Source organism: Amphiprion ocellaris, chromosome 14, assembly GCF_022539595.1.
Source record: "Amphiprion ocellaris isolate individual 3 ecotype Okinawa chromosome 14, ASM2253959v1, whole genome shotgun sequence".
In the NCBI taxonomy this organism is placed as follows: domain Eukaryota; kingdom Metazoa; phylum Chordata; class Actinopteri; family Pomacentridae; genus Amphiprion; species Amphiprion ocellaris.
The window spans coordinates 21609519-21753697 of NC_072779.1; the positions used below are offsets into that span (position 1 = coordinate 21609519).

Here is a 144179-nt window from a genome sequence, read left to right on the forward strand (position 1 = left end):
CATATGTTGTCAGTTGCTCCCCTGGTAATACAGAGACATGATGTCACTACATTAGTTCATTTTTGCAATACAAATCACGGTTGAGAAACAGACAAAGATGCCACAGCTGCTGCATTCACAGTGAAACCTTATCTGGATAGTCATAATTCATGTGTCTTTGGATTAATGCAGACAAGAAAAGCGCAGACCTCAGAAAAGAGATATTTGCCTTCCATGCTGTTAAAGTGAATCGATTCCTATTTACTCTGGTTGGTATTGGCTGGCAGTTGTCCGTCTCATGAACATGGCAGAGGATTTTTCTAATGTTCGTCTTTCATTGTTCCACTCTGCAGTAACTAATCGCCCTGCCTGTCGAACACAAGGCATTTCAGATGGAGCTTGCTGTGAAAGACGTGCAACCAGAAAATAGAACCATCAGTCTGAAATTATTCGGGGAGATAATTTTCCTTCAGCAGAAACGTCTTCTTTAACATAGCAGCCATTCTTCTTGGATATCAAGAAAGCTACCAACATATCATTACTGTGGGAGATGTTTAAGAGCTACAGATTTGTTTAACATGATAAACGGGTCGTTTCAAACAGTTTCAGCTGTCTGCACACTGCATAAAAGCTCCAAGAGAGACAAGTTTCTGCTTTAGTTTTAAGGGCAAAATGGTTTTGCTTTGCACTCACATCTTCAAATCTATGACTTGGTACAAATGTCTAAACAGCCGCTAACTACGCTTTAATTTGGGCACATTAACAGTGGCCTTTATTTATAGAAATCTCTTCACTTTTTGCAAAGAAAATCTACTTCCAGGGTTTTTGCAGTGTTCATCATTCTAAATGTAAAAGTTTGGACATTTTAATACCATAAAGAAAGAAATGTAATACCGTTTTTATGGTCATGTTGATCAAAGAATGCCAGAAATTAGTAGGTAAATACAGTTATTCAAAAACTACAGAAAAGTTTATTTATATTTGTACCTCATTTTTGTTTGTATACCCCAGCTGTGTATAGTGTAACTCCTAGTACTATAATCAATCAATTGACATGATCTGAACCCAGACAAGCAGAAAAAGCTCATTTTCACAATGCAGATGTTCCAAGAATTCCCATTCTTTTTTGTTAAATGACTAAATTTGCTGCTTTTTAAAAACTTTTTGGACACTATAAGATCATAAAGAAACTTTATCTAAAGCTGCCCTCTAGTGGTAACTTTGTTTCTACACAGTAGAAATGACACTGGTGATTTAATATGGTGTACTTTAAACTCTCGATTCCATCGGCCAAAACTATTGTTTTACACAAAATAAACTGGATTTGAGGGCATTGTTCACACTGACAGACTCCATATACATTAGAGAAGAACAAGCAGTGATCAAATATATATTAACTCTTTCACAAGTAGTGAAAACTGATGGATTTTAGAATTTGAGGAAAAGACTTCAGATCGCCTTGTGTCTCCTACAAACAATAACCTGCTTAAGCTATGATGACTGAAACATGGCATGTTTTAATCAGAAGAGGGCGTCTCAGACAGTCACAGATCCAAGAAGAAGACACTAACCCACTTACAAATCATGTGTGCCATTAACACAGAAGACACGCTTTTCAGTTACTCCCTTTTAATTCAAAGAAAGACAAGAATATAAAAGGATCAAATCAAGACTTATAGACAGAAAAAGAAAATATGACATGAATATGAATAAAAAGGAGGAGGGTTTGCATTTACATTGTGCATTTATACTGTACATTTCATAACCCTATTTTTTCCTTTCCTATCTTACTCTCAGTTTACTCTTTATTACAAACTGGGTTGGTTTAGCTATTGTATGTCTGTACCAGTACTGGCAAGAAGCAGAATCACAGCCACACACACAAAAAACAAGAAAACATGGAAAATGCAGAGTTGCTTTGGGATTCTTAAAGTGTACTGAATTAGGCAGAGAAAGAATGCAGAATACTTCATGGACTGTGTGAGAACTATGAGGGTGAAAAGTGAGGTCAGAGAAGAGGAAGGCTTACGCATTTTTGTGTACAGGAAGGTTGTTTAGTTGGTGTTTTTGAGAGTCACGAAGAGCATTTATCACCCAGATTTCCTGTATTTTTTTTTTAACCCTTTTCTTGCAAGCACTACTGTAAAATAAACAGTCACAAGAAAACATAGCTTATGTGTGAACCATAGATACCATAGATAGTATAGTACCATAGATGTGTTTTCATGTTTTGCCTTCAATCAATACACAATCTCTGTCTGAATATATAGTAAAGATCAGAGTATTTTTTTGAGTCAACTGTTGCCTTAGCTTGATTCTGTACTTTAACAGAACTGCAGTGAAATTAAAGCCAGCAAGCTGTTTAAGCTGAGCCTAGTGCAAACCAGTGGGTATAGTCCCATGTTGCTAGGATCATCTTTACATATCAAGGGGAGGTATTTAACATTCAGTGCCAGTCCACACCCCCATAGCTTTCACACAGTCCATTCATGTAAAGTTTCAGTGGAGACTGAAGCGGCTCACCAAGCAGTAATATCTACAACCATCAATAACAATGACAAAGAAGAATCTCAGAAGAAGGAACACTCTGTCACCTGATCCGTCAAGCTACATAAATCTAAGTAAAATGTCCTGTTGGCTCAAATCAACACACCTAAATCTGGTGGCTGCTATATTTCAGCAATTATTTAAACAGCAGTGTGATGACAGCAGCACACTAAAAATTAATCTCACTGCCAGGGAAAGTAGAAAATATAAACATTATAACAAAAATGATACACAGCGATTCACTTTGCAAAGCTGCACAGCACAAGCTTGTCAAGCGAAAAGTTGGGGGTTCAGTTTCAGTGCTTCACACTATGTACTCACTAGTGTGCTCTTTGTAAGTATGGAAAAGGAAACTAAATTAAAAGAAGCAATGGCACAGAAACTCCATTATCTACTCCGTCTGACCTGAAGGAAAACAAAAGAAAAAAAGAGACTCTGCTTTTCTAGAAACAAAAGTCTGGGACTCTTTAGTTATTTATTTTGAATTAAGTGCTCAGGACAACAGCTGTCTTTCTTGTACGTTCACAATAATGAGAAATGATCTAAAACTGTCTTTACCTTAACCCCATTTTTTTCTGTCTGAAAAGACTAATGGATAAATTCATGTGCACAGTGTAAATGTGAAGAAAGGGCATCTGCTCTCTAGCATTGCACTGAAACATTTTGGCACTAAACCCTTTTAGGCACAAACCTAACTAACCAAACAGGGCAGCCAGTCTCAGCAGTCTACAGACGTTTAACAGGCCGGACTCACAAGCATCTATGTGGCTTTGTCACTAAACACAGATGTAATGCTGTCTTTGTCAGATCTGAAGCGATGTCTGGCATAATGGAGTCTGACTTACTCTACTCATAAATCCTGCCATGACTGTAATGTGTCTCTTAAACGTCACTGAACAGGTAAAAAGCAGAAAGAGATCATAGTGCAAATAGCAGAGCAGGGCTTCAACCTACCAGTGACTGGCAGCTGTAACAACGTTGGAAGAGAAATCCTACAGCGCTCACAAGTGCCACACTTGTTTTAGCAGCCGTGGCAACACCTGACACCGAGCCACAACTGATGCATCAAACATGTAAAATGCTAGTTAAAAAATGGATTTTTGTTAAAAAATAAATACTCTATAGTCATGCCTTATTTATGATGAGAGCCTTGGAATGTATGAAAATATCTGAAGCATTGTTTTATACAAATATGCATTTTTTTCCTTTTAATTATAGAATTTTAAAAAACTTTGTAATGCTGTTTGCTATCCAAGAGTCATACTGGATTTAAGAGGGAAAATGTAAATAAAATGCAGTTTTTCAGCAGAGGGCATGGCAGCAAAATATCCTCAAATGAGTTAATGTGACAATGTCACATTCCTTTGAAGACACTCAGACAAATGTACTATAAGATCTATTGTTTACCCGCTCTTTATGAACCTACTGTGTGACTGCAGTTTCTGCACAGCACAATCTTCCAGCCAAGTAAGTAGTTTAAGTAATGGTCATGTTAGAAATACACCCGAGGTGGCTCTGTGCCAAATATGTTACATTCATACACACACAAACAGTATATGCAAATGATATTCAAGTGGATCTAATGGGTGAAGCTTGCCACACTGAGCTGTATAATAAATGCCACAAAAATCATGTTTAGCACTTACAAGTCAATTTTGTGAAGTTTCTCTTTGTGACAGAAAAGTTAACTGACACGGTCTAATCATACTTAGTGTGGGAAACTCCACCCAGCTGGTACTTCAAGGTGGTTCAAACAAAAACACTGAGCTTTACTTGCAACTACAGTCTGAGCCTGGTCTGACTGTTAGTTCCCTTAACACACACATACACTCCTCGGACTTCAAGGCCTCTCACTCACTCACACAAGCACACACCCATTCTGAAAAACACTGCAGTGCATTCTATCTTAATGCAAACAAATTATATTCACATTCAGAATTTAGGCTGACGTTTTTGCACTGTCTCTGCACATACACTCACTACAGAGGGGTGAAGTGTGTGCCCGTCTTTAGCTGTCATCTTCTTCGGTGCTCTGGCTCTGGGACTTCTCGGGATGGGAGGAGCCTTCGAAGCGCTGGGAGGCAATGGCGGCTTGATGAGACATACTCTTCCTCACTATGTCCCCTTTCCTCCACAGAGTGATCTCCTGCAACAATTTAACACATGTCTAATGGCAAACAAGATGGTATGTGGGAATGTGTTAGTGGCAACCGGTCACATCTATCTTGCAAAAAACTGTGACTGATACTAAACCGATAATAAATATTTAATTAACAATTAAGTGACCCTCTCAGAAACCGACCTGTACCTGTCCCTCAGGTATGAACACATCCCCTACACGTTAAACCCTCTCGAGTGCCTCTGTGTGTACAGATTAGGTTGTGCGGTTTCCAACATGTGATTGGCCACCACCCAATTTGTTTTTCTGGCTGAACCTCGAGGATCCTGATTGGAGAGGCACCTGGCTCAGCTCTCCAATCAACACAGTTCAGTTTCGTTGTTGTCTCACTCTATACACTGAAGAGGAGGGCTACTGCTGTGTAGCCACAGCCAAGGGGGTTTGCAGTGGAGAAGACTTTGTTAGATGTATGCTATGAAAACACTGGAGATTCTCAATGTTGCTCATCTGCAGAACCATCATAAACTTGTAGAAGGAAACACAACCGGTCAATCACAGTGATGGTGGTGTTTTGTAGCTGTAGCTTTGCCATGTAGTTACATTTTAATGGATGCACATCAGCTATGTCTTACGCTAACCTGTGACCTATTGTTGGAGCCTCTGCATTTAATGCCACTGTAGGTGCAGCATGCAATTCTGCTCTAGACACAGCGAATAACACATTTTGGATATTAGAACTTCTTAAGACCTCTCAAATACCCACTTGCTTCAAACTAAACACTTCAAGAGTGTAATGCAGCCTTTCTTTTAGTCTCCCTGTAATCCTGACTAAAATCATTATTTTTTTTTTAAACTTTTGGAAGATTCTTCAGAGATAGAGTCATTACACAAATGATTTTCCTCCTGCTGCTCACCCCAGGACAGTCATTCAGGTGTCTATCCAATCCCAAAGAAATCAGCTAAATTAGAACATAGTGACAAAGTGTTTATTGTCACCACGACTAAGCACAGAATGAAGCATGACCCTCAAGAGCTGGAACAGTGTTCATGTTAATGGGGAGATGAACTACAGCTTATTTTACAGCATATTTTAACACTCATGTCTATGTACCTGCTGCTTGAAATACCGTCTTTCCTCTTCATCGATGAGAACCAGGTTGAGGTAGTAGCGGACAGAGAACTTCTTGTTAATGTCCCTCATAGTGGGCGTCATCTCATAGCCTGCCAGAAACAGCCTGATGGGGATGGACTCTCCTGTAGCACAAGAAGAAAAACAGAATTTTAGTAGACAATGAATAAACTTAGCAAAAAAGACCACACCAAGAAACAAAAAGCAGCTTTGTTGTAAGAAGCCTTTTAGTCACCTCTGACTGGTGCACCATCCATGATTTCATACTTTGCTATAGTGTCGTTCTCATGGTAGACGTTGGGTCCTGTTCCAGTTGTCTCCCGCTTGATGATGTCAATCTCCATGTGTCTGATCTTAATCCTTACTAGCAGGAAGTAAATCTTCCCTACAATCACATCTTTTAGATGATACCTGCAAACACATGACATAATCCGTCAAATCTCCTTGTTCTAGTCTCTCTTGTTTCTACAAAGTCAACACAGATCGGACCTGAAAGGAAAAAAGGAGCTCAAGCATTCAGATATTTTAGTGGATTGTAAAAAAGAAAATCATACTTGGACTTATTGTACTCAAACTCTATGTGTAGACAGTCTTCGATCCCCACTTCCATCTTGATGGAGGAATTGAGCTCAGGGTAGGTGCTGAGTGTGTGAACCACAATGTCCAGCTCTTTGCTGATGTCGTTCAGTCTCCGACTCACTGTTGCCCTCAGAAAATAGCTGGAAGCAAATGCAAAAATTAGCTCATAAGATCATTTGGCTACAAAAGAAGAGTAAAACTAATTGTCGGAAACCGACAATAATTGTGCAAACAGTAGAAAACAGAGCTTGAGGGGAAATCAAGAAGAAGCAGTTTGTTTGATTTGTTGTTTTTGGGCCATGTGGAATGAACCACATGATTTTAAAAAGTAATGCAGGGAAAAATTAAATGCCCCCAGAAGAAAACTTCCCTTTCAGCTCAGAGAATACTATTACATTATGGCATCTGGTGATCTAGTGTGAGCCTTGAAATTTAATGAGGCAGATAGGTTTGCATAGAAACTCGTGAGGTAGAAATGTTTATTTCAGGATCAGACATTCTCACTGTGGTGTGTATAACTGTTAAATGAATCATGTGAAACCAGAATCTATGACCACTGGTCTTGTAATCATATTAAAAATTATGCTTACTCTTGCATACCAGCATACAGTGCAGTACATATAGTTCCTGATGTATGCAGTGGCATGAAAGATAACATGAACACCCCTATTTAAATTTATGTTATTGCAGTTACGTGAATAGTAAATGGCATAAAGTTAAGGACAAAACATTGTTTTCAACATTTTAAGTAAGATTAGTGTGTTATCTTTGTTTTGTACTGTTAAGAGAGGCCAGGTGATGCAAAATTCAAAGCTAAATATTGTAGTATTATCTACATTAGTAAGCAGAAATAATGCTAACGTATATGAGCTTATATTCAACTACATACACAGACCAACAAATAATAGATAGATGTAGTAAATGTCAACCTGCAATATACACACAGTAAGTCTAAAGTTTGGACAAATCCAAATGTGTTTTACATTTTATGACTGACTGATATTCATGTCTTATACTGATGGGTTGTTGTTTCTCTTTACTTAATTGAGCATGCCTTGCCAAGAAAAACCATCAGCAGGTTGGTCCAATCATTTAATGGGGACAGTACTGAGTACTTCTCCATATGATATACATACTACTGTACAGTATTTTATATAGGATATGGTTTTTGATCTGTGCGAAGTTTGTCTGCATGCCCACCTATTTAATATCCAAATTGTGAGGACTTCTGTGGTCTTAACGTTTGTAGGCAAAAAGTAGGAATTTCTTGGACATGTCATGTTAGCTAGAGCCAAAGCATAGTTGATGGCCTGCAAACTGGAAACAGATCTATGCACACTTGGTAATGCAATATGGATTAAAATTTAGGAAAAACTGAGTTTGTCAGGCTGTCTTACTGGCTCATATTTTAGACTGAGCTGAACTTTGTCAGCATATGGTCAGCATTAGTATTGAGGATTATTTACAGTTAGCTGTGTAGTCACAAGTTATCAAATCTTTTTCCCCTCGTGCAAAGTTAAATAAGAAGATAGATGATATGCTAACTTAAGTGTACTAAGAAACAGCAGTCTTAATGTTTAGCTTGGGTTAGGTTAGCTTAAAGATCGGACAGAGGTGGGACATGGCTTGTCTGACTCCATTCAAATTACACCAATTAACACATTAGTAAATATCATGTAAAAATTACAAATTGAGGTCAAGAAAAAGCTCAGCAGACTTACCCCCTAGGACACACCAGATCTTCTCATTAATAATATAAAAATGTTAACACGTGTTGGTACTATGCTGACAGCTATTCAGTATTCAATCATTACTGCTTGATGAATACAGTCATGAGCTAAAGTGGTACTAAGCTTTTAAAGGCTGAAACAAGCCATTAGGACACTATATATCTGCTGCTGCTGCTTTGTGTTACAGCACTGCACCAATAACACGAAACATGACATCAGCTGACACCACTTATAGAGCACACAACAGAGCTCACCGTAATTTGACGTTCTGACCAGTGTAAGACTCGTAGGGTTTCTCCACATGTGTGAACTCAAAGTCAAACGTCTGTGACTGTGTGAGCTCTCCTGGTCGCGCCAAGTCTTTCACCAGAGACACAAACTCATGGTGGTTTCCTCTGTCGTAGTACAGCTCTGGAAAAGACACATTAACACCATCATACACTGACTATCACCAGATCCTTTCAAACGGAGCTATCTCAAGCACAGCAACAATAAAGATGTCGTAACTTTGTTGTCGTAATTGATCCATTGCAGTTTTAAACCTGATGTGAAGCAGTCATTCTATGCGCCATATTAACTACTTCAGTTTTCATTCTGCCATTTTGCCTTCCTACTCTGGATCCAAAGTACTTCCTCTTATTATTAGGAGGCTGATGGTGGTGAAACAAAGCAAAAAAAAAAGAGGAAAGGGAGGAGTGAAGCAATGAACAAAAATGATCAAATGCATTTATGTTTTAAATTTCTAGAAAGGGAGAGAAGTAAGAGGAACTCTGTTGCTCAAAAATAAGCTTAATTAGGCAGACAGAATTTTCATAAATTCTAAAAGAAAGTAACACAGGACAGAATGATGCAAACAAGCTGAGGCTGAACTGATTAAGACTTTATTCTTAATCTATTTTTCCTTAGGCTGGCTTTACATAGTACAACTTTTGTATAATCTGTTGCAGATTCAAAACAATACTGTTTTTTAGAATGACAAAATCTGCTGGGTCAAAAATATACATACAGCAAGCTGAATTATCAGTTGGAGTGATGTAGAAAGTTGTGATAATCACATTTTCTTAGGCCTTTCTTGGCCTAACTTCTTATGAGTGACTGACTACAGCTGCTGATTCCTCTGAGCTGATTTATATTGGACCCATATGATAAAGTTATGAGACTCAGCCACAAACACTACAGTGGGAAAGTTTATGGACTACAGATACAGCAGCACAGATCTGAAAAAGTAAATCAGTGAAATGAGCAAGTCAGGAAAGTCACTTGGAGCCATTTCAAAGTGACTACAGACCCCAAAATCATTTGTGCCAACAATGGTTTGTAGTTCCGCCCGATAAATAGTAGGTAGTGGATGAAACTCCAGGGCTATTAGTACATGTGTAGCCCTTTTGTCAGCTTCTCTATTGGTTGTGTAGTGTGGCCAGACTTTAGTGGCCGTTGCCACCCCTGTTAGTATCATAACTTCTTCAGAATGCTTTTGCTAAAGCACAACAGCAATCTTCATTTGCAATGCGCAACTTGATGCAATATCTGTATCATCAGGCCTGGACTTTTATCTGTAAATTATTGAAGTAGCACCAGTTTCTCTGTCCCTCAGATATTAGCAGTTGGATACCTCAGTGGCAAACAGCCCTGACTTTGGCACTTTGGTGGTTCAAATCCCAGTCAGGGCACAGTTGTCCAGTGAAGAACCTTATGCAATGTCCTTAGTGCTGCCCTACCTACCTGGTGTTGTATCTACGCTCAGATGTACGCCGCTTTGGATAAAAGCATCTGCTAAATAAAATTGTAGATTGTAGCTTACATCCAGGTCACAAAAGCAACCGCTAGATTTTCTAAAAGATAATTAACCTACTAAGTCTGCAACCTTCAAAGGGCTGTTTAAGAGGACTCACCACTGTTATGGAGATATTTTCATCCAAACCTGAAATACCCTTCAAACCATCTGAATAAAATAATACTCAGTCCACTGCAAAACTTTCAACAAGTTTTCTTAGTTGCAACTCTGATTTTTACCCAGGTAACCTGCCAGCTACTATTCTTTGTTTTGAAATCAGCTAAAAATGATTTAACTGGACACAATATTTCACCTCTTACATCTGTTGATTGAATGTATGCAAACCTACGACTCAAAGGACAAAAACAGGTGTCGTGTCAGAAAGTGATAGTCTACTAATAACTGATTGTGTGCCACTTGCTAAAACTCTATTGCCCAGTTTATATGCGTTTACTGCTGCTATTTTCTGGATCACACTGTCCTAATGTACTAAAACGTATGTGATAGCACAAATGTGTCTTTGTGGAACTTAAATGATTCTTGCAAACAAATAATTGTGAGGAAAAAAAAATTTACAGAACGTTGTGAAAACCTCATTTGCATAATAACTAGCAAACATACACTCGAATTCTGCAGTTCTACAATTTCATTTAGCAGATGCTTTTATCCAAAGCGACATACATCTGAGAGTAGATACAACACTAGTCAGGAGAAAACAACCTGGATAAGTGCCGTAAAACAAGTTCAAGAGTCATAATAGGACCATGGTGTCTACAGGCAGTAGATGAAATAGGATTTTATATATTTTTTACAGTCTGTAAAGTGCAAAGGTGTTCAGTGAAGAGCTGGATTTTAGTATTTTCTTAAAGACTGAGACAGATTCTGCAGATTGAATAGAGTTTGGTAAGTCGTTCCACCATCGGGGAACCACAGAAGAGAAGAGTCCAGTTATCGACCGGCCCTGTTGTGGTGGTTGTATCAACCGCTTTTTGTTGGCCGAGCGTAGTGAGTGGGAGGGAGTGTAGACCTGTATGAGAGTTCAGCTACCATTCAAAAGTTTGGGGTCACTTAGAAATGTCAGTCTTTTTGAAAGAAAAGCAGTTTTTTTTTTCAATGAAGATAACATTACATGAATAAGAAATACAGTCTAGACATTGTTAATGTGGTAAATGACTATTCTAGTTGGAAACATCTGATTTTTAATGGAATATCTACATAGAGGTACAGAGGAACATTTCCAGCAACCATCACTCCTGTGTTCTAATGCTACATTGTGTTAGCTAATGGTGTTGAAAGGCTAACTGATGATTAGAAAACTCTTGTGCAATTATGTTAGCACATGAATAAAAGTGTGAGTTTTCATGGAAAACATGAAATTGTCTGAGTGACCCCAAGCTTTTGAACGGTCGTGTACCTATCAGATAAAGAGTGGAAAACAGCACTGCGCGAGTTAAATTGGTCCCGTAAAGCTATTTCAGTCAGTTAAAAGAACTGGACTGGTTCTGATGCAGGGTACGGAGCAGGTACCAGAGTGCAGAGACAATCAGTTGTTGAATGGAATCAGATTTGGCACCTGGACCCGTGTAACAAGTCGCACTTGTAGTCTGACCACAGAGTGTATAACGTATACAGTGTATGAGTGTGGCAGCAGGTCAGTGAGACAGCTCTCCAACGGCTGATGTGTCAGCTGATATTAGCCCGCGCCCACATCTGTCACGAGACCCGCCACTTCAAAGTGACACTTGTTACTGCGGTCCAGCTGCCGCCGGGGAGACTTTTACTGCAACACTCGTTACTTTTTACACACTAAATCAGTAAAGTACACGCTGAGAGAGTACTCGGCGCCTGTAGCTAGCTCCCCACACCTCCTGTAATACTTTGGCTACTTCTGTCGGCGGGCTCAGTGTGACGTGCAGGCCTAGCAGCCGCTCACCTATCTGGCCGACAAACTCAATCTTGATGCCGTTGTGCTCCAGCCTCTTTCCCGGGTATTTGAGCGTAACGTTGACTTTTCCCGACACCGTTTCTCCGTCGTAGAAGAGAAAATATTTGTCCTTCCTTCCGTCTTCGCTCTTATGCTCAGCTTTCTTTCTCGTTTCGGCGTCATTCAGCACTATATCGATGTCCGCACTCTGACCAAACCCGAAGAAGCTCATGGTGCTGTCGGTGAGGAGAAGCAGAACCGAGCGGCTGACTGCAGTTTGTTGTCGGTTTGAGACGAGTCCAGCAGCACGAGCAGCTCCAGATTACTGAATCTTTCGAGTTACAACCGGCTCACTGCGCATGCGTCGGCGGTCATATGAAGGAAAGCTGTATTAATTGAACGACCTTTTTTTTCTTTTGGTTTTCTGATAAACTTTTGACACCGACGGTACACTTATTTAATAGAAAGCACCGCAATGTGGCGTTGAATGCGACACTTTGTAGCGTTGGTGTCGTTTCTCGTTACAATAAGACTGCACTTTTCTGGCGCAGTATCAACAGGCGGAAGAAGAAGCAACGAACCCTGGAGTTGATGCGACACTGTAGCCCAGAGTACAGTCTTACAGGTCATCATCACCATGCTCATCATCACAGGCTTTATGTGGCCTCAGTTAGGAGAAATAAATAGACATGCCTTTAAAACAGATTCTAAAATATATAAACCAAGGAATAGATACAAAATTAAATCTACTCAATAAATAACAGATTTTATTTTGAAAAGGCTGCTTTTCAAAGAACTACATTTATTTATTTCAAAGGACATTCTCATGTGACCTTTAGGGGTGGTCTGTCTGTCTGTGTGTGTGTGCCTGTTAGCAACAACACTCAAAAATGGATAAATGGATTTAGATGAAATTTTCAGGGAAAGTAAGAAATGACACAAGGACCAATTGATTAGATTTTTTAGGGATGCGGCTCATAGTCTGGATCCATGGCTTTTTTAAGATTTCAGCCATCGGAAATAATACAAGGAATGAGCAGCTTTGGCAGAGTACTGCGCTCTCTGAGTGTTTTTCTTGTTCATAATGCCACATTTATTTATCAATATTATTCATTTAATTAAACGGTTTATCATACCTTTAGTTCTTCTGTTATCTTAATTACAATGAAACAGTGTCCACCTGTGACCCCAGCATCACAGGCTATGGCCTACAATATAATAATAATAATAATAATAATAATAGTTATTATTATTATTATTATTATAATTCTAAGAAGAAGAAAAAGCAGTTGAACCAAAGTGTGATGATTGAGTCTTTATCCTGAAATTCTTACACTTGCAGGATTTTTGAAGTGAAATAAGGCTAAAGGAATAAAAATCTTATTTATTTAAATAAGTGAATACTTATGATCTCTCAGATTCATTTGTTGACCTCATAGGGACCTCCAGTGTTGGGCTACAGACTAGGGATTGACTGATTATCACTTTGGCTGATTATCGGATCTGATGTTTTTCAGTTGTGTGATTATTAGTGTAATATTTTTAAACAGACTTTTGATGAAATAAATAAAAAAATAATAATTTAAACATGAGCTGCTTTGATGCAACTACCTCTCTTGTGTATTGTCACCACTCTGTGATCTCAAGAACGTCATGAGTAATGGCCAATCAAGACGAAAAAGACGAATGTTGAAAAGCTCCCTTGAAATTAAAAAGCAAACAAAAAACATGAGGAAATTTTGTGTTGGAATTTGTGTAATGCTAAATCTTGACACCAGAATTTTCAGTTTTACTGCAAATATACACTCACTGGCCACTTAATTAGATACACCTCTTCAATTACTTGTTAACACAAATAGCTAGTCAGCCAATCACATGGCCACAACTCAGTGCATTTAGACATGTAGACGTGGTCAAGACAACTTGCTGAAGTTCAAACCGAGCATCAGATTGTGGAAGAAGGAGGATTTAAGTGACTTTGAACATGGTTGTTGGTGCCAAATGGGCTGGTCTGAGTATTCAGAAACTGCTGATCTACTGGGATTTTCACGCACAACCATCTCTAGGGTTTACAGAGAATGGTCCCGAAAAAGAGAAAATATCCAGTGAGCAGCAGTAATGTGGACTAAAATGCCTTGTTGATGTGAGAGGTCAGAGGAGAATGGGCAGACTGGTTGGAGATGATAGAAAGGCAACAGTAACTCAAATAACCACTTGTTTCAACCAAGGAATGTAGAACACCATCTCTGAACTCACAACACGTCCAGCCATCCAAGAAGATGGGCTACAGCAGAAGACCGCACTGGGTACCACTCCTGTCAGCTAAGAACAGGAAACTGAGGCTACAGTTTGCACAGGCTCACCAAAACTGGACAACAGAAGATTGGAAAAACATTGCCTGGTCTGATGAGTCTGGATTTTAGCTATGACATTCAGAAGTAGGGTCAGAATTTGGCTTAAACAACATGAAAGCATGGATCCATCCTGCCTTGTATCAGCAGTTCAGGCTGCTGCTGGTGATGTAATGGTGTGGGGGGGTATTTTCTTGACACACTTTGGGCCCCTTTTGGCCAATTGAGCCACAGCCTACCTGAGTATTGTTGCTAAGCATGTCCATCCCTTTATGACCACAGTGTAACCATCTTGTGATGGCTACTTCCAGCAGGAGCTCAAATACCTAACAAAGTGGCCAGTGAGTGTATTTTTAGATTCAAATATCAGCTAATATTGACAAATAATCAGTGGCAAAAAGCAAGACATTAATCTGCTGCAGCTTAGTAACGTTGTGAGTGTTTTGGTTTACTTAGGTCACTAGCTCACTTGTGCTTTATTCAAGATTATGTGTGTGGGAGTTAATTAGCACACTGGAAGTATTTCTATTACTTTTTATTTCTACAATCCATTGATTACACTTGTTGGTCATTTGTCTTGTAACACTACTTATGATTGTCTTGTAACACTTAATGTCTACTGAGTTTTTAACTCTATGTGTTACTGTTTACTGTTATGCAATAAAACACCAAGTCACATTCTTTGCATGCAAAAACCTGCTTGGTAATAAAGCCTTTTCTTTTTCTGCTGCATGTAGCACTGTGTCATTGTGTGTGATCAAGTGCATTAGCTATAGTTGATCTTTGTAAGTCTATTAAGGCAAGAAATAGATTTCTCTTTTTGAATGGCTAAACAGAACCCTAAGCTTCTACAAGCTAATAACAGGGCCTCCATTCTAATGGTGATCAGTGACCAATAGTCACACTAATTAGCATCTACTTTTCTGAAACAGCGAGCAAGATTGGTGACCCACTAAAAACATTTGGGTTTATTTGGTACATTTACAATGTGCAGTGACATTTTGATGGTTTAATGGCTCACACATTTTTAAAAATACCATCGTAAACAGCCTCCAGGTATGTACACTTATTCTTCTCTCTGTGATATGGCCATTCTAATGTGGTACAGAGTATAATCTACTACACGTTTAATGAGCTGAAGACAGACTCTGATAGATTAATGAGTTTAAATAAACAGAAGCTAATTTTAATAGACAGGTATGTTGACTGTATGCCAGGCTCATCTACAGTGTACAGACAAATGTGCCTTTTATCCGTATCTCAGTATAACAGGGTTGATTTGTCATTTTTCTTAAAATTATTAATAACTATATGCCTAAGTGACTGTTCTCTGAGCTCATCAGATGTAGTTGTAGTAAACAAACCTTAACCCTCATCAGTACACCTGGGGTCCATGCAGACCCCAGGGGTATATAACTTGTCATATTTTTTTAATTTACAAGTTGGATTTTTCAGTCCTTTTAAATAGCTGTCACCCACATAGTTTCCATCACATAAACCAAATCTTATTTGACTCCAAACAGGTTTGTGGTGTATATATAGAAAAATCATTTGATGTCCACGGAGACCCCAGCCGGACTGTGCATCTTTTATTTATGTATGTTTGTGTTATGTTGCTCTTGTGATGACTGCTTCAGTTGCATTGTGTTCAAAACTCCTACCGTTAAAAACCTATACACCAGTGAAATTGTGTTCATTTGGAATATTTATATGCAATCAACAGCATAGCTCAGCAATTCCACTTCAAAAATGCATGATAGGCTCAAAAACACAGATTCAGACAGTCAGAGTTTCATACATCAACTGGAAAAGCCAATCCTGTTAACGTGCCAGGTGGGACTTTTTGTGTCATTACTGTTCTTGAGAATTGGTTTCTGGTTTAAACATGTACAGCTGAATTATTCCAATATTATGACTTTCCATCGTGTTGCGTTACACAGTGTGTCACATTAGTTGTAGGTGAGCTGGTGTGATGCGCTGCAGCAAATGAGGAGAGGTGGTTGAAGAGAGAGGTGAGGACTTCATAGATCTGCACATTCAACAGTGTAGATTTACATCTAACACATTATGAGGCAGAAAAGGATTATTTTCAAGGAAAGTCTAGACATATAACCTTGATAAACTGGTCAGTTTGTAGGGGTTTAATCAATAATAATAGAGGGACTTTAAGTTTGTGGTCCAAATGGTTCCACATGGAGAGGTTCCTAAAGTGTCCATATAGTAGGTGCATTAGAGTGTAAAAGAAGTCTACAGAAGTCTGCCTCTGCACTTTAACAACAAAACCTCTATGGTTTGTTGTTATATATATATATATATATATATATATATATATATATATATATATATATATATATATATATATATATATATATATATATATACTTCTCACATTTCTCATCAGCTTCTGACTGATGAAGAAAATACAATGATTATAATAAACTTGACTGCACATGTTTACAGCACAGGTCAGGGTGCACAAGCTAAGTTCATTGGGATGTCTGGAATGTGTATCAATAGTGACTTTACAGTCTCTGTATTTTTAGAAGAAGAATAGAATAGAATAAGCCCTTGTTCCAGTAGTTTGTTAACACTTAGACAACCCACAAACCCGACGGAACACCAACACTAATAGTCATGAGTATGACCATAAACACAGAATATAAGTTAGAAAAAAATATAAAAGTTAAAACATTTGCACAACATACAAATAATACGTTAATGTGAATTGAGAAGCCTGGTTGCAGCTGGTAGAAAAGACTTGCTGCTGCGCTCAGACCTGCATTGAGGGGGGATGAGTGTGTGGCTGAAGGTGTTCTGCAGAAACACCTCCAGACTGTGTAGCAAGTGAGAAGCATTGTGCATAGTAGAGTTCAGTTTCCTGAGCATTCTCACCCCAACCACCTGTTGGACTGATTCCAGCTCAACACCAGCTGTGGAGCTCCCCGGTTCCTTCCTGGGATCTTTCTTTCTGCATGGAGTTTGCATGTTCTAACTGTGCATGCGTGTGTTTAGTCTCTGGGTTCTCCGGCTTCCTCCCACACTCCAAAAACATGCTGAGGTTAATTGGTGATTCTAAATTGTCCGTAGGTGTGAATGTGATTGTTTGTCTCTATATGTAGCCCTGTGATAGACTGGTGATTTGTCCAGAGTGTCCCCTGTCTTCACCATAAGTCAGCTGGGATAGAGTCCAGCCCCCCATGACCCTAATGAGGATTAAGTTGTCTATAGATAATGAATGGATGGATGAATCATTTCCTAGTGTAGATAAAAAGACTGTAATGACAGTGCTGCAACACTAGAGGGCAGAGTTTAACCACAGCAGGAGACAGTTCACTCTGAGAGCACTCCTCAGTTCAACTGCAGTTCATGATTTGTGAAATTATTCTGTACTTCAAAAAAATTCATTCCAACCTAAATCCTCGCCCACATAAACATACATGTTTCTCTCTCTCTCTCTCTTTATGCCCTAGATTGAGTTCTTGATCAGGTGGAAAATCCTCTGACACAAAGGTTTCCACTGACAGTAACAGTGTTGTGCTGCTATTTCATACAAAGCACAGTTTTGATAAAAAGCAACAGTGGCTCAGTATAAACTACACGTTTCAAACACACTTCAAACACACATCAGTGTCGACAACAGCATTTTAATGCCAAGTGAATCTTATTACAAATCGTGTGTGTGTGTGTTTGTGTGTCGCTTTGTCTTATTGTGAGGCTCCTCTGGGAACAGCTTCTCTTAACTGCCTAATTAGTTCTGGCGACTTAGGAGAAAAGATTATAATGATCCAATCTTCCTTTTGTGAATAGTTTTATGATCCAACCTGACAACACTTAAATGGCACCCCTGAGGCTCAGACATAACAATGTTCTTTCATAACACTGACTCACTTTTGAGACAGCTGGGAAAAAAAAAAGAAAAAAAGTCTAAAATTGTCCTGTAACGGCATGCTGGGACATATGAGAGCATCACATGGTGAAATCCAACAAATTCCTCTTATGTTTGGACAAATGGCTGAAAACTTTTAACAAGCAGAACACATCCAGCTGTCCTGAAATGACAGAAACCAATGTTTACGTGGTGCTGGAGGTGTAGGTGCAGCTGGGGCCTCCATCCAGACACACATCCTGTCAATGTGTCACTTTGTCACATCGTGCTGTGATATTTTCTAAATAGGCAACATCCTTCTGTCAAGTACAATTTTCTCCCATCTGTTTTCTCCTCACTGTGGCGTCTGCTCAGCTCACATTTCAGCTTGAAGCTCTCTGTTCTGAAAATTGCTAAAAAAGCCCAGAATGCACCTAAAATGTATGTGGATATTAGTAAATTGACAGATAAATCAGCCAAAGCGTGGTGGATGATCCCATTGAGGAGCTCCTGGGCTACATTCTGCTGCTGACCCTGATGAAACCCCACTTGTTACCATGTTGTCTTCGGTTTTCCATTAAGTCCTGCAGGCAGACCTCCTGCGCTACAACAAGTCTTTATATGTTTTAAGACCTATTCACATGGGACCACTATTATCTGGGGACCTCTGGTAATTTGCAGTAACTGTGAAGATCGTCTGTGATCTTAATAAAGTAAATGTTACACCACAAATTGCCAACCTTTCTCCAAACTCAGAGGAGCTGTGACAGTATTTATCCCAGTGAATCGGTAACTCAGGGATTCTTCTGTGTATTTCTGTGCTGAGTACTGTAATTGCTGTGAGTTATGAATAAAAGTTTGGAGCATTGTGAGTGCAAATTCAGGAGGCTCAAAGGACGATTAGATGGATGACATGCAGTAAGGAATATTTACTTGTCTTTTGTTGTCTCAGGCATCAATCAAAACAGCCAGAACCCCTAACTTACCCCTCTTTGAAGCTTAATTTCTATTTTATGATAGAATTATTGTCAGATGACCACCGGCGCACTGATCAGGTGGAGGTAACTGAACAAAAAAAAAAAAAAGACGTGGAAAAATGCTTTTACTTGTGACAGTTTTTAAATGAGAGTCAGTTGGAGCCAGAGCTTTGCCGAGCCAGCACCAAGCAAAAATAGAAGTAACAAATTACATTTACTGTCACTGAGTGCTTTAATTTTATATATACTACTGTTCAAAAGTTTGGGGTCACTTTGAAATGTCCGTACTTTGGAAAGAAAAGCTTTTCTTTTCAATGAAGATAATATTAAAGTAATCAGAAATACAGTCTAGACATTGTTAATGTGGTAAATGAATATTCTAGCTGGAAATGGCTGATTTTTAATGGAATATCTCCATAGGGTTACAGAGGGACATTTCCAGCAACCATCACTCCTGTGTTCTAATGCTACATTGTGTTAGCTAATGGTATTGAAAGACTAATTGATGATTAGAGAACCCTTGTGCAGTTGTGTTAGCACATGAATAGAAGTGTGAGTTTTCATGGAAAACATGAAATTGTCTGGGTGACCCCAAACTTTTGAACGGTAGTGTACATATACATATAGATATATACACTGCTAATCAAAAGCTGGAACACATTTTCTCATTTAATTTCTTTAATTTTTTTCTTTATTTTCATGACCATTTACATTGTAGTTTCTCACTGAAGGCATATAAACTATATATATATAAAAACATAATGTATATATATATATATATGTATATATATATATATATATATATGTGTGTGTGTATATATATATATATATATATATATATATATATATATATATATATATATATATATATATATATATATATACTTTTTTGTGTGTTAAACAACAGAAAGCCTGTAATTGCCATTACAGGCTTATTTATGTTGTGCCGTAATTGTATGAATTAAATTAAATTCTATATATTTAATTCTCTCTATATATTTATATACACTTTAGGCTCCCTCAGGGCCTGGTTTGTGATCCAGCCTTGTTGCTGATGTTGCAGAGATTCCCTGATGTTCTAAAGTTCAGCAGCCTGCTGGTGGAGCAGATCTGCCTGCTGTCCTAAATGTACAGTTTAGCCACATGAGACGTAATCAACCTGCAGTTTTATTGGTGTTAAATAAAATGCAACGCTGTTGGTAGAACATGTTCAGTATAAATAGATACAAGTGTTCCAATGTGAATAACAAATGATTTTTGGTGTCAGGAGAGATGAAGCTCTGCCAGATGACGATCAGAGTATTGAAGATCTCTGCTGTTTGTTCAAAAATACTATGATTCACTGACCTGGTTCATTTTCAAACAGCACAAATAATGTACAAAGCAATAAACAATCAACTTCCTGTAAACATTCAGAAGCTGTTTTTAAACAGGGATGGGGGTTATAATTGGAGGGGGAGATTTCAAATTAAAACATGGTGGATTTCGCACAACACTAAAGTTCTTTTGTCTTTCAATCTGTGGAGTGAGGTTATGGAACGGATTGGAGGTGGAGCTCAAGCAATGTCCAAGCACGAGCCGGTTCAAAAAGCAGTACAAAAATATGTAATATCACGAGATACAGACACAGATGGTTGCGTAATAATGCAGCTGAAGCTCCACATAATGATTAATATGATGATCCTGCTGATGATTTATTTGTAGGCACCAATGTTCTTTTGAACTAATCTTAGTTTATTTGAATCAAATGTCATCTTTGTGACACATGGATGTGACCTAGTCCCCTTATGGATACATGTTTTGTTTTTTAAAGGAGAAAAAAAGTGACTGGTTTGGAGTCACATTTTATAGAACATCTCAAATATTTAATGTCCTCTACTCCAAATGCCTTTTGCTTCTGGCTCGTTTGCTGTGCCGCTGGAGTATCACTGCGCAGCATTTCATTCATCTGCTTACCTTCAGTTCTAGTTGAACAAAAATGTTTTGCTAACATCAGACCTGGAACCAGTCTGAGTCTAGTGAGCAACAACACAAGCTTGATGTGGCTGATATCGTTGCCATATACAGGCTCAGTAGACTGGAATCGCCTTGTTTACTGGTGGTGGAGCCACAATTTTACATTTACAAAGAGGAGCAAAAGGTCACATTTGGAGATTTCACCAGAGAGACATCCCATCTCTGACTGTTATTGTAGCACACTTTATATTTTGATTTGAGTCCTATACTTAACCCTTAGATGAACCAGTGATCGGACCCTACGCTCTTCCATAAGTGGGTCAAAAATGACCCGTATAAGAATCAATGTGTTTTTATGGCATTTTTGTCATTTTGGTTAAGAATAATCACTTGTATTATTGTTTGTATTATATTTTTGTCCACACAAGAATGATTTCATGTTTGAAAGATGTTTATTTTTCACTTTGTAATACATTTTGATGATTGAAAAAGAAGAATGTCACACAGAACGGCAATAGGAGAATGTCAGCCTCCATTCTGTTGACATTTTCCACTCTTTTCCTCCAGCTGTTGCTGCTCTCCGTCCGTCCAAGCTTGTGCTCTTCATCACCTCTTGTATGATATTATCAGTGATAAAGAGCTTGGGGTAGTAATATTAATATTAGGATTTCTTTAAAAGTATAAAAGGTAACTTAAATTTTTGAATGGAATCATATCAAAAACATGTTTTTTGAGGAACAGCTGGAATACAAAATGATAAAAACTTTTCATTACAAAGATATCGCAAGAAAACAATGCCATTTTTGACCCACTTATGCATCTCAGGGTTAACTGAGAAGATGCTGTGACTTGGGACTCATACACTGCATCCGTTTCAGAGGAAGGCTGTGCAGCTTTACTGAGTTAACGGTCTGTCCTGCAACAAACAACTCTCACATGTATGACATCGTCTTTCGTTCAATCATAATCTGACATGAAATCTTTTTTTCCCTTAAAGATAAGGCGTTTAAAAAAAATCTCAAGTGATCCCTGCTTAAACTGACTTCACTGTGAATTAAATAAAAGTGTCCGCTGGCTCTGCTGCAAAATACAATATATTATCCTCAGTGTGCTCATTGATTATAAAGCTCTTTATCCAGGAACTTGCTGCCAGTTGGCACAGCTACCAGGAAGGAACAAGAAAGCTGGTTGCAGCGAGCAAAGTGGAAATGGCTTAACTCCCACTCATAGATTATGGCTTTAGATCAACGACGGTGCTGTCAGCGGGATGTTTGATGGACCTTCATACTCAACAGGATTTCTGGGAGCAGCGGGAGACTCTGGAGTAGTCGAGGAGGATCGGAGGAGGTGAAGAAATCATGAACTGACACACACCGGGAAAAAAAACAAACACAAGTATCTCCAGTAATATTAGAAGTGAGTTTTATTAATCACAAATAGAGTGGTTCTAAAATGAACAAAAACAACCCTAGCAGGCCCCAAATGGACATTCTCCTGTATGTGCGACTGGTTCAGTAAAATCATCTACATGATGTTTCCATCTCTTACTCTAATAACCAAGATAGTGGGTATAATCTGTACCACTGCTGCCTCTTCGTAAACACCCAGCCTACAGACACTCTGGATCAGGACAGCTTGATGGGTAAATGTACGCCTGCATGTAGCTGCTCTATATCAACACCTGTCTGTTGTTGAAATGCACATGACACCTGAACAGTTACAACTTTGATACAGCTGCAGCTACAGCAGAGAAAACAGAGTCAACTCTCAATGTTTGGACATGTGGAGGATTTCAAAGTACAATCCCTTACATGGTCGCTGTTATAAATGAAAACCAGACGTCAGTTTGATAGGAAAAAAAGTCTCTGCTCTGGGTATCCGTTTTATTTCTTTATTTTTTTGTTGGCCTAATAGTGCTATGTGTATTTACCAAAAATAATTCCCACTATGTTTAGGCACTATTATTTTTTATTTCTACTTCAACATGTCTACACCTTCAAACCTATGAAAAAAAGCTATTTACAAATTTGCAGATATGTAAAGAAGGGAAGCGGAAATTTGCAGTGACATCATTCCTCTCAAACGCCGTGCTTGTTGCTAAATGAACGGAAAAGTCTGCGACGGTAGCGTAGAAAGGTACAAAGTGAGAGAGCGTAACTCGCTGGAGAGAAACTGAACTACTTTGAAGGTTGAAGGCACTTAAGAGGAATGAACTTTGTACAAATGAGGAGGGGCGATTTATGCGTCTGTTATGTACCTGCAACAGGAATCATCTGCGACCTGATTGGGTTAATAGTACACTCAGACAAGTAGTCTTTTGGTTCCTTAATGCAACATGTTCACTTCGACCGAGCAGTGTTGATGTGCAAATGTTGGGCAGATCGTCTCTACCACGACTGATATTCGGTTAACATTTCACTGCATTGCTGATTGGAAAACATTCATCACAGCTGAACAAGAGATTCTTCTGAGCTGTGTGGAGGTTCCATGAATCCTGATTCAGGTGTTTTTTTTTTTTTTTGTTTTGTTTTTTAAAATCTGGTTGGTACCAAAAGTAACAGAACTTGAAGCAGAGAGCTGTCTGTTCTGAATACCTTCCTTAGCTGAAGCTCTTGTTCACGTGTTCTGAATGATCGTATAAAATGCTACCTTCAGTCTTACAAATGGAAAGAGTTTCATATCGCCTCAAACGGGATTTTTTTTTTTACACTTTTCACCACTTTACATAATCTTGAGAGAGAGAAAAAATAAACACCTATTTACAATCAGTACAACTGTTAACCCACCAGAACCCACCCACCCTCCAGCTGTATATCACTGTAACACTGATCTAGGGTCAGCACGGTCTGCCTTCAGCTTGGCATGAGAGGAATGAGAAGAACACGAGCTGCAGCCAAAACTGCACTGATTTCTCTTTTCAATTTAAACACATCTAGTCACGACTACGAGTTAGCTCTACGTCCTAGAAAAAAGAAACTTTTTGTTGTCACACTGGAAATCGGTAAATATCAACTAGGATTCATATTAAAGATTGTGTACACGGTGTACCGCACTGTGTATCTGCTGCAGAGCTGGGGCGTTTTCACTCACGCTGGCGGTACCTTTAGAAATTACAGCTGAAAATAGGCGAATCGATCGTTAAAATACCTACGTTCTGATAATAGGCTTCAGAGAGGCTTCTGTTCCGTATGTCAGGTTGTATTTCTGCATCAAATCTAAATCGAGGCTTTTACTCGGTACCGTGTCTCGTTTTTGGCTTTTCACAATCATCTTCCTCTAGTTTCCTTTTGGGTCTGGAAGGTTAACTTACAAACCCTGTATTATTCTCACTATTTTTATTCTAGTGTGATACTGAACATATGTATGACAGGAAACCCTGTCAGTATCCTGACAGGAACTTCAATATATACAAGATTAACAGCAAGCATAGAAGGACACTTAAAATCAAGAAAACGCAGCACTGATTGTGTACAGTGTTTCACAGCATTTGACTGGCACTCTTAAAAGCCTCTAAGACTATCTACAAACATTAACATGGAAGTCTCTCACAACAGAAACTGGGTAATGCCAGCGCAGTAACTCAATATGTAAGACCGCCCATCAACAAGCACATCTTGATATGCTAATACAAGTCAGTTTTCATTTGTCTTTCTTTCTCCTGAATGCAAAGGTGTAAATGCTTACAGCTTGATGCAAAGTGGTTAAAGTGTTACATAATTTTATCCACAACCAAATAAAAACAAAGAAAAAAAACCACATGTTAGTATTTTACAAATATTTAAAAAAGTAAACCTTTATCTATAGGCATTTTAAAATATATTCCATCAAAAATAGTCTGTCAACAGTAGAAAAGAAATGTTATACAAATGACAAAAGGTTTGAAGCGAAATGTTTACAGTAGAAAAGTGTCACGACAGACTGGAGAGGAGAGAGACTCCTCCTTTTCTACCTGGCAGAACAAAGAAATGTTTCCTTTTCTCCACCTTGATTAGTGTTTGAAACCATGCAATAACTGTAAAGTAACAACTCCATAATTTAGCAAAAGAACTCAGTTGAGGGTGATAAAGTTAAATTATTCTCAGTCCCTACGCATGTACTGTTTTGACATGTTGTCCTGTGAAATCCTGTCACCTTTGGCAAACTTGAGTAGTTGGATTTCAGTGGTGCTGAGAGCCTGAGCGTGACCTGTGGCAGCTCCGTGGTTGGACAGCGTGTAGGACACGCCCACACCTCACGTCTTTCCTCAGCACAACACTCCCACACCTTCTCCCTTCTTAGATCACAAACGATGACTTGTGTCGGAAGTCTCCCTGCAGAGAACAGTCAGAAAGTTACGTCCAAACTACATGAGAAGCTCAGTGTTAATATGGTAGACATTATTCCTCCATTTCCCTCCATTTATTATATGTTTATAGTATATTTGGGAACAGATTTGAATTTCCATGCTTTCTGCAGGTTCAGTTACATTTAGGATGATTTTAGTCGTTTTTATTACTCTGCCATGGAACGACGGAGTTATGTGACGATCAGCATACATTCGTCCATCTGTCTGTCTGTTAGCAACATTGCTCAAAAACAGACAAACTGATTTGGATGAAATTGTCAGGGAAGGTCTGAAAATGGGCGCGGCGGCGAATATTGGGGGGGAGGTCCCGAATATTCGGATCTCAAAATAAATATCCGGATACCACCATCACGACTGAATATTCGGGTCCAGCCCGAGTGGATACATCTATATTAAATGGCCACAGTCTACGTTGCTGTGATTTCTGCCAGATTTCAGCCGTTGGAAATCATATGACTGAGCAGTCTTGGTGAAGTACTGTGCTCTCTAAATGCTTTTCTTGTTATTATTAGCAAAACAATGTAATACCTGTTCCATGATCACACTGGCCAAAGAATGGGATGATAAGGCCTATTTAACAGTGTGCAAAAATGTACTGACATATGCATTTCTTCCATTTTTGGTATATCACAGTAGTATAACGCCATTTGAGCGGAATGAACATTGTAAATAAATAAATAGATGAATAAGTGCAACATTTTTAACAACAGATTATTCATCAATAAATAGATTAATAGAGGAAGCTTTGCAGATGTGAGAATTTGCTACTTTTTCTGGTCTCACACTATAGTAAATTGAACATCTGGGGACTTTTTGACTGCTGGTCAGAGAGAGATTTGATGACATTAAATGGGCTAAAATCAGCACAAATTCAAATTGTATTTTTGAAAGAAAAGCATTTTTTTTCAATGAAGAGAACATTAATCAGAAATACAGTGTAGACATTGTTAATGTGGTAAATGACTATTCTAGCTTGAAACAGCTGATTTTTAATGGAATATCTACATAGGGATACAGAAGAACATTTCCAGCAACCATCACTCCTGTGTTCTAATGCTACACTGTGTTAGCTATCAGTTAAATAAATGCAGCCTGACTCAAAAACGGTATACAGTGGAGGAAGTTTTGACATTCAGCATGGTGAAAAACCTTTCTATAGCTGATGTGCAGAGCAGTTTGAAAAATGGCAAGTCTGTCGAGGTTGTAAAAATGTAAATATTAAAAAATCCACAGTACAGTAGAGGCATCACTTTTACTGAAGCATTGATAGCACCTGTGGGTGTGACTTGGGGAATTGTTGTATATGTTAATTCCATTTTTTTTTACCCCATTTTTCTAAAATACATTTAAAAAATTAACTTTGTTTTTGTTATTTAATGATTTATGGTATTAAAACCTTGTTATACTGCACTGAATTTTGAGTTCTCTCTACTTCTTCATGGTTGCTGTGTTTTCACAGAGGTGCAGGATTTTTTATTGCAGTGAAAAATGAGCCAACAATTTCTGCCAGGAAATATGTGACAGGAGCAAAGAGACTGAAAGAGAACAGAAACAGCTGGGGGTTCAGAGGAAGGATCACACAGTGCACATGTAATACCTATTTACTTGCATTACTGTTACTATAGCTTAAGTTTTAGGCAGATTTCCCAGATTTTCAGCAGTGACTGACTTCATATCAGTGTGTTGTGAAATGAATTTGTTCAGATCTGAAACACTAATTGGGCAGTGCTGACCAGTTTGATCAGAATCAGAAGGGGAGAAGGTTGTTGGCTCATTAGTATGATGGCACTCGCCCAGGGCCCTTTTCATAATGAGGCAAAAAAATGAATGAATGATCTCTTTTAATAAACTTCTGTAGGCAACCAGATCTAACTGCCATCTACTAACCTCATCCTCCGTCCTGACATAGTCCACTCCATCCCCTTTAGCTGGAACTTTGTAACTAGGAGACATAAAGCAGACTTATAAAAGATGAGCTAAAGTACAGTAGATGAGAAAGGAACACATACGTATTTGCTGATCATGTGTATGTGAAGATGCTTTGATGTCTTACTTGTTCCCCGTCTGTTTTTGGCTTGAGAAGTAGCCTTGCTTGTATGCACAGCAGATCCCCACCGTTATGCATAAGAGCACTATGACCACTACTAACACTCCCAGTATAATCCCCAGAAGATCAATATCATCTGTGGAGTTCAAGGAAGAATGAAAAAAGTTAACAACAATATCAAGACTGATCCTTATGTAAGCGTCGTGGGTGTTTGGGTGTATAAAAGAATCAGTCATCCCACGTTCTGGATCTTCTCATAACTTTTAGTGAGCTCTTCATGCAACACATTCAAATCTGCTCTAGCCTACAGCTCCTGCTCTCCTCGCTCTTCTTCTTCTTCTCCAACCTACACCAACCCCTGCTACCTCTACAGCGCCCCCTAGCCTCACTACCATTTCTGTAAACTCACATTTTGCATGTGCAACCAACAGCACAAACATTAAGAATAAACACATCTCCAATGTTACAAGTTATGTCGACCTCATTCTAACATGTTATTTACAAATTCATTTTTGTTCTTACATTAATAACAAGACTGTAGTGTTCAGGTTAAATAGTCGACTGGTTGGTTGATACTCTTAGCCAACCAAATTGTCATCGGTTGGACAATCACTGGTGCTACTTTCATAAGGAGAAAAGTGCTACATCGACATCCTTCCAGGAACAAATACCTACTTGTTTTCACAACTTTGAACTGGCTCTATCTACCAGAAACTGCTAAATGTAAAATATTTAACATTTACTGAATGTTTACTTGCAGTTATAGACGTTAAAGAATGGCCAGAAACTTGAGTGTAAACTCTGCAAACAGCAATTTGTGATCAGCTCTATAGCCAATATGGCGGATCAACTAAAGACAGCAGGCTTATTTGTCAGCCTTATATTCTTCAACAGTTCTTGTGCTCGGTTCACACTGGTCTACTAGGAGTCTGTTGTCAGCAGTTTTTTTTAATTTTTATTTTTGAACATTTCACCATAAAATAACCAGGTTCAAATGATCTGTATGTTTTTTTTTTTTGTTTGTTTTTTTTAGAATTCATTTAGGCTAATAAGGCTAGTTAATGTGCAGAAATTTTTTTCTGCAACCTATCGATTGTTTGAAGAGTAGTTACAATTTCTGTTGTCTATCTTTTCTTTGGTTCATTATAGATTTGTCTTAAACAGTGTATCTGTGTCATACTTACAGACTTCCATCTTCTGGGCTGCACACTCGGCATATCCTGCATCATTCTTCGCTCGACAAAAGTACTCGCCTGCGTCTTCTTTTCTGACTGCAATGAACTTCTGCATGGGAAAAATTACAAATATACATTTGATTAATGTCAACCCCTAATGTGAACCTAAAACTGTGCTTATTTTGGTTCAGTCAGTAGTTAAGACATTTTAAAACATATTTTAAAATTATTATTTTATTATGATTTGGATTTATATTTTTTTCATTAAAACAAATACAGGTCAATATTAATACGCAGAGGCAGGATGGAGGCGCCGTCAGCATGGAGGGAGAACAACTGTATCTACAGTCCCTCTGAGTAGAGAAGGACTGACAATCATGCCACAATTGCATTCTACGATAACAGACTAAATGTCATTTCTATGTCAGGAGATGTTAAAGATAGAAGTTGAACTCCAGGGGTGCACTTTTTTAATATCAGAATAAATCCTCTGTGATTTGGTGAAGGAACTGAGGTACAAACAAAATGTCATTTATACTTTGTTTTTATTTTACGCAAAGCAAAAGTACTTTACTGAATGATGTACGAAATAATGCAATGTATAAAGTATAGTCTCTTTCAGTGAAGTTAAAAAAAAAGTTTCTTCAACTTTCAAAAATAATTAAGGTGAAACTTCTCTTGCCCAACGAGTGTTTTATTTATTTCATTGTAAAATCTAAACATGTTTCACCAGTTCCTGTCTCAACATCAGTTGGCTGGCGTTACATTCCACATGGGAATAGCTGTGGGGAGTGATAACCGTGTTTTCAGTCGTGTCTAAAAATAACGAGATAAGTACGGTAGAAAAACATTCCCAAAACCCCCAACCAGTTTACAGCTATGACCAGCAATACATTCACATAAACACACTCAAAAAACGGCACTGTGGTTTGCTGTGATGTCACATCTTAGAGGCCAGCATGGAGGTTGACAGAAGCGTGTTGGAGCTACGCTGGAAAGCAAACGAGAATTGAGGAATGTGCAAACGAGGACAGCAGATTCCCCTCATGGCTCAAGCCCTCTCTCGCACCATCAACTGTCTCCCCAAAATATCTGCCCCCACCCCTGGGCGTCAGGCCACCGTCCCTACTACCCCGCCCTTACTACTTATGCGTGTCCTTGTCCAAACACATGCGCACACATACTGACCAGAGTTCCTGTTTCTGCGTTGAGCGCGTATGAGGAGTTGAAGAACTTGAGGCTGGTCTTCGGGTCGTCTGGAATCTCCTCCCTGTTCTTGAACCACTGGTACTGGGACTTGGGGAAGCCCTCCTCCTCCACACAGCTCAGCTCAGCTGACTTCCCAAAAGGCACCGATTTTGGAACACTGCATTTTGGCACCACTGGCTTTACTGTGGTGACACAAAGCATATGATGATAGTCACTATACTGAGCTTTCATGGGGAGTTCTGCTCGTCACATTGTTAGCGTCACAATGATAAGAAAAGTGACACAACCCACATAATGCTGCTAGGCTTATGATTGACTTTGATGCTTTAAAAATACAATGTCACCCTGACTGCTTATGGTTCACTGGACTGACAGCATTGACAGGACCGGACAGGAACATGATTTTTGGCCCGTGCCAGAAAACCCCACCAAAACACGCAGCGCTTGCTTTCTTTAGCACTGCAATTCAAAGCAGATGCAGTTTCAGAGGTTTCCTCTTATAGCCCAGAACACGCCTTTGCAGCTGGGCAGGTCTGGTCATAACGCATCCTCGTATGTATGCCAAAGGGTTGGTGTGACCTACAACACGGTTTCGTTTTACAGCATTCGAAGTGTGAATCACTATGTGAAGTCTCTTTTATAAGAGCACAATAACAGCTTGCTTTCTGTGTTTAGAATAACCTTGATCATGTTTTCATGTATCTTTGTCATAGTTTTAATTCTACATACAATAAAAGCTAAAACGCACACGCATGCATGAACGCACATCCACACAGGTTAATCAGTGATGCCAATAAATCAGAATACCTCTTACAACAAGGTCAATCACAATCTCATCAAATGACTTCTGGTCATCAGCAGCGGTGACCTCACACCGATACTTTGCTGTGTCCGATCTTGTGGCATTGGTTATCAGTAATGTGGCCGGTTCTCTGATCACTGCTCTGTTCTCCAGGTCACCTGTCAGAAGAAAAAGATGTCAGTAAACTGTATATTTTTTTACAATTACAGAGACTGAGACTTGACATGTTTAAGGGTTTTCATGTTTTACCTGAGATTTTCTTGTCAAAGTAAACATAACTTGGTCCCTCATTTGTTATCTTCTTCCATTCAATTCTGGGATTAGTTGTAGAAATTGACTCAATCAAACATGATAGCTCAATTTCTGCAGGATAGAGAAACAGAGAAAAATAATTTGAAACTGGTAATTGTTTTTGCAAGGAGGGTGGAGTGGGTGGGGAATTTATTTAAAAGCTCTTACTGTCGAACTCATCTGTCCATGGTGAGTCATTATTTGTTCTCAGCACCACTGCTAGCACACTGAAGTAGCCTGCAAAACAAGAGGACATGGGCAAAATAATGTAAGAGTGAACAGGAAGTGATGATCTCATGCTGTATGTACTGTACAAGACCAGCTGAAGCTACTGACGCTGGGCCTGGTTGAACATTATCTTTGGGGATGTCTCTGATGCTTTCACTTATCTTAAATTTCACAAACGCAATTAATGGCAATCCAACATCAGTGTGATGACCTGAACATGCAGGCACTATTTGGCCTTGTTCTTTTACGTCCATTTTCCATTTTTATTTGTGTTGGTTAAACCATTGTGTGTGTGTGTGTGTGTGTGTGTGTGTGTGTGTGTGTGTGTGTGTGGAGGGGGGGGCTGTTTCTATGCACAGTGGATAATTGTGCAGGGAGGCATGTGCCCTTTTCAGGGCAAGCTCACCATGCCAGTAGTTCAACTGCCTGCCTAGCCCTTCTCTCTCTTTCTCTCTCTCTCTCTCCTGTGCTCTCTCTCTCTCTCCCTCTCTCTCTTTCTCTCTCTCTCTCAGGGCCTGATGCTGTTGTCCATGTCGGACTAATGGTGCAAAGCACCCCAGAAAGATCTGAGGGATAGGGCCTTAGGAAGGGGCACTGCTGAATCATCCTGACAGCCTTTGGTCTACAAACAAATCCATGCAAAGTCACTTCCACATTAATGTTAACGAAGGACCATGCACATCACGACTTCCAGAGATGCAAAACGTTGGTCTGGCTCTGAAAATCTATTGCGCAATAAATGTATTTTGTACTGAACATCTACATAAACAAACTGCTGCTTGCTGCCTTAATGGTACCATGGATGTATTACTGACCAGGCCTACGAGGTACTAGCCTGGGTCCTTGGACCAGCCCAATTATATGAAGGGACTATTAAAATTTTTTTAGGGAAAATCAGAGGAAAAAAACGACCAAACAGGATGCAAGATCAACACAGCTAGACATAAAACTACAAAAACACACAAAATGAAAATACATAAAGGATGACAAACAGAAGACTCAAAAGAGCCACAAAAAGATGCAAAAATCTACAAAGATATGTCTCAGTCCAGGTGCTCATAGTTTCATAATCTATAAATGTTTGTATGAATATCTGGGCTATTCCATGTCAATTCATTTCGATCAGTGCAGTCTCAAGCACATAGGTCTTTTAATCTGGGCTGTAAAGATGGATCCAGAATACGAAAGAATGTCCTTTCAAAAATAAAATTGTGTCACAAAATTGAAGGAATTGAATTTGTTGGTGTAAATTAATACAATTTATTACCTTTTTACATTTTTGCGGGTTGGAACACATCATTGAGACTTCAAGTGCAAGCAGAATATACACACTATTATGCCTGCAGGACAAGATTGTAATCTTACATTCATTTCTGACTTTACAGCTACATATTTTATATGTTACATATAGAGGATGGGTCATTTGGATATGATTTGTTTGCCAACATATCTATTAAATTATGTTTTATAATAAAATAATTGAAAAAAACTCATAGTTAGGACACTGCTTGTTCACAAGTTCTCTAGCCTAATTATAATTCAAATCATAGTTATTTCATGTGTTCTATTGCAGTGAATGTGAAAGTGAAATTGTTACACCTAAACTAAGCTTATATATTTTGTAACAACAGTGGATTCATCTTTACTGGCCAGTTTATGTTAGATTAGACCACTTATGGCCTTGATACTTCACAGATATTCACAAATTCTTGTCTGGTGGACAAGGTACATGCTGCACCTACCAGTCAAATAATGAAGATACATAATTTCTAAGAAGCTGTATGAAATTACTAAAGTTGCTCTAAAACTTAGGCAAAAAACTAAAATTTTGAGCCTCCTTATGGAAAAGTGGTTACAGTTACAAAATAATAATAATAATAATAATAATAATAATAATAATAATAATAATAATAATAATAATAATAATAATAATAATAATAATAATAATAATAATAATAATAATAATAATAATAATAATAACAACAATACATTTTATTTGTAATGCACTTTTCATTTAAGCAAAATCTGAAAGTGCTACATTAAAGATATAAAAGGATAAAAACAAAATAAGCAGATAAAATAATAATTAAAATTTCAGGGACACGTTTAATTAAATACTTTATTTAAGAGAAAGATATTTAGGCGTTTTTAAAAACATGCACTGTCTGTGGTTTTCTCAGATGGTCAGGGAGGGAGTTCCAAATGTGAGGGGGGTGCAACAAGTAGTTATTGCCGTTATAGATAAGTAGTATCCTAACAGCTCTAATATTTGGGATTGTCCATTAAATGTAAACCTATTTAAAGCAGTCTATTTGGTAATTATTTTTTTAATAGTGAACAATGATGTAACTAATAATATTTATTTCAAAAGTCTGCCCTCACATTTAAAAGCTTCTAATCCCTCCCTGAATATTGCATGTACAGTATGTCCAGTATGTCTGCTACTAATTAGTGGTAGAAGGGGTCGTGGGCCTCTCATTGAAAGAAACGTACTCAAACAAGGATAACTTGACCTCCGCCAACTGTCATATGAATACACAGCAGTGTGTACGGTCACCTGCTAAAGCAGACAGGGTAAGCTGATTAGCCCACGGTCTTTCTGGAGATCATAACAAGACGACAGCTTGTTTTTAGCTGCTGCTGACAGGAATAACACTGCGTAGTCTCAAGAAGGTCACACCCACGTCTGACAATAACTTTAATATTCACAGCCATTTTAAAAGCTTCAAGCTCATTCTCAGACTTTAGAGGTATGAGCAAAGTACAGTTTTAGTATTGCCAGGTCTTGGTAATACACAGTCACACCAATTTTAGATTAAAACACATTTTTCTTGATGACACAACCATACTGGGGATAAATATTAACAAACACAGCCCTTTAACATGAAAATATTGTTTTCTTCAGCAGCCCACAACACAAAGATTTCCTCTGCTAAGCAGTTCAGGAGCAAGATTCAAAGATTCAGACTAGCTCCAGGATGCTGCTTTGTGAATGACCCTGACCTCTCAGTGGAGGAGGCATCAACAAAAAAGAACCGTAGTATTGCATTTGAAGCTACTTGGAGGGGAATATTCATCAATCGGCCACAACTTTAAAACCACTGAACGGTGAAGTAATTAACATTGATCCTTTCAATACAATACAATGCTCCGCTGGAAAACTTTACGTCCTGGCATTTTTGTGGATGTTACACATACCACCCATCTAAACATTGTTGCAGATCAAGCACACAACCTATGGAATTGTCACCTGGACAGCAGCAACCTCCTCCAACAGGACAATGCATCCCACAACATGGCGAACACTGCTCAGCAAAGGCTTGAGGGACACGACTCCTAACTTCCCTAGATCACTGGATCAAAAATGATCCACAGAGGCCAGACATGAACGCTTATACTGTTGTGACTGGTGGATGTAGTTCAACAACCCAACAATGCCGAAGACAGCAATCAGTATTAAATGAATAAATTATGCATATTTGATTAAACATTTTATTTTCAGTTATTTTTTATTATATGTTATATTTGGTTCTGTGCTACAGCAGAGAAGACAACAAAGTCTGATCCCAAGAGGAAGAGAGCTATCTCTACAGCACTAAATGACAAAGCTCCTGACAAACTAAAAAGTAGTGCTTGAGAACTTCAACAAAGAAGTGCACAGGGTAAGGATGAGAATATGCAATACTGTTCAGACATACAACAGTAAAAACAAAGGCAATCCAGAGGAAGCCTGTCACCTATTTAGCTGCCTTTCCACAGTGCTGTAGAAAGGCATTCGTGTTTCTGGCAGATTTAAAAGCCGGTACTGCAAGCTCCTCGTACTGTAGCTACATTCTTGTACAAAAGTCAGTCATCTTTTCATGAAAAATAACTGAGGGGTAAATCTTTTCTTCATACTGAAAAGTTAGACTGTGACTGAATCCATGTTTACACAATGGTGCAGACACCTGCTGTTCAATAAAAATCCCTGTCAGTTATCTTAATTCATGCAGGAGACATGTACTATAGTTAATGTTTCTGACAAAAGCTTATGCGAGTGAGGCGTGACAGTGCTTACTTCTTGGTTTAAGTTACAAATGCACTGCATGTACTGTGTAATACAATGCCAAATCTAACTAGGCCAAGCATGCCAAGAGTCCAAAATATCAGAATATCCTGTGTTGAAATACAATCCAAATTTGACAATAAATTATTCCAGGTCATTAATTTAGTGCTATGACTTTCCATGAAATGCAGCAGGCAGAGTCATCGTTAGCCTGACAGAGCTAATGGAGTTCCCACTCCCTGTCTTCCCTAGTTCAGATAGTATTAGTGCAGATTAGTTGCCTAAGTGAGCTTGACATAGAGATAAAAAGCTTGAGAGGTCTGTAGTAGAAACAGCTGTCCAGGAAAGAGTATTAAACCCCCACTCAAAAAGACTGGACTCTGACACACATCAGTCGTGCCTTCAGGATAAAATAAAAATCATCAGCTACTGTTGTGTATTACATAAAAAATCCAGAGACCCTTTAGTCTTGAAGAGCCACAATTGATATGTAGCTGCACAATGGTGTAATAATATGCTTTCAATACATTTTCTCACTCACCCTCAACTTGGGTTGTTATTGATTTGGGCACAAGATACACAAAACAAAATATTGCAAAAAGATCTATTTTTAAGAAGTTGAGGTTTCATATTCATTAAATCATAACAGAACATATCGCTCAAAACTGTCATGCAGCTGAAAATAATTTCTAAGGCTGAAACAAAAAAGGTAATTACTGATGAGCAAAGCTGATTTTGATAATCAAGTCCTAATTTCAGCAATTTTTCATGCACCGTGTGCTTGTTTCAGCTCCTTTAATGTGATTTTTTTTTTTTTTTTGCTATCTTTGCATGCTATAATAATACACTGATCTACTAGGGGGAGACTGTTGGTTGGATATATAAGACTCTGGTAAAGGTTCAGTATTATTGGACATTTTACAAAAAATTAATAAATAAAAAATAGGAGCGCTGAACTCCTAATTATTTGATGACAAACATGTTACAAACTAAAACTAAATTGTATCTGATTGTAAACCTGAAGAAATCGTACAATATTTAAGTCCTCTTTTTTCATGATGCTAATAAGAATACTAATTACACTTTCACTCTGGTTATTACTACAATTACCAATAAATGTAACAACACAGACCCAAAAGACAAACTACCAACCAGAAAAAGGACGACTTTGGATTTAAATCCCTCGCCTTGCAGATAAACCAGTTGGTTCCTGACTATTTGAGCAATCCATTTAACAACTGCTTTCTCCTGGGTAACCTTTCAGCAAAGGTTGCATCTTTTTTCTACTCTGCAACAACACGACACAGCTGGACTGGCCAGTAAAGTATCAGGAAGTGCTGACTGGGTGTTATGAGAGCGGTGTTTCCCATCTCTCCTCCAGTCTGTCTGACACATCCTTCCCTGATCATGTCAAACTCATCCTGTCTGTGCTCTGGTCTCCCTGAATAGCCTCCACTCTCGTGTACCAATGGAGTCAGAGATAACTACGTGTGTGTGTGTGTGTGTGTGTGTGTGTGTGTGTGTGTGTGGTCATTGTGGAAATGGACTTTCCTTTTTTTCCTTCTTGGTTGGACACAGCTGTGTGAGATGTGGCAATCTGCAAATCTGCATCAAAGTTTTTTTTTGTTGTTTTTTTAATCTTCCTTGCCGCCTCCATGATGGGCACAGGGTTTTCTCCGTAATCTTAGCGTAATGCCCTCATAAACCCCTAGGTTTTACATCATTGAATAATACAATAGGCACAGAGAAGCTGGGTATCTCTTGATGCCTGCACTGTGTAATGAACCCCTTCTTTTTTTTTCTGTAGTTTCCCCTGGGAGGCTGCACTTGTTTCCGGTACTGCTGCTCTGTGAATCCAGTGAGGTGAGGCTGGTTTCATAAATAGAAAGGTTCAATTAAGCAACCACTGATATTCCCTGTGGAACATCTCAATCCTCATGCCTGTAGAGAATATTCCCACACCCCTTTGGAAGTTCAGACATCAAAGCACATGCACACCCAGTTCTGCGTACTATCAACAGTTGCTGTTTGGAAACTCTTTACATGCTTGAGTCCTGCTTGAATTGCATAGAGCCTCTCAGCCAAGCCTAGTTTTCTGTGAGCAAACAGCATGCGTTCAAGGGCACACATGAAACTTTTGATAATCTTAAATTTATTTGTTATTACATTCCTTCTACCTGCTGAATTCCAATAATTCCACAAAAAGGACGCCTGTCAGTTCAACAGGTGCGGACTGACAATTTATTTTCTTCCCTGGTCCACAAGAAATGACTGGACATCTCAATAAACCTGTCCTGCTTCCTGAACAGCTTTTCACATTAACCTCTGACATCTACAAGGCCATGTCCTCCAAATGATTTTTTAACAGTGTGTAAAGATGACAGCATCGGAGAATATACTGCATCTGTCGCACATTTTCTGTGCCACAGTAAAGGTACCAAAGGGCAGCAGTAGCTTTAACTTCTTCCCTGATGCAAGGTAAAATGAGCATGTGCATCTACACACACGTGTAGAGCCAGGTGCATGGCTGTGAGAACATACAGTACATGCTACATAGCTAATGTTACATGAATAACATGACCTACATACCCCTGACACATATTCAGCACCTTGTTTCCAATTTAAACTTAGGTAAACAAGCCAACTAAGGAAGCAAACAACAATATGGGTGGTGGGGTGGTGGGGAGTGAAAACAGACTTTATCATAGTGGTGGAGAAATAAATAATATAATTGCTGAGGGACACTCAACTGAGCACACTGGCATTGGTTCATCATTTTCCGGGTAACTCACAATCATCAACACATTACCCCGAGCTGTCTCTAAATAAAAAAACAAACAAACAAAAAAAGAGAAACATATTCATCTTCACTTCAAAAGCAAACCAAGTCAACAAGAGAAGACTAAGGAAGCAAACAAACAGGTAATTAGCAATCTAAATGTGCATGTTCTAACAAGCAATGAGATGTACAAGACTGAAATGAAAAGCATTCACAAAGAGTGAACCTGTAAGACAGTGGGACAAATACATACAAAATGTCTTCTTTTTAAACATAAGTTCCATTCATTGACTTTTTAAAATACTATGTTTTAAGCTGCACTTAATCATCCTGTTTTCCCTGGTTGTTTCAATACAACTACACAGACAAATCGGCCACTACTGTTGATTCTGACACAATTCAACATCATTAGATATTTTACAGGTGACATGTTTCATATCATTGCGCACTGTGTTTACCAAAGAGCTTGCAATTTGCCGTTACTGTCAAATATTAATCTGCCATGATTTTCTTAATTTATCAATTAATCATTCAGCCAAAATGCCAGGAAAATGTATCTAAAGTATACAAGTTACTTGCTTTGTCCAATTAAAATCTAAAGCTCAAACTCAAATTACTATTACATAATACAGACAAAAATGGACTGCTAATCAAATAATCAATTTTCAGCAATTGTTTCAGCACAAATTTGAAACAAGGCAACAGACAAGAGCAAGGAAAATGAAAAGTTAGGAAGTGGACAAGTGTCGTAAATGTTCTCAGTTCTAAAATCCACAATAATGTGGCATAGAAAACTTCAGAACTCACACAGTTATTTGATGATCTGAGATTAATGGATCACTTGTGTAATTAAGCCCTGAGGAATTACCAGATGACTTGGTCCTTTATGACCCTCAGATAACTGGATAAAGACCTGCCCTTCACATTTCATTTAGTGTTAAGAGGTTGCCAAGTCTCCTGTGGTGTTTCACTTGTGCATCACTTTATGGAGTCTCTGTTGGAATCTGTCTGCCGAAACACACAGAACAGCTTTTAAGGGGTCTAAATGTTTATGTTCGCACACAGACTGGGTTACTGTTTTTGGCACTGCACACATGACCGCCAAGCTCCTGGTTACACTACATAAAAGTTCATTGTGGGCCCCAAGCAGAATGTGGTTCTACCACCAAAGAGGGGAAATTTCCAAAGTGTTTTAAAAGAAAAGGATGGAATAAAAAAAGAAAAAAATTGAAATCCACCCCCCGCCCAAAGAACAAAACAACAAACAAACTCCATACTGATGTAATTATTAAGGACAAGTGAATTAAAAGCAAAAAACATAACCACAGCCTATTGTCACCGGTAATTGTTCTTGATATGTACACACATTAAATTGTTGTTCACTATAAAAACAAATGTATTACAATGTGGTATCCAGTAGTTACAATCTAAAATCTTAAAGTGGAATTTCATGTTACGCTAAGTTATAAACAAGATATGACCATGAATCATTAGCAAAATGTCCCTTTAATTATACATATTTAAACCATGAACTGTAACACTGGTTCTGACTCTGACTGGAGACAAACAAAAAGTTGAACAGCGTATTGCTGAAGCACTCTTATGTCTTGCGTGCGTTTCCCCGAGGAGATGCTAATTTCCATTTGATAAAAGTCTATGATGTCAGCTGGGACACAAAGCCTGACAAATTAATTCATAAGAGCATCACATATTACCATAAGCTTCTTTCTGAGAGACGATTACAGCTAGATCCTAGACAAAGCGTCCCCTGCTGCTCCAGTTCCCATAGCAATATTGGTGATATTTCCATAGTAACAGGATTCTCTTTCTGTATTACTTGACGTTCCCTTCCACCCCCTTGATGACCACAGCTACACAGGATCCCACCTGTTTTGGTAACTGTGAGAAAAAGCAACTAAACAGATCTCAGAAGTCTTCTTTCATGAAAAAAGGAACCTTGTGTCATGACGACAACAAGGGAAAGGTTTCAGGGCTGAGCTGGCATGGAGAATGACCCCAGGTTGTATTGTCACAGCTGTGGTTATCCAACAGTGTTGGTCTCACATAACTTTCTTATTCCTACTCACACCATCTTTTACCTCTTTGGTCTCTGTCTGTGTGTGAAGCTTTGAGTGCTACAAAAGAATAATCCCTGACATAAATAAAACCATGCGAAGATTTCTGGCTGTGTAATCCCTTTGTTTAAGCGACTAGGGAAATCACTCTGTATTGGCTGGAGAAAAACACTTTCTCTCAACAAGACATTTGCTCCTCAGGGCTGAAAAAGTGACCTATGGAAACATGAACAAGCATAAGGTAGGGATGTGTGCAATTAATTGTCTATAGGACTAAATGCTGCTATCTGTGCTAGTCATCGTCACAAACAGGTAAAATAACCGGATAAATTAATATTCTATTTGTCAGCGTGTCTGCAGGAACAGATAACTTCCAGTGTATGTGAAATATGTAGCTATATTAAACCTACATATGAATGTATTACATGCTGAACATGGGTGGAGTGGCCCACTAAATTCAACGTTTGCTGTGGTATATAGGTCAAAGTTTGATATGTTTGCTGTAAGGCCAGGAAAAAGCTTCACAGCCTCCCATTTCAGTCTGTGATGGAATTGGTAAACAAAACACTATGACTACAGGTCATTTGACAGAATTCTAGTGGTTGGGTAAACAACCTAGCCAGAAGGTCATGTGACAATCTTTTGGGGTAGAACTGCAATTCTTCCTCTGTATGGTCATTTTCCTTTCAAATTTAGTTAAACTCATGTAATCACATGATTAGTAGGGCATATGGTTACCTGTATACGAAGGCTGTCAACTGAACTCAAGTCTTGAGGGGCAACACAAGCATCTCAGCATCATGATTTTGCTCTGATTTTAATATGAAAATTCTCACCCTAAGAGTTGTATCTTCAGGATGCCTCTTTTAAAAGTTCAGTAGCTGCTAATCAGATAGCCCCCTTCTGTTCTGCCTTGTGTTTCCCTTGGGCAGTTTAGAGAGAGAGCAGAACAAGGACTACAGTCACCCGCTGCAGTCCAAGGTAGTGGTCTTGGAGTCCCTCCATGGGCCAAGATACTTGCTAGAGAGGTGCTGCTGGATGGCAGCAAATGTAGGATCTTCTAAAAGCAGATCAGATTCCAGATTAAGATTGTTTACCATAAAGGATCATCAGACTGTCCAGCCCTAACTAGCAGACGAGCTATTAACTTATCTTAAAGGAATAGTTTCACATTCAAGGATATAACCTGCGATGAGAAGATTGATAGAAATTTTGGACTGCATGGTATGCTACAGCCAAAAGAAAACAAGCTTCAATCTGTCTTCCAAAAGCCTTAAAGCTCACAAAGTAACACTTTACATATCCCGAAAAAGCTGGTTCCCCATTTCTACAACATGTATGCTTCTAACTTCATATTTACCACACATACACTGACCTTTTTCATTTAATCTTCGGCAAGAGATCAAAAAAACTCATTCCAAAATGCTGAACAACTCCTTTAACTTAAAGTGTAGAATCAAGCATTTTGAATGGATTAACCCAGTCACCGAAAACTGTGGCCAAGTGGCAGTGAGCCTGCACAATTATAATGTTTGGAGATGAAAGTGGCCTAAGAATGTGTTCAGAATGCTAAGTGGTTGGCATACAATCAGTTTTAACCCTTTGATGCGTAGACCACATCAGGAGATACCCATTTTCCATTGGATTTGGGTCACTTTTGACCCAGGTTATGTATCAAAGGGTTAATAAGCACAGGAGTCAAGTAAAGAGCTAACACGAGTTGAGGAGATAGGCATCTACATATGTGCACGATTGCACTTCATCTGTGGGTCATGTGAAACCTGTCATTTTTATTATCTAAAACACTGCATTTAAATGAAATTAAGCTACATAGACACATAGTTGAAAAAAGCCATCCTGCAGACATGTTTATCCTGAACCGAGGGTGATGTCCCTGACAGGTATTTTTTTCACCAACCATTCTACCCCTGGTGGATAAACTCATTCTGTCTGACTAAAAGTTGTATCCTGGTATCAGAAGTTATTTCAAATGCATGCTATCTTTTCCAGGTGTACTCTCACACGGTTCAGTGTTCCCTACAAGGGCTTCTTGTGTATTCATTTATTCTGCATTTACATATGAGGCTGCTCCAGGCCCCGATCTGTTAGCCCAGTGAGGTCGGAGTTATCCATGTGCCTTACTGCTGGTGAGCCCTCTGATCTTGGAGGGTCAAAGACTAGGCCTGAGCCAATATGAGGATGAAGGGGGAGTGTGCAGGGGGAGGAGCTGATGGTGTCACTGAATGCCTGGGAACCTGTCACTTTGTGTCAGTGTTAGTGTCTACATCTGGCCTGTTCTCACTTCAACCTCAAGCTAAGTATGACTAGCTCACAGGACTGGACCACGGAGGGAAAAAAGCAACTTTTACAAGCAGTGCCTTTAACTTTCACACGATGCAGTCACTGAGTTGAGCCATCATTTCACATCGGGGATTCCACACTCACTAAATGACTTTTTAGGAAAAATGCACATATTTAAAAATACTTGCATACCACCCTTTATGAACTTCACTCCACTTTCACTCTCTCTCCCAAGGCTTGGGTCTTGACTTTATATCTCTTAAAGTCAGGTAATTTTACTTCATTTCATTTTATTCCAAATAAATGAGGACAATGATGCTGATATAAATAACATCTTCAATACTTGTTAAGATCTTCAGAGCAGTACAGTAGGATTTGAGGACAAAAATATCTATGAGATTTTTCTGATATATTTGTGGCCAGAACTAAATACAAACAAAATACTGATAATAGTAAAGGGAATTACTGTGATCAGTAGTTCAGTAGTAGTTATGGATCCTATGCAAACCCTTCACTAATGTCAGTCTTACAACTGAAGATTTAGAGGTGTCAAGTAGGGATATAACAGTATGAGATTTAAGGCGAAACTGTTCAGTATATGATGTTTAGTATGAAATTTCCTTGATTGTACACTCTGTGACCTAAAGAATGCTAATAGAAGTCTATTGATATTGCTCAGAGTCAAGGATGCATCCTTGGTATGACAAGTCCATCCAAATCACATCCCTCAGAGTCTAGGCAAGACTAGTTCCTAGGATGAAGAACAAGTGAAAATGTCAAGTTTGCATCATCTACCACCTTCAATCCTCTGCAAAGAATTGTAGGTGCTTTAAGAATTCCAGGAATCCTTGAAACTGCACTCACAACTTAAATCTAGGTAGACTTTGAAGGATGCTAGACCCTAGAACAGTCCTTTGGTGGGATTATATGAAGTAACATCTGAAGAATGCAGCTGTTATAAATTCTTCCGTGACTTTGAGAAGCAGTCTACATACTTGTACCAAAAGTGTGAGTTTTGGGAGTATACTAGTTGTTGCTCAACAGAAATCGCATGCTAGTGGGGTTAGTCTTGAAAACTGGATAGAACTGTGCTAGTATTATTACACATGTACAGTGTGCTACCGCACACTACACATGGAGTTTATTTGGCCTTCATATTTGGTCCGAATCTGCAACTTCCTCGACTCACACTGTGTGGGCCAGTTGATTGGCAACCATGTGGAGACTCACTCGCTTTTGTCCATTGATAATTCCAATAAAGTTTTTTCATACAAGATGGCTGTGCCCTCAGTGTTCACAAGAAGAGAGAAAGACAGCAAAATTTTAATGGTGAAATTGCACCAATGGCTTTAATGGTTAATTTGAGCTTGTTAAAAATGCATATTTTGTACTTCTAGAGTATTTTATACTATTGCTTTATGTTTTTGGCTTCATTGCTGCACTGAAAATGTACTGAACCTTGACTCCAAAACCAAGGTTTATACTTAACTATGAACTTTGTGTACCAATACACCTCTAGTGCCCAACGATTAATAATGAGACTAATGGTTACGTAAAATAATAACTTCCTCAGCATGACCGATAATGGTGGATTATGTATTTTTTTAAATTCTATTTTTCAATAATAATTTTTTTTCATTGCATCAATGCTGACAAAGTGAATGCATGGTTTTACTCCTGATGCAAATATAAAAAAAATTTTGGACTTTACTATTAGTGTGCAATCACTTTCATGAGACTTGTTCTGTGCATTTGGAAATAATTAGTACTCATTGAATGACCCTCACTGATAACATTACTATTCATTAAGTCATGTGAAACATCTTGGCCCTGAGATAATCAGATAGTTGTTGCATGAAAATAGTCCAGTTGTTCGGTGTCACACTGCCTCTTCACACAGTCCCAGTAGCTGTGCATGCCAATGGAGACCTTTGTTTTGTGACACAGTTTCAGGATCTAGGAGTGAATGAATTCTTAATTAAACAGAACAATGGTCAGTGGGTATTGTGACAAGGGACACAATAACCATCAAACACACCCAATGTTCAAGTGTAGGCCTACATGGACTGACCAAAAATCCAGTCAGGACATTCTTGTGGAAAACATGATACACCGGAGTTATATTTGTGATGCAATGCAACTCCAGTACTGCACTCATTTCTAAAACACTGTGCCCCCTCCCCTTGCTGTCTGAATTACATCGCCTAATTTAGTAATGACCTTTATTTTGTTGGACAAATGTAAAAATAAAGAAGAATTTAAGCACTTTCACACTGACTTCTGCCTATTTCATAAAATCCTAATAGTATGGGTGTGCAATCTGGCCAGAACGTCATATTCATGTTCTGAATCATGACATTAAAATAAGTTCCTTCACAACTGTTTTGTGGATAAACTTACATGTAATCTGACTGTCTTTTTGATATTAACTTCTTCAAATGACTCATACTTCACCACTTCAGCAGCAAAGTCAAAAACTAGAGAAATAATGACAGATACCAGTCACAACTCTGTGTCAGTTCAAAAACTTCAGCTGATGTTAGCAATGATGTGGGCAGTCAAACGTAATGAGCTGTTCCTTAGTACTGAAACAACAGGTTTGCATTCAAATGCCCATACACTATTTATAGTGGCTGTCAGCACTAGCCAGAACCCCCGCAGCCTGCTAATTGGGCTCCCTCTCAGGTAGAAAGTACAAGCAGCGGTAGCTCTCCCTGCCTTTCACAGGCACCCAGGGAAACCTTGACCATCCTTCATGATGAAATAATTGGCTGCTGATTTTTCTAGCCCAGGTCAGCCTCTTGAGGGAGACAGTGAGAACGCCTTGTCAAAACAGATCGAAGCACAAGGCCAAGAGGCTGAGTGGGCCTCCCCTGGCGCAGCATCTCTGTTATGCGAACAATCTGACATGCCACACATGTTGGATGTCCAAATGAATTGCGGAGCTCCATGGCGTCAGCTTAAAGGAGATCTAACAGAAAGGGGTGCGGGCTAATTCAACTCCCTGCAACAGTTTTTTGGGCTGCAGTCAGAGTCAGATCCCATCCTTGAATTGAACCTGCTACCACAAAAATCTCTGTTAAATCACGCTACACTCAGTGCCAGAATTAGCTCTTCACCACACTCTGCACAGATGGCATCAGCAGCGCTCATTGCAAATGCTTCGCATTCTAGTCCAGTCAGCCTGACCCCTTCCTTAATCCTAATTAGGACTGCAATTTCCATGCAGGTCTTTTTCAACCATGATGAAAGTAAACATTTGTATGGCTGTAGCACTGGCTTATGGGTAGCAGTATTTCATGATTTTACTAGTCCAATGATAGTGACAACATTTTAAACTGACCATTAGGGCAAGGTTTTGTAAATGACCATTGCTACTGTGAACTAACCTATATCCTCTGCGAGTCAACAATGAACTGGTTAGATAATAATACATGGTGCGAAATCCCTGGATAACATTTTGCTACCTGCCCTCCCCCCAACACACAAACCTAAACCTCCCCCCACCCTGTATACTTACAATCACATACACATTTGATCCAAAATAGAAATAGTCACCCTTTTCGAAGGCTTTGCAACAGCATGCCACAAAGGATTAACCAATAATTCCCCTATAACATATAAAGAGCTGGAAACACTAACATCTGCAGATATCAAGCTAATCTGGCTACTGGGATATGAACACGGGTCTTTTTTTGACCAGCCAGCAGTTCCTTTACCTAATAATGTCCTATTTGGCCTACACTCTGACAGAGAGATGGGGGGGCAGCTGAGCCACTCTGCCACAGCCTGCAGAGATAAGCGCTCATTGTTGAGTGCGTGGACGGTGAGCGTAGCCGACCACGATGAGTTAAGGCTCAACTGACAACTGAACAATAACACAACACCACACAGCAGAGACGTGTTGACTTAGCAGGTCCAAAAGGTTTAATCTGCCTCACTTCCTGCGTGCTCCAAGGATGCCTGCTATGGGCTGAAAAGAGCTGAACTGAAAGGGTGCTTTCTGTGATGCAGCCTTTAGGGACACATCAACTTTTGTAGAACTCTGTTGACCTTTCTATCTGACTGTTTTTGTGAGATGTGTATTCTCCCAACCTGCAAATATCTACAGTAGAAAATGGTGCTTCATTTAATTCCTTATATTTAAGAAAGCACCGAGTCATCTCTTCAAGGCTAAATAATACTAACCAACTAACTATTAATGTCAACAGGCAAATTTAAAAGTGCATGAAACACACCCAACACGGGTGTAGCCAAGTACATGTCTTAAATTTTATGGCTGCATTTTTGTGGCATGCAGGAGCATATTGTGTGAAATGGCAGGAGGAAGCTTATAAAGTCTTTACAACAAGACCACCCGGCCAAGTTCGGCTCAGTCATCAAGATGCTATCAACTCTGAAACAGCAGGTCCAGGAAAAAAAATCACAGTATTTCTAAAGTCTACTGTTCCAACAATAGCTTCCCACAGCCCAGCCTATTAACTGGCCTTTGTTTTCACTGTTGAACAAAAGCCATGTTGTGTAGGGGAGGCCTGAATAATGGAGAAACACGGCAGTTAGATTGACATGATGTATGTCTGATCAAAGATGGAGGCAATAATTTCGCAACGTCTTTCTTTCACAGTTTGCTAGCAATAAAATAGGCTCCAATTTGTTTCACAACACTTTGCAGGATTTTATTTTTTTCCCAGAGATGACTCAGTCTTCCACTAACCTGTTTATGTTCTAAGGACGCTCCACATGCTGTTTGATTTAACCATTTTCCACAAGCACTGGGCCTCACAAACATTGCAAACCGTCTCCACAATAAAAGCTGATGTACTTTATGCACCTATCAATACTATTTAAACTACAAATATTAATAGTTTTTTTTTTAAGTGGGCTTTGCATTAGATTGTTGCTTACATTTTATATCTCTAATACCTGACAAGATAGTGCCTGCTACCTTCTGCTGAATTTGTGACATAAAAGAAAAGCTGAAGTCAATCAGCCTAGTTAAGCAGAGTCAAGGGTCAAAAACACTGCTGTAGCAAAGCTTTACTCTTTAACAAAGATCTCCTTTCCTTTCCAGCAACTCCTCACAGACTATGGCAACTGGCCTGCATGTTGTATAATGCTGTGGGAAGCAATTCTGACTGTTTCATTGTTCCTTAGTAAGCACTAATGTGGAGTAAATGAAGAGGAGTGCAGAATGTGAGGTCACCAAAAGTGTGTGACTGTGTAGCGGATGGGTGGTCACAGGTGAAATGAGCTTTGACAGGCAGGCTTGGTGATGGGGACTGAGGTCACTTAATGCTCCCACATTTTTAGACCTAAAATGGAGAAAGTAATGCCAAAAGGGTCAAGACAACTTTTACCTTACTGCTTAAGAGCCTCTTTGGAAAGCTCTTTCTTGTTGACCTGCAAGGTTACTCAATTATTTATGTACATTGCAAACGCATTGTAAATTCATCATTTTCAGTTTGGTATTGTTTAAATATGACAACACCGGATTTAAAGAGAATTGCAGTTACACAGTGACTGGATAGTTAAAATAACTATATGGCTTTTAACGGAATTCAGACAACATAAATATAAAAACTGTTTTGATTCGTGTTTATTCCAATCTAAAATAGCTTCTAATTAAAAGGGTGGAGACGCCTGTTTTCATAAACCGCATGCTGAAAACAAAATTCCATTCTGTAACACACATAACTGAGAATAAATCATATGTGCTACTCATTTCAAGAGACAGTTGTTTATGAACATTGTGCCTACACTGCAAAAAAATAAAAAATTTAACTAAATATTGAGACATCTAAGTGTGCAACCCAAGCAAGAATTTGCCAACAAGCAACCCAGTCAGACAACAAATGTGCATAAAGGCATGCTCAAGACTCAAATAGTTTGAACAGGCTGGTTGAGCTGCGCGACAGGGAATGTTGCTTAAACAACAGCTGGGGAGTGAAACCATCTTAGGCTCCTGCTGCTGTCCCTCGCCCCACCACCCCCATAGGAGCTGCACTTCCATCACCTGCTCAGGGAGGAATCCTTGATGGGTTTCCGTGGGAAATACCAGACAAAGGCACCAGACAGCCAAATGACTGACCATTTCATGCCACCCATTTTGTTTCCAGGCTGTCACGTGAACTATGCTGCCATGCATACAGGCACAGAGGAAGTAAAGGTGTGCGGTACACAGTTACAGTGTAACCTCCTGGTCTGGGAAACAATGGCTAAGTTCCAAAGTGCTTTTACGGTAAGAATAGATGACAGCTGGCGATCTCAGTCACCTGCTGTCTTTGCTTTCGTCAAACATAACTACTCTGTGGTGTTCCGCGTGCTATAGCAGAGAGTATGACATACATGTTCTCCCCTTTCGATATTATGTTCACTGTGCAGAAATTCTGTTCTTTGCAACAATCAAGGCAAAGTTGAGTGCCCCACATGCCAGGATAACAAGAAAAACATTTTTCAATTGAATCTCTTTTCCCTATAGGTAAGAAGGCAGAAATGTTTTTCTAAGCAGATTATAATGCTCTTTCTGGTATTTACATGTAAATCCAAATACAAAAACCTGCACACATCTGGCGCTTGACTCAGTGATGAAATCCAAACCCAGTGGAATTTTTGTCTTACTTTTGACAACACAAATAATTAAACAAAATGCTACTTGACATGCACTGTAAATGTGAAACAGTTCATTCATGTGTCATGAAAAGTAAACTGTTAACTAATTACAAGAGAACATTAGTTGCGGGGAGGAGAATATTCCATCAGTTAAAGTGTACAGTTTGCCTCCAGTAAGAAATATCCAGACTGCTACAAATTCTATGGAAGTGTGCTCAGCAGACCCAGCCCTGATAAGCTATGACCACAACTCATTCGGCAAAGTGCCAAGCTCAATCTGCTTAAATGCATCCACCTCAACACTGAATGGAAAGCAGTAGAATAGGGCAGGCAGAAATGGTTTGGCTCCATTCATAAGGACTGTTATACTTAGATCTGACTGAGACCTTTAGGTTAGATACCAGCACATCGCAGCAGTCCTTTGGAGTTCATCCCTCTCTGTAGAACCGAGTTGTTCTCACTGAACAACATTACCATGCAAGCAATCGCCCCAAAGGAAGCCGCCCACAGATGTGAACACTGATGATCTTGAGTGTTGGTGATCTGAGATAAAACTGTACAGTCGTTCGGTTCTGCATGAGTGAGCCAGTGTGAGGGAAGGGAAGGATGGAGGGGTGGGTGGTGGTTGGGGGTAAGTGGGGGATTCATTACTGAGCACTGGATGGACGGAGGCCGTTTTGAGAGATTTGTCAGCACAGAGATACAGATTCCCTCTGAAAGTGTGGTGGAAAGCTCATGAAACCATAAGATCATTGTTCTAGCTCAAACCAGATCGGGCCAGAATGAACGGCTGTGAGGGAACTTCGGGTGCAACTTTGGGGTGGAGTGCAGTGGGCGTAGAGGTTAATGACCTGCTGTATGTTTTCACTCTTGTTAACCTCCCACAAAAGGAATACACATATTCTGAGACACACCATGAACTCTACCCCTGCTGACTAAATAGCTTTTGTTCTTGTGTTTCTGCTGTTGTTTTATTTTCTCAATAAATTATTTGTTGGCTCTTTGCTTTTGTATGCTGAATATTTTAGGAACCTCACATCTGTGCTCTCTGTATTCTTAGGTTCTAGAGAATAACTATGAGAAATGGCTTTGTTTTTCGGTCTGAGCAAAGCAAGCGGGAGTGTGCAACCAATGAAAACACTAGTCATGCACTTGAAGAACATGGCAAAATTATACCACAGGAATATGTAACAATTCTCCGATTGATGCTGTCAGGCAAGATGGCTCCACCAACATCATTCCAAGTTGTTTTCAAATTTCAAGTTGTAACTCGAAATGATCAGAGAACAGAAGCTGCTTTGGTTTTTTAATTTAAATTTTGGTCCTTTTACATATTAGTCTAAATATGAAAATCCACAAGAGGCAAAAATTCAAGAATGTGGCAAAATTACTGTGAAATTACACTATGTGTTTGTTCTTCTCTAGACAAAAAATACAGTCCTGTAATTACATTATAGAGTTTTTTTCATTTCTTACTGTATCCTTCCACATGTTGAGAAAAGTTTAAAGATGTGGAAAATCCCTAATAATGTGGTATGGGTCTGGAAGGAATCATTTAAAGTTACCTTTTTAGCTCTGATAATGAGCGTTGTATAAATATGTTAATCTGACTTTGGGAAGGAGGACAGCCTTGTGAAAGGAAATGGCAGAGTAGATAACATGACCATTTTGGGACTGACATAGGAGATGAGGTTTAATGTGGATAAACTGACAATTAAGATTAATTGCTATGTTAATGGAAAAAATTGAGGAAATCCCTTAACACAGAGGGGCTGTGGAACATCCACTGGCTCATCCTCTGCTTCTATTTCTTCCCTTTTCTTATTTTCCATTATGTAGCCCAGTGTAATACAGGGTGCAGTAAACATATTTGTATTATCATCGTTGAAATACTGCTGTTGGGGGACAGTGTTGTTGATGTCAACTGTTCCTGAAGTCTCTGTTAAGGTTCTGTCTCTCTCAACTTAATACTTCGTCTGTGATCAGCTTTGAGGCTGCAGCTAGGCCATTTTGAGTGACCTGTTACAATCATGACAAATGCCTGACAAACCCCTGAGTCACGGTGAAATCCACCCAAATTGCTTCTTGCTCTATCCCGTCTATTGCTTTTTATGACACAGAAACTGAGCAGTCCCACATGTAAAGCCCCCTCTATTGGAGCTCAGACAGGGGCGAGCCACCATGTTAGAAACTCGTCGCCTATGTCTGGCATCCTGACAAATATCTGAAGCACTCAGTTACCCAAAGTATGCCCTCACACACATGTGGCAACAGCCCTGTGTACACTGAGCCTTTTCCTTAGCATGACTCACAGCAAGGCCTAAAAAGCATGGATGATTCAGGCACTCATGATCTTACCTGACAGAATCAGGGAATTCCATTAATGCTTCTAGATATCAACCATTTCAACTCTCTTTAAGTATTTATTTATGCTTCGTACAGTAACATTTTGAACCAGGGCGGTTTGTCCCTCAGCTGAAGTTCTCTGAAGATACAGAGAAAGAGCACGCAGATGAAAGTCTCCATGATCTTGTCTGAACTTTTTCAACATATGACCTAAAAGTCACTGGTATAAGAGATCAATACTATTTAATCAATGCAACTTGGATTGCTTTCAACCAAAAGATATTTTGGCAAACTGTAAAACAGCCTAACAGTGCTATCACTTCCAGTTCAGTTTCAACATATTTACCACTAAGTAGCCCAGAAGGGATAGTCCTCATACCATATGGCCAGATGGTCTGGTTACAATCTGCCAGCTCTATCTGTCCAGTCAGCTGAAAGCAAACTGTGTCAGTACTGGTGGGCTTTCTAAAGCAGCAGTGCTACTGATCACAACTACAATACAGTGTATGGATTCTGCATTGATAACTGGTATTTGTTTGTTTACAGACTGTAGAATTAAGAAAAAAAAACTCTTGTAACAAAATCCACTTTCCAGCATCTTTTAAGTTCACTAATTGAAATTACATCTTTGTTTAGTTCTAATAATCTGACATTTTATGTTTATGTTATGTGCCAAACTATTTCTTGGTTGTGAGCCGTTGCAACAAAAAAACCTGCCAGTCACTGCTCTCAGCCATCATATTCCTAAAAGTAAAATTAAAGGAAGTGCTGTGTTGCAGAATTTTCTGTGATTCGTTTGTTTAAAGAGAAACAGGTTAGCTGATTATGGCCGTTATGTTAAGCTAAGACAGATATGAGAGTCATTTTGATCTTCTCACCTCTAAATCAGAAAGTGAATTATTTTTTTCCCTAAAATGTTGAACTTTTGCTTTCACAAGAAGTCAAAAACATCTTTTGAGTGAAATTTTAAAAAACTCCCGTGCCCTTAAGTGTAGTGTCTTGTGACTTGTTACAGATAATCAAAGTCTCAATTCCATTAGGTTTTACATATTTCTAATGAAGAGACTAATAGAGTTGCAGCAAACTAATCTGAAGCAAAATCCAATTTGTGATTTATTTTTGCATCAGCGCTGTCTCACATGAGTTTCAGAGGAACTTGAGATGGTGTTAATAATGACTGACCATGGCTGGATGCTGAGCTTTTACCTTATTCTATTTTAAATGCAAATGCTTTTCTGATCTAATGAAGCTACAAAACAGACATTAGACCAGGAAGAAACATTTTACAGAGAAATCCACTGCATCACCATTATTACTCTTACATGTACACAGTCACAGACACACACACACACACACACACACACACACACAAGTTAATCATCGCTAATAACTCATTTGGATGAGTACCAAAATTTCTGTGTCATGTACCCCAAGCACTCTGAAATCCCCTCTCTGCAGACTCTGCAGCCAAGTATGGAGTTACTGAGTTGCTCTTTTATGAGATGAAGACTTTGATCATGCTTTAAAATTGATTTGTAGCCACAAAGAAATGTATCAGTCTGTCCTTTTCAATTAGACACATGTTTTGGAATGCTTTTAGAATATTTTCATTCCTAAATTCAATTTTATGCAATGACAGATTTGCTAGCATGCGATGAATTATTTTCTGATTTTATTTACGGTATTTTCAAATTGAACACATCAAGGACCAGGTCTTGCTCCTTCACTGAGAGACATCCATCATTTCTATGCTGTGCTGTTTGGAACCCATTTTGCACTGCCTCCCAGGAGAGGCCAATAATTTACCTCAAGTCCTCAATCTGACCATTAGTATCACTGCTAAACTGGCTGCATCTACCCCAAACCATTAGCACCACCTCTTGTTGAATAGTATTGTTTCAACTGTGCACACTGTAGCATGTGTCTGATTTTTTTTTTATACAACAAGAAGCGGAACAGTAGATGTTGCATATTTTTACTTTGATGCCACATGTCTGACAGGTGCATCCACGCCCCGGTGCTGCCTCCATGGTAGCATCATGCAGCCTGGAGCCTGGAGGTGGTGGATAGAGGTGTGGAAACCACATTGTAATTACAGGCAACCAGATGTAAGAAAAGGAAATGAGCTTCAAGCACAACTGCTCCTGATTAGCAGACGGAGTCCTCATGGTAATACATGCTTAGTGGTTTACCATTCTTATTTACAGCATTGTTATCAATCACAGACACAGCTTCTTCCAGATGCTGCAGCTTGTATGTGAAAAATGACTATTTTGAAACCACACTATTAAAATGTTCCAAGCAGTGATACAGACAAGGGAACTTCCAAAAAAAAGTCTGCACTTGTAACAGCCAAAAGTCATTTTTCACTACCTCTCCAGCTTTTTCTGACAGGCATGACATTATGCTCGACATGTCTGGAAGCTTTAGCTTGAGAATCAGAGTCTTGTCTCCACAGGTAACAGACGTACCACAATATTTCTACAGACATCCTCAATATCTTGTTGTTATCGTGGCCATGTGTCATCAGATGAGTTGAATTCCATTTTACTGGCTCTTAAATGTAATCCAGAGACTAACATTTACAACACAGAGATTTTTAAACAAAAATCCAAATCTCATTTCTAATAAGGGGAAATCATATTTTCTCTGAAAAGGCAATGTCTTTTAATCCATTTTTTTTAAAATCTTGTGACATCCTGAAGTCTCTCTACTTTATATCTTTTCATTACCAAAACTCTGCCAAGTCCAAGAACCTTAAAAGCCTGTGTGCTGTCCCCAACCCATTTGAAATGTGACAGCAAAGCTTTTAGCCAGACTCTGGCTATTTTTTTAGCTGATTTTAATATTTTAAATAGCAGGGTTCATATAAGTCTTGCTCCTGTCATTATTAGTGCTTTACATCCCTATATGACCTCACCTCACTGAGCTAAGCGGTTTCCTGAAACTGAAAGAGAAACTTAGGCTTACAAGGGGTAATTACTTTTAAACTACAGTATAGAAGTTTTGACCTTCGTCATTATCACAGTAGTGTATGTTTTTGACGATGGGATCAATGGTTTGGACTGAACGGTGATCAAACACCTGAGGTTGTCAGATGACTCTGCCTTGTGGCTATTTTTAGACGGTAATTGCCCTTTTGTTACAGGCTGGTAAACAAAAGATGAATCCAGAGCGATTATCTGGTTATGACTCTCAGCAGGAGCACAGCCTCAAGCTTTGTCCTTTCAGAGCGACAACAGCTCAGCCACATGTAGTTCATTGCCTCTGCCATGTCATTAATGAAACCCTAATTATTTCACTAAGCTGACAGCAACCCAATGTTTGATCGATGGCAGTCTCTTTTGACCTATTGATGTACTCCATCAGTATCCAGTGAACACACGAGCAGGAGAACTGCCACAGCGCTTCCCTTACAGGGACCATGTGACCATAGATAGAGATCATCAAACAGGAAGGCGCTTTTAGCTGCCCTAAACCCAGGCAGTCAGTAAGGAGGCATCTTGTAGATTGTCCTGTTGATCTAGAGTAGCCTAAACATTGAATAACAATGTCCTGTCAAAACAAACCACCAATTTAGTCTGCTATTGAGGAAGAGCCATCATTTCCAAAATCTTATTACCCCATAATTGACTCTTTTTTTCTCATGAATCTGTCCCTTGCTCCAAAGCTCTGGTTAAAAACTGATCAAAACCTAAAGACACATTCCCTTTCCACCTTGGCCATCCTAATATTTTAACAAAGTTTTTGGCCAGCATGCACTGCCTAGAGGCTGGTTTCCAGTTTATGAGTGATGGTTCTTTCACATGCTAGTCTTATTGACATTTGAAGCATGCACATTCCACTGCCATTTCTGGAACATGAGCACGTTTGTGTTTGCCTTTCAACCTCAGCATCTGCAGTGGTCTACTGCAAGAGACTGTTAGAAAAAATGATAAAGGCAGGACAGGTTGCTAAATCCTTCTCTGTGTCAAGTTAAAATGGATTTCTGTCTCAAAAGACATACACACCCAGCTTATTTCTGAACGCCTTCAACAAGCAACTCTGCTCAACTGTCTTTCTTCACAACTCCCTCTTTCTGCTCTGACCTCAGCCATCTTACCAGCAGGGGTCCCTTTTATCTCTTAGGAAAACAGGTGGTTATGATTGTTAGTCAGTGCTAATATGATGTGAAGGCTTCTACCTCCATGTGTTTTCTATTTGGAATGCTGCATTTGCTAACACGCACAGTCAGGTTTGGGAGGGACGCAGCAGATATTTCTGGTTACGCCTGCGACACTGCTCAAAACACCACCACCCACTCCAGCTCAGCTGTTTCAGGTCATTCCACAGTAAGGGCCATGTGGCACTCTGACTTTATCACACTCAGGGACTCTTCACATGACTCACTACAGAAATTTAAAAACCATTACAAAATTGTGTAATTTTGCAGAAGTTATTACACAACTCCCAGTTAGGAAATAAGCATAGACAGAATGCATAATTCCTTCCTGCAATAACGATAAATGTGTTATGCCGCTGACACTTCTCTTTATCTGTAACAAACAAATGCTGAGCAGCAGGGGACTCCTTTCTGTTTGTGTACCTCTGTTTTACTCTGCCATTTACTGTCTTGGCAGTAAAATGTCAGACTGTATGTGACTTGCCCACAGGGGCCGTACATGCCATTCAGAGAGTGCTCTAAACATTTGCTCTCAAGCTTTGGGTGGGTAGGGAAACATCTGACAACAAGCACCTCCTAGGGGAGCCACTATCAGCAGTTATCTTGGGGCGTACCGACTCCTGTCATGCCAAACGGCTATGCCACACACGCCAAACAATGGGAAAAGTGCCGACACTTGGCTCTCATTTAGACAAATGTTTGAAGAGCGTGCTGGATAACGCCATCCAATGAGCACCCCAGTTATGTGTGGGTTTGGGGACACTCAAAGCTTTCTGAGTGATGCAATGACTTGTCAGCATAGAACACTAAACAACTATCTAGTAGACAGCTTTCTCCCTTATCTTATCCATTAAGATAAAGAGAGGGCTCGGATCGGATCAGGCTGACAGCCATGAGTGAAAACAAAGACAATGTGAAGTCATAAAAATGTCAGTTATCTAGGAAGAGAAACTGATTTCAGTAATATGTGTGAAAGATGATTGAGTCTAAAACTCTACTTTCATGATATGAGTCTCTTTTTGAGGAAGGAACTGTGAGTGATTAGGTTTTCATAATAACATGTTATGTTAGGTTGATCATGTTTGCTGTTGTTCGCATCAATATCATAATGTCTCAAATACATTGATGTTCACATATGTTTCTTGTGAAAAGTAAAAGCAGGGATCTCAAAGTTTATATTTGCTCAGTACTAATCCATCCTGAGCATCTTCCAGCTCCGCACATACCTTGGCTGCACTGCTGGCAGGAGGTTCTGGCAGATGTCCTGTTTCAGTGCGTACCATTTTCTTTGGAATATTTTAAGTGAAATTTCTGAGGTGGAGCCAACAATGGAAAATGTCAAGGCATTCCATTAGATCAGATTGGAAAGTCTGCTGTAAGCATGTGTACTTAAAATAACAATGGCCCTCGTCTTTCACTCTGCTGACAGATGACTGGGCCGATATTTGCAGCTATGTTCAGTCGTGTTGGGTTTAGCCTTCGCTTGGAAAGGCTGGGGCTGCTTGGCCATTAAGATGATAGCTATCCAAAGATTGCCATGAATTGAAAATAACATGCACATCCCATGGACATACAAAATAACACTGACCGTGACCCAAAGAAAAAGAAGCAAAGCAAGTGACACATTCGTTCCTCGCTGAATTTGCTAATCGCTTTGTGAAGCATCAAAAATTAAATGTGGAGCAGAGATTTTTCAAAATGCACGAAGCATTCTAATTACAGTCAGTACCTTTTAGAAATCCATGTTGATCAGTGCCAATTAGTAATTCATAACATGGCTTGTGGCCAACTCAAGTCTAGTCAGATTTGTCCTGTTTCTAAAGACAGCAGCGACGCTGGCTGGGAGCCAGTTGACCACATGGCTAAGCCCTGTCCAGCAAGACAAAAGAAATTCTTAATTCTTTACCAGCTCACTGCCCTCCTCCCCAAAAATGTCAATTGTGCTGTTATCATGCCCTGTCACAGATTTACTCAGAGGAACATCAACACAAGTACTGACTTTGAAATGTATAGCATAAAAACTAACAAACAAAAACGCTCAGAGCCTGAAAGTATGTCAAGAGAGACAGTGTGTGGAGCACCGCAACAGATTATAAACAAGCTCCACTGCTATTCCTAATTAAAGCAAAGAGAATAAGCCTATTCACACACGTGAGAGATCACAGGAAAGGTTCTTATGTCTGTACTTCCCTTTGATCTGTACGTCTGTCCTCTCACACCTCACTTAATCTAAGTCCAGGGGGAAAAACTAGCAGCCTATTTCATGTCAAGCTGCTGTGGAGAAAATAATACCAAAGCACAACTCTTCATGCATACAAAGTACAAACAGAAATTGCAAAACATGTGTTACACATAATTTCATAATAGTGAAATTATTTTTTTCAATGCTTTCATAAATTAAAGCATGAATGCAAGCCAATGAACCTTATACTGCAGGGCCTTGCATAAAATATTATGCTTATATCCGGAATGCAATTAAAAGCATATCATTTAAATTTTGTTTTAGCTCAAACAAAATCTACCTTAATTTCCAGTATATTCAGATTTTTACTGTAACACAGCAAAGAGTGCAACAAACTTGATTATCAAATAAATTTCTATATAGCACAGCAACAAGTGTTTTATTTCTTTTGTGAACCACATGATTACAATTTTTTTTAAAATCTCAAATCTCACGGCAACATCGAAATAACGATTTAACCTCGCTGTTTTGAAGTGTGTGAAGGCTTTTCGTGGGCTGATATTGTAACGTGGTGCTCCGCTCTTACAGGTGTGCGTCTATCGCTCCCAGTTTCGGGGCTGATAAACGGAGGATATGAGCTCTTTAAGCGCGGAGGGCAAATGAGACGAATTGATTTTCCGACGGCTGTTTCTGTTTACCAGCTCTGGTGCGGTTTGAGAGGGTCCGGCAGCGGGAGGAGGCTGATGAGGAGTGGGGAGAGGACACTCACTGGCCCTGCCGTGCTGGCTCCTCCCGTGGTCAGCCAGCTTTTATTCCGCCGCAGGAAAAACCGTTATCTCGCATCACTACTTCCAGCATCCCCGCTACCACCGCCGCTCCAAACCCGCGTTAAATAGTTAACTCGCACGAACTACGAAACCGCCTTAATTCATATTTAATTCACAACTCTCAAACTTGAGAGTAACTTTTTCGGAGTGAGGACACGCACACACACGCACACACACACACTAAACGTGGTGGCTCTGAAATAAGCCGTTGAACTGAGGAACATTTAGCTCAGGTAGTCCTGCTATGCTAACATTTGGGTTCGCACAGACATGTTGTTTTTTCACATATAGCGGCATTATTCCGATAAGAAACGGCGAGGGAGACTAAGCGATGGATTTGGGTAACAATAGCGGCTTCAAACCATCGCTGGAGCCGCACATTCACAAGTCATGAGGACAGTAAGTTGTATCAAAAATGGCGACTACATTTGTAATTCCGTTTGGAGAATTCTAAACTATATTTACTAAACTTCGGGGAGAGTGAGCGAGCTGTCAGTCTGCCGTGAGTTTACCGTTAGTTGCGTCCAGATAAGGTTACTTCTGAGCCACCAATCTGTTTTCCCACCTAACGTTGGTGGAAAAGAAAATTGGACCAAAGAGATGCAGAAGTAGACGGCATTTGAAGGCCTCCTCTCTCGACGCCACAAGAGCTAAAATAGCAGCCTTCGAAAATGTTTTTTTGTACTTACAGTGAGTTGAGAGGAGAGTCAGGAGGCAAGCCAGACGTGTTTTCGCCATCTTGGAGTCGATGCAATGCTCTGTCTGACTGGCCGTGCATGCGCAAAGTAGCCCGGAGAGCCTCGGTGGGGATGGAGAGAGGGAGAGAGACCTAGAGAGAGAGAGGGGGGAGAGAGAGAGGGGAAGGGAGGGCTCTATTATATTAGGTTTCCATAGCTACCGAAAGCATCACTCACAGAGACAAGAATTTATAGTTGACTCGATGTGGGAGGCTTTTACTACTGTGGCCTTATACTGTAGGCAGGCAGCAGCTGGGGGCTCAGATAGGAAACCTCCAGTCTTTCATGTGCTGTGGGATGGAGGTGACATTAACAACAAAGCATAGTTTTTACATAATTTTGCTGATTAAAATGAAATGGAATGGAGAATGTCAAAAGGCAAAATCGCAGTTATGAAAAAAAATTGCATATGCGCGAACACCACGGGTAATAAAAGCTATAAGATAAAATAAAACATTAATCTGCAACTGCTTCCTCAGGCCATTTTCACTTGCATAGAAATTTATATAATGTTAAAGGTTGAGCCAGTGTGACCAACAGCTTCCAGCAGGCTTTGATAAAATATTCACTTATCATTTTTTTACTGGCTGTAAATCACAGCCCTGTCACTGAATGTAACTCACCTGTACTGTTTGTCTGACCCCTGTGACAGGCCAGCAGTCATGTCAACCCAAAGCGCTCTTACCATGTTCACCTGAAAGCACAATCCAAGTCCTGTTTTTGTCACATCTTACTGGATATACACTACCGTTCGAAAGTTCGGGGTCAATTAGAAATGTCTTTATTTTAGAAAGAAAAGCAGTTTTATTCACTGAAGATAACATTAATCAGAAATACAGTCTAGACCAGGGGTCACCATCGTTTTTGAACCTGAGAGCAACTTCAAGGGTACTGAGTAGTACGAAGAGCACCTTGTTTGATACAAACTTCCTTAGTAGCAAACTTGCGCCATCACCTTTAAACAATAATAATAATAATGAAAATAATATGTAAACAGACATTCTGATCACATTTATGTTAATTATTCCTTAGAATAATTATTAACAACGATTTCCACAACAATGACGGTAGGAAACACACACACACACACACACACACACACACACACACACACACACACACACACACACACATATATATGGAAATCTGTTCCAATATTTAAAAGTCAGAGGTATCCCATCTCTGAAACTTTGGTAAATATCTTTCTTGGCAGTTTTGTATGAATCAGCATATTTGCAGCGTTTTGTTCAAAAACACACCAGTTACATTTCTGTGCAAATTGTCACCTAACATTTTTAGGAAATCATTAACTGTCATCAAATCATGCTTCATTCGTGCAAACCACTACCTTTGTAACATTTTTGAACAATTCATGACCTCTGTCCCATGTTTGTACAAATTACCAGTTACGTAAGAAAAAAAATCAACTCTCACATTTTGAAATGAATCCTATCACATTAGTACTAATCACCAGCATTTTTCACCAGCATTGCAACATTTTTAACAGATCGTAACAACAAATCATTACATGTTTTCAACAAATTATTTTTCACATTTTTCTGTAATGGCACGGTGTTTTGAATGACAACATGTGTTACCTCTGTCTTTGTCTGTAAATGTGTGTTAGTGGGAAGCCTGGCATTGCAGAGCTTATCATGTCTTACCTTTACCTTGCAGCTCACAGTTCAGATGGTTCAGTTTCCTAGTGATGTCCATTAAAAATGCAAAGGCAAGAATCCACTCAGTGTCCTCAAGCAGCAAGGTGTCTTCCCCTTTGGATTGCATCAACTCTTTGATTTCGGCCAACAGTGACAAAAAAAAAAAACGCTGCAAAACTGTTCCCCTGCTGATCCATGGGGTTTCTGTGTGTAGTAACAGGTCACATGTTCAGCTGTCAGCTCGTCCAACAGCACCTTTAATGTCCTGGTTGTTTGGCTTTGGAGCCATTTATGATCTTCACGACACGAGTCATCACATGATCAAATCCGGCCACTTTTGTACATACATATGTCCTGCTGGTGAATGATGCAGTGGTAATGTAGGAATGTTGGGAAGTCTGGATCACCTCTGCATCGTACAATGAAGCCTACATGCCGACCCGTCATGGAGGAGCCCCATCGGCCGTCACTAAAGCAAGCTTTTCTAAAGGTACATTTTTCTCCAGGAAGAAACTTTTCGCCGGGTAGTAGATGCAAAAGCTGCCTTTAAGTCCTGGGCTTTTTCTGTCCGTAGTGCGCATACAGTCTATGTGCGCTAGCAGGTGGCTAGTTAGCATGGAAGCTATGTAGCGGCTAAAGTAGCATCTCTCCGCATTGTGCCGCTTTGCCGTCGCAATAGTCGCCCCGCAAATAGGACACATACCTTTATCTTTCACTGCCGTGAAAAAGAACTCTTCCTCCCAGTCATCGGGAAAATAGTGTTTTCTCTTTCACTTCTCTGTCATGTTTTGGGGGTAAAAACCACAACTAGCTTCCCAAAGTGTCTGCGCCCGGATGCTTCAGCAGAGTGACGTGGTGGTTTGACATGCGCAGTGAAGTTTGACTCGGACAACATCAAAGTTCATTTACAAGGAAGACATTTTTGTTTTTAAAAAAAAATATAATAAATATTTTAATTTAAAATCTGCATTAATGTAAGTATTTCTGATTTAACAAGAACAGCAACTATAATTTTTTTTATAAGGAATTTCATGGTGACTAGTGTTATTTTTAGAACATGTGTGGTGGGCAACTCACATGGTCTCTGCGGGCAACCAGGTGCCCGCGGGCACCGTGTTGGCTACCCCTGGTCTCGACATTGTTAATGTAGTTTAAACGGCTGATTTTTAATGGAATATCTACACAGGGGTAAAGAGGTCCATTTCCAGCAAACGTCTCTTCTGTGTTCTAATGCTACATTGTGTTAACTAATGGTGTTGAAAGGCTAATTGATGATTAGAAAACCCTTGTGCAAATATGTTAGCACATGAATAAAAGTGTGAGCTTTCATGGAAAACATGAAACTGTCTGGATGACCCCAAACTTTTGAACGGTAATGTAGTCTGCTCTGTGGGCCTCCAGTTGCGGGACATGCATTGCTTACATCAAGCAGTCTTGTCCCACTGAGACCTGTTATAACTCGGTGATGACAGCTGGTGCAGCCTGGAAAGTACTACCCAAACCATGTCTGTGACAAAACCTTCCCAGGCAAAATCATCCCCATACTGTGTACCTGTGGTCATGTGGTGCAGGAATCCCTTATATGATCACACTATTAGACATGATCAACCAGTGGATGTCAATACTGGATCAATACTGCCATCCTAAAAGTCAAATCTGAGAAAAATACAATGCTCACTGCATATGCTATTACTGCGACAATTATGTCTAAATTTAGTAGTATGTCTACTGTAGCTAGAATGCTATGAATTGTGTTACATAACATATATAAATCTATAAATCAGGTCAGATTCAAATATGAACCAGGTGTAGTTATTTTAACCACACGACTGACATCAGGTTGTAGGTTTGTGTTATCAGTCTGCTGTGTTAAAATGTGGAAAGAGTCTTTTTCAATTTAGATAAAGAGGGCATTATATGAATTGCATGAACGGTCTGAATGTACTGCAGTAAATGTGAAGTAACATGTATAAATGACACCTTTCCAAAACCATGACCACAGAGTATTAATTAGGTTGTAAGTCTGATGCTATTAGTACATTATGTAAGTAGATGCTGAATGCAAAGCTGAAAACCAGGAAATGCCAGGAGAAAAATACATTGTCTCTCACACAAGAACACTATCAGAAACAGTTCTGCCATTTTATGAGTTGGCAGGATAAAGCACAGTTTATCCTTAGCTGTTCCAGTTTTACTTTACTTTTTATTATTTATTTATTTTGAAAGCTTTAATCCTGTCACAGTCCTCCTGCAACATCATTTAAAATGAAACAAAAAAAATCCCCTAATAAAGACTTAGTATCTTCCGTTACCATGACCTTTTAGTAAGTATGCAGTGTTCGAACAGCTCAAATGTATAGCAGACATAGAAATAACATAAAAACATATTTTTAGATGAAACACCTGTCACAGGGACGCAACCCACACACTCTCTGTCATGTTTAAAGCACCATTTTAATGTTTGCAAACTCAGAACCTACCTACAGGAATCACAGAGATCCTACAGCACACACAGAAATATAGAACTACAGGCGAAACTAATACTAAAGAGATTTTTCTGTCTGTTCTTCATTACAATAGTGTTTAATAGACACATACTTCCTTACAGGGTCTGAGACATGAGCACGATGTAGCACTGAGGTTTATCACTGACACGGAACATCTCAAACATCATTGCTATTTGTAAACTTGCAAACTAGTTCAACCCTTTCCTCTGTGAAGCTGGCTCTACTTTCTGTGCTGCTTTATGTCTGGAAAACCTGGTGGAAAAATAACGAACCGTAGATGTGTGTGTGTGTGTTTTTTTTCCCCTCTTCGCCTTGTTGAAGCAAACAGAATTAGACCAAAGGGCTTTCATGTGCTCTGCTCCCACAGCCCATGGGGAAATGATGTACAACTAAAAGAGCCAGTTTCTCTGAGTGACTTTTAAGTGATTATAAAGTCAAGGCAGATTCAATAAGAAACTAATTAGTCAATATTTGATTTAAACCTTTTTTCAGCCTTCTCCTGTTTCCTCTGAGGTGTAGTTGCACTACTACCCTTCCACTGCGTGCATTATGAATTCTGAATTTGTGTTTACCTGCTGGTAACTTCAAATGTGCTTTTGCTCATGAATGTTAATGTCATTAGTCTTTGTGTGCACAGCCAAAATATGTGGTTCGTTCTTGGTCAAATATTTCTTGCCATTTAATCCTAGTGCCACTACTTGGTTGAATAAAACACAGAACAGGGCCTTTGTGTTTCACTGAGACCTAGAAACTGAAACAAACCCCCGCTTGAAAAATATGTCATCAGTGAAATTTCCTGCTGAGGATGCTTTTAGTATGGACATTTTTTGACTCTTATTTCACCCATTCAGCTGTAAGACGGGCCTTTGTTAGTCATAGTTCCAGCATGGTTGGTGTCTCTCTTCGTAAACAATCATCCATGGATCAACCAGCCAGATGGTAACTTCTAATGGCATCCCAATGGACCTGAAATTCCACCCTGAGTCTTTATTGCTGTCATGCCATGTTAATCCTTCACTACAAACAAAACATGGCAGTACCTTCAGTATGTTGAACAATGTACAATGCAATAAGCAGGCAATAAAGACACAGTCTAAAGCAATGGTGGAAAAATACATTTAAGTTGCACTGTGCAGGTCAATAGGATGTAAATAGCATTTTTCCGGCATAGAAGGATCTATTTTCTATCAGCTCAAAGCATGAACTGCTCATTGTTATTGTTGTGCAAATGAGAGTCAAGAGACTGTGTGCTGCTATTCAGCCTGGCTGCTATCATTTCTGCCAGATGCAGGCATCGCTGCCATCAGGTCAGGCAGTTACAGAGCTGAGCATGCCCTCGAAGAATGTTTTACATTCAGCATCTTGTTTTGTACATGCATCAGGAAGTAGATAACCATGTCACAATATAATCAAAACATAAGCTCCACAAAATGGGATAAAAATAAGGCGCGGATAAGTGGGTGATGTGCATACTTACATTTTTACGAGATTCAAAACATAGAAAATAGGCTCCACTTTCCAGGCACATTTTCCGAGGTCAATTTACATTTTTGTCTCTATGCTGTCTTTCTGAGCTTGTTACACCCTCTTCCATACATCTTAATTGGATTACGTTACATCCTGCAGCAGTGTGGACAATTTCTTTTTTTTACATTTTATTTTTATTAGGAAAGAACACAGGTTTACAGTTACCAATTCACTCTTTATGCAGTACAGACTTTCCTTTTATATACATTTTTGGGCATCTTTTACTTGTAGTATTATATTTAGTACATTTCGCTCACAAGCCCCGATATACAAAAAGAACGAGAAAGAAGAAAAAGGAAATTAAAAAGACAAAACAACAAAAAAAAAACCAAAAAAAAACAAAAAACAAAAAGCAAAACAAAAAAAATCAGCAAACGTACAAACTTTGTACAGATAAGGGGGAGTTTGCAGCCTAAAAATTCAATTATGGAGTGATGTTATACCAAAGCACTTGTGCGACTTAGAGAAGTCATAAAAAATCCGCTCTCATTGGGGTTATATAAGTGATCCATTTTTTCCAGATAACATAGAATTCGGGTTTTTTTAGATTCAGTGTATAAGTCAGTTTCTCCATTTTAAAGATTTCAAAAATTATATCAATCCAACCATTAAGAGATGGAGCTGTTGGAGTCAGCCACTTTTTTGTAATATTTTTTTTACTTGCCGCCAAAAGGGCTTGTAACAATTTTTTATCACTTCTCCGGTCCAAATAATTAGAATAGCCCAAATAAAGGTTTTCAAAGTTAAGTGGTATGTCAGTTGCAAATACACAGTTAAGTGTTCTATGTATCTTTTTCCAATATGTATTTAATTTAGGGCAAGCCCAAAATATATGATAATGGTTAGCCTCCTGAGAGCCGCACGATCTCCAACACATTGGTGCAGTAACATATTTACCCTGTATAGGGCTCTTAAAGTATCTAACCACATTCTTCCAACAATGCTCTCGCCAGAATAAAGAATTAGTTGAAGACCACTGAAATGAGAAAACTTCCTCCCACTGATTCTCTGAGATAGTAATATCAGCCTCTCTCTCCCACTTCTGTTTGATATACAGTGTTTTACTTTTATCTGTAGTGAAAAGAGCATTATATATTCTGGAAATCATTTTGCTAGTCAAAGAACCATAAGCCAGTTTCAGTATTTTATAGAATGCCTTATCAGACTGTGAAAAATTTGAAATATTGCATTTTGAAATAAAACTATGTCTGACTTGGAGATATCTATAAAAGTCATTTTTTCTTAAGTCATGTTTGTTTTGAAGTGTCTGGAAACTTAAAAACACATCATTTTTGGTAAATGACAAATAGGTTGTGAGACCCTTTTCTACCCAGGATTTAAAGGTAAAATCTCTCCCGTTAGGAAGAAATTCAGAGTCAAATGCACACCATCTAAAGAAGTTTAACATCCTCTGGATTTTTGTTAAATTGACGACCTTATTCCAAATTTTTAATGTAAAATTTATCCAACAGTTTCCAGACTCTTCCACACACAACCCTAAAGTTCTGTCCCCTATCACTGCTTGCAAGGGAAATTTATTTACCGTTTTAATTTCTAATTCCTTCCACTTTGACCTATACTCTTCATTGCACCAGAGAATAAGTGGTATTAACTGGGATGCATAATAGTAGTATTTCAGGCAGGGGAGGGCCAATCCCCCCTGTTCTTTCTTCAGTTGCAGTGTACCAAATCTAATTCGTGGTCTCTTTCCCTGCCAAATAAACCGTGATATCTGCTTGTCCCATTCCCCAAACTGTCCCTCAGGAACTTCTATTGGAAGTGTTCTAAATAAATACAGTAGCTTGGGGAGGACTGACATTTTGATAGTGTTTACTCTGGAGGTTAGACTTAAAAAGGGGATAAGGCTCCACCTGTGCAAGTCTTCTGTAATCCTTAATGACAATGGCTCATAATTTACTTGTAGAAGCTTTGTTAGATCTTTGGTCACTGTTACACCTAGGTATTTTATTTCCTGAGATTCCCAGCTTAAACTATATCTATTTTGCAAATCTGTCGAGGCAGTAAAATTTAGTGTCATAACTTGTGTTTTTGAAATATTAAGCTTATAGCCTGACAAATTTCCAAACTCTTTTAGTAGAATCATCAGGCCATTGAACGACTTCTCTGGTTCCTCCAGGTAAACCAACACATCATCGGCAAACATTGCCACCTTGTGTTCGATTCCAGCCACCGTAATTCCTTTTATTTGGGTACTTTGCCTTAATAATTGTCCAAGAGGCTCAATAAATAATGTAAATAGGAGTGGCGATAATGGGCAACCCTGTCTACTTCCTCTTTCCAACATAAAGGAATCTGAGAGATCACCATTGACTTTTATTCTGGCTGTTGGTTTTGAATATAGGGACTGAATCACTTTTATAAACGCACTATGAAATGCAAATTTATCCATTAGTTTGTAGAGAAAAAGCCACCTAACAGAATCAAAGGCCTTTTCTGCATCGAGACCCACTATTAAAGCACAATTTTTTTCCCGTGTGGCATGATCTACGATATGCAAAGTCCTCCTAATATTATCCATTGTCTGCCTCTGTTGTATAAATCCAGTCTGATCTAAATTTATAATATCTGGTAGAATGTTCTCCAGTCGACGTGCCAGGATAGAAGTAAACAATTTGTAGTCCACATTAAGGACACTTATAGGCCTGTAATTTCCACACTCCTGTTTGTCTTTATTTTCTTTAGGAATAACCGAAATAACTGCTTCATGCCAGGAGGGAGGTGTCTCACCTGTCCGCAAGACCCAATTGAAAGTTCTTACTAACAATGTTGAAAGGCTTGATTTTAGGCATTTATACCACTCGCCCGTGTACCCATCTGATCCAGGGGATTTTCCTAATTTCAATTTAGAAATAGCAACATTGACTTCTTTAATTGTAATAGGCTTAGTTAATATTTCATTTTGAAAGTCCTTGACCTTTGAAAGCTCCAAGCCATTAAGAAACTTTTCAATACGCTGCTCGCTTGCTGCCTCTGGCTGTTTATATAGATCCCGGTAGAACATCTCAAAACATTCTTTAATTTTTTCCCTTGACTCTTCAATTTGGCCAGTTCTAGGGTTTTTAATCTTATAAATTGTGTTCTCCATTTGCTGTTTACGTAACTTATAAGCCAGGACTTTCGCTGATCTTGCTCCCACATCATAATTTTTTTGTTTCAAAAATGTCAGATTCTTTTGAATTTCTAAACTATAAATATCATCAATTTGCTTTTGTACTTTTTTTATGTCATCCCTTATTTCGTTAGTAGTGTTCAGGCCATCTCTTGTTTGCATTTGTTTCAACTTTGTCTGCAAGTCCGCTAGACGTTTACCCCTACATTTTTTAATGTGTGCAGCTAAGGAAATCAATTTCCCTCTTAATACAGCTTTTAATGTATCCCATATAATTGTTGGTTTAATTATACCATCATCATTAATTTCCAAAAACTCTTTTATATCCCTCGTAATTTCCTCTACTGTTTTTAAATCATTAAGAATACATGAGTTTATTCTCCATAGAGTTCTTTTAATATTCCTTTTCAGATCTACCATGAGTATTATTGGGCAATGGTCAGACAAATCTATTGTTGAGATTTTCGAATCCCTTATCCTAAGCCTATCCACACTAAACACAAAGAAATAATCTATCCTAGAATAAACAGAATGTGGGGCTGAGAAATGTGTATATTCTCTAGTCATAGGATGCATGTCCCTCCACACATCTATCACTCCCAACTCTTCCATTAAAGATTTCACCTTTTTAGACAACGAATTACTCTGGGTATTTTTGCCTGATGAGTCCAAAATTGGGTTGAGTCTAAAGTTAAAATCGCCCCCACATATTACGACCCCCTGAGAAGAAGCCATCATCCCAAAAATCTTCTTGTACAGTTTCCAATCACTCCCTGGTGGAGCGTACACGTTTAGCAAGGTTACCTCACTTCCTTCCAATTTACCTGTGATCTTGATAAACCGTCCACTGTCATCTGTTATTTCAGATTCATGTTCATAAGTAAGGCTATTAGAGATGAGAATGGCAACACCTCTTTTGTGTGTGGATTTATACGAGGAGGCAAAAACATATTTAAAACCTTGTTTCTTAAGCTTTACATGTTCTAATTTTGACATATGAGTCTCCTGTAGAAAAGCTATTTGTGCTCTTTCCTTCTTTAATTTTGATAAAATTTTGCTTCTTTTGACCGGGTTTAAAACCCCATTTACATTAAAAGAAATTATTTTCAGCTCTCTGTTATGCATAATTTATCTTTGATATAAGCAAAAAACAATACTCACTCCTTTCCAAATTGTAATCACAAGACCCCTTTGAGCAAAACAGTAACCATTAAAACTATGAATAACCATAACAATAAGAACTGGTATACTTAGAACATTCATACCAACTTCCAAAGTTGAGGTCCTCTGCTTCTTGGACCTCACCTTCGAGGGATAGCCTCTTTGCCCCGAAGGGCATCGGGGGCCCTCTAACACTGTCATCTCAATGTTCTTTCAATTCCGTGTTTGCGACGTAGTCTCTAGTTTGTATTCTGCATCCAGTCCTCTCAAATTGACCTTTTGCTAATACTCCAAACATTACACATCCAGAGCAGCTACTTAAGTGTCTGTATTCTCGGCTTGGCTCCATCTAAAGGCTTGTAACTTTTCCTTGAATCCTTTCGTGCGTCGTGTTGGAACTGATGTCCAGGTGTGCTGCCGGAGTTTTCCCAGGAGTGTATCCGCATCCGTGCGCACTGCTCTGCTGACAGGCAGCCCTCTGTCCGCCAAATCTGACGCTGCATCCTCCGGTGTGTCATAGGTTTTCGTCTCCTCTTTGAAAAAAACTCGTAGTCTGGCTGGAAACAGGGTTTTAAATCTTATATCCTTCTCCTTCAAAATTCTTCTTATCGCGCCATATTCCCTCCGTCTTGCCAGTACATCCGGGGCATAGTCGTGATCGAGGCTGACTTTGCTGTTGTTGAACATTAAACCTTTCTTTTGCCAAGCCGCCTGCAGTATTTCGTCTTTGGTTCGGTAGCTTTGAAATCTGACAACTATTGATCTAGGTTTACCGTGTGCAGGGGGGCGCGGGCCGAAGGCCCTGTGTGCACGCTCAATCTGCAAATCCTTATGAGGGGGTATTCCCAGGTTCTCGCGCAGTAACTTCTCTACAAATGTCAAAAACGTTGAGGGAGATGAGCCCTCGGCCTGCTCTGGAACTCCGTATATTCTAATGTTCTTTCTCCGAGATCGCCCCTGTAGATCGGAAAGCTGCTGCTTGAGCTGCACATGTTGTTTCACGAGCTCCGTTAGCACTTCCTCTGTCATCTGAACACGGTCCTCGGTAGTAATAATCCGTTTTTCTACTTCGTCGACTCTTGAGTTTGTCTTCGTAATCTCGTGTTTTAGGTCAGCAAATTGCCTGTTGCTGTCTCCTCGAAAATCTCTGATTTCTTTTAAAATTATCTCCAGTTTATCCTCGCTCCGGACTCCCATGCTATCGGCGTCATCATGGCTAGCTGGTTTGTTACTAGCATGGTCTTCGTCCTCAATATTTCTTTCAAGTGATGGAGTATTCTTCTTTGTCTTAGCTTTGGATGACATTTCGCTCCCCTTATCCGACAACTGCTTCTTTTTCAAGGAAATACGCTCCTTAGATTGACTTTAGGGGAAGTTTCAAATCAAATTGTCGCCAGAGGCTTTTCACGCCGCCATACCAGGAGGTGACCCGGAAGTCCCACTCGTGTGGACAATTTCATGTCACATTCAGCCTAGAACTAAAAGTCCTGAAATTCACCTTCAGCATTATTTTTTCACAGAAATAGGGGACATTTAAGTCAATGATGTATGATGTAAATGTACTCTGTTTCTGTTACACCTGAAATGGTACAGAACTTACCTTTAATAAATCATGAAGTGAAGCGGAGGCCAATTTTCTGCCATCCAGAAAAACTATGTAGTCAGATAGCGTGTTTCTGAGGTGTTTAGCTTCAAACACAACAACTTCAGTTTTGTCTGAATTTAGACATAAAAAAAAATATATTTTTTTTTAGTTATTTTTTTGGCTTTATTAGATAGGCTAGTAGAGAGGCAGACAGGAAAGTAGGGTGAAGAATGAGGGGAAGACCTGCGGTGAAGGGCCGTGAGCTGGAATCAAATCCAGGCCGCTGTGTCGGATTATAGCCCCTGTTTATGGGTCACCCGCTCAACCAGTTGAGCTACCGGGACGAACAATCTTTACCTCTTTAAGAATGCTTGAAGAACTCATTGGTTTAATCCAACTTCACATATAAATATAACTGGGTGTCATCTGCATAGCAATGACAATGTATGCAGTGCTTCCTAATAAAAATGCTGAAAGGATCTGTAGTGTGAAAACTATCAATGCCTCACACAAAACCCTGTGGAATCCATAACTAACTCTTGTGTGTGCAGAGGAGCCATCGTTAACATGCACAAACTGGAATCTATCTGATAAATATGACTCAAATCAACCTACTTTGGTTTGTTTAATCCAGATAATATGCTCCAGTGTCTGTAAGAAAATGTTGTGATCAGTGGTGTCAAAGGCAGCACTGAGATCTAACAGGACAAGTATGACGCGAGCCAACAGTCAGAGGCTTTGAGAAGGTTGTTGGCATCTTTCACCGCTGCTGTTTCTGTGCCATCATGTACTCTAAACAGTGGCTGAAAATATTCAAACATACAAGATCACAGTACTTTCCACATGTCGATTAAAGTTGTAGGTGTGACACTGATGTCTTTATGGTTGTGCTCTTTCACAAGCAGCAGCAATGGTTCTGCTTGTGTTTCATCTCACTTGGTGTTGCTATTCTGCCACTGTAGAAGCGTATGTATGCAAAAGAGGTTTTACCAAGTCTACATAGCCTTCTACGCTACAATTATGCTAATATAAACTAAATAACTAGCACTAAACACAAAAACACACTGGAAAACACTTTGCAGAAGCTAAATAGTGCTTTAAAAGGGCCGACCATTTACCTGTTGAGACATTCTACTCAAAACCATAAATGTGTATTTAATTGGGGCAACAGAAGAAAACTCAGGGGAGAGTTTGTAAATGTTTAGAATAGAATAGAATTTATTGCCATTTGCACAGGTACATCACAGTACAGGTACATTGGAATTCTTGTACGTCAGTCCGAGTCAAAATTAAAACAGTTTAGCAACAATTAAAAAAAAATAAGTATCCCGAAATAAATCACACTAAAGTTTAAATAAAGTTAAATACAGATATTAGCATGAATAGATTAAAAAAAACAAAAAAACAATAAAATACTTGATGTTTTTGACTGTCCTACTAGATGTTGAGATAATGCATAGGATGGATGCAAACTTTCTGGTGGTGCTGGAGAAAAGTCGGCTACATTCATCTTCTTATCATAATTCATCTAGTTGTTGTTAGGGTATTTCAGTTCAAGTCCTCCAACCTCAAAAACCATATCTGCAGTTTGTCCCTTCTCTGAGATGATCCCTGGTAGTGTCATGGTGGCAGGATAAGTCACAGATGACCTGCTGTAATTGAATAACTATCATTTTTATCATGTGACAATGCTAAGGCAAAAAAAAAAAAAAAGGTTAGGTTGGTTAGATACAGATAGAAAAACAACTTTTGTACATTTTGAGAAATAAAATAGTTTGGGGCAAACAAGGTACTTTATTGTCAACGTTAAAGTGATAAACACAAGGTTAAGGAATGGTCATGGCTAAAAGAGACACATACTATAAGCGCATTTTTATCCTGGTCATGACAGGTCTTTAAGAGGATCCATTTAAAGGGTTACACATGCAAGCATCTTATTCCGCTTTTAGAAACATGAATAATATTTTACCCTGGTTTTGATAAACCTGGATATTCTAGCTGGAATAATCCAGTATAAACCTGGATACTGCAAGATTATGCTAGAATGTGCAGTCATAGGAACAGGTAGACCGTGAGACATCTACCCAGTGAGTATACATAACTGCACATGTACTTCTTACACTTCAGCTCTTTCCATAGAACAATAATGCCATGTCCCACAGAGTGTAGACAGATACAACACAGCTAAATTATGCACCGGATGCATCAGGCTTTCTAGTGTGATGTGGGAAAAAGTACAACTCAGGAACACACACACACACACACACACACACACACACACACACACACACACACACACACACACACACACACACACACACACACACACACACACACATGCACACACACACGCACACACGCACACACACTTGCCTCTTTTGTTTTCATTGTGTTCCTTGTGTCTTTTGAATAATAGAAGTGGCTAGAGACTTATTGAAGTCTCAGATTTACTTCCAGCACTTAGAACAACATTCCTTTCTTCTCCATTCACTCAAAACTTGAGCTCCTGGCACTAAGCCTACACATTGTGTTCACAATTTTTGTTATGTGTGTTGCTCATCCATGCCTACTCTTTTACTGCATTTGTTGCGAATTTGACAGACGGGAAGAGAAAGAGATGCTGGGCAATGCATTAACCTGGGGTTGAATAAAAGAGATGTATAGTATTTTATATGAAGCAAGGAAGCAAGTAATTTATTTTTTAAACTTTTAAAAAATACTTTACACTTTTTACTGCAGACATTCATACAATTGTAAACTAAGGAGCAACTTTTGCTAAATTTAAGAGAAATAATATCATTGACTGAAAGAGGTGATATGCAACCAGGCTTGTATAAAAGCTGTTATATGTTGCAGTCACTGTTATTTTCTGCCCAAAAATTAACATTTGCGAATTGCATAACTGTTTTCAATGCCATTGGTTCGCATTGATAATTGCAGTGTAAGTAGAAAGTAATAATACCATGGAATACTTTTAGAGCTGAGAAATCCATCTGTTACCTTTTAAATAATCTCCACTGTACCTATTAGCCACTTAACACCGGGGTGTTTGCGTTCAAAATGTTCTGCAACTCCCTGGTCACCATGTCAACAAGGGGACTAGGAAAATACTCCCGTTCATTCGGGTTAATGAGCTATGTAATACTGTCTAAAGGAAGAAACCTCAGCATGTATTTTACATTTTGTGTCCATTCTGCAGTTTCATGGGACATTGGTATTTAATGTGGAGCTTTGTGTACCATCAACTCAAATAAACAACAACCACAACAACAACAAAACTGTTAGAAGCTTGACTTCGACTCAAGCTTCTAATAAATAGGCTGACCACTTCAGCCTATTTATCAAGACACAATGGTAATATTTTCAGCGTTTACACAACAATAAAAAAGACACATGAATAAATAAACACACATTAATAAAAATAAATAGGACAAACAAATTATCTCACTTTAATAAATAAAAAAAAGTAAACACCAGAGGCGTATGTAGGGCGACGTGATGGAAGCGTCTGCTCTGCGCTGAGGCTATGGCTCCAAGTTGCTGGTCTGGACTAGGTGTCCCCAGCACCCCTAGTCTGTCAGTCCTCGGAGCAGCCTGCTGGAAGTGCAGTACTTGGGTGGAGGTAGTGGGAGGGCACAGGGTCGTGGGTGTTTATAGACCCCAAAGTCCGTCTTGCAAGTTCAACTAGTGGTCCCTGCCGACTGCAGCCTCCAACAGGGGAGGTCTGCGTGTGCAGATGGAGGCGACAAGAAGCTCAAGTAGCAGCAGACTACCAGGCCTTGAGAAACCTGCACAGAAGTCAACGAGGAGAGCAGGTGCGAGGGGTGAAAGGTCTCAGTTATCAAGGCATATGATAGGCTGTTTATGATCCAGGCAGGAAGCATGCTTGTGGTTTGTTCATGCAACCAAACTTTGTGGTATTTTGTGTTTTCATGGTGGATTGCATCTAATGCATTTAGGTGAAACTATCAAGTAATTTTTTGTTGCTTTTGATGAAGTGTCTATAACGTGTACATATCACTACTGTTTTTTTTTGCACAGGCCTATGCTGTTCCTCTGCCATCCTGGCTGCTCAGTTGGTTTCCTGAACTGCTGGCAGCTTCATCCATCTGATTGCCCCACACAGGAATCCATATGTATTAATGAACCATCACCTGTGAGCCCTGTGAGTTTCTTTTTAATTCCTGGCCACTGTAGCAATGTGACTCTGTGGATGACAACCCTAACTGGTGTCGTTCTACTACTTTGGCCCAAATTATCTCAACTTCAATGAGCGATTCTCCATGATCACAAGTTCAGTTTTCTGAAAAGCAAAACACATCCTTTCTCTGGAAAATACAGAACCCCAAAGCACTGAGAATGAAACACATCAGGATGTCAAATTCCCTCACAAAATGTGCTGAACAGGTGCCTTATGCAACTGACCATGTGGAGTATGTGGAAATTTAAACTTAACTGGTGTCTGATGTAAACATGAGTGGAAAAAGACAAAATGTTTGCTTCTGGATGAACTTCCAGTTGTCTGCTTTAGCTCTTTGTGACCCTGAGGTGCCCCGGCCTCTGTAAGCATTACAAACTATGACTCTGTGGTGTCCTCATTCCAGCCAAAGCCAGACACGTGTACCACCAGACTGCACACAAGCAAAGCCTTCTGCCGTTCTCTCACCTCAGGCAAGCCATTTGTTTCTCATCTCTCACTAGCATGCATCTCACGTCTCCCCTTGGAAGTTCCCACAGTGATCAAACACAATATTGCACTATTGTGACTGGATCCACAGCTCGGATGTACAGCTTTTCAAATACCAGATGGACGCGTTGGCCCGTTTGCAGGAAGAATTGGCGAAATCCGTTCAGCTTGCTTGGCTTGAGGAAGAGTCAACATTCCCCAGCACTGTTAGTATCTACAGCAAACATTTATGTTACCGAAAGATCAGGGAGTTGAGTTATTCTTGGATCTTGGTGAAGAGTGATTATTCACTTAGTTTTCACTGTACAAAGCTGAAATCACAAAGCTTTCATTTAACTGAGAAAGTCTGGTCATTTAGGAATATTGATTTACAGATTCAGAGTTAATATTGAATTATTAATTAATTATGAATTACATGACCTTATCGCTTATTCAAAGGGAACTATGGATGCATGTACAAATTTAACTATAAATTCAATTTATGAATGTTGAGATACAGTATTTCACAGGACTGAGAACTAGAAGGAAAGTCAGTATGTACACTTCATCCTCTGTGGACCTTAAATATCCATCCAGAGTTCCATTGTAGTCCATCCAATGTCATATTTCACTCTTGGCCAAACTGAACTACTGACTGACCCTGCTGCTGGTGGGGTTTGAAATCACACCAATCAACAGGGCTCAAAGATATTCATTCATTCTTGCATTTGGGGAAACCCTTATGTGAGCTAGCTTAACATTAAACAGTTTTTTAATATGAAGTACCATTGTCCTACAGCAACGTACTGTGCAGACTTGTTGCTGATGCTGCCAGAATCTAATGCTCAGCATGAACCCAGTGGGGCAACAGAGATGATAGTGGAACAGAATCATCTAACGCCTCTGTAACTCAGTATGACACTGATCTGGTCTTAGTGGAGACACATAAACTCATAACAGTGGGATTCTTTTTTTCTTTTTCTTTTTTTTTTTTTACCAACAGTGCCTGGCAGGAATGTTATAAAGCATCTGGTCAGACGTGTAGAAAGGTGCTTTTCAGTCCATATCAGTAAATCTTAGTTAAAGCTGACTTTCATCTGTAATACATTTGGCACCAAGAATGGATTTTTGTCTTGCACGCTCCATACCCCACATTTCTCCCAAAGAGATTCAGCAGGAGTATCTTAAAGACCCTCTCTGATGAAAATCAAGGCTTTCACTTTGTTGACATGTCCATGTGAATACATCATGAGCGAAATAAACAATTAACACCATAACTGAGCATTTCCACCTTCGACACTGCAGCATACCAATGATAGTCTCAGAAACACAGATTCAGACTTGTGGGGTTTCATATGTAATGAACCTATGAAACCAGTCTTGTCATCTTGCAGGATGGGGGGTTCTGTATCATTACTCTTGTTTAGAATCGGCTTCCAGTTCTGTATTGCTGAATTACTCCACCATCCTGATTTGCCATTGTGTAGCGCAGAGTATTTTTACAGTGAGCAGATCTTTAGATAAGCTGGTGTGCTCTAGTCCTAAGAGTCTCTATAGAAGGCAGTTTGACTTTTCTATGGTTCTTGAAGAGGCTTCTTCAGTTCGGCACCGAAAAGAGAAGTCCAGTTGCCTTCCACTGAAGCTCTTAGCATTACCATGACCTGGATGACAGACACATGCTGTGCTTGAACTGCAGTGAGCGGGAATGGAGGAGCGAATGGATGGAGAAGCAGTGACTTCGTAGATTTGCATATTTTTAAGGCAGCAATGGTGTAGAGTTATTTCTAAGCCTTTTGAAGGGAGAAAGGGATAATAGTAACTGAAAAACTTTTAAGTGTGTAATGTTTGTGTTCAGATATAAGTGTTAAAAGGTTTAATCAGTGACCAGAGAAGGTATTTTATTCACTGAAACTGGACTTTTTTGCATGTGAATGCTGAGCTGGTATCAAATTTTGCAAAATTTGACACATTTCTAAAAGAAGTAAATGGCACAGAAAGATTCAGGATAGAAACCTCATTCTCAAAGTTGCATTCATCTGTCCGCATGTTTTAGTACACTCTGTCATGATGAACATAAAGATGACTGAGAAGAAGCTGTCGCCTTAAACTTTTTCTCCCCCTGCCTCTCAATTCCGTAGAGAGAGCAATATAAATTGAATGTATGTAGGAAATGTAATTCTACAGATGTAAGCAAAATTACCTAGATGGGCAAAGCTGAGGAGCTACCTCAGGCAGTAATACATGCCTCTAAACTTTAGCTATTATTGATCGGCTCTCCTGAGAAGCCACTGCAGTGCTAATAAAGGAGCCGGCAGCAGCAGCGGCTGTCAAAGCCCCGTGGACTTTGCTGATCCAGCTCCTCACATAGCCAGAGAGCCCCTGATTGATAAAGATTCAGCAGCTGAGTGATTCACTCATATGTTAACTCAGGTTGACACGCTTCCTCACGTGATGCAGTCTCACTCCATCTCCCCTAACCTCAGCGGTATCGTGTATGATGTGTGTACTCTGTGGTCCTACAACAAATATGCCAGTCAACAAGCTCGATGGTCTGATTCAGTTTCTAAATGTTTGGCTTTCTGCTGGGACTCTGAAAGCATACAGACATTTTTGCTCTACACATTAATACTTAAGGACTTTTTGCTCTCCGCAAGCATATTTTTTGTGAAAAATGAAACCTTGTCTCTCGGTTTATGCCTGAGAGAGCGAAGTTGTCAGTTATCCAGACGTGTCTGCCAGATCTCAATTTCATTTAATTTATTGCTACTCTTGTGGTTTGCTGAGGATTGTGTTACAAGGTGTATTGAAAAATTGATAGTTTTTCATATTATAAAATGCCTCCTTTTCCTACTTGTATTGTTTCATGGTGTTGTGAAGTAATTTGATGAAGGACGGGCACAGAGAGGCACATAATGCGGCAAAGAAAACCCCCTGAGTGGTTTCAGCTCACAAGACAGTACAGGGAGAGCAAAAACAAGCAGAAACATTTAGCTGGTTTAAATAAGCTTCAGTGACCAGATTGGGTTATACTCATCCTGCCCTGTAGACCAGGATAACACATAAAGCATTAAACACTGCAGAAATGTGCCAAGTCAGTGGAAAGTAACAACACCAGTATTACACACTTGGCAAAGAACTCTGCTGATGGCCCAACACTTCTAGGAGGCAAACACTTAGGTGACTGTAGTAAGTGTTTGAACTACATTTGAAAGACTGCTTACGAAATTGCAAGACAGTGAGTGACAAAGTAAGAAAAGACTAAGGGTTTTAACAGAGCAAAGGATTGTGTTGGAGTTGTTTAAGGCGCTGGTCAGACTGAAAACCACTTGTAATATATTATGTATTTCAAAGCCGAACTCTCTACGATGTTTAGTAATAGTCAAGCTATAAAGTAATCCATCACAGTGTTGAGTATGGTTCAAGTTTTTGGTGGACAACTTTGCATAACTAGCACTTTGTTCTTATGCAGAACAAAACATATCAAGCCCCCCTTCTATCTTTCATTCAGTTAGTAGTATTGGCTGTACTAGAACAATAACAATCTCCAGGTAGCAACTCACATGCTGAGAATTTTCCTAAGATTTGGATCTTATAATTAAGATGACCTGCTAGTTTTTACCATGAATTATCCATTTTAAAGGTAGTGCTCACCTTCCTGCATGCAAATGTTCAAACAAAACAGCTCCTATTATTTGTCCCACACAAGATAATTATGATTGGCTAAAGAATTACAAACACACCAGAGGGTTTTTTTCTCCTAGAATGATAATGAGGTGCAGCCAGACCATTTTCCGCAGAGCTAGAGCTTGGTTCAGCTATGAAAGACTATAATTCAGGTCCTTTCCCCTTAAATAGACAATAGAAAATAACTGGCACAAAAGCACTTGACTGAAATAATAGACGGTGATTTTGTTTCAGATCTCTGAGTGATGCTGGCCATTACTAACACATATTTTCACATTATGCATCAGACCTTGGCCACTATATAAGAAAATGAAACATGCTGAATCACTCACGAAGACAAAAAGTAAGAATGAGAATTCAAATTCGAAACTATGAACGAACACATATGGAATTATGTAGTAAACAAAAAAGTGTGAAATAAGTCAAAACATGTTTTATATTTTACATTCTTCAAAATAGTCATTCTTTGCTTTGATTACTGCTTTGCACACTCTTGACATTCTCTCGATGAGCTTCATGAGGTAGTCACCTGAAATGGTTTTCCCACAGTCCTGAAGGAAGCCTCATGTGAGACAGTTTCGTTGCAGTGCTTAATGGTTTTGCAAAGTTTTTGCAATTTTCTGAACTGACTGACCTTCAGTTCTTAAAGTAATGATGGACTGTTGTTTCTCTGTACTTAGCTGATTGGTTCTTGCCATAATATGGATTCTAGCAGTTGTCAAATAGAGCTGTCAACTGTGTACCAACCTGACTTCTGCACAACACAAGTGATGGTCCCAACCCCATTAAGAGGGCAAGAAACTCCACAAATTAATCTTGACAAGACACACCTGTGAAGTGTAAAACATCTAAAATATAAAACATGTTTTGACTTGTTTCAGACTTTTTTGCTTGCTACATAATTCCATATGTGTTCATTCATAGTTCTGACGCCTTCAGTGAGAATCTACAACGAAAAATAAAGAATAGCCATTAAAAGAGAAGTTGTGTCCAAACTTTTGACTGGTGTACATATAGACACTGCACACCAGTAAAGCAGTTATATCAGTATTTTTACTGTGTACTTTGTAGTTACTGGCTTTAATTTGACAATAAGTAACAGAATAAAATAGCTGACCTGTAATATGTAAAATGGCCGATAAATAATTTATTTCTCACAGAGGAGGTATTTTTTGTGTGCAGTCTTCCCCTATGGCCTCAGGTGTTTGATCTGGGTCACTGCTTTATTGTGTGCAGCTCATCTTGTCTGGCTACATGGCCAAGGCATTTGTTTGACCAGCAAACTAGACGTGGATGCAGAGACTTCGCTCAGCAACTCCGTGCTGCAAGGTCACATGTCTCTGGGAAGGTATAATTCCTATAATCAATCAGATTAATCTGCCAGTGGGCCTGCTGACCTGCCGTTTCACAGATCTGTCTTGTCGTCTCGACATCCAGTACGTCTCATCGTTGACTTAAAGGCAGAAAAGAAGTGTAATCCAATAAAAGTGCTAGATCTGTCCTGTTGGTGGTTTTGCTCATTACATTGCAGTCGCTGGCCAATTTGAGAATGATGGAGGCTTTTTCTATTTCGAGGTCATTATCAGAGTCATAGTGAAGCACTCCTAGCGCTCAGGCGGACCTCCACCCTCCATGAGGGGCCACGGGAGGCAGGCAGTGTGCAATCAGAGAGACCACGTGAGAGAGGGTTGGCGAGGGATGGCGACAAGGATATCTAGGCAGTGTATTTATATCCCTCATGTCTCACATCTTACAAAGTGATAGACAGGCAAACTGAATGCTTCTGTCACACAAAATTCTCCATGGAAGCATCTTGCCCCGTGTCCCCCGATCCATCCCCCAGAGTAAAAAACGGAAAGCTAATCTGCTGCATGGAAGGGACTCTTGGATTTCTTTGGGTTAATAATAGTTTTTCTCCAGTCTTAGTAATTCCCACTCAGGCCCGTAATGTCAAGCTTGGGGGAATCAAAAGCATGGACCAGAAAAATAAATAAAAAGTATACAATAAATTCAGATCAAGTAAATAGGACAGCTTTTCTCAGGGGGACACTGTATGTCTCAAGTAATCATTTCTCATGTTTGGCAAATCTGTCACAGAAATATCAAGCATGATGCTGCTCTGCTGTTATCATACAGAAGCCTAACTACTGTATTTAGCACTATTTATACAACGATCACCCCCAAGGCAAAACCTTGATCCTCAAGGGAGAAAAAGCAAGTCAGGGCTAAAATTAGACCTGCAAACTGAGTGTGAAGCAGTAAAGCTCAACACAACAACCATGCCTGTATTGTTAAAAGGTTACTTTCATGTTGGATTGAAAATACATGAACAAATCACAGGATATCTGTGCTTGAAATATTTATTGCAATGCAGACATAGCTTCTGTAGTTTATCACCTGGGAGTGCTCTTAAATTATCATCAGTTAATATTTATAGGCTGATAAAAGATTCAGTAACACATCACTGTATGGGTATGATTCAATTACACGGCAAACAAGCAGAAACACAGTTTCCATTGTGGTGGAGGCTTTTACTACATTTCTTTACCTGTCAAAATAAATCAACAAATACATAAATGTAGGGTGGTTAAAAATGTGCTTCCTAGATCGCTGGAGCATCCAGGTTGCACTGTGAGATAAAGGGTGAGATCAATAAATCACGACTGAGCAGTGTTTACATGTATAATAGTGGTGCGCTGCTCCTCGGTTCAATGCGCTCACAGGCAGAGTCACGCATTCACACACACTCAAATAAACAAGCAGACTTACACAGAGCGTAGGCCTCTGTCGCCTTAAAAAGGGTGCCAGATGGTACTGTGGGAGGTGGTCAGTGAGGATGAGGCGGGTGAAGCCCCCTCAGTGGGCTTACGTGAGCTCATTCAAGCACACACACATTTAGAGTCTCTCATAAGACAAGTCATTATGGCAGAGGAGGAGTGGGTCTGTTGATGTAAGCCACAGCTGTAGGTTCAGAGAAGGCAAGGTGTTTCAATCTAAATCCCTAAGAAGGTTTCATTTCCATTCCACAGAAAATCAGACAACAAATGTGGAACAGTTCCTGACTGATCCTACCAGAATCAGCAGATTTTTTAGGTTCAATAACTTGAGTAAATTTATTTCAGTCAAATATGAATATTTTCAGAGTTACAGGAAATAGAATAGATTTAATGCATTCTAATCCGTGTTACTATTTCCAGCATTTTCAACAAGCAAAGGAGATAGACATGGCATTTTTCAGAGATTAATATGATATTTACTCCACGGAGGAACACGGTGGGGCTGTGTGACGATCGACGTACATTTGTCTGTCTGCGAATCTGTCTGTGTGCAACATTACTGAAAAACAAACAAACAGATTTAGATGAAATTTTCAGGGAAGGTCAGAAATGAGATAAGGACCAAATGGTTAGATTTTGGCAGTGATGCTGCTTATAGTCTGGATCCACGGATTTGTTAAATATTTCTGTATCATTGCGAGATAGTGGCACAGCGTCACTGTAACTATGACAACAAGTGAACACTACGTCAGCTGCCTGCTGACAATCACATGATTGAGATCCTACTACAAATTGACTGCTGTGGACTTATCGGGACTTATCCGTCAGAAATCATACAACGACTGAGCAGCCTTGGTGGAGTACTGAGCTCTCTGAGTGCTTTTATTGTTGCATTCCTTAAACACTGCTGTCAAATTCCCTTTTTAAACTCCAAGTGCCACAATCGCAAGCCAACCTCTGGTTTTTGTTCAGTACATTGTTTTTCTATAACCAACTTTGAGCATCAGTATCATGGGATATATCACGGATACTAACACAGATTCATAACCTGGTGAAGATGGCGAGTAAAATCATGGGTACCCCTGTTCCACTTATGCCACAGGACTTATTTATACAGGCCACCATCAGGCAAGCAAGCAATATTCTTGCTGATCCATCACATGTCCTGTTCACAGAGTAAAAGCTGTTGAATTCAGGCAGGAGGTACAGAGTCCCGCTGTGCAGGCTCAACCGTTTTAAAAACTCTTTTATCCCCGTCTCAGTCAGGCTCATTAATGAGCGACTAGGTGCAGCTAGCAAAGGGAGGTAATTGGGGATGTGCGACTCATATTTATGGGGGAATGTGTGTATTTAAGTTTTGTTCTTATTTTATTTTAACTTCTTTTAACTTATTCATTATATGCCATGTATTTATTATGTATCCTTAATAGTATGTGTTCTGTTTTATTGTGTTGCAGTGCAGCTTGATTTCTTGCCTTGCTTAAGACAAATTTCTCCCACGGGAGACAATAAAGTAAACTTGAACTTGAACTTGAACTACTATTGCTAAAAAAAAAAAACCCACTAGTTTCATATGTATGGCATAAAGTCATAGAAACTAATTACAAATATGCCTAGAATAGAAAATAGTTTTTACACAGAAAGAATAATGGTGATAAATTATCAAAAAGACATTTTTTGAAATGAATTATCAGAATACAGATAACACAATCAATGAGGCGATGCTGCTTTCTGTGCTTGTTTGTAAGAACAAAAATCCAATACTGTAAAATTTTGAGCCATCCCAAGGGCCTGTAACTGAGAAAAAATGCATTGTATAAAGGCAACATTTTACATGGCTGCATTAAAATATTAGATTTATTGTACATAAAATATCAGCTGACTATGGTTCAGGTGTGAGGCGTTGACGGATTTTTCATGAAAGGGTCCCTTAATGCAAGACTGCACCATGATCATGTGACACAGCAATGGACTATGGGTGGAAAAACAGCATCAAAGTAAAATTACTGCTGATTACACTGGCTTTGATTGCTTATTGTACATCCCCCACTCACTAGACAGTTTTTGTCAACACAATGGCAGCTTGTGGAGGAAATTAAATTTGACACATACAATAATATGGACAGAGTGGAAGTGATGATGTTTTTTACTTGCCATTGTAGAAGAACATGCTTGTAGTATTGCAAAAAGCCGTGACTGTTCATGACACACTGTGTGCATTAATCAAACGTGTATTTGTGAACAAAGTCCTGATGCTCCTTTGACCTCAAGTTGAAATGCACCAAAACAGGGACAATCAAGGCTTCATAAAACCTATTCAGTGATCACAGCAACTGAGTCAGGCATCAGGTAATGATGTGCTGCCCTCGCTGTTCACAGACTCCAGCAGTCCACATTACAGTGATAACTGGGTATAAAATGGAAACTTTGGCATGTCCTCTGGCTAAATGGATTTCTCTGACAGAAACCAGAGGTGAAGAGTCTCCCAAAATAGCCTGACCAGTTAAAGTGAGCGGCTGAACTTTACCTCACCCACACATTGCTACTGCTTCCACACAAAGACCTTTGGAACAAAAGACATTAAAAAACTGACACGGATTAAAACAATTCAATACAGTACATCTATTAACACAACATTTCCTTACAGAAATAGCAGATTTGTGTCCCTCGTGAATCCATACTTTGCACATTTTTACTGCAGAAAAGCCTGTCTTTTATCTTTGTCAGCAACAACTATGAAGTTTTATCCACGTCAGACTTCCCTTGCTTTGTTTTAGTATTGTAAAAACCCTCTTTAGCTTCGTTGTTGTTTCCACTCTTCTGGTTAGCGCTAAATCCAGAGACCAGCAGTTTATTTTTTGACCACCCGCTCCTGTGAGATTTGTGTTTGGTCCCAGTGCAGTGGATTAAAGACCATGATTAACAGAGGAATAACAGTTGGGTATTTTAGACTATTCTAGCTGGAAATAGCTGATTTTTAATATCTCCATAGGGGTACAGAGGTCCATTTCTGGCAACCATCACTCCTGTATTCTAATGCTACATTGTGTTAGCTAAGGGTTTTGAAAGGCTAATTGATGATTAGAAAACCCTTGTGCAATTATGTTAGCACATGAATAAAAGTGTGAGTTTTCATGGAAAACATGAAATTGTGTGGGTGACCCCAAACTTTGAAGAGTAGTTTATGTTGTAATTCATTAATGAATGTTATTGCAGAGAAAAGCACACTATAGGGATTTCTTTTTATGTCTTCTGCATTATATGATTTCACATAAAGACAAGATGTAGCATGGGGCTGTAATTTAATAATGTGCTTGTAAGCATGTCCATGATGCACAGAAAACATATCACAACGATATAAATCTAACATAATAAAAACTTGTAATGCATTTTTTACTGCAGATGAAGGTGGCTCCAACATAACCAGTTTTTAATATTTAAAGAGTAATGTTGTAATTTGAATCAATTTTACTCAATAAAATTACAGAATAAAGTACGTGTGTGTAATTACCCTGCCCAGGAAAACAGAGGAGTTATGTGACGATCAGCATTTGCAGATCCTTTTATTAATCTGTGAATCTGTTTGTCTGTGTAAAACATTACTCAAAAACGGACTCACGGATTTGGAGGAAATTTTCAGGGAAGATCAGAAATGACAGAAGGACCACCTGGCAGTGATGCAGCTTTTAGTCTGGATCCACGGATTTGTTAAGAATTTCTGTATCACTGTGAGATAGCAGCACGACGCCACTGTAACTATCACTACAAGTGAACACTACATCAGTTGCCTGCTGACAATCACATGATTGCGATCCAACTAGACATTGCCCTCTTATTGGGACTTATCTATCGGATATCATACAACGACTGAGCAGCCTCAGCGAAGTACTACTACTCTACTTGCTTTTCCTGTTTTAAATATGCCGAGGTTGATCACTCCCCTCTCCATCAAACTTTACTTCTGTTACGTAGTATTTTAAATGCTTACGCCTCACACAGGCTGTACTGTATTGTATAGGTGTCTTTCTGAGTGGATCAACTCACTAATTTAGTCATCTTTATAATATGTTAAAAGAAAAAGCTGTGATATTAATGTAAATGGCTGTAACAGATGTTTTACATGCGTAGGTCCTTCAGTTGCCCCTATGTATAATTAGACTTGGCTTATCATGGATGTATTTATTAATTGCTCCATCGAGGTTCTTTTACATCATCATCATCATCATCATCATCATCATCATCATCATCATCAGGAGGGAATCTGCTTTAAATCAGCTGTGAGCTGTTTATACATGGTACTGTTAGTGAGGAAGCATGTAAACATCTGCGGAAGAGGCAGATCCCAGCATACTAAAAATAGCCTTTTTAAAGGCATTTGGTGTTGCAAAGGTTATGTGACATGTAATACAAAACAGCAATGGATTTGTGCAAATCACTTAAATGTAAAATTGGTTTAAAACTGAATTTCCGAAAAACTCTAAGGAAAGACTGGAATTATCACAGAAAATTAAAGAACTAGACCACCTATATGCTTGCACCAAAAATCCTGACACATACAAAAGACGTGTTGAACTCCAAACCCAATTTGACCTTCTCTCAACTCATGTAATAGAGCGACAACTTTTAAGAAGTAAAGTAAATTTCTATGTACACGGAGACAAGGCTGGAAAGTTGTTAGCCAATCAGCTAAGGGGGTTCAAGGCAAAGCAGTTAATAACTGAGATTAACACGGCTAGGGGTATTACACTGGACCAAGGGATAATAAACACTACATTCAGAAATTATTATTCGGCCCTTTATACATCTGAATTTCCTGATGATAATTCAGCAATGGAACAATTCTTTGATGGGCTTACCTTACCTACTCTTACTGAAGATGCAAAAAATGTGATGGATTCCCCTATCTCACAAGCTGAAATTGCGGCCGCTATCTCTTCCTTACAGTCAGGAAAATCACCTGGCCCAGATGGTTTTCCAGTGGAATTTTTTAAGTCCTTCGCCTCTCTGCTTATACCTCACTTTCATACAGTTTTATTGGACTCATTTAATAAAGGCAAGCTCCCTCCTTCATGGTATGAGGCATCTATAACTCTTATTCCAAAGAAAGGCAAAGACCTAAAAGAATGTTCATCTTATAGGCCTATTTCCTTGTTAAATGTGGATCTTAAAATCCTAGCTAAAATTTTAGCCCATAGATTGGAGAAGCACCTACCTTCAATAATTTGCGAGGACCAAACAGGGTTCATTAAAAATCGACACTCTTTTTTCAACATACGTCGTTTATTTAATATTATATACACCTCCTCAAACACTATGCCAGAATGCGTACTTTCTCTCGATGCGGAAAAAGCCTTTGACCGCGTTGAGTGGAAGTATTTATTTAAAGCTTTAGAGAAATTCGGCTTTGGTTCCACTTTTAGATCATGGATAAAACTTCTCTATCTCTATCCCACTGCCTGTATTCTTACTAATCAGCAAAGATCCAAACCCATTCGCTTACAGAGGGGTACGCGTCAAGGCTGCCCGTTAAGTCCTTTACTATTCGATATAGCGATTGAACCTCTTGCAATATTGCTTCGTAATAATCCATCCACTTCTGGTATTCAAAGAGACCACACTGAACACAAACTGGCATTATATGCTGATGACTTACTACTTTTTATTTCTAATCCTTGCACCACTCTTCCTTCCATATTATCCCTGCTCTCTGAATTTGGTAGATATTCAGGTTACAAATTAAATTTGCACAAAAGTGAACTATTTCCTATAAATGATAAAGCACTTCATTCAGATTTTTCTCTTTTTCCTTTTAAATTAGCAAGGGAAAGCTTTACCTACCTGGGAGTTACTGTTACAAGGAAGCATAAACTACTTTTTAAAGAAAACTTCCTGTTACTTCTAAATCAGATCAAGCAAAACCTATCAAAATGGTCACCTCTATCCATTACGTTAATTGGGCGGGTTAATTCGGTGAAAATGAACATCCTCCCCAAATTTTTGTACCTTTTTCAATCAGTTCCAGTCTTCATCCCAAAGTCCTACTTCGACACTTTAGACTCTATAATTAGTTCCTATATATGGAAAGGTAAACGACCCCGGGTTTCTAGAACACACTTACAGAAGTCCAAGCCAAACGGTGGGCTAGCATTACCCAATTTCCGATTATACTATTGGGCAGCTAATATCCGGTCTTTGTTATACTGGACTAATGGTAGACAGACGAGCTCTACATCTTGGCTGACCATGGAGGTTAGTTCATCTCAACACATCCCTCTGGCAGCCTTGTTAGGCGCCTCGTACCCTCTCTCTGTACCCCACCCAATAACTAGTCCGGTAATACAACAATCCCTCAGAGTGTGGACCCAGTTCAGAAAATGTTTAAGACTTTGTAGTTTTTCCCTTCAAACTCCCATCCTATCTGGATGTCTTTTTCCTCCTTCATCTTTGGATCTGGCCTTTAAGGACTGGCAGGTTATGGGTATAAAGTCTTTTAAGGATTTGTTCATTGATAATAACTTTGCTTCTTTTGATCAGCTTACAAATAAATTTGGCATTCCAAGAACACACTTTTTCAGATACTTACAAATTCGGCATTTTCTCCAAAGCCAGTTACCAGATTTCCCAGAGGCTCCTCAGAGCTCTGTAATTGACGACATTCTTAGCTTGCAGCCTTCTGGAAAAGGTCTGATTTCAAAAATATACAGTAAGCTCACAGATCTGAACCAAGCATCTACAGCTAGGATCAGGGCAGCCTGGGAACAAGACCTGAACCAACATCTGTCTGATGATGCTTGGGATTCAATCCTAGGGCTTGTTAACGCTACGTCATTCTGCTCTCGTCACTCCCTATTGCAGTTCAAGGTGGTCCATAGGGCCCACATGTCTAAGGCCAAGCTTTCCCATATTTACCCAGATGTGAATCCTCAGTGTGATAAATGTGGCAGTGACGAGGCCACACTGATTCATTCATTCTGGGTCTGCCCCAGGCTTAGAACCTATTGGCAGGAGGTCTTTCAAACTCTATCCGTGGTCTCTGGGGTAACGGTTACACTTGACCCCCTTTTAGCCTTATTTGGTATTTACTCAGGGAACCACAAAGTCTCCTCCCACACCCGTCATATGTTGTCAGTCACTTCCCTCCTGGCCAGGCGTGCTATTCTGCTCAGATGGAAGGGTGCTGCCCTCCCGACCTACAGTCAGTGGCTATCAGACGTAATGTCTTGCCTGAGTCTGGAAAAGATCAGGTACTCTGTTCAGAATCAAAAGGGGAAATTTGAAAAAGTATGGGGACCCTTTATAAGATACCTTTCTAACTCCCACTGATAATACTTGCACCCATCCCTAATTTAATTACTGCAGTTTCAGTTCGAGACTAGGAAAGGGAAAATAAAGACAAGGAAAGAGAAAAGAACTTGACATCCAGTCTTGTACATTTCTTGCTGCCTTGAGGACTTGTTACCAGTGTCACTCTCTGATTATGTTGTTTTTTTTGCCATGTATGTTTTGCAGATTGAGCCATGATTTTTCTTGGGTCTTTGTTGTTTGTTTTGTTTTTGTTTATTTGTTTTTTCACTTTTGGGGTTTTGGGTTATCACTGTATAAATATTCTGCATATAATTTGTTTTCACTACTACTTTTCACCTCATACTGATGTGTAATGCACAAAGGAAATCTATAGACTGTTCACTTTCTTGTTTGAAAATTCAATAAAAAAACCATTGATAAAAAAAAACTGAATTTCCTCTCAATAATTGCATTTTGTTAAAAAAAATGAAGTGGAGCTCCTATAAACTCCTATAAACAATCAAAAATAAAAACATTAAAAGCACTGTATCAAAAATTTCATCTCCAAAGCAGAAACTTAATGCAACCAAAGTAGTGATCACTAAGATGTTTAATCAGTGGGAACACAGCAGCAGTAGCAATCAGGATGTATAGAATGACCCGGAGGACCACTAATCAGAGCCACAGTGACCATCCTCCTAAAGCAAATCAATGGACAGAGCAATACTTTTGCAAGCTAGCTCTGAAAAGCAGACAGGCAAGTGCTTCAGACTTGACACAGGGCTTATCAATGAAAATTACTGTGAAAGTTCAGATAGTGCGAATAACAGGACAAAAGGTGACCTTCTATGGGCAGTGTCCAAAAAAATTATTCTTCATTACAAAGCTGCAAAATGAAACTTTGCGAAAGATCATGAAGCGATGCCTAATAATTATTAGGAGAACATTGTTTGGTCAGGTGAGACCAAGATTCATTTGTTCAACTCAAATGATTTCCAGTGAACCAGACCAGGATGACTGCAGTGGATGAATAGTCCTGATAGAGAAGCACAGAGTTGGGAGTGTGATGATGTGGGGCTGCATGAGTGTTAAATGTGTTCATCACATATATAGATAGAACCATGAATGTATCTGGATGCACCAAAATACTGTCTGACAAGGCAACTCCCAGTCCAGAAGCTTGGAAGAAGAGGAATAATCCAGCATGTTCCAAAGCACACTACCAAAATCCGAAGAAGAAAAAAAGTGAAACTGGCCAGGTAGCATCTGACTTTAATCCAATAAAACATCTTTGGGGTGTTTAAAGGAGAAAGGTAGAGTAACACAACCACTCCAGCAACACAGTAGCTCAAAAAAACTGTCATAAAACTATCCCTCACACTGGTATTGTCTGTGCTGAGTAAATAATGGTGGTCATACAAAGTTTTAAAAATATAAACAACAAGAAAAGCACTCAGAGAGTGCAGTACTCTGCCAAGGCTGCTCAGTCATTGTATTATTTCCAACGGATGAAATCTTGAAAAAATGTGAAACCACGGCACAATAGAATGTGACCATTTAATATAGATGCATCCACAAACAAAATGACCTTGATCTGAGCACAGGTGTGTGTTATGCATGTGTACGTTATGTACGGATGCCGAATCGCGTGACCTAAATACATAGCGGGTGGTGGGAATTGATGAGACTCAGAAACACTCTCACAATTTAATCAGTTGTTCCTTGTATTATTTCTGATGGATAAGTCCCAATAAGTCCACAATGGTGGATTTGTAGTAGGATCACAATCATGTGATCGTCAGCAGGCAGCTGATGTAGTGTTCACTTGTTGTCATAGTTACAGTGACACCGTGCCGCTATCTTGCAATGATACAGAAATCTTTAACAAATCCATGGATCCAGACTCTAAGTCCCATCGCTGCCAAAATCTAATCACTTGGTCCATGTGTCATTTCTGACCTTCCCTGAAAATTACATCCAAATTAATTTGCCCGTTTTTGAATAATGTTGCACACAGACAGACAAACGTACGCCGATTGTCACATAACTGCCATTTCTTGGCAGAGTAATAATAAATCTGAATTCGTAATGATTTGTACATAGGCTGACTTTTGCTGCTTTGAGTTCTGACTGTACTTTTACTACAGCAAATCCAAACTGTTTGTTGATTTTACAAGAGCAAAGACACTATTGCTTAATATAATGCAGTTATTGAGAGGTGATACAATTTAGAATCATATTGGAGAAGACTGTACTGAGTTCTATGGTATACTGTATATATGTCAGTGTCTTGGTTCAGTTTTAATGTGCTTTGTCTCTACAGATTATTCTAATAATTGTGCCACTGCTGCTGTGAACTGGGAAGCTTTTCTAAGTCCCATTCAGCCTTTTGTGTCTGATAAATCATGTTGGTCTTTTGGTCTGTTCACAGAGGGGCTACACATTTGTTCTCAGTGAAAATGAAAGTCAGATATGTGCCGTCCCTCTCTGTTCCTTCAGCGTATCACTCTTAGAACTGAAGACCTTTCAGTGTCCAAGGCAAGGCTGTAAATCTCACTAAGGCTTGCTGTAAGATGGCTTTTCATTGTAAATGTATTTTAGGCACTGTGGTTTAGAGAGATGGCCAAAATCAATGCATGTGTGAAAAAAATCAAAACTCCACGTTTACACGACCTTTGCTATGAGCCGCCCGAGACCAAAAAAACAGTCTGCCTTCCTAAATACAGCAAAGGAGTTTAAGGAAGAGGAAAGGCAGGACAGGGCAAGTTACAAGGCTCTTAAACCGACAAATATTTTCCTTTTAGCTGCTCAAAAATCTTTTTCACATTTGTATTTTCGTGAAAAACACCAATATACTTAATATGAGGGAGAAACTAAAGACTGCAGAAAACTTATCTCCTGCAATTACCACTCTCCCTTTTGTATCATGGCCCTCATTTTCTTACAAAAGCTGTCCTCAAACACTTCAGATTTAGGTCATTTGCCAGTAGTTTCTCTGTTTAGTTAATGGATATTAATGAGCTATAATCCATTTGATGTGACAGGCCACTTACATTTCCTCCCATGGAAGGAAGGCTCATACTGCCTGGGGTACGGTGAAGAGAAAATCACTATCAATAACGTGAATCAAGCCTTTTCATGCCTGGTGATACAGCACATCCTGCTTTATGACACTGAGTGCTATGAAGGATGCAAACGTGGCTGCAGAAATGTCGTTATGGATCTCAGACCTGGAGATACAAGGTCACTGAGCCTGACAGATAAAAGAGTTTGAAGTCATGAAGCTGCTGTAATTTTTTTCACCAACACCGAAGATGAAGCCACTGTAGCATGACAGATCTCATGAATTAAACAGTGCTCTTATTAACTGTAGTGAGCCACGGGAGCCGACTTCCTGCAGTCGGCTGTGATCTGCTTCGTGCCATCTTCCTGTTTTTTTTCTAGCAATGTAAACGGTTGTTTGACCGCACATTGAGGGAAAGAAAGCGTCTCCCAGTGGGATGGCATGAATAAGAGTCCCACTGTATGAGGGTGGGGGAGGCTAGGAGGGTATCGGAGTGCAGCGCAGACACACATACAAAAAAAAAAAAAAAAACACAGGCCAGATGCATCTCAATTCCAATTAGGTAATGGGAGCTGACAGCAGGCATGAGCGAGCCACACGTGGACTCTGAGCCCACAGAGCAGAGGGTTGGATGGATCTTTACAAGCTACGTTTCAGAGGATCCTTGACCCAGGGTGTCTGGGAGATGAAGGCAGGTGGTTACACTGCAATCAAAAATTAATATTGGTGAGAAGAGTCTGGAGGAATGAGAGATGTGTGCGCTGGAGAGGAGGGAGGGCGGGAAGGAGTGAAGGTATGGAGAAAATGACGCTGTATGAACGCAAGTTTGCAGCTGAGGGGGTGTGAATGAAACACATGTTGATGTACAAGTGGAAGGAAACTGATCGTCAGAGTGAAGAGTTTTCCTCTTTTGTTTAATAAAGTTGAACCAAAAGATACCGCACACCAGAAAAGTTCCTTTCAGGTTTAGTTGAAGATGAATGTGGCTGCGGTCCAGTGACTTCAATTTATAAAGGTGTCAAAACAATACCAGCTGCACACAGACAGTTATATGTCTAAAATATAGTGTCATAGATAAAATATCAGTCATACTGTGAACCAGCCTCTCTCTCTCTCTCTCTCACACACACACACACACACACACACACACACACACACACACACACACACACACACACACACACACACACACACACACACACACACACACACACACACACACACACACACACACACACACACACACACACACACACACAAGCCCACATAACCTGACTGAACTGACAGACTGAATGAACCCTGCTAATCTGCTCATCATTTAAGTAACTCCAGCTAGATCAATGCTGCACATCTGTCATCTCCACATCTTGTCCAGCCTGCTTCTATAATGTTGCTACACTGTATACTACTGTATACTAATATTGCATACTAATGGTATACGTACTATTCTTCCCCCTGTCAGCACCATGACTCCACGGTCATGATACCTACTGTGAGCCCAGCATGCGGAGTCTTATTATAGTTTGTCCTGCACCTTCAGTAACCTGAATCCTTGCGATCAAGCTCAAATATCAGTGCTGATTAGCGAGACCAAAGCTGGTGAAAGTCACTGTAAAATATGCGCTGGTGGTATATTCACATCTTAAAATATTCTTTATAAATAGTGTACATACTGTACAGTGCATCACTATTTATCTGGCTGTGAAGAGCTTGCTGGTGGATAAGTTTCCTATCTGTTGCAGATCAATGGTGTGAAATATATTCACCACCGTTCAAAAGTTTGGGGTCACTCAGGCCATTTCATGCTGTCCATGACATAATTGCACAAGGGTTTTCTAATCATCAATTAGCCTTTCAACACCATTAGCTAACACAATGTAGCATTAGAACACAGGAGTGATGGTTGCTGGAAATGTTCCTCTGTACCCCTGTGGAGATATTCCATTAAAAATCAGCCGTTTCCAGCTAGAATAGTCATTTACCACATTAACATTGTCTGCACTGTATTTCTAAATAATTTAATGTCATCTTCATTAAAAAAAATGCCTTTTCATTTCTAAGTGATCATAAAACTTTTGAAATCTTTGTAGTATATACACTCCCGTTTAGTGACTTTGGGTGGCATCTCATTTTATGTAATGTAATGAAAAGGATGCGTAGGTTGGATGTTTTCGAGTTCAGAGGTGTGTTATGTGTTTTGTGGAGGCCACATGGGTCGTGGGAGGATGCCAGTTTGTCATGTGCAATTTTACGCTACTGTACTGCAACGGTAGTTCAAAAGTTTGGGGTCCTTGTTTTTGAAAGGAAAGCAGTTTTTTGTGCCTGGGTCTTGGAATATTAAGGAGCTCCTAACCCGAACCTCAGTGCCTGCCCATTTTAAACATTAAACAAGCAATAGCATTTTAAAATCAGCCCAAAATAGACAAGAAGCCAGCAGAGAGAAGTCACTATGTGATCACGCTTTCCATTCCCTGGTAAAAGAAGAGTGTCTATATTTTTTTACCAGCTACAGACAACAAGGAGACAACTACTTTACATCTACATACAAAGAATTGTAATAGTCTAACCAACAGTTATTAAAAGCATAAGTGTTTTTTTTAAACATCTTTGAGAAAGATGTCTTTACCTTCGCTAAAAGTGCTAAAAGCTAATTTTGACAACTGAGTTCATCTCTTCATCAAATTTGAAGGCGCTGACACATTAAGTTTACTTACAAAATATAAACTGTATAATGCCAGAACCATCAGGGTCATCCAAAAGGTCAATGCTACTAAATATAATAATCTCAGTCTTATTTTTTATCAAGACTGAAAAAGTTTAGATCCATCCAGGTTTTATAATCTTTTAAGCAGTCCAAGCAAAGGCTACACTGAATCATTACTTTTAGTTTTATGTGCAGATAAGTTTGTACATTATCTGCAAAATGAATAAAAGGAATGTTATGTTCTCTGAGAAAGAACCTTAAGGGCAGCAGATGTGGTAAAAAGTGGATTGAGCCTACAACGGAGACTTGTGGGAACTCAGTGGGGATGCAGCAAAAGATTAGTGACAACCTTGGATTTGTGGTCTGTCGTTACAAAGCCTCTAACTTTGAATGCGGTTGTCATCTTGGGCTTTAAAAATTGGACACAACAAGCAAGTGGTAGATCTGACAGGAGAATGCGAGGACACTACCTACAGTGATATGAAAGTGACCCATCTATCACAAGGTAGCCTTAAAGCATACCCTGCTTTATCATCTATTTCACTCTAAATGAGACTACAGTTTGCAAAGTGAACACCATGCTGCTTTGAAGGAGACTTGATATTAGCTACTGAGACCATAAACCCAGGAGAGGCAGGATCATTTTCTCATAGATTTCCATGCAATCAGACGGCTTTTTGCAACCAAACAACTTCTAGCCACTAGAACGCATGCAGGTTTAATGGTCGATCTTTATAGAAACCACCCATTAACTTGTTTGAACTTCCTGCAGTGAATAACATTGAACTTTGTATGTTATTCTAAAGAAACACTATTCTTCCCTTTGTTTTTAGTTAAAACTATAATGATTTTCAAGGCAGTTAGTTTGTGTTGAGTCAATTGCTTAATTAAAAGACATGCATCAAAGACTATGAGACTAATTGTTTCCCAACCTTTCTAATGATGAAACCCTGAGGGTTTAGTGGAATGGAAATGGATTAATTAAATACTTTTGATACATCACCCAAAGTCAGAATTAATCAGACATGCAGCACATTGCATGTACTCCAGTGAACTCCAGCGAACTTTGTACATGTGACTTAATGTCTGATACACATGATTTGCTGCATGGATGGAAACAACAGTGCGTCTTTCCTGAAAAGGTAACACTTTTATTTGTCTTTTCTAATTAGTGAAAATTTCAAACTTTTTGTATCTCCTCATCAAATAGCATTATTATTATTTTTACCATGGGACTATTTGGCCACATAGAGATTGTCTTTTCACACTTGTATTTTGCCATTGTAGGCCTGTGATTGACAACTGTGTCATGTAAAGTGTGCTGCTGGGTCAGTGTTTTTCCAGTGGGTTTATTCTTTTCAGGCATCAACATGGAGATAACATGCTGATAGGGGTCATGTACTGGATTTCTGCATTACGATGATAATATGAGGCTTTGGCTGACTCAACCCTCTCACGCATGCAAGACTCAATCGGATGAGCTCTTCCCCACCTGTTCCTCCTTTCCAGTTGCCAAGACTGACCGAATGTCTCTACTCTCTGCCCACAGCTGTCACAAATCCCAGCATGCCTGGCATGCATGGTACACAGGATGCTCAGGCCAACAAACTGCCCAGCTGGTTGGGTCGGAGGAACTACGTCCCAGTGATGGAGAGCTCCCTTGGCACTTTCAGCGTGGCATGAGTCCAGATTCAGGACTGATTTGGTCCCCTACTGCTGCCTGTTACCCTCACGTGAATGTTCCTAATGTGCCAACATCAATTCAAAAACATGAGTCAGCTTCAAACATGGGTAGAAATAGAGGAAGATGGACTGGCCTTCTGCCATCCTTCCAGATGCTTTGCCACAACATGCTAGTCTCGGTATCACCTCGATGTGCTCCAGTGCTTCAGCTCTGCCCCCCCTCTGTTTAGCCCTGATGAGGCGAGACGCTCACTGAGCTAGTGCTAATTAACATGGATCAGGACTCGGTTGCATCTGGCTTGTGCTGCTGTTCTTGATTTCATCGAGCAAGCTCACCTTCTCCACCAAGGTGACCCGAACTGATAACGCTTTGAGGTTTTTTTTCTTCCTCTTGCAATCTCATCAGGCTGCTGTGGTGATAAATCTGATGTTATGTGCTGATATCGGAGCTGACAGTGATCTGCAAAATGGTCCTGCAATGTATTTGATCTCAGCCTCTCTGTAGTGTCTAATAGACATCAATATACTTTCAGAGAGGCTTTGAAACTAAGTTTGGTGACCATGTAATTTAAGTTCAAAGTTATAGTTTTTAAACAGCATTCAAACATTTGGTTGTTTGTAATTTTTTGTATTTCAAATGTCTCATTTTACAAAACAGTACAGGACAGGTCTGGGGAGCACTTCCATCTAAACCTACTTAAACTCTTCATACTGAAATACTGTATTTCTGACTCACTAGTCATTTACACTGTTACAGATTGAATTACAGATCAGCTTCATGGTGACATTGAAATGCCGCCTGCACAGTCTCAGATCAAAAAAACATTCTGGTTGTGCAGCATTTTCATACCGTGGTACTGAAACCGTCTCTTCCTCTGTTTGCTGCCTTCTTGGCAAGGACTTTTCCTGCAAATGCCGGTGTGATGAATCTCAGCATTCCATTTGATAAAAGCAGAGCAGCTATATCTTTGCGAGGCATGAATGTTTAGAAAAATGAGAAAGTTGTATAACTCCTGTGTAGATATCCACATTTGCACAAGTGTAACTGAACGGGGCAACTGTGCTTACTAAAGATGGAAATGATGCATGCCCCTAGTGTGAAAATAAATAAACAAAACAAAACCAAGCAGCAGGAGTAATTTGCAGCCTAATTAAAAGCCAAAGACATACTTCAAGTGCTTCAAGTCAAAAGCAGACGCTTGCTCTCTGTCTGCATGCGTATGTTCAAATTTCATTAATTCTTAAGGGCTGAAGACTGAAACTGTGCTGTGTGTCTCTCAGAGATGAGTCATCATGAATGCACATATTTAATATTACTTAAGATCTCAAGTCCAAGCCATTCCAGAATCCACATTACTTTACATTTTACACACTGTATCTAAACTATAGCTTTTATACAATGATACTAAATATCATGACAGCCAATGCGGCACAGAAAAGCTTCTTTTCCCACCAGTGAAGAGCCAGTCCGTGTTACATTTAAGTGTATAGAGACTGATATTCATGAGCAGAAGCCACATTGAGTGAAGATTACCCTGTATCTTGTGGGCCAGACATGAGTGTGAAATATCATATTTGCATTAAGTACATTTTTTACTTTGAAATGAAACTGAATTTTCATTTGTAGATCTCATTAAACAAATTATTGTGACCTTTAGAGTAACAATTATACAGTGTGATTCTGTGCACTCAATAACCTGAGTGTTTCTGCAGGTAATATTTAGAGAGAAGTAAAGCCCTGCCAGAACAATTATTAGTGTTAGTTTGCTACAGATGCTAGTTTATATCTGGGTAATTTTGAATCCGCCAAGGAGGTGAAGCCCGAGTGGAGTTATGTGACGATTGGATTTGATTTGTCTGTCTGTCTTTCTGTTGGCAACATTACTCAAAAATGGACAAACAGATTTGGATGAAATTTTTAGGGAAGGTCAGAAATGCGAGATAGCAGCACAGCGTCACTGTAACAGTTACTACAAGTGAACACTACGTCAGCTGCTTGCTGACGATCACGTGATTGCGATCCTATTACAAATGGACCACTGCAGACTTATCGGGACTTATACATTGGAAATGATACCAGGAACAACTGATTATATTGTGGGGGTGTTTCTGAGTCCCATCAATTCCTGCCACTCACTACATATTTAGGTCACACGATTCGGTATTAGTACATAATGTACACATGCAAAACACACACCTGTGCTCTGCACAAGCTCATTTTGTTTGTGTGCACATTTACATTAAATGGCCACATTCTACGGTGCTGTGATTTCTGCCTTGACTTTTTTTAAAGATTTCATTTCAACGACGACTGAGCAGTCTTGGCGGATTACTGTGCTCTCTGAGTGCTTTTCTTGCATTACAAAGAAATGGCACGATAGTCAACTGCTAGTATGGCATTTGCATTACAACATGGACCACAAGGGGGATCTACTTCCATCTGTACACATGCAGTCAGAAGAGAAAAAGAAAATGCTCTGATTGAATTTTAATTAAAACTGCTGGTTGCATAAATTGATTTATCACTGCTTCTCCCTGATTCTCACTGGTGCTCAATAACAATTTAAAATCTATGCAGTCTGCCTTGGATATAAAATGAACAGTGTGAAGTTTATGCAACAAATACAGTTCAGTAAAGAATCTACAGGGTCCAAAATTGGCATCATCTCAAGCACATTTGGTTACAAGTTGATGAAAGAGAGAGAAAGATTTATCCAAACCTGCTCCATGGATGATAACACTTCCAGCAGCACATGGTCACTCCAGGAACTTCAAGAAATTGGAAGACTTCCAGTCCTCCCCTTCTTCCTCTTTGTGTCCTCTTCCACGCTGCTTTCATTGTTTTTTTTTTCTTCCCCTGGACTCACAGGTGTGTCTGATTTACCTCCTCATTCTTCTCTTTTTCGTGAAGTTGTAAACTCTGCACTTCTGTGCTGAATATCTTTAAACAATGCACTGGGAATCTCCTCTATGGTTTTAATGTTGTAGGCTTGGGGCTCTTTTCACTACCAGTACAACACTGGCTTTCCTAGGTTGGCAGTGACTGATTATAAAGGTAATATACAGCATTTTGTAACACAGCTGCTCTCATTTAACAGAAGAGAGTAAACCCTTGTGCAAGAACAGACTCAGTCATCAGATTGAGTACACCTGTAATTTCCAGATTTCCAAATTTGTGTTGCTTTGAATGGGTCTTCCTGTTACGGCAGGTGCCAGAGGCTCAATAGCAGGAAATGAGAGAGCAGAAAGAGTTGCGTTTTAAAATGTTTTATTTACAGACTCAAGGAATACATGCATAACAAAAACCGGAACTATAAATCCGAGCCAGAGGTCACTAAAAAAAAACTGAACGTAAACGCCTCTAGAGGTAAGGAGGACTAAATACAAAAACAAAACAAAACTACAATTAACCCACTATTGGTATAACCAAGGCAGGAAAACAACTAAGGAAACCCAACTAAACAAACTCAAAACAACCAGTAACTGGACTGAAACCCCAAAAGCTCTAACCTAAAAAATCCCAAAGGTTAAGAGCCGACGAAAACAGGTTGGTATCATCTACGTCTGGTGACTCTAGGGCTGGAGAACCTTACTGACACTAGAAGAGGGAGGGCGAATGTCCATGGGGGGAATTCGTCTCCTCTTGGTTCTTCCTAGGAGCCTCCTTTCAATAAGCTGACACGAGGATAGTAGGTATGGCATCCCAAGCGAGGTAGGAGGAGAGGGAGGTAAGATGGATCCGGACACTCCAGGTGTTGTAGTTGGTGTTATCCTGGTGGTTCTGACGACGGCCAATTTCCTCAGTCCAACAGAATCCACGGAGAAGAACGGAGGACCAGATGGCAAACCAGTGAACCGGAGGAATCAGGAACCAACAGCAGGCAGAGGTCAGCATTGAACACAAGAATACAGAATTACTGGTTGAACAAAAAATAACGTGGCTCAGATAGTTCGGTTCACTGGAGGGACAAAGACGGTCCAGCATCAAACCCTGACTGAGCGCAGTCTTTATAGGGACGCCACAGAAGCTGATCAGCCGGCCTCCACCTGCACACGATCTGCTGATTGCAAATAGAAAACACCTGGACCTCTCATCAGCGTCTCACACACCTGTAGGGGAGAGAGAGCAAGGCCAAGGGAGGAGAGAGTCCTGCCTCAGCTCACAGCCTAAGCTGTGGCTGTAACACTTTCCCTACATGTCCCTATAACCTGACCTCAGCCTGTACACACAGTACACAGTGACTCTATTTTTTACTGACAGGCACAACGACAGTTTGTATTATTATCACTCTGTCAAGGAAAGTGGTGGAGTTATGTGATGATCAGCGTATGTTTGTCTGTTCGCAACATTACTCAAAAACGTCAAACAAAAAAAAATGTCTATGGTCGGGAAAATCTGCAATAGCCAACCAGAGAGGAGCCTTATTTCACCTGTTTGTCAAAGCTGGAGGACTAACGTATCCTTTCTTCCAAGTCACAAACATTTTCTTTTTCCTTTCCATATACTGCAGCTGCCCTTATCCAGCCTGCGCTGTTGCATCAAGTCTGCATATTGAAACTTATCTGGACTACTTACGACATCATGGTATTTTTGGCCGACTGCATTTGACATTTTAACATGTACTAAATCCTTCACAGGCATACTATATACTGCAGTATGGATACTGGAACTCACCCACATGAACTCGTTTGACCCGAGTAAGGCATATGTACATGAATGAAAGGACAAACATAACATACATACAAACAACTGAAATACCCACTAAACATTTTTATTACAGAATTATTTTGCTACATATGAATTATTTATGCTTAACATGTTTAAGTTGCGTCTCTGGATATTTGAAGGTGTCGGTGCCACTCTTGGTCATGTGTCACTCACTCATTTACTTGATACAACATATGGTAAGAATTCTGCAGTGATTTAGGTATAAGTATTCTGTTGTATTTGTGTTTCTTTGCCCTTCAAGCTGCACCACAGAGGAAAAAAACAGCTTCACATTTAGGTACAGCTGTCTTTTTTTTTTTGAAGCAATAGAAAATAGTCCAGAACCTTCAGGTCTTTTCTCCTACAAATATGTATAGTTACATATTTTATTAGTACACACCAATAATGGAAAACTTGGACCGTGAATGTGGTTTAAATACTCTGTATGTTGCAGGCTGTCATATGAAGCGTTGCCCCTTTGTTTGTCTATTGCTTCCCACAATAAGTCACGCCAGTTTCCTTTTAGAAGACTAAATAGTAAATAGAAATGGCACTTGTTTGTGTTTAAAGTGTGGAAGGAACATGTGGATTTAATTAGATTTATTATGATATACATAACAAATCTAATTAAATCCAAACATCGATGTGACAGTTTAGCACCACGGGGCATCCTATGATGACTGACTTTGAATTGTACAAAATGAAAATAGTGTCATGAAGTCTATTTCATTGATTTATTATCCTTTTTGAGAAACTCTGGACATCCATGAAGGCTTTTGCTTTTAAACACCAACCTCCCCCATTCCTTTCTATTTCTGTCCACAGATCTCGGCTCTCTCCACCATGACAACACAAACTGGCTTTGCTGAGTTTAAAAATCTATCACAACACACAGCATATTGGAAAGAGTGGGAACCTAAAGCAGAAACAGCGACCTAGTCTGTGCTTTATTTATTTATTTTTGGACTGAATATTAGCAGCGAGGGTGGTGAGCTTAGAGATGTGTGATAGGATAAGAAAGGGAAGAGAGAATGTGAACAAATGTTGAGGGTGTGTGTGGGGTTGAGATTATGGAGGAATGCCGGCGGTCCAGGCCAGTCTCCATTGTGGATCTTGAGAGGATTTTCCGCACAATTTTTAGCTCCAGACAATTTGAACAGAGGCTCCATGATCAACACGCACCTACCCATTCTGCATCTTTTCTTCCTGTGAAGCAGTGTCCAACAGGTACCAGAAACTGTGTGTGTTTGTTTGTGTTTGACGTCATTAGAATGTGCATTTTGTTCATTAACTTCAGGCACTTCTGGATTAAAGTTTAAACTTATAATGGAGGTTTGTGTTTTATGAAACTGTTCTTGATGTGACAGAGACCTATTAAGTTGGAGAAGGCATGTAAATTCACAGCAGGTAATTAAACCATTAATTAAACTAAAGTGTACTGCAGGACAAAGTTATGGATGTATCAGAATGCAGCACAAATAAAAATTTTTGTTGGAAAACCAACAATAAGATGGATCTAATTCAGTCATAAATAAATAAATAAATAAATAAATAAATAAATCTGTAAACAAAGAGGGGATTTCAACAAAAGCCAATATTGATATGATCTTTTAAACCAAGATCTTCGTAGACACTGTTGTGAGAAGGAGATAAAAGAGGGTTTCCTTTATGAATCACATAGAGTGAGTGTGACCGTGGCAACACATACACAAACATTGTTGCTACAGTGATTTCAGTGTTTTATTATGGTTTGGTGTGAAGTGGAGGAACCTTGACGCTCAACATAATATCACTGGATGGAGAAAAATGAACATGTGGATTTTTTTCTATATGAGATTTCAGCATGAAATGACAGGCTGGGTTTGCACATGAGAATTCAGTAGAGATTGTGTGGCATAAAATTTAAAAAAAAGCGTAGTGATGTCATGTGAAATGACTTAAGAAATAGATGTGTTGTTCTGGTGATATCAGACTGACACACTATGTATAGCAAATAAATAGGACACAGAATACAAATATCTGAAGATGACTAATACAGTGTTTGAAAGGTACAACCAGCAGCTCCGGGCTGCGGAACTAGTTCTGTTGGAAAATGTAGTCAGATTTTTTACTCCTCCCAAGGCTACAAGTAGATATTAATCTGCACAACTGTCATGTTGGAGGATGTGTGGTGAGAAAAATATAGATCACACTCACTGTTTAAAAAATGGAAAACTACTGGAGTGATGTCTGCACACATTTAACAATGATACTCAGCTCTGATTTACTCAACACGTGGTGCTAAATTTAGCCAATAGAAAATCATACAACATGAAGACTGATACCTTGTAAAAGTTCTATTAGCAATCTGGACATGGTTACTGTGATAATATGTACTATATGCAACATGGAAATATTCACAAATACACGCAGAATTCAACAATCAGCATTTAATGGAAAACAGGAGTCACTAGTAAACTGTTTACAGACTGATACTAATTGTTCCGTTGTATTAAATTTAAAAAACAACAAAAGAAAAGTTTTAAAAAATGATAATCTTACGAAGAGGTTAGGGTAAAGCCTAACTTAGCCAAACCCTAACCCTAGGACAGAGGAGATTTAACACCAAGTTAATAATTTTCACTTCCAAACACCTGCTAAATACAGTGATCAGACATTTAGAAGACCGATGGAAGTGCTAGATTTAGGAGTATTTTCCAAGAAGTATTCCATTTTAGGGAAAAGCTCTACAGTTAAAATGCTGCCTAAACCATAGACCCCTTCCAATATAAAAATACTCTGCTTTGAATATGAACTGATATCACTTTTCCTTCTCCTTACAAAATCCAGAATCTACACACGTTAAATGTGGATCATATTTTGTTAGATGATGATACCGGTGCTCAAAAAAGTGCATTGCCTCTTGAATCTAAATAACCTCTGTAGGGGACAATATTTCTTACAGATTGCATCAGATAAGATTAACATATGATGAAGATATATTGCATCAGCCCTTACGTTCATCTCTGCTCTAAGAGTCGCACTCATCCTTTGCTCATGTCAGGATGGCACTTGATGAACTTTTCATTTTCTGATAACATTTCAGCCATAAATGTCACTAGAACTGTTGTATAAAGGCTGCAAACTTAATTTTGAGACCACCTGTCAAGCATTAGCTAGCTTTTCCTTAATACGTATCTAATACATTTCTTTTGTCTGTATTTCTGTGTGTAATGGTCAATAATGCAACATGATAAAGAGGATTTAAATATTCAATTCTAAAGTGATGGACTTTCTTTGGATCCATATTTATGTAAACTAACATTGAAAAGTTTGGGGTCACTCAGGCAATTTCATGATTTCCACGAAAACTCACTCTTTTATTCATGTGTTAACATAATTGTACAAGGGTTTTCTAATCATCAATCAGCCTTTCAACACCATTAGCTAACACAATGTAGAGTTAGAACACAGGAGTGATGGTTGCTGGAAATGTTCCTCTGTACCCCTATGGAGATATTCCATTAAAAATCAGCTGTTTCAAATGCATATTATTGCGGTGGTCTGCTCCCCAAGTCCCGACAGTTGATATGTGGTTATCTCAGCTTTTCTTCCTCTGGAAAAACCGACTTATGATCTGAATCATAAATCTGAAGACTTTTGGAGAGTCTGGCAACCATTGCACACTTTCCTACAAAAGCTCTAACTTCACCTTTATTGACTCGCAATTACTTCCCTTTAACTGTTTCCTCTTAAGGGTTACTGTTCATTCATTTTAGGAATTCTGTCAGTTGGATAGATGATAGGTGGTTTTATATGTTTATATAATTACTATGTGGAACATACTGCAGCACTTGGTGTTAATGTTGTGTTATTTTTCATGTTGGGATTTTTCTGTTATTTATTGTGATTTGTATGTCTTTTTTGTTGTGAATATTCTTTGAAATAAAAATAAATCTATATTTAAAAAATTAATTTAAAAAATCAGCCTTTTCCAGTTAGAATAGTCATTTATCACATTAACAATTTTTTGGCTGCATTTATGATTAATTTAATGCTATCTTCATTGAAAAAAACTGAAAAATAAGGACATTTCTAAGTGACCCCAAACTTTTGAACGGTAGTGTATGCATTATGTATTTATGTGCAGTATCCTGATTTGTAAAGTTACCAGCAAGTACAATTGTCAGCTGAGAGTTCGATAAATCTGGAACATTACAATATTGCAATCTATCCCAGTGAAATGTAACATCAGAAAGGCATGCTATAAAATAGAAATAATTAAGTAAAGTCTTACAGAACTTTTAGAATTGTACCCAAGTCAGCTTCCAGATCAGTCCTCAAATCTGAATGTGATATGAGGAAAACGTAAGTTTCACAAAGAAAAGTCTGTCAGCTTTCCAGCATTTTCCATGTGAGCACAAGATACTGTATCAGCAGCATCCATGGATTATCAGCTGTCACGTGGCTCCAGCTTTACGTCTCCCAGCAGTATTAAATACAGACTATAGATCAAGCATTGCAGAAAGTGACACCAACTCCAGCACTGGATCCATCGCAGTCACGTTCAGACCCACTATCACTTCCACTCTCAGTGACTGGCTGTTACGCTTGCAACATTTTCTTTCCTGACCTGATTTTTCTGTTGTCACTTAGATTTTATTACCGCAAAATCCATTTGTTTATAATTTCATGTGTAATCCTTATTCTCTACTGCCTCACCAAAGCTTTGAATTTGATCCTGTACAACACCCAAACACATTAGGAGGCCTGATGGGACAGAGGAAGCATTTCCTTTTAAGTAGGGTTTAATGTGCTTCAGTCAGGGCTTCCTTCCACTGTTAATAAGGCACCCATGATGCTGAATATTATTTATATATTTTAAAGGAACACAGGGCTGCAGGGCACAGCTCTGTTTTCAGAAAAATCCCGTCAGCAAGGCCATGACCCCTCCCTTAATCCACTGTTTTCAGCCACTCGCTGCCTGAACGCTGGAGAGCAAACCATGCTGCTGCCCCCTCCCCTCCCTTCCCTTCCCCTCCTCCCCCCCATCCACGCAGAGGATGCACTCTCCTTTTGCTAAATGCTCAAATGACAGTCGTAGCCCACGGGTGCACACTGAAAACCTTGTGAAAGTGATTTAATTGTGCTGTCAGGTCAGTGGAAGCTCACAGGCTACCTGTTAGTGCAATACACCTGCCCACAGCCAAATCACTGGTGGTCAATCTTAGCTGAAATGAAACAGCGTTGAGGGGAGGGGACACACACACACACACACACACACACAGAGGTCCGTGTAAATTGGCCCTGACAGCGGGAAGAATCATCGAAGAAAAGAGCCAGGCTGCAGTTTACTGGCAGCCAGTATTTGACAGTGTAATATCCCTCCAGATTTACTGCTGCTCTCGGTTCTTTTTGCCTCTTTAGTGCTGCTGCTGCTGCTCCAGTGAAGAAATGTGTCACTTTAAAGCTGCAGGTGAACCATATGCATTATTTGTACTGCTGTTTTCCTCATCCACACACACCCTGTCAGGACACTGGTCTCCCTCACAAGGTCGAGCTGATCATATACTTGAAAAGGTTTGACTTGACATAAATAAAGCCTGTGTTGACTTCTGCACACCTACATTCTTAACATTTAAATGTCTTATTTATTGTGCCCAAACAGCTATAATCACCGTGCAGCTAATTTCCAACAAATGTGTAGCAATACTAGTCATACTTTTCAAATAGGTACGTTCAAATCATCACTCATCCATTCAGCACATATTGCACAGGTTTTGTGTAGTTTATGATAAGCTGCTGCCCCCTTGTGGTTATTCAGCTTCTGCAGAGCAGCGTCTTCCATTTTTTACTACAAATGCCTCATCCAAAATTATTCTGTCTTAGTATTCAGTGACAATTCAGTGAATGAGCTTTTAATTTGGATTTATTATCCACTCTTTTTTCTGTCCATTTCCAGGTCCTTGAGGCTGGAATGCTTCCTTGCCATCACAGGTCTTCAGTTCCCTCCACAGATTCTTGATGGTGACAGACAGATAGGAGTAACATTGGACATGACATTTTCAGTCAAAATGTCAAGAACAGGGCGTCCAGGTAGCTCCACTGGTTGAGTGGCTGATCCATAAAAAGGGCCTGTAGTCCTAGAATCCGATGCAGCAGCCTGGGGTCGATTCAAGCTCATGGTCCGTTGCTGCAGGTCCTCCATCCCATTCCCCTCCCTACTTTCCTGTCTGCCTCTTGGCTAATTAATTTTAATAAAGCCAACAAAAGGCCAAAACAATTAACTTCAAAACAAACAAGCATCAAAACAATTCAAATTGATCATGCCCATCTATAATCCATTATTTTTTATCTTTTGTGATTTGTTTATGTCATCTCCAGCTAGTAGCTAATATTATTCACTATAAATCCAAATTTGCCCTGGGTATGAATAATTTTTGGGCTTAATTATACATTTACAAAGTTTACACGTGTAGTTGTATGCAAAAATTTGACCCTGCCAAGCAATTCACATATTTGGGTGATTTGTGAAGGGGAAAAGGAGGAAATTCATACCACTGCAACTAACTTACAGTTCCTCAGATGCTGTTTGTTTTGAATATTTTGGGGTTCACCATTTACCTGTCAGAAAAAGCAGGCAGGATGCAGGAGGACTCACCAGCAGAAGTCTGCCGGTTTCTGTAGTTGCTGAGCAGAAGGTGCATCAGCATGTTGACGGAACCTAAAGCTGTCATGCAGCAGTCTCAGTGGTGAAACTATATAATAAAGTACATTTACTCATTTATATAGTACCAGGCTGTTGCTGTACTTTAGTAAATACACCCAGCTCTTCCTTTCCACCAAACCCACTTCCACTTTCCCTTCCACCTCCCTCTGTGACTCAGTTCAGGAAATCAGATCCTGGTTCTGCTCCAACTCTCTCAAACTCAACAGTGACAAAACTGAGGTTCTCCTCAGTGGCTCTAAATCCATTCTCTCAAAAGCTAACAGTTTCACCCTTACCATCGACAACTCCTCTTTCTCCCCTTTCCCCGCAGGTCAAGAGTCTGGATATCATCCTCGACGGCACTCTGTCATTCCAAACCCACATCAATAACATCACTCGGTCTGCATACTTCCATCTTTGGAACATCAACCGCCTCCGTCCCTCCTCACCCCTGTCAGCACCACAATCCTGGTCCACTCTCTGGTCACCTCCAGCCTGGATTATTCCAACTGCCTTCTCTCTGGTCTCCCCCTTCAAGTCCCTCCATAAACTCCAACTAGTCCAGAATGCTGCAACCCAGATCATCGCCAGGACAACTTCTCTTCACCTCATCACCCCTGTTCTCCAACAACTTCACTGGCTTCCAATCACACACCACATCAATAAAACCATGCTCCTCCCATTTTCAAATCGTCTCAAAACCCACCTGTTCAAACAAGCATACTCACCTCCGACTTGTATTTCTCTTTTTCTTCTGTTTTTAAATTTTTTTTGTTTTGCTAAATGTTCTTCTTTTGGAAACTGTTTGATATAAAGGTGCAGATTACATAAATTTCTTCTTATTTTTTTATTCAGAAGTTTGGAAACTTGTTTTTATATTGTATTGAATTGTTATTTTTTCTTTTGTCAATGAATAAAATAAAAACTAACTAAGATTTCAGTTTGCAATGAGAATTTTTCAAATCTGAATATGTGTTCTAGCACTGCTAGATATTAAAATCTTTTCAGCTACTCTCTGTGTTACTGGTCATTTGTATGTACCACACTGCATGACAGAACTGTAACTTTCCATGACCACAATCATGTCAGTTTACCAAACCTTTGCACAGCTTCCCTTATCAGAGCAGCGTCATCAGATGGTCTCAAGCTTTAAAAATCTTTCTTTAGCTTAATGATTTCATCTCTGAGTATTTAGTGATTGTTAAGCAGTAGCGGCAACAAATCACCCCTCAGTTAAAGACAGTCTTTTCACCAAAAAAACCCCCACACATTACCAAGTCTATCCCAGCTGACTGAGAGTGAAGGCAGGGGACACTCTGGACAGGTCACCAGTCTATCATAGGACTATTCCATTTACAGTTGTGGTTTATTGAACAATCGTGAAACAACAGCGCCCCCTAGTGACATTATACAGGACACTGACGATCAGGATTTCAGCTGCATTTAAATTCTGGTGTGACTGGATTTAACTGAGCAGTTTGTTGCAGTCCATCTTCCATCTGTTGCAGAGGTCTCAGTTACAGAATCAGGCTATTTTATTTTGAAACTCTCCATGTTGTGGATGTTTGGGTGACGTACACTACTGTTCAAAAGTTTGGGGTCATTTAGAAATTTCCTTATTTTTCAAAGAAAAGCAGTTTCTTTAATTACGATAACATTCAATTAATCAGAAATACAGTGTAGACATTATTAATGTGGTAAATGACTATTCTTGCTGGAAACAGCTGATTTTTAATGGAATATCTCCATAGGGGTACAGAGGAACATTTCCAGCAACCATCACTGCTGTGTTCTAATGCTACATTGTGTTAGCTAATGGTGTTGAAAGGCTAATTGATGATTAGAAAATCCTTGTGCAATTATGTTAGCACATGAATAAAAGTGTGAGTTTTCATGGAAAACATGAAACTGCCTGGGTGACCTCAAATTTTTGAATGGCAGCGTATGTCAGCTGTACACCAGACTTCACCTCACCTCACTAAATGATCAGTACAAGACAAGATGGACCTGTGTTGCAGATTCGGTGGTCAGTTTTGCATATTTAAAATGAAACGCTAATGTCAGAATCTGACTTTCTGGGTTCATCTTTGGGCTGTGCTCTGCTGATTTAATTTTTATTCCTTTTGCCTTAGACAGCTACCAGTGTTTTATGATTATGGCTATTTGTAGGAATACAAAGGCAGATTATATGAGCTTAATATTCATAACTCAGTGTAAGTTTGCATGTCTTGTCTGATCAGTTTCTTTCTCTATGGTCACACACACACAAACTTGCATCTGGTGTGTTTATATTCTATTTCAGATATGTTCTATCAGTGAGTCTGGACAGTTTGTGTTCAACACTACAAACGGCAATCATCCTCGTTTGACTTCCTCCATGTCTAGTATGGTTTGTTACAATGAATTATTTGCAGCACTTTGCTAATTATGAGGCTGTCTGTAGAAACTTAGCGAAATAAGCATTTCCAAAGCAGACCATTTGAAATATTAATCAGCACAAGCCAGACAGTTTAGTTTATTCATGTTGCAGGTCTTTGAGAAAGTTGGTGAACTGAATGTAAAATTAATTGAAGCGTTTTATCCTCTTTGAGCTATTTGCTTTTGTGAAAAGCAGACATTTGGATCAAAACAGCACACAACCACCCTCCCCCCCCAACAGACTGTCAGTGAAACTAAACTCTTTCACACCTCATTACAAACTAATGTCTGCTCACTGTATCACAGTTTGAGGTTTTTTATTTGCTGATTTATTGATATGTTCACAATTTCTTCGTGAATAGCCAGACAAACTACACATGTACAGATTTCAGTCTGCAGTTAGCATACTTTTGGAGATCAATGTACATCATGAGTGGTGAATTAGTTGACAAATCAGTTTGTCAGTGCACACTGGTGGACAAACTATGCAATGAAGACACTGTTTCTGAATTATACAACCTGAGCTCCACATTCAGTACTGCAATTTCTTGTTACTTATCAGACGATGTACAGCCAGACAAGCTCTGTTACCTACAAATGCGGTGGTGGAAAAAAGTTTTCGGACACCCCATGCATTTGTGAAATATTGTATTGCAGTAAACCTTTGGCAATATTGCTTCAAATTTGAAACAAGTTTTCACACACATATTAGATTTGTGGCAAACACGCATTGGGCTTCCAGTTAATTTTGCAAAAAACATACTGCAAACAGTCTAATGCACAAGTTTTATGCACTTCGTTTTTCACAGGGTCTCTGGGGGGCTGCAGTCTATCCAAGCTGACTGGGACACAACCGTTTGTGCTCACATACACACCTCTGGGCAATTTAAAATCACCATTTAACCTGTTAGACTCTGGGAGGAAACTATGAACAGGGAGAAGAGCCAACCAGCTGATGCAAACAAATAGCTTTCTTCAACCTTCTTGTGAGACAACGGTGCAAACCCCACAGACGATATACATTTGCATTAAATTTGCTGTAAACATTTTCCACACAGTTTGTCAGAAATCCACAGATCTAATTAGCACATCAAGGTATAATGTTGATGTAATATACCATGTCCATCTAAACATTGTTAACTGAAGGAATCAGCTTTGAGTTTGTGGAGAACAGGACTGTCATTCATCTGAGACTTGTGGTCAAAATTCACTAGAACTTCAGGCTGCGTTCACATGATAGTAAGACAGTTGTCATCAGAGCTTGTAGTTGCAGCGCTGTGGTATGTTTGAAAAGCAAGCAGCTTCCACCTCTGCTTCATTTCAGCTGGTCAAAACTCTAATTTAAGATATCAAGTCAAGATGACACTGAGTAGATAAATTGTCAAAATAAAAAGCGCAACATTCCAATAAGGCAGAATTCCACTTTGACATATTGCATCATTTTGACTAGTCATACTTCTAGTTTAAGATATTTGCAATGTCATTCTGACATTTTCAAACTGAAAGGTCTAAAAAGGGCAATGTAGACATTTGAAAATGATCTGAAATAAATACATCTTGAAGCAGAATGATGACTAGTCAGAGATAAATTGTACAATTCAGCTCAAATATCTGAAAAGTTCTTTGAAGAAATATCTACCTATTAAGTGTTAAAACACCTGGCCATACATACAATGCACTTTTTTTAAACCCTTTCTTTTGTTTGTAGCACATACCTAATCAAAAACGAAATGAACACTTAACAAACACCAGCATCAGAGGAAGCACTTAATATGACAGAAATTAAATCTAGGTGGAAACTATTTGAAGAATACATTCATTTTTCAGGTTGGCACATGTCCCAACTGCTATTGGTTGGAGTTTATGATCCATATTGCAACCAGTCACAAGGACTATGTATTAATCCTGTAGCTGTTTGCAGTGTATTTGGAATCATGTGTATTGGCTACATTGTAATTATTTGCTGCCATGTGGTCTGATAATTACAGTATGATGAGCTTCTAGACGCTCACAAATCAAAAAATCAAGTGACAGTGTGCAGAAGGAAAAATACAAGAGGAAATATTTACCAGCACCGTCTCTGAGATTCCTGACCCCCACTGCTCATCTGTTCCTGATTACAATCCTCAGTATTTGCTCTGGCCCTGTTTCTCTCATTCCCTGTCATTTTGCAGATGCTGTACCTGCTTTCTGTCCTGACAGTTTTTAATGTCACTTTTGTTCTGTTAAAAAAAAAAAACTGCAGTTCCTTGAATGATCACTTGAGGCTAATTCCAGAGAACAGCCAATCTCTGTAGATCACCATGTTAAAATGTCCGTCTGAACAGAAGAAATAAACATGTTTACAGCCTGAAACAGCAAATGGCTTTGGTCTCTATAGCTAATTTCACTCTTCATGACATCTGTGAAGGTTGTTACTAGATGCTTGGACCGTTCATCTTTCATGGTTTTGTGTCTTTGACCTTTGCGTCAGCTGATCAGTGGCCTGTGCGCATTTTGTGAGGCACCAAATGTTCGCAGTCTGTGATTTTGGTCAGTGCTTTATTGTTTTCAGTACAGTCAGCTTTCGGTTCCAGTGTTCCCTTATGTATTATAGAGATGAGTAGCGACCCGTGGCCTGAGTTAATGTCAGGTCCAGACTTCAGGTGAAGCAAAAACTGACAACGTGGTGGAGCCACTGGAGTGGTCTGATCCAGAGCCTCTCTCTGATGGCAGGTCCCTTCCTGTGGCCTGCAATCATTCATACATCAAACCTCCATCCCTGTTGCATCCGATTCCACCAACCGAATAGCCATCTAACTGTGTCATAGTCCACTGTATTGGTCCTCTGCCAAGTACGAGTGGTAAGCTATGCTTAACCGAACCATAACACTGACAATTCTCTTAATGATTTGAGGTTCTGATAAATTGTGTACTTTGACAATCTTTTAAAGACAATATGCCTCTCATAGCCACTGATGGGTCAATATTGAACACATCTATGATAACCTGAAGTGTCAAAAGAGTCGTGGATCCCAGACTCTTCCCAGATTTTAGTTCTGTTAGAACAAACAAAATATTACCATGTTAAACTACTTAATAGGAGACAGGGTCACTCTGTCAGTTCTCTAACTAAATAACTAAATAACTAACTTCTATCACTTTATTGTGCTTTAGTATGATTTGAGGATGGAAGAAAATGTAACCACAGTTGAGGTCTGATCACTAACCTCTGTCAGTGTCTACTTGTATTATTTCCTCATCTTGTTGTGAATTTTCTGTCTCTACATTCTGTTTCTTGTCTGATTTAATATTGGCAATCTTTTATTTTACCGAGTCTCCCTCCTTTCCCCCTTGGGTAAGCATGGTCCAGACAATTTTGTTTAGTTAATAGAATTGTCAAGGTGTGAAGGGACTTGTTAGCTCGCCTTGTTAGAGAGGAGGAGTGGAGGATTTCTTTGTTTACAGAGCGATACTGCCATGTTCCGATAGCTTCTTAGTCACAATGGGAGTTGACCTCAAAACCTCAGGAGTAAGTCTGCAACACTCTGGCTATGAATCAAAAACACAAAAACAAAACATTCTGCAAACTTTCTTGACAGGCTGCTCTTGTGTGATTGACCAGTGAAGGAAACCTGAGGTCAGTCTTTTGTAAATATCAGAATGTTTTACATTTAATATGTGTGTATTTACATTATACATTAAATGGCTATTACTAAAAAATACCATTCATACCAAGCATTTACTTCAAATGTAACCTTCATCTGGTGGCTAAAATGCCCTCATTTGGACAAATGTAACTGCTGGGTATTTGCCAATAAGGCATGTTTCAAACCTTGAGTCTATACAATGAGTTCAACAAGTGGTTTGTGTTTACTAGATGAGCTGAAAGCAAGAGAGCAGCTTCTGTAACAGAAAGAGAGACATTTTATTAGTTTTGATTTTTTTCCCCTAGGATCTGCTGAACCCATAGAATAAAGATTTTTAAATGTTTAAAGTTTGTCATACAAAAAAGTCTGTCTGCACAAGAGAGACCATTCAAGGATTTTACTACACTGCATGTATTTCTGTATTGTTTTCATTCTGTATAAGTAATGAAGTGCAGTCATGCACAGACCAATAATGGTTGAGTCACAAACTACAGCTCAGAATCAATGCTAAACCTGAAGTGATCCAGACTTTGTGAACTTTCTATAATTCTATAAGAAAAATATTTGTAGTGATTGAATTTATAGCCTGCCTGCAATAAAATTCTGCTTGAGCTGGAAGATGCAGTACAAAAACAGCTGAGTATTTGTTGTGATTAGAAACCATGCTCATAATACATTCCTAGAAAATTCTGAAAGTCAACGCTTTTGGGAGGGTTTGCATGCCTTGAAGGCTTAAGAGTTAGAAGCTGTTTTTGACGATTCAAACCAGCAAAATCGTCTTACAATGTTCAGTTTCAGTTTGAACTGCTAGTAGATAGCAGTTGGATACACTCTGCAGAGATACAGACAAACCAACAGCTTGGAAAACAAACCAAGATCCAGGAGCAGTGGTCAAACCAAACTGGTGTCCAGTGCTCCACCACCACTGTACATGGATGACTTTTAGATGATGGCTTAAGGTCCAACAATGCTGTCAAGAAGCCCCTAATCAATGAGAACAGAGGTTAAGCAGATGTTGTTGGGTCCAAGCACACAAGAACTGGACAGCCAGAAATTGGAAGAAGATTCTGTGGTCAGATGAGTCCAGTTTCCAGTTTTATCTTCCTCCTGCTAATGTGAGGGTACGCAGAAGACCAGGTCAAGCATTATCTCCAGCATGTACAATACCTACTGTCAAGCATGGTGGAGGCAGTATCATGGTTTGGTCACCTCACTGTCTGTGATGACACATTGAACTCTGTCAAGTATTGTGCCATTCTCCAAACCCACATGCTCCCTTCTGCATGTTCACTGTTCTGTCGAGGTCAAAACTGGATGTTTCAACAAGATGCCCCTGAAACACATCCCAGGCCAGTAGAACTTGGCTGCAGGAACCCAGCATTCAGGTCTTAGAGTGGCCAGCTCAATCCCCGGACATGAGCCTCATTGACCATCTGTGGTGGATTATCAAAAGGTCTGTTTCAAAGTGTAAACCAAAGAATATATGAGAACTAAAAGCAGTAATTCAAGAAGAATGGGACAAGATTACCCATCAACAGTGTGAAAGGCTCGTGGGGAACATGAAAGCCAGGATTAGAGCTCTACTGTGTGCTAATGGAAGGACTACTAAATGTTAATTCGATGATGTGATGGTTTTTTGTTCAGTTCTGAACACATTCTCTGTTATTTGTTGACTTTGATACTGAAAAAATATTGAAAAGTGACATATTGAAACTGCCAAGAATTTAGTGTTGTTAGTTTTCCATGTAAACAATAAATAAAAAAATATATAATTTGTATTTGTTTGTGTCTGTCTAATGCAGCCACACCTTTTGAAACACAAAAAATGTTTTCCCACAAGCATTTCATGATAATATTTGAGATTGTGTAAAATTTCAAGGGTGTCCGAAAACTTTTTTCCACCACCGTACATCCGACATCTAGTTCAATCCCAGTCACCTGGTTTCATCTCAACTCCTAAACCTCTATCACTGACAGCAGCAGGCTCTGGGTCTGAGAGAAGTCTTCATGGTGTCTCAAGCAATGTAAAAACTCCCACTGAAAGGACGTCAGACCAATTAGCTCTGAAAACCTTGATTACATGACAGAGTGAGTTTTTCTTGCGTCATTTCTCGCCAAACACGAGCCAAAGTGCGTAGGTGCTGAACCTGTGAACACATGCTCACACTAACACAGCTTTTACCTTCATGTCAAAACTTTGACCGCTGCCACCTGCTAAATTCACTCACACTGAACCACTGCAGATGAAGCCTCTGCTCCCTTCCAAAAGCGAAAATGAAGCTGGAAAATGAGCCTGTTTGTTTTTGCACTCTGGAAGTTGTCTCTGCCTTTCGGCGTGTGGCAGCCTGCAGTCAGCACTGCCAACAAGAACTTATGAATTAACATGAGGATCAATCCAAGCTCAGCTGGCTCAGTCCAAAATAGAATTACACTGCTAAATTATACTTCACCACCTAATTATCTACCAGTGAATTGTTTGAGAGAATGAATTATACATTCATTCATTTAGACTTTATAATGAATACAGGTCAAATTTAAGACTAAACACAAGGTGATTAACTCACTAATTTGAGCTTTTTACATTAGTGTGTGTTGAGAATGGCCTGATTTTAGACCCCTCTGCTGAGCTGAGACATACTACAGCGGCTTTATTCCTCCGCCAAGGATGCGGTGGAGTTATGTGATGATCAGTGATTGTTTGTTTGTCTGTCTGTTAGCAATGTTACTCAAAAATGGGCAAACGAATTTGTATGAAATTTTCAGGGAAGGTCAGAAATGACACAAGGATCAAGGGATTAGATTATGGCAGTGATGTGGCTTATAATCTGGATCCATGGATTTGTTAAAGATTTCTGTATCATTGTGAGATAGCGGCACAGCAACTATGACTACAAGTGAACGCTACATCAGCTGCGTGCTGATGATCACATGATTATGATCCTGCTACAAATTGACTTTTGCGGACTTATTGGGACTTATCCGTTGGAAATTAAACAAGGAACAATTGAATAAATGTGTACACATGCATAACACATGCCTGTGCTCAATGCAAGGTAATTTTTTCTTAAAGATTTCATCTGTTGGAAATGATAGAACTGAGCAGCCTTGGCGGAGTATTGTGCTCTCTGAGTGCTTTTCTTATTTTTTATGTTTGTGAAGACCAGTCTGTAGAAAATTGTCTTGCTTAAATCCGGTCCATGGTGCAAAAAAGGTTGGAAACCGCTGCCATAGAGGGTTAACATCAGTGCTACGTGTTCACTGTCAGTCTTAGCAGTTTAATTATCAGATATTGTCTATTTTGACAATTTGGTTCCAGAAAATTACCCCAGTTTGTTTTATGTACCATCTGCTGTCACTTCAGTTTAGCTCAAGTTCACAGCGCACTTGGTGTAAGCTGATGTAAGTGGTTCACCATGACAGTGAGCATAACTCACTGAAATACATACAGAGGCAGAGAAACAGAATTTGGGGAGTCTTTAACATCGTCACAATAGACACACATGGACAAACATGTTGGTACCCCTCGGTTAATGAAAGAAAAACCCACAATGGTCACAGAAATAATTTAAATCTGACAAAAATAATAATAAATAAAAATTCTATGAAAATTAACCAGTGAATATCAGACATTGCTTTTGAACCAATAAGAAAGCACAGTGAGGGATTCATTTTTTTAGGGACTAAAGAAAGAATAGTGTACAGTGTAAAAAACCAAGCATGTTATAGAGGACTATTCATATGTTTTCCATAAATTCTCAATTTATCTGGTGTGAAATTGGCCTTCTGTGAACTTAAATGAACCTCGCTTCATGGTTACAAATGCTGGCTGACTGTGTTCCTGCTCACTCACAGGCCCAGTGGGAATCTGGACCTGGAGTTTGAGCACGAGTGAGTCACCCGGAGAACAACCCAGCACTCCTTCACTCATACTGTCAATATGATAAAAGAAAAAAGAAAAAAACATCATGTAGGAGCAGATGATGGGGACAAAAAGGTGGGTGACTCATTCATACTCTCTCCCTGTTTGACACACACACACACACGTGCGCACACACACACACACACACACACACACACACACACACACACACACACACACGTGCACACACACCTGATGAAGGAGGCATGTGAGCAGCTGAATGAGAGGCAATGTCTTGATGACAATGCTCCAAGGACGGCAGTGACAGGCTGCTCGCTTGCATCAGGTGTTGGTGGGTGGCTGCAGAACAGATGATGTCACAGGGAACAATGCCCGCTCAGGCCGTACGGTAAGTGGCGTTGGCTGGACCAGAAAGGTCATTAACGTTAGTCATGATTATTCATGGTTGGAGCCCACACATGGAAATATCATCTGCTGAGTCATGTTAAGTTTCACGCTGACAACGAGTCAGCACGGAGGCTGGATCTATGTGACCTGCAGATTGTGTGAAGTGATACACTTGAAGATGGAGCACGGATTTCATGTTAGAAAAACTTAAAGGCTGGATATTTATACCTTCATTAACAACTAACTTGTTTGTAATCTTTTCATTTTCTTGTGTAAATCTTTCAGCCCCTGAGCTTAAAACACATTTAATAGAACATACATCAATAAATGAACATGCCTTGTGTTGGTACATTTTTTATGTAGTTTTTGCTGCTGCCCCTGTTCAAAAATACCAGGATTTTTATTTCTACCTTCCAGCATCCTGTGAATTTAGTTCAGCTTGGAATGAAAATCAACTTCACACTGGTTTGACATTAAACCTGTATTCCATTTTAGTGCACAGTCCAAAGTCGCTTCTCTCAGCTGCAGCAAGCTGAGATGACATCTTATGAAAAGGATACTGTAATGAAAAACAAATGATATTATTAAAGGATACAGATGCTGACCATGTCACAAACTTACCTGTTGAGGCAGTTCGACAGCAGCTTTACCACCCAGTGGTAATGTAATGTTTCCTGTGATGGACTTAATGGACTTACATATTAGATGGGGTGGACTTGTTACCATGGTACTCCAGACATGTTGTGAATGGGTTCTACTTTATTCAATCCATCCATCCATCCATCCATCCATCCATCCATCCATCCATCCATCTATACACTGCTTAATTCTCTGTAGGGTTGTGGGGGGCTGGACTCTATCCCAGCTGACTTTGGGTGAAGGCAGGGGACACCCTGGACAGGTCACCAATCTATCAGAGGGTCCCATATAGAAACAGACAACCAAGCACACTCAAACTCACACCTACAGTCAATCTGGAATCACCAATTAATCTCAGCATGTTTCTGGTGGCTGCACAGTTGCTCGGTGGTTAGCACCATGCTGCCTCCTATTTTGACCCAAGCCATAATATTTTCCTAAACCTAACCAAACAGTGGGTGAAAACCAGAAGTAAACGCTTTACAGCAAAACTTAATACTCAGAATAATGAATGTAAATGTGACCAGATCCCCAGTCTTTTGCGTTAAAGTCCAATCGCTGAAGTATCCCTCCATCCTCCGGACCTTCATCCACTCTGTGGTTCCTCCAAACTGGATGCTTTTATTACTAGATTCCAGTCTTAACACATTGTGAGAAAAATGAGGATGCAGTTTAGTTCTATAGGTACCTGACTCACTGGATGTAGACTCCAGATATTAACCTATCATCGGCCACTCACTTCAGGTGGATTTCCCCTTCCCTTCCACTTTTTGTGTATTGTCATTCTACAAATTCCCATTTCTATGAAAATCAACAATAACCTCCAAGCAGCAACCTACATACTGAAAATGAAAAATTTTCCCGAAGATTTGGACTACAGATGAGATTTATTGCTCTTTGAAGGGAGCCAGATCTCGAGGAGCCGTACTTTTCAAAGAGCCATTCAAATGACTGTCTCGTTGTTATATTCATTCATTTTTTTAGAAATCAGTCAGGAGTAACTCGCTTTTATCACGGAAACAATCACTGGTTGCAGTTATAAGATACAATATGGATCAGAATAATTCAAACTTACACATCCCAACAATATATACTCTATTGGTGGGTGGCGTCTTACACTACCTGATGTGGAGGCAGAACTAGTGGAATCAGTGGAAGAGGGACTGATGGAGACGTCACCCTCATTAGTGCCGGAGTCAGTCTGTTCTTTTCTGACACTATTACTGTCTGGTGCGGAGTTTCCATATGGTGGTGTAAGGTGTTTGTTGACCCGGACTTAAAAGAGATGTTTTTCTGACAAATATTGCGTTGTCGTCTGCCTTACGTGTCGTCCCCAGAAAAGTGCATCCAAATGTTGCTCCATTTCCTTTGACTCTGGCTCATTTTGTGTTTTTTCTTCTGTCACTAGTATCTCCTCCTCCCTGATAAAGCGGTAAAGGACTCGTACGGCGCTCACACTTCTCCTCCTCTAAATTAGCTGCATATATAGCTGCGTTTATGTGAATGGAGCGTGCTGTGGACAACTCAAACTCGGAGATGTCATTAGTCGTTCATGTGAAGGCAGCGTGGACAACTCAGACTCATGGGGCACACAGGTGACACGGGAAGAAAGTGTGGTCAATTTGCGAACCGGTTATCATCATTCACTTAAAGGAGCCGTTCAGATGACTGGCTTGTTTGCGAACATCACATCTCTAATTTTGATTGTGCAATAGGGCAGTCCTGCTTGATTCTATTGGTGAATAGTAAAGATCTACAAAGAATATGCTTCCAACGTTTGCTGTCTTACAGAGCCACTCTTGTGTGTTTGCCTACTGGTTATAGAAAAAGTTTTATTTTCTAAGCACGGCCAACTGTCTGCAATGAATTAGCATAGGTTAAGTAAAAAAAAAAGACAGATGGTGTGAAAAAGCTTTGCTGAGTCATCAGCAACAGGACTAAATGAGTTACATCTAGCTTTTTTATGAAAGCTGATTTTACTACAGTTGCAGGAACAAAACAACTTGTGAACACAACTCTGTCCAAGCACCGTTAGGGTGAAGGAGCACTTCAAGGTCAAATACGTCCTGCTCAACAACTTGCAGGACTTCCTGGCTGTCCGGCTCGTCTGGACTCCAGACGGTTAGTGTGGATTTAAAATTTAAAACATAGGAAAGCATTTTATCCAGTCGGATCTTGTTCAGCAGGAAATCCACCTAGAATCTTCTTCTCTGGATTCAGATGTTCAGACAGATTCCACTCTTTTTGTGGAGTAAATATGAAACTACAGACAGCAAGTACTTAGCTTAACTAGGTTTTAGCTAAGCTTGAGCCTAAGCTAGTTTAGTTTTAGAGTAGTGTTGGACTACTTTGCACTGAGTTTTAAACTTATTTGATCTCAATTTTTGACAGATTTTTGTTCTGGATTTAGGACTGGATTTTAAAGGATTAGTTGTGGGTTGGTTTGGTCTTGATTTTGGACTGGTTTGGACTTGGTTTTAGACCAGTTAAGTCTTGAATAAGGACTGGTTTTGGATTTGGTTTTGGACTTGGTTTTAGAATTTGTTTTGGACAGGTTTGATCTGATTTTGATTTTGGACTGGTTTGGGGATTTGATTTTAGACTTCATTTTGGATAGGATTGGTCTTGATTTTTAACTTGTTTTTGAATACTTTTTGACAATTTTAGACTTGATGTTGAACTGGTTTGGTCTTGAATTTAAACTACTTTTGGACTTGGTTTGGGATTAACTTTAGACTTGGGTTGGTACTGTTTTGCACTTGATTTTAAACAGGTTTGGTCTTGAATTTGAGCTCATTTTGGGCTTAGTTTTAGACTAGATTGGTCTATTTTTGGGAATAACTATTAACCCTCATTTAGACTGGTTTGGACTTGGTTTTAGACCAGTTAAGTCTTGAATAAGGACTAGTTTTTGACTTGGTTTTGGACTTGATTGTAAAAATTTTTTTGGCCAGGTTTGGACTTTTTTTGCCATGGGTTTTTGGATTTGGTTTGAATTTGGTTTGAATTTGGTTTTAGAGCGGTTTAGGTCTTGAAGTTGGAATTATTTGGACTTGCTTTTGGACTGGTTTGGGAATTTGGCTTTAGAATTCACTTTTTAACTGATTTTTGAATACTTCTTGACTAATTTAGACTTGATATTAAACTGGTTTGGTCTTTAATTTAAGCTACTTTTGGACTTGGTTTTGATCAGTCTTAGACTTGGGTTGGTACTGTTTTGCACTTGAAATTAAACCCGTTTGGTCTTGAATTTGAGCTTGTTTAGAGTTTAGTTTTAGACTAGATTGGTCTTGGTTTGAGACTTAATGTTTGACTCTCATTTAGACTGGTTTGAACTTGGTTTTTAACTGGGTTTTACTAGGTTTTGGCAAGTCTGGACTTAGTTTTAGCTTTGTTTTTTGATGGTTTTAGAATTTGTTCTGGATTGGTTTTGCTTTGTTTTTGCTGTTTTCTAACCATATTTGCGTGTTTCAGGTCGCGGTCAGGGTGAGGATGCAGCTCTGGCCGCCGTCGTCTGTCACACTCCTCTCAGTAACCTCGGTCACTGTCGCAAAGGAAGCACTCTGTCGTTCAGCGTTGCCTTCCAGATCCTCAAACCAGGACTCTACGAGGTACGTCGAGCAGCAACTGTCCTGCAGCTTCTTTGTTCACATTCGCTGAGAAATCTTCCTTCTTTCTGCAGCTGAGTCAACACATGAAGCTGAAGCTCCAGTTCACAGCGTCAGTCTCAAACCCTCCGCCTGACGCTCGGCCGCTGTCACGTAAGAACTTTCCCTTATTCACCCTGAAGAGAATGTTTTTATGTGAGGAGAGTGTCAGGTTTCTATCAGAGGTTGCTGATGTCAGATTAAGATTCTATTCTGAGTCACTTAAACATCGTTTTGAAGCACAAATCCTCTTGACTGAAACAGCGTAAAGCAACAACAATCTCTGACCTTTTCTGTCTTTTTTAGTAATAATATCATAAATAAGTGCAGCTTTACAAGCATGTATGCATTCAGCACAGATTATTTTTATATTTTACTGACAAATACAGTTTGTTTGAGAGACACGAAAGCTTCAGCTTATTAAAACGCAGAAAAATGACACCACAGAAGTAATTGTAATATTTTCAGCTTTCTGATGGTCCTTCGACTACTCATCTGTGATGCGTTGATCCATCAGGAAAATGAACCAAATATAAGCGTAAAATTATGATGCTTTACCAAATCCCTTTTCTTTACATGTCTAATAAAATAGGCTAAAATCATTTGTTTGCACTAAATTCTGTAAAAGACAAAAAAATCTGCACTCCTCAGAATGAGTATCCAGAACGAACACCAACACTCATATGACAAAAAAATCTGAAAGTTTTCAGATGAACTGCAGGCAGTTTCCACAGAGCAGAGACTGAAAGGAAAATAAAATAAACAGAATCAGTAAAATAAATGCAGCATGGCTCAAAAACAGTGAACAGAGGAGCAAGTTGTTGGAAATACATTCAGCATGGTGAAACTTCTTTCTAGAGCTCACATGCAAAGTGGTGTGAAAAACGTTTCTGGAAGTTCTAAATCTGTAAATAGTTAAAAACTTTTAGTATGTAGTGTCTTCATTTTACCAGTGTTGGTAACAACTGTGGGCATTTGGAAAAATATTGTTCATTTAGATGCCAGGGATTGTAAAATGCATAATGACAATTAAATTTTTTTCTATTTTGTTATAATTCACAGCAATATAACTGTCATAATGAGCACAGGACATTTCTGAGTTCTTTAAGTCATAGTTTTCCGTAGGGGTGCGAGACATCATGTCACAGTGAAAAATTAGGGTTCAGAGGATTAAAGAGCCACAAACTTTTATCCTTTGAGTGGAAGAAAGAAACAGATCAAAATCTCAACATTAACTTTAAAAAAAAAAAAATTCTTTATCAGTTTCAACAATTTTTAGTGATGGGTATAATTCACATGTGCACAATATTATCATTTTTCTTTATTCAGAAATCAATTTTCCATCAAAATAATAAAATAAAATAAAATAAACGGAAACATTTGCATCTTTAGGAACATTAGGGAGTGACCATTACATTGTCTTTAAATGTTCATACTCAAAATTAAATTGGGCTTTTTAATTTTTATTTCCCATTTTCCCCAACAAGCTACAAACCAGTCTTGTTTTTTGTTTACAAATGCTGTCATCTCTTCCATTTTATACATATTCAGTGTTATATCCCACCATGCTGACATGAATATCCTGCGATAGCCATTTCTTAGTTCTACATTTCATACTTGCAACCAACAAAACACTCAAGAGATATTCATCCTTTTTTCTCCATTCCTGTGGTAAACATCCAAAATAAACAGTTTTTATTGCAAAATGAATTACACATTTAAAACTATAAATGGTTAAAAGGACAACATCACACACGGGTATTAAGAGAGAAGCTGAAGAGAAAATAAAAGACAGAAATAGATTAAGATCAGGAGGTTAAAAAGAGGGACAACAAGCAGTGAACATTTTACAAGGGATAAAAAGGCAGAGTGATAAAAGAGAAATAAAAGTGAACTTTACTTGAAGGCAGGTCTAAAAATGTCTTATCTCAACACAAACTTTAAACATTATGAACTTCTCATGTCCATAAACTAGTGTATGCTTGTTCCAGGTTGGTCCACATTTGAACATTTTCACATCTGTTCTCATTTTTTCATGTGAATAAATGTCACTAAAACACCACAAAGCCTCTACTGCTGAATGTAAAAGCTGTCGTCTCATCGTCTCATCATCACGCAGGTAAAAACAGCCCGTCCAGCCCGGCGGTTCGAGACCTACTGGACCGACACCAGGCCAGTCTGGGTCGATCTCAGTCCTTCTCCCACCAGCAGCCGTCTCGATCGCACATCATGAGGTAAAGCTCTCATTCCAGACCGAGCGGATATCACATTGGGTTAGGTAGTTATCTGATGGTGTCGGTGTGTGTTTCCAGGACGGGCAGCGCCATGGAGCGCCGGGCCATCACGCCGCCCGTCGGCTGGCCGGTCGGCCGGCCGCTCTACCTGCCTATTTGGAAGGAGACTTAACCTCAAAGCAAGCTGCAGGAAACACCGACGGGTCTGATGGAACTGTGATTCATGAGGAGAGGAGCCGCCATGATCAAACTTCACATGAAATATTTAATGTATTATCACATCCAGAGACACAGCTTTTATGGATCATGTTTTCCTGCTCATTTGAACAAAATGTACAAAAAAAAAATCTGGAAATTTCCAAGAACTTCCTGCGCAATTACTAATTATTAGAGAAACAGTGAAAGCAGAGCTACGGTTTTGCAAATAATTTTTAATCTAAAAAATACGTATTTGTTTTCCACTGCAGGTCAGAAAGCAGAAACATCAGTAAAACATTTACAGAAGCACATCTGCAACCATCTGTAAAAGATTTCCCTTTATAATTATCACCACATTTCACTGGATTTTATTTACAGCTTCTAGTGGAAATGAGCTGGAAAATACAGGAACCGTAAAAAAAAATAAAGTGTTATTTCATTGTATTATTTAACATTGAGAGAAACTTTTGTCTCATTCCTCAGTGTTATTCTCTCAGTAGTTTTATTTTGGACAGTTGTGCCTTCAGATTTTGAGTGAATGCGACACAAGAAACTAAATAAACTGCATGCAAGAAAGAATGATTTTATTATTAAAAAGAATTCACGTGTCCTGCTTTGTTTCAGTCATACCACATCTGTTCAGTTTACTGCAGGTAAATCCGAGAGGAGCAAAGCTGGAGGTGCTTTTATTTTGAAATTACAACCTGGCTTCGTGTTTCTGAAGTCACAACATTTATTTTTCATCATCTTCAAACCAAGAGAACAACGGAGCCAAAGTGGATTCCACACATTTAAATATCACCGTTAAGACATCAAATGATAATTTATGTGACTAAATTAAATGTGGGGACAGTGGTGGCACAACGGTTAAGTTTCTGGACTACTGATCAGAAGGTCAGAGGTTCAAGCCCCGATGCAGCCACTGTTGGGCCCTTGAGCAAGGCCCTTAACCCTTCCTGCTCCAGGGGCGCTGTACCGTGGCTGACCCGTCGCTCTGACTCCGCGAATTGGGGAGAATTTCCCCTCGTGGGATTAATAAGGGATAATAAAAATAAATGAATAAATAAATACTTAGGCTAGAATGTTGTTAATCATTTATTAATTTTAATAATAAGGTTAAAATCCTATAAAATTACACATGAAAAACCAACGAATCCAAAGATTCAGTGTAAGCAAGCATTTTATTTAAATTTAAATTTTTAAAATTTAAATCACATTTATAGGCATGTATGCAGCTGCAGTTGTACAGTTTTGAGGTGCCTATACTTTACTTTGATTTTATACCACTTTATATTTGTACTCCAGTATATCCAGACTGAAATATTGCACTTTTTACTGCATTCCAAGTGATTAGATTCAGATTAACAGCACAGTATGTAGTAAGAAAACAGATCACGGTGCGTTATTGAAGATTAAAATAAAACTACTGATCACATGAAGAAAATTCAACTAATTTAAATTGGTTTCACCTTAAAAAGCACACAAACACGTGGTTTTCATCCAGTAACATGATAAATATGACTCTAATATGGGCCGTTGATTGTTATACTGAAGTAGAATTTTACTACTTTTACTTCAGTATTTAAAGTATTTCTTCCACTGCTGGCTCTTTGTTATCATGAGCTAAAACAGTCAATCACTAGATATGATTTCTGACATTTTACAGAACATTAATTTGATTAAAATACAATAGAATCAATTAATTGATAGTAATAATAATGGTTTGATGGATTTTCACTCCTGTTATCAATAATTGCTGCTGTCGGATGAGGTCAGATGATGACGCTGTTCTCGATGTGTGATGGACAGAGGTACGGATACGGCAGCTCCAGCCGGCTGTTGCGCTCAACGATGTCTTTAGAAATGGTGGCAAGTTGAGCCTGCACCTCCTCCACCAGCCTGCGGTGGGCGCCGTTTGCAAAGATGGCCTCGTTGTAGTGGCACAGAGGAACCTGCAGGGGGAGACACACACTCACATTATTTGTATTATATATCGCGTTATATTAAGACAGCGACCACAGACTGTCTGGGAAAGACGGGCGCAGCCAAAGTCACGCCTCGTCTAAAACAGGGGTGTCCAACCCCCGGGCCGCAGACCGTGACCGGGATGCACAGAAAGAAAAAAAAACGTTTTACTATTATTTTTAGGGCTGGGATTTTAACGCGTTAATTTCGAGTTTATTTATTATCGAGGTGGGCGGAGCCTCACAGAGTCGTGGGCGGGCTGCGACAGCATCTCCAGTGTCATCAGGACGCGACACGTGGAGTTGACGTCGGGCAGGAAGGACAGGATGTCGTCCTCCGTCACGCCGCCTTTGACCTGCGGAGGAGGACGCAACATGGCCACCGGGCAGTTGGGCATCCAGAGAGCAAAGTCCAGCTGCAGCAGAGGAAGGAGCAGATGTTAAAGGAATGAAGGAGCAGATGTTCCAGATGTTCAGAGAGAAAAGCAGTGTGAGGCCTTTAGTATAGAAAACATGAATGAAATGAATCCTGTATTTGTGAGCAAAGAAAACCTTCCTGGTTCAGTGTGAGAGAAATTTAATTTTTCAGATTTAAATTGTTTTAAATCTCACGTCTATACAGTCAGAATGACTCAACTAATGATCAATTTTTCTCTCCTTTGTAATATTTTTATACACATTGTCATCATAGTGAGAATTTTTACTCCGCCAAGGAGGCAGAGCCTCGGTGGAGTTATTTGACGATTTGTGTTGGTCTGTCTGTCTGTCTGTCTGTCTGTCTGTCTGTCTGTCTGTCTGTCTGTCTGTCTGTGAGCAACATGACTCAAAAACGGACTAATGGATTTGGATGAAATTTTCAGGAAGGTCAGAAATGACACAAGGACCAAGTAATTAGATTTTGGCAGTGATGTGGCTTATAGTCTGGATCCACGGATTTGTTAAAATTACATTTTGAGAACACATTTATTTTATGAGTCATTGTGTACGTGTTTTTTATTGTTTTTAGTCATTTTTGGAACTCTTCTAAGCCATCCTAGATGTTTAACAAATTTCTAATCATTTTGGACAAATGTGGAGATTTGTTTAAGATTTCCGCATCATTGCCAGATAGCCATGACAAAAAGTGAACACTAATTAAATTGTGGAGTGTTTCTGAGTCCCATCAATTCCCGCTGCCCACTACATATTTAGGTCACGTGATTTGGTATCCGTACATAACGTACACATGCAGAACACACACCTGTGCTCAGTGCAAGGTCATTTTGTTTGCGGGTACAGAAATATTCTATGGTGCTGTGATTTCTGATCATCAATAATTAATAAATGAACAAATACTGCATTTCTAAAGAAAAATGCTGCATTTCTGACAATGCCATATGGGGGAATGAGTGGCCTTGGAAGAGTACTGAGCTCTCTGAGTACTTTTCTAGTTATTGTTATTATTGCTGTTGTTGTTATTTTTATTTCTATTGTTGTTGTTCTGTAGTGTGCCTGTGTTTGACTCACCTGAGAGAAGTTAACAGCAGAGTGCAGAGCTGAACACGAAAAAATGATCATCATGACAAACTTGGACACTTCAGCTTTGGTGTTGAAGGACTGAGGGAAACCTGCACAGACGTGTTCACATTTACACATTCATGTAAATATTTACACACATTTACAGATTTGGTTGCATATTTACATTTTTGGTGTAGATATTTACACATTTGTACATTTGTATATAATCATTTACAATTTTGTGTTTACATTTCCAGTTTTATAAATATGTCAATATCTGAACACATCTTTGTAAACATTTTCATATTTGTGTATATACAGTATTTGTGTAGATTTGCAGACATATGACTGACCTGCGAACACATATTTTTTTGTGTAGATATTTTTTGTCTGTAGATTTGTGTACATTTTAATAGTTTATGTACGGGTTTACACTCATTTGTGTACACATTTACCGAGACTTATTAGACTAATTTATTTTTTGTATTTGTATACATTCACTTTTGTATAGATTTGCATGCACCATTTGTTTGTTTAAACATATACAGCTTTGTGTACACATTTAAAGCTTTATCTTTAGCTTTGTAAATGTTAATCATTTGTGCAGATTTGCTCATTTATGTACATTTGTGTTTGCATTTATAAATTTGTGTAAATGTCCTCACGTCTCAGTAATGTGAAAATTTGCAGATTTTTTACTGTCTCTGTGCACACATTGACATGAACACAAACTACAGTGGGGCAGTTAATCAACACTGTAACAAGTTTCTGCAGTTTTTCCTGTAGTTTTTACGGTAATATTACTGTAAAATGACCAAACATCCACTGTAGAACCTGTCTACAGTAAGTTGCTGTAGATCTGCAATGCATCATGGGTAAAATTCACTGAGAGGATAAATTTACTGCAGATACTTCTTTACTGTGAATCACATGACTAATTTTAAGCGGGAATTTTCACAGGACATTTTGCATCGTTCCCAACAAACATATTAAAACGGAGGAGCCGCCATCTTAATATCCTCCTAAACTTTAGTTTCTGGTCGCCTGTTTTATTCCAAAGTTGTTTCCTGGACCTCACTAGTCAAGATTCTACTTTTTGTAAGTGACTCCAGCAAGTAACTCACTTCATTATTTTGTAATTTTACGTTAAATTGAAGTAGTTTGGTCCGGTAACGGCCAGGTGTGTCCAACGGTAACTGACTGAGAGAGAAAAGAGATCCGCTAGCTAGAGATCCGCTAGATTAGCTAGTCAGTGTCCTGGACTTTAAGAAAACTATTTGCTGATGAAATTCTGATAGAGTTCGGTTTTTACATTTGTTGATAATGTTAAGAAGTTAACCAAGGAGTAACGTTACCGGATAAACGTTAAATTTAAACCGCGTACGTTAGAGCGCGCGCGCGTCTGTGTGTTAGCTAAGTCCGTTAGCTATGTGTGCGTTTCTGTGTTAGCTACGTCTGTTAGCTATGTGTGTGTTTCTGTGTTAGCTACGTCTGTTAGCTATGTCCGTTAGCTGTCTGTTAGCTACGTCTGTTAGCTATATCCGTTAGCTATGTCTGTTAGCTACATCTGTTAGCTACGTCCATTCTCTATGTCTGTTAGCTATGTCTGTTTGGTAAATTTCATCACTCGTTTTTCTGCTGTTAACTGCTGAGGGAAAACTGACGACCAAAGCGGGCCAGACAAACAACACATTGACAGGTAAAACTTTGACCCAGTTACAAAATGTAAGTTATTCTATTTTTCAAACAGAACATTCTGGAAAGACTTAGTGGACCAGATCTGTTGGGGGTTATTACACACGCATGGACCAGTAAATAGTACTATGTGGATCATTTTAGCCATATTTTTCTCCTTAACTGGTGTAATGTATGATGTGTGTTGTGTTTGAAGATTTTTGTCAGGATAAATTCAGAGCAGAGGAAGTGTGCCTCCAAAGATCAAGCGAGCAGAAGGACTGGCAAGATGGTCCAACAAAAAAATGAGTCCCTCAGTCCACATGTAGACAGAACAAGTAATACCAGGTGAGACTTTTAATCAGCGTTGCCAGATCTCATGATAGAAACAAGCAACCAGCTCTATGGAAACAAGCCTAAAACAAGCCTAAAAGCTGAACTGCCACATCGTGTAAATGAGACGTCTCTTGATAGCCGTATAAATATATACATTTATTTTTGTATGGAGTAAATTGACAGTAAATAGTCAATATAACCTTTGAATAACTTATATTTTTAAATTGTCGTGAAAAGAAACTTAGATTCTTCAGGTCTGATTAAAATAAAAGACATTTGGTCCAGTGTATTAAGTGTTGTCTACAAAATGAAAAATGTATATATATATATATATATATATATATATATATATATATATTATATATATATATATATATATGGTGATAAATTTTTGTGATAAGGGACTGTTTATTTTACAGTATATATAATTTTTCACAACTAATTTATTTACAGTATTAAAAAAGTACAATAATGCTTGTTACAGTGATCTCATGCTTCACATCATTGCTGTGACAATAAATACAGTACCCTATTACTGTGATTGCATTTACAGCAAGATAATTATTACTGTAAACAACATCGTTACTGTGATTAAGTTTACAGTAAGCTTACTGTAAAACAAACTACAGCAAGTTGCCAATTGCTGCCAGCTAGTTACTGTACATTTTACGATCAGCTTTTTACAATGAACAAGCAAACAAACAGAACCTGAGTTGTGCGTGAAGCCGTGTGTGTTGATATCTGTGATCCAGTGTTGAAGCTCCGAGTCCAACTGAACGTCATCGTCTCTGCTGTAATAAACATTTACCCAACTGACTACAAAACTGACACACACACACACACACACACACACACACACACACACACACACACACACACACACACACACAGATCTTGATGTCTCAGGTGAAAAAGTGTTTTTTTACATGGAGTGATCAGGTGCGTTTGTTTACCTGTGCAGTGCGTCCCAGACCTTCAGTGCGTCCTGAGTGTAGTAGCTCTGCGGCAGGTTGTCCAAGCCACGGTCCTTCAGGTCATCAGGGATGCACAGGGACCGATAGGTGGTCTTGGCCGAGGCCCGGGACGGGTAACGTCTTCAGACCAGAGCCCATCGCCTGAAGGACCAACAGGAGATACAGTGAGGAGAAAAAACGCATTACTGTTCTTATCTGCAGTTCAAAAGACAAACAACCAAAAGAGACACAAAATAACCCTAGAAAGACACGAAATAATCACAGAAAGACACAAAAGAACCACAGGAATACACAAAAGAACCACAAAAAGACACAAAAGAACCGCAGAGACACAAAACCACAGAAAGACATAAAAGAAACACAAAAAGACACAAAGTAACTGCAGAAAGACACAAAATAACAAAAAGACAAATGAGCCACAAAAACGCACAAAATAACCACAGAAAGACATAAAATAACCACAAAAAGACACAAAAGAACCAGAGAAAGACATAAAATAACCACAAAAAGACACAAAATAAACATAGAAAGCCACAAAATAACAACAAAAAGACACAAAAGAGCCACAAAATAACCACAGGAAGGCACAAAATAACCACAGGGACACACAAGAACCACAAAAAGATACAAAATAACCACAGAAAGACATAAAATAACCACAAAAAGACACTGAAGAACCACAGAAAGATACAAAAGAACCACAAAGCGACACACAGTAATCACACAAACACAAAATGACCAAAAGTGACACAAGACACAATACAAGCAGAACAAAACATAAAAACACCCAAAAAGACATAAAACAACCGGATTAAGACATAAAACAAGCAAAAAAACCCCAAAACAACCGTTTTACATTGTTAGACTTGTTCAACTCTATTGTTTGTGAGGTTTTACCTTATCAAACACACCGTCAGCTGCCAGCAGAGACGTTCGAGCCTGAAGGTTTATCTGCAGCGACGTCTTAACATGTGGCATCAACAGATGGACACAAAAACAACCAATCAGAGAGGAGGAAATAACATGACTACACAAAATGACCAAAAGCACACAAAACAGTCACAAAAAGCCACAAAACAACCACTAAAAGGCACAAAACAACCAGAAAAAGACACAAAACAACCACAAAAACGCACAAAACAACCACAAAAAGGCACAAAACAACCACAAAACAACCACAAAAGTGCAAAAAAACGTTGTGGGTCCGTGTTGTGTTGTTGTTGTGCTGCTGTACCTGGTGCAGCGGGTGTAGATCGGGCAGCTGCCTCAGCGTGGCCACGCAGCACAGCTCCCCAATCACGTGGGTCCTCAGGTAGTACGACACCAGCTGGTGACACTGGAAGTCGGAAGCACGAACCCAGATCTTAGCCAGCAGCCAGTCAGAGGTCAGGTCAGAGGGCAGGAAGACCGGGTTCTGAGGACCCGGGTTCTGTTGCAGCTGAGGAACCCACAGATCAGCTGTTAGACAACGTCTCAGAATGATGAGAGCTTAGCAGAACAGTTTACTATAATGTGGAAATGGGTCACCACACTGTCAAAACTGAGTATTTTAACCATTTTTAATTGCATTTTTAAAATATATTTTTAAAAAACATTATTTTACAGATATGTGCCATCATATAAAAAATAAATTAAGTATATTTAGGACTAAAAAACTGACCAATCATGTTTAATTGTTATTTTGTAGAGGTTATTAAATTACAGATATCATAATGTAATATTATCTGTAAAATAATTGTAAAGATTTAAGAAAAAAATCTTAATGTAGTGGAGGAAATAACATGACTGCACATCTGGATGAGACACAAAATAAAACACAAAACATAAAACATTAAACAACCACAAAGAGACACAAAATGATCACATAGACACAGACAAAAGTACGACTAAAATCTGACATACAACGACCACAAAAAGACGCAAATAACCTAAAGGAGACATAAATCAATCACAGAAAGACAAAACAACCACAAAATGACACATAATAACCAAAACCCGACACATTACAGCCACAAAAAGATACAAAATAACCACAAAGAGACATACATCAACCAGAAAAAAAGACACAGAACAGCCACAGAAGACGCACAATTATCACATGCATGCCAAATGACCAAAAACAAACCAGAATAACACACAAAACAGTCACAACAAAAAGACAGAAAACTACCACAAAAAGACACAAAATGATCACACAGACACAAAACAACCAGAAAAAGACACAAAATGACACAAAATAACCAGAGACTCGAAACAACCTCAGAGAGACACAAATGACACAAAATAACCTCAAAAAGACACAGTTGACACAAAAAGATACAAAATGACACAAAACAACCAAAAAAAACACAAAACCATCACATACACACAAAATGACCAAAAACAAACATAAAACAACCAGAAAAACACACAAAACGATCACTACGAAAGGACACAAGACAATTAGACATACAAAATAATCAGAATAGACATAAAATTACCACAAGACATAAAGTGGTCACACAAACACAACACAACCAGGAAAAGACTCAAAACAATCAGAAAATCAGACAAAACAAAAAAAATAATTAGTTTTTTTATCGTGTGTATTTGTGTATATGTCTCTTATCAATGTTTTAAAGGTATTTGTCATTATTTTCACAATTTTTACAGCTTTTAAACATTACAGTATTCCATTTTCTTTCTGGATCTCTTGCTGCCAGATTGTCAAAGCCTTTTACACATTTTGTTTTGACAGTGAATGCTGATCATCACCTACCTGTATGAGGAGCTCACCTGGATGGCAATGGGGACCAGCTGGCTCTGCTGGTTCAGGTGAAGGAGGCACAGCGGCGCCAACAGGTACGTCTGCTTCCCATTGACCACGTTGGCCGGGACGCCATCCAAAACCTCGTAGTCCAACAGGTAAATCCTCCCTTCCTGCCACATCACACAACCTCGGCACACACGACTAAAAACACACAACACCTGGGAATCAGAGAGGTGAACACACACCTGGAGCTCGCGTTGGAGCGAGGAGCCTTCGGGCAGGAAGGGGTGGAGCATGCTGGCGGTGACGGACAGGTTTGAAGGGAGGATGTGGGTCTGACGCAGCAGCAAAGGGTTGCAGCCGTTCAAACACTGGTGGCCAAAATACCAGTCGTCCTTCCAGTGAGCCTGAACGAACCCTGTGAGGCAGATTAAAGCTTATTCTGCAAGGATGGAACCATTGGAAGTTCACCTGTGACATGTGAGTAAAAGAGACACACAACTAAACAACTAAAGAGACGTAAAACAACCACAACGAGACCAGAAAACAACCACAAAAATATACAAAATTGCCACAAAAAGACACAAAACAATTGTAAAGACCCATAAAATGAACACAGATACAAAATGACCAAAAAGACACGTAAAATAAGCAACTGGAGACACTTAACAACCACAAACAGCAGCAGAGATGGAACAGCCGCCGGGTAGAGCAGACCAGGATGCAGCATCGGAGGTGGGACAGCCGCCGGGTGGAGAAGAGCAGGATGCAGCATCGGAGGTGGGACGGCCGCCGGGTGGAGCAGACCAGGAGGTAGCATTGGAAGTGGAACAGCAGCCGGGTGGAGCAGAGCAGGATGCAGCAGATAAGGGTGACACAGCCGCCGGGTGGAGCATAGCAGGAGGCAGCAGCGGAGATGGAACGGCCGCCGGGTGGAGCATAGCAGGAGGCAGCAGCGGAGATGGAACGGCCGCCGGGTGGAGCAGAGCAGGAGGCAGCAGGTAAGGGTGACACAGCCGCCGGGTGGAGCAGAGCAGGAGGCAGCAGCGGAGATGGAACGGCCGCCGGGTGGAGCAGAACAGGATGCAGGATCGGAGGTGGAACAGCCGCCGGGTGGAGCAGAGCAGGATGCAGCATCGGAGGTGGTACAGCCGCCGTTGGAGAAGAGCAGGCTGTAGCAGCGGAGGTGGGACAGCCTCCGGGTGGAGAGGACCAGGATGCAGCATCGGAGGTGAAACGGCCGCCGTGTGGAGCAGAGCAGGAGGTAGCAGTGGAAGTGGAACAGCAGCCGGGTGGAGCAGAGCAGGATGCAGCAGCGGAGGTGGAACAGCACTCGGGTGGAGCAGAGCAGGAGGCAGCAGCGGTGGAACAGCCACTGAGTGGACAGGTGGAACAGAGCAGGTCACAGCAGCATCGGTGGAACAGCCCCTGAGTGGAGAGGTGGAGCAGCTGCTTGGTTTTGCAGAGCAGAATGCAGCAGCGGTGGTGGGACGGCCGCCGGGTGGAGAAGACCAGGATGCAGCATCGGAGGTGGGACGGCCGCCGGGTGGAGCAGACCAGGAGGTAGCATTGGAAGTGGAACAGCAGCCGGGTGGAGCAGAGCAGGATGCAGCAGATAAGGGTGACACAGCCGCCGGGTGGAGCATAGCAGGAGGCAGCAGCGGAGATGGAACGGCCGCCGGGTGGAGCATAGCAGGAGGCAGCAGCGGAGATGGAACGGCCGCCGGGTGGAGCAGAGCAGGAGGCAGCAGGTAAGGGTGACACAGCCGCCGGGTGGAGCAGAGCAGGAGGCAGCAGCGGAGATGGAACGGCCACCGGGTGGAGCAGAACAGGATGCAGGATCGGAGGTGGAACAGCCGCCGGGTGGAGCAGAGCAGGATGCAGCATCGGAGGTGGTACAGCCGCCGTTGGAGAAGAGCAGGCTGTAGCAGCGGAGGTGGGACAGCCTCCGGGTGGACCAGAGCAGGGTGCAGCAGCGGAGGTGGGACAGCCTCCGGGTGGACCAGAGCAGGAGGCAGCAGCGGAGGTGGGACAGCCGCCGTGTGGAGCAGAACACCATGCAGCAGAGGAGTTGGAACAACCGCCGTGTGGAGAAGAACAGGATGCAGCAGCGGAGGTGCTCCACCTATCCACTCAGCAGCTTTTCCACCGCTGCTTCCTCCTGCTCTGCTCCACCCGAATGCTGTTCCACCTCCACTGCTACCTCCTGCTATGCTCTACACGGCTGCTGTTCCAACTCTCTACTCAGCAGCAAAGCAGGAGGCAGCAGCGGAGATGGAACAGACGCCGGGTGGAGCAGAGCAGGAGGAAGCAGCGGAGGTGGGACAGCGGCCGGGTGGAGCAGAGCAGGATGCAGCATCGGAGATGGAGCAGAGCAGGAGGCAGCAGCGGAGATGGAACAGACGCCGGGTGGAGCATCGCAGGATGCAGCAGCGGAGGTGGGACAGCCGCCGGGTGGAGCAGAGCAGGATGCAGCAGCGGAGGTGGAACAGCCGACAGGTGGAACAGAGCAGAATGCAGCAGCGGAGGTGGAACAGCCGCCGGGTGGAGCAGAGCAGGAGGCAGCAGCGGAGATGGAACGGCCGCCGGGTGGAGCAGACCAGGATGCAGCATCGGAGGTGGGACAGCCGCCGGTTGGAGCAGAGCAGGATGCAGCATCGGAGGTGGGACAGCCGCTGAGTGGAGAGGTGGAACAGCAGCAGTGTGGAGAGGTGGACGAGCAGCCATGTGGAGCAGAGCAGGAGGCAGGATCGGAGGTGGGACAGCCGCCGGGTGGAGCAGAGCAGGATGCAGCAGCGGAGGTGGAACAGCCGACAGGTGGAACAGAGCAGAATGCAGCAGCGGAGGTGGAACAGCCGCCGGGTGGAGCAGAGCAGGAGGCAGCAGCGGAGGTGGGACGGCCGCCGGGTGGACCAGAGCAGGATGCAGCAGCGGTGGTGGGACGGCCGCTGGGTGGAGAGGACCAGGATGCAGCATCGGAGGTGGAACGGCCGCCGTGTGAAGCAGAGCAGGAGGCAGGAGATAAGGGTGACACAGCCGCCGGGTGGAACAGAGTAGGATGCAGCAGCGGAGGTGGAACAGCACTCGGGTGGAGCAGAGCAGGAGGCAGCATCGGTGGAACAGCCCCTGAGTGGAGAGGTGGAGCAGCTGCTTGGTTTTGCAGAGCAGGATGCAGCAGCATTGGTGGGACGGCCGCCGGGTGGAGAAGACCAGGATGCAGCATCGGAGGTGGGACAGCCGCCGAGTGGAGCAGTCCAGGATGCAGCATCGGAGGTGGGACAGCCGCCGGGTGGAGCAGAGCAGGATGCAGCATCGGAGGTGGGACAGCCGCTGAGTGGAGAGGTGGAACAGCAGCCGTGTGGAGAGGTGGAAGAGCAGCCATGTGGAGCAGAGCAGGAGGTAGCAGTGGAGGTGGAACAGCATTCGGGTGGAGCAGACCAGGAGGCAGCAGCGGTGGAACAGCAGCTGAGTGGACAGGTGCAACAGAGCAGGTCACAGCAGCAGCGGTGGAACAGCTCCTGAGTGGAGAGGTGGAGCAGCTGCTTGGTTTTGCAGAGCAGGATGCAGCAGCGGAGGTGGAACGGCCGCCGGGTGGAGCAGAGCAGGAGGCAGGATCGGAGGTGGAGCAGCCGCCGGGTGGAACAGAGCAGGAGGCAGCAGCGGAGGTGGGACGGCCGCCGGGTGGACCAGAGCAGGATGCAGCAGCGGAGATGGAACGGCCGCCGGGTGGAGCAGAGCAGGAGGAAGCAGGTAAGGGTGACACAGCCGCCGGGTGGAGCAGAGCAGGAGGCAGCAGCGGAGATGGAACGGCCGCCGGGTGGAGCAGAACAGGATGCAGGATCGGAGGTGGAACAGCCGCCGGGTGGAGCAGAGCAGGATGCAGCATCGGAGGTGGTACAGCCGCCGTTGGAGAAGAGCAGGCTGTAGCAGCGGAGGTGGGACAGCCTCCGGGTGGACCAGAGCAGGGTGCAGCAGCGGAGGTGGGACAGCCTCCGGGTGGACCAGAGCAGGAGGCAGCAGCGGAGGTGGGACAGCCGCCGTGTGGAGCAGAACACCATGCAGCAGAGGAGTTGGAACAACCGCCGTGTGGAGAAGAACAGGATGCAGCAGCGGAGGTGCTCCACCTATCCACTCAGCAGCTTTTCCACCGCTGCTTCCTCCTGCTCTGCTCCACCTGAATGCTGTTCCACCTCCACTGCTACCTCCTGCTATGCTCTACACGGCTGCTGTTCCAACTCTCTACTCAGCAGCAAAGCAGGAGGCAGCAGCGGAGATGGAACAGACGCCGGGTGGAGCAGAGCAGGAGGAAGCAGTGGAGGTGGGACAGCGGCCGGGTGGAGCAGAGCAGGATGCAGCATCGGAGGTGGAACGGCCGCCGTGTGGAGCAGAGCAGGAGGTAGCAGCGGAGGTGGAACAGCACTCGGGTGGAGCAGAGCAGGAGGCAGCATTGGTGGAACAGCCGCTGAGTGGACAGGTGCAACAGAACAGGTCACAGCAGCAGCGGTGGAACAGCCCCTGAGTGGAGAGGTGGAGCAGGTGCTTGGTTTTGCAGAGCAGGATGCAGCAGCGGAGGTGGAACGGCCGCCGGGTGGAGCAGAGCAGGAGGCAGGATCGGAGGTGGAGCAGCCGCCGGGTGGAACAGAGCAGGAGGCAGCAGCGGAGGTGGGACGGCCGCCGGGTGGACCAGAGCAGGATGCAGCAGCGGTGGTGGGACGGCCGCCGGGTGGACAGGACCAGGATGCAGCATCGAAGGTGGAACAGCACTCGGGTGGAGCAGAGCAGGAGGCAGCAGCAGTGGAACAGCCGCTGAGTGGACAGGTGGAACAGAGCAGGTCACAGCAGCATCGGTGGAACAGCCCCTGAGTGGAGAGGTGGAGCAGCTGCTTGGTTTTTGCAGAGCAGAATGCAGCAGCGGTGGTGGGACGGCCGCCGGGTGGAGAAGACCAGGATGCAGCATCGGAGGTGGGACGGCCGCCGGGTGGAGCAGACCAGGAGGTAGCATTGGAAGTGGAACAGCAGCCGGGTGGAGCAGAGCAGGATGCAGCAGATAAGGGTGACACAGCCGCCGGGTGGAGCATAGCAGGAGGCAGCAGCGGAGATGGAACGGCCGCCGGGTGGAGCATAGCAGGAGGCAGCAGCGGAGATGGAACGGCCGCCGGGTGGAGCAGACCAGGATGCAGCATCGGAGGTGGGACAGCCGCCGGCTGGAGCAGAGCAGGATGCAGCATCGGAGGTGGGACAGCCGCTGAGTGGAGAGGTGGAACAGCAGCAGTGTGGAGAGGTGGAAGAGTAGCCATGTGGAGCAGAGCAGGAGGCAGGATCGGAGGTGGAACGGCCGCCGGGTGGAGCAGAGCAGGAGGCAGGATCGGAGGTGGAGCAGCCGCCGGGTGGAACAGAGCAGGAGGCAGCAGCGGAGGTGGGACGGCCGCCGGGTGGACCAGAGCAGGATGCAGCAGCGGTGGTGGGACGGCCGCCGGGTGGAGAGGACCAGGATGCAGCATCGGAGGTGGAACGGCCGCCGTGTGGAGCAGAGCAGGAGGTAGCAGCGGAGGTGGAACAGCACTTGGGTGGAGCAGAGCAGGAGGCAGCATTGGTGGAACAGCCGCTGAGTGGACAGGTGCAACAGAACAGGTCACAGCAGCAGCGGTGGAACAGCCCCTGTGTGTAGAGGTGGAGCAGGTGCTTGGTTTTGCAGAGCAGGATGCAGCAGCGGAGGTGGAACGGCCGCCGGGTGGAGCAGAGCAGGAGGCAGGATCGGAGGTGGAGCAGCCGCCGGGTGGAACAGAGCAGGATGCAGCAGCGGAGGTGGGACGGCCGCCGGGTGGACCAGAGCAGGATGCAGCAGCGGTGGTGGGACGGCCGCCGGGTGGAGAGGACCAGGATGCAGCATCGGAGGTGGAACAGCACTCGGGTGGAGCAGAGCAGGTCACAGCAGCATCGGTGGAACAGCCCCTGAGTGGAGAGGTGGAGCAGCTGCTTGGTTTTTGCAGAGCAGAATGCAGCAGCGGTGGTGGTACGGCCGCCGGGTGGAGAAGACCAGGAGGCAGCAGCGGAGATGGAACGGCCGCCGGGTGGAGCAGAACAGGATGCAGGATCGGAAGTGGAACAGCCGCTGGGTGGAGCAGAGCAGGATGCAGCATCGGAGGTGGTACAGCCGCCGTTGGAGAAGAGCAGGCTGAAGCAGCGGAGGTGGGACAGCCTCCGGGTGGACCAGAGCAGGGTGCAGCAGCGGAGGTGGGACAGCCTCCGGGTGGACCAGAGCAGGAGGCAGCAGCGGAGGTGGGACAGCCGCCGTGTGGAGCAGAACACCATGCAGCAGAGGAGTTGGAACAACCGCCGTGTGGAGAAAAACAGGATGCAGCAGCGGAGGTGCTCCACCTATCCACTCAGCAGCTTTTCCACCGCTGCTTCCTCCTGCTCTGCTCCACCCGAATGCTGTTCCACCTCCACTGCTACCTCCTGCTATGCTCTACACAGCTGCTGCTCCAACTCTGTACTCAGCAGCAAAGCAGGAGGCAGCAGCGGAGATGGAACAGACGCCGAGTGGAGCATCGCAGGATGCAGCAGCGGAGGTGGGACAGCCGCCGGGTGGAGCAGAGCAGGATGCAGCATCGGAGGTGGAGCAGCCGCCGGGTGGAGCAGAGCAGGATGCAGCAGCGGAGGTGGAACAGCCGACAGGTGGAACAGAGCAGAATGCAGCAGCGGAGGTGGAACAGCCGCCGGGTGGAGCAGAACAGGATGCAGGATCGGAGGTGGAACAGCCGCCGGGTGGAGCAGACCAGGATGCAGCATCGGAGGTGGGACAGCCGCCGGCTGGAGCAGAGCAGGATGCAGGAGATAAGGGTGACACCGCCGCCGGGTGGAACAGAGTAGGATGCAGCAGCGGAGGTGGAACAGCACTCGGGTGGAGCAGAGCAGGAGGCAGCATCGGTGGAACAGCCCCTGAGTGGAGAGGTGGAGCAGCTGCTTGGTTTTGCAGAGCATGATGCAGCAGCATTGGTGGGACGGCCGCCGGGTGGAGAAGACCAGGATGCAGCATCGGAGGTGGGACAGCCGCCGAGTGGAGCAGACCAGGATGCAGCATCGGAGGTGGGACAGCCGCCGGGTGGAGCAGAGCAGGATGCAGCATCGGAGGTGGGACAGCCGCTGAGTGGAGAGGTGGAACAGCAGCCGTGTGGAGAGGTGGAAGAGCAGCCATGTGGAGCAGAGCAGGAGGGAGCAGTGGAGGTGGAACAGCATTCGGGTGGAGCAGACCAGGAGGCAGCAGCGGTGGAACAGCAGCTGAGTGGACAGGTGCAACAGCATGCAGCATCGGAGGTGGTACAGCCGCCGTTGGAGAAGAGCAGGCTGTAGCAGCGGAGGTGGGACAGCCTCCGGGTGGACCAGAGCAGGAGGCAGCAGCGGAGGTGGGACAGCCGCCGTGTGGAGCAGAACACCATGCAGCAGAGGAGTTGGAACAACCGCCGTGTGGAGAAGAACAGGATGCAGCAGCGGAGGTGCTCCACCTATCCACTCAGCAGCTTTTCCACCGCTGCTTCCTCCTGCTCTGCTCCACCCGAATGCTGTTCCACCTCCACTGCTACCTCCTGCTATGCTCTACACGGCATCTGTTCCAACTCTCTACTCAGCAGCAAAGCAGGAGGCAGCAGCGGAGATGGAACAGACGCCGGGTGGAGCAGAGCAGGAGGAAGCAGCGGAGGTGGGACAGCGGCCGGGTGGAGCAGAGCAGGATGCAGCATCGGAGGTGGAGCAGAGCAGGAGGCAGCAGCGGAGGTGGGATGGCCGCCGGGTGGAGCAGAGCAGGATGCAGCATCGGAGGTGGAACGGCCGCCGGGTGGAGCAGAGCAGGATGCAGCTTCGGAGGTGGAACGGCCGCCGGGTGGAGCAGAGCAGGAGGCAGCAGCGTAGATGGAACGGCCGCCGGGCGGAGCAGAGCAGGAGGCAGCAGCGGAGATGGAACGGCCGCCGGGTGGAGCAGAACAGGATGCAGGATCGGAGGTGGAACAGCCGCCGAGTGGAGCAGACCAGGATGCAGCATCGGAGGTGGGACAGCCGCCGGGTGGAGCAGAGCAGGATGCAGCATCGGAGGTGGGACAGCCGCTGAGTGGAGAGGTGGAACAGCAGCCGTGTGGAGAGGTGGAAGAGCAGCCATGTGGAGCAGAGCAGGAGGTAGCAGTGGAGGTGGAACAGCATTCGGGTGGAGCAGACCAGGAGGCAGCAGCGGTGGAACAGCAGCTGAGTGGACAGGTGCAACAGAGCAGGTCACAGCAGCAGCGGTGGAACAGCCCCTGAGTGGAGAGGTGGAGCAGCTGCTTGGTTTTTCAGAGCAGGATGCAGCATCGGAGGTGGGACAGCCGCCGGTTGGAGCAGAGCAGGATGCAGCATCGGAGGTGGGACAGCCGCTGAGTGAAGAGGTGGAACAGCAGCAGTGTGGAGAGGTGGAAGAGCAGCCATGTGGAGCAGAGCAGGAGGCAGGATCGGAGGTGGAGCAGCCGCCGGGTGGAACAGAGCAGGAGGCAGCAGCGGAGGTGGGACGGCCGCCGGGTGGACCAGAGCAGGATGCAGCAGCGGTGGTGGGACGGCCGCCGGGTGGAGAGGACCAGGATGCAGCATCGGAGGTGGAACGGCCGCCGTGTGGAGCAGAGCAGGAGGCAGGAGATAAGGGTGACACAGCCGCCGGGTGGAACAGAGTAGGATGCAGCAGCGGAGGTGGAACAGCACTCGGGTGGAGCAGAGCAGGAGGCAGCATCGGTGGAACAGCCCCTGAGTGGAGAGGTGGAGCAGCTGCTTGGTTTTTGCAGAGCAGGATGCAGCAGCATTGGTGGGACGGCCGCCGGGTGGAGAAGACCAGGATGCAGCATCGGAGGTGGGACAGCCGCCGAGTGGAGCAGACCAGGAGGTAGCATTGGAAGCGGAACAGCAGCCGGGTGGAGCAGAGCAGGATGCAGCAGATAAGGGTGACACAGCCGCCGGGTGGAGCATAGCAGGAGGCAGCAGCGGAGATGGAACGGCCGCCGGGTGGAGCATAGCAGGAGGCAGCAGCGGAGATGGAACGGCCGCCGGGTGGAGCAGAGCAGGAGGCAGCATTGGAAGTGGAACAGCAGCCGGGTGGAGCAGAGCAGGATGCAGCAGATAAGGGTGACACAGCCGCCGGGTGGAGCATAGCAGGAGGCAGCAGCGGAGATGGAACTTCCGCCGGGTGGAGCATAGCAGAAGGCAGCAGCGGAGATGGAACGGCCGCCGGGTGGAGCAGAGCAGGAGGCAGCAGGTAAGGGTGACACAGCCGCCGGGTGGAGCAGAGCAGGAGGCAGCAGCGGAGATGGAACGGCCGCCGGGTGGAGCAGAACAGGATGCAGGATCGGAGGTGGAACAGCCGCCGGGTGGAGCAGAGCAGGATGCAGCATCGGAGGTGGTACAGCCGCCGTTGGAGAAGAGCAGGCTGTAGCAGCGGAGGTGGGACAGCCTCCGGGTGGACCAGAGCAGGGTGCAGCAGCGGAGGTGGGACAGCCTCCGGGTGGACCAGAGCAGGAGGCAGCAGCGGAGGTGGGACAGCCGCCGTGTGGAGCAGAACACCATGCAGCAGAGGAGTTGGAACAACCGCCGTGTGGAGAAGAACAGGATGCAGCAGCGGAGGTGCTCCACCTATCCACTCAGCAGCTTTTCCACCGCTGCTTCCTCCTGCTCTGCTCCACCCGAATGCTGTTCCACCTCCACTGCTACCTCCTGCTATGCTCTACACGGCTGCTGTTCCAACTCTGTACTCAGCAGCAAAGCAGGAGGCAGCAGCGGAGATGGAACAGACGCCGGGTGGAGCAGAGCAGGAGGAAGCAGCGGAGGTGGGACAGCGGCCGGGTGGAGCAGAGCAGGATGCAGCATCGGAGGTGGAGCAGAGCAGGAGGCAGCAGCGGAGGTGGGATGGCCGCCGGGTGGAGCAGAGCAGGATGCAGCATCGGAGGTGGAACGGCCGCCGGGTGGAGCAGAGCAGGATGCAGCTTCGGAGGTGGAACGGCCGCCGGGTGGAGCATAGCAGGAGGATG

The 144179-nt window shown here is 40.9% G+C and overlaps 3 protein-coding genes, 1 long non-coding RNA gene and 1 pseudogene across 4 annotated transcripts; 2 read left to right on the plus strand and 3 right to left on the minus strand.

Moving 5' to 3' along the window:
• Positions 1-1591: 1591 nt before the first annotated feature.
• On the minus strand, positions 1592-12134 carry vps26bl (vacuolar protein sorting 26 homolog B, like). Its single transcript, XM_023273377.3, has 6 exons — positions 11791-12134; positions 8338-8494; positions 6329-6493; positions 6010-6185; positions 5757-5899; positions 1592-4672 (listed from the first exon to the last, which is right to left on the minus strand). Exons 1-6 carry the CDS (start codon positions 12011-12013, stop codon positions 4535-4537), a joined length of 1002 nt encoding a protein of 333 aa, XP_023129145.1. The 5' UTR covers positions 12014-12134; the 3' UTR covers positions 1592-4534.
• Positions 12135-22330: 10196 nt separating this feature from the next.
• On the minus strand, positions 22331-59175 carry LOC111570546 (junctional adhesion molecule 3B-like). Its single transcript, XM_023273380.3, has 9 exons — positions 59043-59175; positions 30968-31036; positions 30758-30871; positions 30514-30666; positions 29686-29888; positions 28507-28606; positions 27329-27458; positions 27163-27217; positions 22331-25240 (listed from the first exon to the last, which is right to left on the minus strand). The coding sequence occupies exons 1-9, from the start codon at positions 59089-59091 to the stop codon at positions 25205-25207; spliced, it is 909 nt and encodes a 302-aa protein (XP_023129148.3). The 5' UTR covers positions 59092-59175; the 3' UTR covers positions 22331-25204.
• Positions 59176-102084: 42909 nt separating this feature from the next.
• LOC129350480 (uncharacterized) lies at positions 102085-108927 on the plus strand. The gene is made up of 2 exons (XR_008603894.1): positions 102085-102455; positions 106635-108927. It is a non-coding gene; the product is annotated as an uncharacterized LOC129350480 (long non-coding RNA).
• An 11963-nt stretch (positions 108928-120890) lies between these two features.
• On the plus strand, positions 120891-124922 carry LOC111570538 (trafficking protein particle complex subunit 14-like; the record flags this gene model as incomplete). Its single annotated transcript, XM_023273368.3, has 5 exons — positions 120891-120990; positions 122344-122480; positions 122552-122630; positions 124636-124750; positions 124829-124922. Coding segments are annotated over 5 exons (525 nt in total), but the record flags the coding sequence as incomplete, so codon positions are not given.
• A 1798-nt stretch (positions 124923-126720) lies between these two features.
• On the minus strand, positions 126721-141749 carry LOC111570537 (hydroperoxide isomerase ALOXE3-like; annotated as a pseudogene).
• Between the last annotated feature and the right edge of the window lie 2430 nt (positions 141750-144179).

Bases quoted from the DNA above. Each gene is read 5' to 3' on its own strand.
- vps26bl (XM_023273377.3), bottom strand. From the start codon at position 12,013: ATGAGCTTCTTCGGGTTTGGTCAGAGTGCGGACATCGATATAGTGCTG. The intron at 6,494-8,337 runs GTGAGCTCTGTT...ATTTGCTTCCAG, and splicing joins GGTCAGAACGTCAAATTACG to CTATTTTCTGAGGGCAACAG. The intron at 6,186-6,328 runs GTATGATTTTCT...ATGTGTTTGCAG, and splicing joins TTTGAGTACAATAAGTCCAA to GTATCATCTAAAAGATGTGA.
- LOC111570546 (XM_023273380.3), bottom strand. From the start codon at position 59,091: ATGGCGAAAACACGTCTGGCTTGCCTCCTGACTCTCCTCTCAACTCAC. The intron at 31,037-59,042 runs GTAAGTACAAAA...CTTGTTTTGCAG, and splicing joins GACTCTCCTCTCAACTCACT to GCTACTTCAGTGTGCTAGCA. The intron at 28,607-29,685 runs GTCAGTATGTGT...TTTCCCATGCAG, and splicing joins ACGCAGAAACAGGAACTCTG to AAGTTCATTGCAGTCAGAAA.